This window comes from Salarias fasciatus, assembly GCF_902148845.1.
Source record: "Salarias fasciatus chromosome 7 unlocalized genomic scaffold, fSalaFa1.1 super_scaffold_4, whole genome shotgun sequence".
Classification (NCBI taxonomy): domain Eukaryota; kingdom Metazoa; phylum Chordata; class Actinopteri; order Blenniiformes; family Blenniidae; genus Salarias; species Salarias fasciatus.
In genome coordinates, this window is record NW_021941229.1 from 25,649,671 (window position 1) to 25,793,849 (window position 144,179).

The following is a 144,179-nucleotide window of genomic DNA, read 5'->3' on the forward strand; positions in this document are numbered from 1 at the left end:
CAGAGGTCATGACCTCAGGTGAGGGTGGGAATGAAGACTGACCTGGAGAGGGCAGACCACCTTCTTCTGGTCTAGGACCGTGGCCTCACATTTGGAGGTGCTGATCCTCATCCCCATCACTTCACACTTTTTGCTGCAAGCTGCCCCAGTGCATGATGGTCCGGGTTCCATGGAGCCAACAGGACGACATCATCTGCACAAAGCAGAGGTGAAATCCTGTGGTTCCCGAAGCGAACCCCGACCTCACATACCTCATAATAGTAATACTGATCTTCTCAGATTACATCCACCTTCTCTTTCCATGAGCATGTTCTGTTTGTTTTTTTGGCCACAGGTCAGTTTCTGTCTTTGATTACTAATTAAAGTCACTCAATTCAAAGATTGTTGTGCAAAAAAAACCAAAACAAAAACCAACCCTTATGTGTTCCTCTTGATAGGTTTTTGTGAAGGGGCATAGTAAAGCCTCACAATTTAATAGGTTATTTACATAGATTAGACTGTTAGAATAGTAGCTTCTTCGGTTTTGATTTATTTTCATGTTTTTCTAGATCGTAAAGCAAGTGAGGAAGGAAGAAAAACTTCAATAAACTTGAGGAAACTCTCATTCAACCTGCACTACCACGTCTTACCTCCGGGGGCAGTGTTGGACAGACTAATTTAAATTTAGAATATCCTGGGTAAAATAAAAAGGCAGATGAGACTGACGGCATGTCATGAGTGGAGATTTCCAGTTTTAGCACTGAAATTGTAGATAAACCAGAACACACACACGATCGAGAAAACCGGTCCAGTAATCATAAAAACAGCGACGTGAGGAAGACTTCAGTCCAGAAGTGATTGGTTTTCTCTGCTGTAAATTGCGGCGGTTACTGTTTGGACCGGTACAGGAGCAGGAGCAGCTCCTCGCCGCCCTGCTGCTGCTGCCGAGGCCAGAAAACGGGCTAAACGGCCGGGTGATTTCTGCAGAGTGCAGCCATTTAAAAGTCATCGACTGCAAATGAAAAAGTCCATTCGGTTCAATGTGGAGGATTTTATTTGTCTGTGAGGAGCACCGGTATTGAGGGATGAAAAGCTTATTGGCCGAATCAACTCGGCACTGAATCTTTAAAGCGAGGCCTTCAGGGATCCAGACGTCTCTGCGCTCACGCCTTCGGTGCTGTTCCTCCTCCCGACAGTGTTTTCACTGTAATCACTGCTGCGAGCTTCACAGGACGTTTCCAGGAAGCTTCACCTTTACCGGCCAGGCGACAGTCGAGGCAGAGAAAGTCAGTGACGGCAGAGCAGAGCGAGAGGAGGGAGAGCTTATTCATCTGGCTGATCCAAAAATAAAGAGAATCCAAGCAAATATAGTTCATTATAATGAGGAGCAGCCATAAATGATTCATAATAACAGAACATTTGGTACACCGACTTCTCAGCATCCTCAGGAAAGTGTGGCTATATTAATAATCTTTTGTTCCCCAGCCTCAAAGAGAACCACCTGTGATCTGAGAGAACAGAGAGACCCCGAAACACAGTGAGCGAGAGAGAGAGAGAGAGAGAGTAAACAAAGCTGGAAACATCAGCCGAACCACAATGACGGGACTGTAAACAGGACAGGCTGCGGCGATGCGCTGTGAATCTAACGCTGGGGAACAGTTCGCTCTGGGACTGGTGCAGCCATTCGGTTCAGTTCTATTCTGTTCTATTCTATTCCATGAAATCATGTGACATGAACCACACAGGGTCAAAACAGTATTTTTCTCTCAGTGCTTTCCTTTACCTACTTTTTTTGCATTTAAATTGAACATAATGACATGTATTTCTTTATTTTTCTAATCATAGTTAATTTAAAGAATTGCTATTATGCATTTATTCCCATTTTACCGCTGTGGTCTGAAACTATTTCTCATTATAATTAATTAATTAGTTAATTGTTTTATTGTTGATTTATTTGTTTCAACTTCAACAAAAATCACTCAGGTTGTCAGATGAGGAGGATTATGCATATTTAATGTTTTTTGCTCGGTCTGTTGTTCCATTAACTCAAACCAAAGGCAGTTTATAAAGTGTGTCCTGTGGGGGGCGCCAGAGAGCTGTTCATTTGAACACCACCGTTCAAATGAAAGCCAAAAACCTTAATTACATTTTCTGCATTCTGTTTTCAAATCGTTGTCGTGTGCATGCAGAACTTTTCTGAAAGAGAAACGCAGAATCGATGCGTTTTCATCTGAAGCGTCACGTAAACACAGTCGAAGTGGAAAACGGTTTGGAACCAGAACTTATTAAAAATTCAATAAAGAGCCGTTTAAATGATCAAACACTCGTGTGATTTACAATTTACCAGTTTAGCAGTCCAGATATTTATGCAGTCTAAGCTGACATTTTCAATAATATCACTTAATCTGAAAATCTTGAAGCAGCGGTCTGCTAAATGTTATATTTCCTGGAAATCTGCTAGTAGTTTAAACAAAGTCAACTCCACACTGTAGTTTGATTCATAGACAGTCTGCTCCCTCCTTTACTGGAAAGTAACACTTTCCCCTAACCCCCCCTCCAGTAGAAATTCTCTGTATTAAACCTCTCAGACGAGGGGTTTGAGCCCCAGAGGCGGCGTGCTGGAGGGGCTGCAGTGGAAGTTTTGGGTGTCAAACAGCTGCTGGAAGCAGCGTTGATGAGATCGGTGAGAGTGAAGAGAGCGAGGCGGCAGACCGGAAAATTAAAACAATGAGCCGAAAGACAGAAAACGGCTCGGCGGAGCTGCAGGAGCTGCAGGAGCTGCAGAGGTGGTTCAGGATTCTGACAATGGAAGCACCCCTTCAGACACTCATCCACACATTTTACCATCTTTTTACTACAGATACTATTTATGAGACGGTAGAATTAATTTCCTTAATAAGCAGCTACAATATTGTGATTCTTTTTAGTGTTTTGAGTTTTTTTCGCCTCATATTGACAACAGTATGTCTGATTATTACCAATCTGCAATATAATAAAACCCGACTAGTTCTCTGAAAATTAAATAAAACCCAGGAGGAGTGTGTAGAACAAGACGACAGTTAATTTATCCCACATATTTAACAATTATTTAATGTAACATTTCATATTTCAACATGTACTGTTCTCTGTAGTGTTTGAGGTTTGCTGACAAAAACAAACAGCAGCTCCCTCTAGTGGCCAGACAGGGCAGCTACAGCCATTTTCACTGTTTCCTGCTGTTTCCATGTGAACGCAAAACTTTCCTGAAGTAAAAAACTCCAAAGCGATGCATTTTTCTCTTTTCACAATTAGTCAAAGGAATGCATCTACCAGATTGTGCAAATTATCAGACTTTATCTGTTGAAGTTTGGTTAAATAGAAAAGACATAAATAATTCTGCGGTGAGACTTGTTTCTGTTTTCATTAGAACTGGAGCGGAGCAGTGTAAACAGGAGCAGGTTGTTAACCTGCAGACACCTCTCTTATGAAACCAGCCAGGCTCAGTCAGTCATCCTGACCTCTATTCTGCCACATCCTCTGTTGTGAGAACACACACTTACATTATGTAACCGGTGCATCACACACTGACACCATGCAGTGATGGAGGGTGTGTGTGTATGTGTGTGTGTGTGTGTGTGTGTGTGTGGGGGGGGGGACGCATTATATAAAAATAATCCACTTTAATAGACACATAAAGTGAGAGCGATGAAGCAGGGACTCCCGCCTCTTCCACGCCAGTGTGGTGATTCCAGATTTACTTCCCAGGATTGTAATCCCTCTCTGGGGTCACGTGAGCGCAAACTTGGCCAAATACAGAGAGAAAAAAAAGAAAAGAAAAGCGAGTTACGCTTCCGACCGCCATTACATTACAATGAGAGAGAGAGAGAGAGAGAGAGAGCGAGAGAGACCTGCAGCAGCAGCGTGATGCACACAACGCGCTCCGACGGATCAGAAACAATGAGGGGAAGAAGCAGGAGCCGCCGCTGAGGAAGCCGTGCGCCGTCCGCGTGCACCGTGCGGGAGGATTCCGTTCTCTCTCTTTAAATGCGAAGGTGGTTTAATAAGAAGGAGCCAGAAATCCTGCAGCAGTGTCAGCCTTTCCCTCCTCCTCCTGTCACCGCGCAGCTCCAGACAAGGACGGCCAGCAGGGTCTCCAACATCCAGCGTGTGTGTGCGTGCGCGCGCGTGTGTGTGTGTGTTCTGTCAGCCTGCTGCGGTTTGAGGGAGGACGTTTCGTAATGCTCTCTAAAACTGAGAGGAAGGAAGGCTGTTTTCTCACCGTCTGCAGCCTGCTCGCCGTTTTCCTGCCGGCGGAGGCGCAGCAGCGGCAGCAGCAGCAGCGGCTCGGCTGACAGCTCTTTCCTCTTCATTCAGGCTCTGGACGGCTGCACTTCTCTGTATTTTACCAGCGTTATCATTATTTTTTTGAATCCACCCTCTGACAGAGGAGCGCCTGAGACGGAACCAACCTTCTCCTCCTGCTTTTTGTTTTTAACGCGATCCAGTTTGAATTGAGGAGCAACAGAGGGATTAAACATTCCTGCTGCCAGCAGCACACACTGCGTGTGTGTGTGTGTGTGTGTGTGTGTGTGTGTGTGTAAGAGAGAGAGACACACACTGGGCTCACATTGTGAGAGAGGAACGGTTGTGGCAAGAAAGACGGCTATAAATAGCGCATGCAATTCTCGAAAACTATCACAAGTGGTGCATCAGCTCGTGGAAGCAGGACGGAACCAGCAGCGGCTCTGCCCTCCGCTCCAGCCCCGGCTCGTCCCCACAAGTTCGGACTCGGTGTCTGGCGGCTGTTGTGATTATTATTTTTTTTTTTTTTTTGTCTTCTGGAGGGGAGAAGAAGAAGGGAAAAAGTGGGGGAAACACACGAAAAGCTCCGGATGCGTGATGGATTACGAGGAAACTCCGCGCGCGGTGGATCGACATGGATCCGTGCGTGCCGCTCCTGGCTGTTGACACGGATCACATTTGGGATCGCCTGACCTGGATTGTAACGATGTTGTGATCTCTCTCTCTTTCTCTCTCTCTGTGTCTCTCTGTCTCTCTCTCTCTCTCTCGCGCGCGCACACGCTCGGATTTAACGACGTATCTGCCGCTCGGAGCTTTTTATGGATGCGTCCCGCACTTCTCTCTGAAAACGCCCATTTTCTCAGCCGACCATCCCGACTCGATTCCCCCGACCCCCGCTGCTTGTTTTGGGCAGAACCCGAACCGATCGGCCACCCTCCTCCTCCTCTTCCTCCTCCTCTTCCTCCTCCTCCTCCTCCTCCTCCCTGCTCGGTGTTTGGTACCGATGTAGGATTTCGACATGCCCCGCGCTGACGACCCCAAAGGCGGACGAGTATGACTGCGACGGCGAACTGGGTGGCGAACGGGGCCAGCCTGGAGGACTGCCACTCCAACATCTTCTCTCTGGTACAGTATCGATCCGTCCCGCCCCTCTCTGCTGTGATCGACGAGTCGTAAAGACCGCGGGAGGCGCGCGTAAACGCCCCCCCCCCCCCTCCACCTCCCCCCCCTCCCCTCCACCGATGTGGTCATTAAAGCCAGTCATTAGTGGTGCGGGAATAAACGCCACCGAGCCCGTTACAATAAGACATCTCAGTCCGGTGGAAGCTTGAATCAACAAAGAGGAAGCTTTTCCGCTCAGGTTTCAGTCCAAAACAAACCCCAGCCGCTTTGAAATAAGAATAATGTAAAAACAGAACAAAAACGCACCCTTCACGAGTAATACAGCCAATTATTTTGGGATGTATCGGCAGTCCTGGCTCGGATTTAGCAAATAAACAATACCCCAACACTCATTTTTTCCACGGCGTCTCCGGCCAACATCCTCTTCCCCTTTAAATAGTCATTTCTCTGGAAATCTTACAGGAACTCTGTTGCATTGCCAAGCAACTAAGTTGGAGAGAAGGCTGCTGCCGCCTCTGTCACACATTTCCTCAGAATGAGGAGGATTTTCAGACTTTCTCTGATGTGTGTGTGTTTTTCTTCATAAAGAGGAAGCGTGTCTCACCGGAGAGTTCACACCGACCCAGCGTTTCTTCTCCTCTCAGGAGGAAATTAGAATCAAAACTGAAATTGTGTCAAAAGGAAAAGTAGAGATTTGTTTTCCCGATAGCGGCTTGCAGTCCATCGAGCACAGCGGAAGCCGCACTTTCACCCCGGCTCGATCGGAGCGAGACGCTGGTCTTCCAGCAGTCGGAGGCGGCGGCGTGTTTTCACAGAGCCGCCGCGTCGCCGTCTTACTACGGCTGGCAGCCAAGTGGAAAGGCATGCGGCGGCATGGGGGTCCTGAGGGCTTTTCAGGTGATCCGACCTGCAGCCAAACACACACTCACACACACACACACACACACACTCACTCACACACACAGAGCAGTGGATCCCGGCCGTCTGCAGCTCATAGACAGCAGCAGTAACACTTTGTCGCTTTAAATAGTTCCTGGAATTTAAAAATAAACCTTTCTTGGTTCTTTATTCCGAAATATCTCGGTGTTGGTTGCAGAGGTGGAAGGAGTACTGAAACTCTGAACTCAAGTCGTGTCCCTGATGGCTGAGGAGGATTTGATAGTGTAACTGTGTTGATTATCAACATTTAAATGACATTTCTTATGGAGACTGTGAAGCAGACAGAGATTAACGAATAGCAAACTGCTTGTTGCTGAGCTGACTGTCCCAGACGGAAGGGTTTTATTAATCATTCCGACTGTTGGCCGCTCTCAGGGGACTCTCAGAGGAACCAGATTGTATTTAACTATATGTGAAACGACAAAGGCCTCATGTGAGGACTGAAAGTGAAATTCTGAAGCGCCCTAGTAAACACTGGTTCTGCACATGCTCAGTGTCAGAACAGTGTTTTCCTCCAGAGGGTCAGGACTCCTGGTCCTGGTCCTGGTCCTGGTCCTGGTCATGGTCCAGATTCTCCTGGTCCTGGTCCTGGTCCAGATTCTCCTGGACTTGGTAGTTTTACAGTTGACAGTCACGCAACGATCCAACTTTATGGAATCTCCGTGTTCTCACATCGTTAATGTTTAGAGTGTATCGTTCTCTGCAGCCTGTGTGTGTGTGTGCGAGTGTGAGCGTGTGCGTGTGTGTGTGTGTGTGTGTGTGTGTGTGTGTGTGGTTTCATTATCCAGTCCAATCCACTTAATTTTTAAGCACATTTAAACAACAAAATTGTCTCCAAAGTGCAACAGCAAACATTCCTGTATAAAAATAAGCAATAATTAAAAATGATGCTTTTAATAAAACAATAAAATCAAACAGATAAACCTGATAAGATAAATAAGACTTAATTTAACATATCGAATAAATAGAAGACACAGACTCAACCATGAATGCTGTACGGATGTGGAGGAGGGGGGGCGCCAACAGGGAAGCCCCGCCCCCCTGAACTTTTCTGAAACCAAAATGCTGAAATGACTCGTTTTGACCTGAAAAGCTCGTGGTGTGACTTTGGCCTCGGTGCTCTCTGGGGGGGGGGGGGGTGGGCAGCCTCAGGGAGAACATGCAGGCTCCACACCGACAGGCCCGTGAAGGTGAGGGACCAACCGGCCGCCGACGGATGCTCTCCTCCCGCTGCCGGGTTCGAACCGGACGCTCGCCCCGGACGCTCGCCGCAGCCGGTGGAGGGAGGGAATCGAACTCTCGGAAGTTGAAGACGTCCGATACGGAAACGCTGTCGCACATATTTCAGCGTCGGCGCTCAGAAATAGTAAGAAAACATCTGAAGACGCTGCTCTGAATCCACATGTCAAGAACTCACATCGCCGGGATCGAACAGCACTTTTTAAATGTTTAAATCAAAAGCCTTAAATTAAATTTAATTAAATTTTATTATTATTATTATTATTGTTATTATTACTATTATTATTATTATTATTATTACTATTATTTTATTATTATTATTATTATTATTATTATTATTATTGTTATTGTTATTTATGGGAAGAGATGGAACTGAAAAATACTGACGTTACTTCTGTATTTTCAGCTCTTCATTTTCAAATTAAACTTCTTTTTACTCCTGAGGGACGAACAGTAACTGACTGTAAGACTCAAACTCTGAGACTGATTCACTTTAACTACAAATATCTTTTCTGAACAAAAGTCTAATAAATTCACTTAAGTTTAAAAATCTAATTTCACATAAAATAAACTGTGAATTTAAATCTCGTTTCTAACCTCAGACCGTTTAAATGGACATTAAAACCTTTAATTTGGCCGTTAAGTTTATTCTTTAAATAAAGAAAATTTATTTCTACATTTATTGACCTTGTTTTGAATTTAACAGCTTCCCCAATAAATTGTACATTTACTACAACATCATCAGCGTAAAGGGAGACATTCCTTACTGCAGCAGAGCCTGTCGGTGTGAAGGAGCTTGTTTATGTTGTTCAGGAGTGTTTTTCTGTCGCAGCCCCACCTGGAGGCCAGGCTGTCACACTGCAGCGGTTCTACGAGAACAGGATCGTTTTGAACATTCATGAAGTGAAAATGCTAAAAATGATGGCGGCTGGTGGCGTAAGCAGGGCCTCGGCTCGAGGCATATCTTTTCTGTGGAGGGTGGAACGGTGGTGAAGTGGTTAATGCCCTCTTCTCAGCTTTAAATGATAAGTTTTAACCTTAAGCCTTCAAAGTGAACATATTAAAATCACACATTGGAATGTATAGATAAGCAATCACAGATTGTATGAATAGGAAAATCACATGATGAAATATGAATTCCATACTAGCAACTCAATGTTACATGTTGGTGTAGTGGTTTGCACTGCCGCTTCAGAGAAGGAGCATCTGTTTGATTTTGTTGCAAACTTTTTTTTATGTCTAGTTCACGGAAATACTGAATCCTTACAAATAACCCGGGCCTCATGGAGGTGCAGTGGCTAGCAGGCTTGCCTCACAGCGAGAAAGTCCTGGGTTTGATTCCGGGTTCGGGGGACATGTGGGACGTCTCTGGGTTTTGCTCTTCCTACGGTGAAAAGCCATGAGTTTGAGATGGACTGTGTGACGGTCTGTCTTTCTGTCCGTCCTGTGACGGACAGTCTTCCTGTCTGTCCTGTGACTGAATGCGTGACGTCCGTCCCTCTGTCCCGACGGACTGCTGACCCGCCTTCACCTGCCGTCAGCTGGGATCTGACGGCAGAATACTGATCAACAGTGCAGCTGCTGCTCTGAAGATCTGATCAGTTCATGAAAGAAAAGAAATAAAATGATGGCAGTAACAGTGTTTATTAGCAGCAGCTCAGACCTCACCGTGGTAAAGGGTTTGGTGTGTTTACTGGATTTCTGTGGGTCGTATCGGACTTGGCGGCGTCTGAACGCCTGGTGGCTGACTGGCTTTAGCCCTGACAGCCTGTTAAACAGCGATCCGGCGTGCGCTCACCCCGTCCCCCACGCCGTTAGAGACACCTGCAGCAATAAAGGAGGAATAAAAAGGACCTTAGGAAGTAAGTGCCCGTACCGCGGGGCTTCACGGGGCCACGGCGGATCACTGTCAAGAGCTCGGCGAGGCCGGCGTCGCATCCTGGAGCTCGCCGCCGCAATCACACAGCCCACAAAACAGCTGTCCTGTGTGCCGGTGGTCATCCGTCTGTGACAAAAAGCAAACGAGAGGAGAGCGAGGTGGGAAGGGTGGAGGACGAGAGGAGGAACAGAGGAATGTTTTCAGCTGAAGGAGTGAGCAGAGAGAGGGAGAGAGAGAGAGAGAGAGAGAGAGAGAGAGAGAGGGTGAAGGACTGCAGCAGAGTCTGTTTTCATTTTAGGAAAGTATTATGACTGATGTGCATTTCCTGACTGCTGGCCTCAGCCTGTTTGAGAGAGAAGCCGAGTGAGAGCAGCGGAGCAGGGGAGAAAATTAAAGGAGGACGTAATGAGAGAGAAAACAGTCGTCCTTCTGTGGACTGACCATGTTCTTATAAGACCGAGTCCCAGAAAGAATATGAAATGAAGTAGAAAACCGTTCAGTGCGTGTTTGTTTGTGTGTTCGCTGCGAAGCGAGGAGCTGATCGAATCATTAACCAATCAAATGAGGACATCTGTGGAGAGTGAAAAAGTTCCTTGCTTTCTTCGTATCCCTGTTTCCAGGAATGAGATCACAATAGGCCTGTTTTATTTAAGATCACAAGTGAGCCGTTGTTTTTCACTGAACCCACAAACCGTGCTGGTTAGAAGCTGTTCTACTGATACTCAGAGCAGTTTGGAGGCTTCTGGTGTCACAAAACGGCCAAAAATGATTTTCCTGGAGGAATTATGGTCAGTTCTTTTTACTGGTTCTGGGTTTTTTTTAGCGCTGGGGCAGGTTTTGACCCATGAGTTGGTGAAATTTCTTCCAAGAGAGGAAAATGTGGCGGATTTGGTCGATTCATGACTATAAATATCAGTTAACAAATGACAGACTGTCACATAGATAAGAGCTGATTTGAGTGTGGTTACAGGGTGTTTTTTAATTCAGAACTGGTTTATTCTGAATGAAGTAATTCAGTATTATATTCTTGAGCTTGGTGTTTACCTGGGAAGAATGAAGGATTAACTCCTCTATGACGCCGGGGTGTGTGAAGGCTTCTGATTGGACGGGGCGGCCGTGACGTACTGACGTCTCCCGGAAGTAAACAGCGTTTGTCTCGTCTTTCTTTCTCGATTAACTTTGACGCTGCAGCTTTGAAAATGTCCGCGTTGTCAAGCGCCCGTCGGTCCGCTCGTTTCATTATAGGTATTTCTTCTAAAACTGCCGTTAAATAAATCGTCTCTATACGAAACGCGGACCGCGGGCCGCCATCTTGGAATATTGCGTCATCACGACAGAGCATGCGCAGAACGACCAGAATTAAGTCGCCTAATTAGCATATAATTCTGCTTCCAAAGGAGAATAAGCCCCTAGGTGTATTCAGATTTAAACTTAATTCTGAATAAAGTTTTCAGGCGCTTACATGGTCATTTTAGAGTGAAATTAGGCTTTATTCAGATTTATAGAGAAATTAAAAGTCCCGTGAAAACACACAGAATGGGGGTAGAGGACTCCTGGCTGGTAGCAGTGCTTTGTGATTATTTAAGGCAACTTTACAGAATTTACCTCAGTGCTGCTGCGATAGGCGCTGTGGGGAACTGCGGCCACCAGCCAAGGCGGCACGGGAGATTTTTTTTTTTTTTTTTTTTTTGACTCACGAGAAACCCTGCCTGCAGTGTTTTAGTCGGTGTCCACGGCGGCCATGTTCTTCCTGTTCCAGAGCTGTCGGCAACGCGCATACAGCGTCAATTTACGTCACATCCCCACGATTGCGCGGGAAATTCGAACCCCGAACAGCAACAAATTCTGTGGCACACAGCCTGTATAAGGCAGCAGACAAACACACGGATTGGCCTGTTATTTTAGGTGTTTAATGCTTCACGGCCCATTAGCATTGAATAAACTGGAAATGCATGTGTAGTTTTTCACAAATCTTGCCTTAAGTCCCTTTAAATTTTTAGGAACACGGCACGACACGAATAATTCCATTGATCTCTGAAAACGCCAAACTGCTGTCGTTCTGTCCAGTCCTCCAAACCACGGCCAAGCGAACCTCACCCCGAGTCCAGGGGACTGTTCGATCCTTCACAGGCTCTTTTCTTAGATATCAGTGGTCTGGAGTCGGCCGGTCGGTGCAGCGTATTGCGCTCTGTGAATGTATTGATTCGATCCTCGACCAGCTGGTCGTTCTGAAGCTGTTGATACGTGCAGATTTGTTGCAGTCCACGTCGTCTCTCAGAGCGTTTTGGGGAGACGCTTCCCCACACTGTCAGTCCCACAGCTTTGATGATCATTTAAAGCAGATTCGAACCCGATAAAGTAATGTGCTCCGAAATGTCTTCAAGCTAAACAGGATCAAATGCAGGCAAAATAAAGTCAATTCGACTTTCTGTTTTTATGACACCTGCTGCTATAAACCGTTGCTGTAAAAGTCCCAACTTAGCCCTCCAGTCGTGAGAATCATGTTTCTGCAACAAGACAAAAACAATGAGAGTTGCTCATTCCTGATATAGCAGATCAATTATTGAGATAATAATAATGTAATATTTATTCAGGAGGTTTTCTGAAAGTAAGGATGTGTTTGTGCATTGGGAGGATCGTAAACCAGACAAACTCCGAACACACACACCGCATGGCTGATGGAACGTATGGAAGCTCATGCTCCATCCTGCAGGACTCAGGCTTGTGTAAACACCGGCAGAATGCAGAGGCCTTAATTAAAGGACGTCTGCCGTCCCTCCGCCGCGGCGTTGGAGTGCCACGCCGGTAATTAAGTGTCCTCAAGTAGAGGTCTAATGCGATCAAGTAAGAGGTGCTCATTAGCCGAACGGTTCCCCGCCAGATCCGGCATGTATAATGATGATGCTACAGTCTGGGGTGGAAATGAGGCGATGAACCTGAGGGAGCGGCGTGATTTACGGCAGGTGAGCGGCCGCGGCGTGTACGATGAGGCAGGTAATCAGGTTCGGGGCCTTCCTAATACACACTGTTTGCATTTCCCGCTTATTAATGGAGGTGGGGGCGATTCGGGGGGCGCTTCAGGACGAGGCCGTCGGTTGGGTCGTGTGTGGGTTGCTGGGAGTCACTCTAAACGTGACCCTCTCAGTACCGACGCCGTGCCGCAGTGCAGGAAGCGAACCGCCGCCTCACTCTGGCTCTTATAAATATGTTTACAGAGTCCGTCCACCATTAAAAAAAACAGTCTTAAATGAGATAAAGGTGGATTGAAGAACCGTCCCACCGAGTCCGCCAGTAAAACATCGTGAATGTTTTCGGTTTGGATCAAACCAGACAGGTTCCAGCTTTAGAAGATACCAACCGACGTTCATCAGGATGTTTTAAAAACTTCACGCGTCAGGTTTATCAGTTCACCAATTCAGCAAATCATCAACCCGAAGCGAACAGACGACATTTTACATTTATTTTAGGAGGCAAATTATTGAACAGGTCTTTTACTTTAATGTGTATTTATCACCTAGAAGTGCAACTTAAGAGCCCCTTTTTAGACGTTATCTGATACGCCGTAAAAATGCAAATAAATGCAGTAAGAAAGAGACGTCAGTGGAACAACACTGACTGTTTTCTCTTGTTAGCAGTGTTCAGCTCGTGGTTTGAATCAATATGTTGGTTTTTACATTTTCTGCATGAGACAGACGAAAGTGTCAGTATTCAGGATGCTGAAGTTTGACGTTGAAGCCGTTGAGGAGAGGAGGAGTGGATCTTTCCACCGCAGCGTCCCAACTCCTCTGCTCGCTCTGCATGGAGCGTCTCCATCTGGTGGCTTCTCGCCGTCCGCCCGCCGCCGCCGCCGTCCCGGATCCGGGCGGCCGGGGTGTGAAGCATGCGAGCCCCGCAGCGCCAGCTGTGAGCTATTCTTAGCGCCGGCTGCAGCTCCTGAAAGCGTGCAGCGTCCGGGAGCCGCTGCCACCGCATGTCTGCCATCGCTGGGAAGTTAGCCTGACCGCCGCGCACGTCAGTGACCTTTGACCTCTTTGCCGTGCATGTCGAGCAAACCTGGCACCTTCTAGAAATCCTCATTTGCTGTCAGTCAGATGCTTCTGAAGTGGAAGATCGTTTAATATGATCACAAAATGTGGCGTATTTGTCACGTTAAATCAGATTTTTGTGAGTAGTTACTTTAGGTTTTACACTCTGTGTGATTTTGCACATTTTTCAACATCAAAACTCACCCAGTGACCTAAAAGTTCATCTTTATCTTCAAAAAGTAAACGTCCTAAACCTGTATTCAGTCAGAAAGTGTCTTTAATGGGTTCAAGAGATTAATATTAATCACACGACTGTATTTGAAATTACACGCTGTTGTTTGAAAATTCAATATTAAAAATTTTTCCAGCATGATTAATTCTTTGTAATTTTCCCGAAGAAATGAAAGTTGGAAATAAAAGTTCCATTTATTTTAGAAAACCCATATAAAACCAGGTGTGGCAGATTTTAGGCTTTTATATCTGAATTTACCTGGAATTTTACAACGAGAGCCTTTAAATCAGGGGCGTCAAACATGAGGCTCAGTGCTGATGTTATCACAGTAACAGTAGCTGTAGCGTGTGTGTGTGTGTGTGTGTGTGTGTGTGTGTGTGTGTGTGTGTGTGTGTGTGTGTGTGTGTGTGTGTGTGTGTGTGTGTGTGTGTGTGTGTGTGTGTGTGTGTGTGTGTGTGTGTGTGTGTGTGTGTGTGTGTGTGTGTGTGTGTGAGGACGTTCCTCTTCCCCTCTCCTGCCGGATTCTCTCGTTCCGCCTTGTCTCAGGAACACAGTAATCCCTCATGCACACTGGATGCGGTCCGGCTCCGGTCCGGCTCCGGTCCGGCTCCGGAGCCGGACCGGAGCTCCGGTCTCTTTCCGCAAGGATCCTATTTTTCCGGACGCCGCAGCCCTACCGCGTCAATCCAGACATAAGCAAGGCAGGAGCTGGAAGGAAACGCGATACGTGTTCCAAAATAAGTGACTTCAAAATAAAATCTGTGTCGGGTTTTTGCCTTAATATTCTATTTTTTTATTTCTTCTGGTAGAAAACAGAACAAACAACATGATGTAGTCATTATACGCTTTAGAAGAATGAACGGTTTTGTACTTTGTCACTGCAGGAAAGTGAAATGACTCCAAAATGGCTCAAAACAGCTCTGTGACCGGAGCAGCTCTGTGTTGCCAGATTGGGCGGATTTCTGCCAAATCAAGCGTCTCCTTTGAACACGTCGGACGGGTTGATGAAATGATTATGTGTTTATGACGTGTTTTTTATCATACAAATACGGGTTTAACGTGCATTTTCAACCGAGATGGCGGTTTGGGCTGCTTTCTATTGAGTAAAACGGGCTTCATATTGTTTATGGGGGAGAGCGACAGATCTGGCAACCTTCTCCAGCGGACTGCGGAGATACCGCAGGCGGTGTGAATCACAGTGCTGCGGTGTACCGGACCGGAGACGGACCGCAGCCGGACCGCATCCAGTGAGCACCGGCCGTAAAAACCCCCGGCAGAGATTCTCCACCTGCCCGAGACGAGCTCCGGTTTCTCCCTGCGGACCGACGCCGCCTCTCTCCAGACGGTCGGCCGCTCCGCCTCCGGATTGAACCCCAACTCCGAGGCCGGTTTACCCGATTGGTGGATCGATCCCGGGAACAGAGAGGGAGCTGTGAGGTGTGTTGCTCTGTGTTCGCTCCGGACTGCAGGCACAGAGACACAGAGACGTTCTTTAAAGGGAGATACTGCTCTGCTTGTAACCGGGCAAATATTTTCTGCAAGCCAGACAGCTTTGCCAATATCATGGTTGGCTGGGATTCAATTGCAGTTAGAGCACACTTAGGTTAAAGGGTGTCTCTTGAAACAAGGAGGGGGGGGGGGGGGTAGAGAGAGAAAAAATTAACGCTGTCCGCCGCGCCGCTGCAAGTCCTAATTATCACGTGTCCATTGAGAGGTTCTCTGCGTCCAGCACAGGAAAACCCCGGCGGGGTGAAGGCGGGCGGAGCGGCGCTGCAGCTCGGGGCTCCCGGTGAGTTCCGGAGCCCTGACTGGCTGCCGCTCCCGCCTCACGAGCAAACACGAGGCTGCAGGCAGCAGCCGGGTGAGCCGCAGGTCCAGACCTGCTCAGGTGTGACCAGAGGAGGCGAGACGAGAGGAAACCTCTGCTCGGGTTCGCTCACGCCACTGAGACACAGACGAGCCTGAAGGAGCATTTCTGACTGGGTTTTTCTTTCTTTCTTTTTTTTTTTTTTACCTGCCTCTACATTTAAAACACCTTCCTCAACCAAACTGTAAAGTTTGTAACTTTTACAGGAAGATAAACTGAAGTAGACACAAACCAGAATTTAATTTAAAGTCTTTATTTCAGCTCATTTTCATTATAACTCCTTACAACCTGTATTTCAGTTAAAAAAACATAAAAAAAAAAGATTCCTGTTAAGCACAACTTTGAAGAATAAATCTGTTGACTACAAAAAATACACATAATTCATTTAAATTGTGTGATCTTAGCTGTTACTTATGTTATTAAAAGTATAAAGACAGATGGATAATCAACAAATACATTCATTAGATAGATATAAATTGGTAGATATACAATCCTTAGATTAATATAAAATCAATAGATATAAAATAAATGAGCTGTGGATTAGATGTGCTGTAAATTAAACTTAAATTTGAGTAAAAGTAAATACTTGCTGAAGTTATAGTTACATCATTGTGAGTATTTATAATTTCTTACTTGCTCCTCCGATCACCAGAGAGCAGTTACAATTTACCGTATAACAGCTAAAGTTAGATTACTCAGATAATATTCCGTTTTAAGTGAAAGGCTGTCGGTGAAATCCAATAATTCCTGACATCAGGATCAATGAAATATATATTTTTGCACACGATATAATGTGATTATTTGATTGCATTAACAAAGTGATATGATAATGTTAATGTATGATTCATTCATTCATTCATTTTCTGAACTGCTGATCCTGTTAAAGGCTGCTGGATGCTGGAACCAACAGCTGCAGGTTTAAAGTTCGGATATTAACTGAAATTGTATGAATGATCCAGTGATTCATCATTTTAAAGGTAGAAAATAGATTAGATGGTTATAAATTCTCCTTACACTTGAGCAAAGTTTCATACTTGAAAACAAAACTGCTGAAGTAACCAAAACCGCTGACCGGGCTGATCAGCACTTCTCGTCAGTGACCCTCATTACTGAAGGAGTGCGAGTCGGAGGCCGATTTTACTGAAGAGGAAGTCTGGCTTCCTTTTTCAAAAGGTTGTCGTACCTGTTAAACTTATGGCTCTTGAGTATTTTATGACCGTAATCAGTCTTAATTACAAGAACGTTACATTCTGTTCTTAAAATGTGTTCCTCAATAGACTCAACGCCACTTTTAATTCTCTTACTCTCCTTCCAGATTCTGCCTTGAGTGTAAATTATTATCATATTATCCGGAAATATCTCGGCGGGAGTCCAACGCCATGCGAGTGCCCAGTTATATAGATGCACAAATTCTCTAAACTACCTATTTAACATCATGGAATACTTAGGAATACAAGAAATATATTGATCTGATATATATGTATATCTGTATATATATATATATATATATATATATATATATATATATATATATATATATATATATATATATATATATATATACATGCTGGGAAAAAAACATACGATCGCTCTCCCACTCTGATACATTACCAAGTCTGGCTTCTTTGTACAACTGCAGAAAAAATACCAACAAATACTCTAAAACACACAAGAACATATGCATCCACTTGCCTTAGCAGCTTTTTTCTGGTGTGTATGTGTGTGTGTGTGTGTGTGTGTGTTTTTTGTTTATCTGGCGCATAATGAAACAGGGAAAAGTCCTGCTGACTTCTGCAGGGCTGTCATTTTATCTGAAATAGCCTCCCTGTGGAAAAGGAGAAAAAAAAATCAATGCAGGAAATTACAAGCCAAATGAGATATTTTTCATACTGCTTATGCTCCATTTGCCCAATTTCAAGAACAATCACACTCGTAACTACTTGTAGCTGTTTCTCAAGCCTCCACGCGGTGCTAATTGCACAATTACCGCTCTGAATAATTCTTTAATACAATTTAAATCAATTTTACTACAGTAATCCTGTTCGGCTACAATCATCCGTCAGATCTGAGCTCGTGGAATCCAGCTGGGGTCACGCGGCGGTGCAGTGGCGTGACGATGTGTTCGGGGGTCTTTGTGTGTGTGTCGTTAGCATGTTCTCCCTGTGTGTGCATGTGGTGAAAACGAGTGTTTGTTTCTTGGTTCCAGCTCCATATTTACACAAAGCTTTGAAGTGAAAACGGTAAACCTTCATTGCCTTTCTCGCTGTTTGTTTGGATGGAAATGACATTGCGAGTGTCTGACTGCGGCTGTTTGTGAGAAGCACTTTCATGGTGCAGTGCTTCAGGAGCCGTTTCCATCTCCGTGTACACACACACACACACACACACACACACACACACAATGCAGGGAAAGCCACACGTACGCAATACAGTCACAATCAGGAGTTTTTCTGCACGTGCATGAGTAGATTGAGGACGAACGCAGCGGAGGATTGCATCATGTTCTTAAATCAAGTGTTCATTTGCTCATATTTACCACAACGTCATCGGCATCAGCTGAGACTTCCCTCTTACATACATCAGACGCTGAGTTCGACTCTGCATGACGGTGACTCATTTAATTCAAACAATCGCTTCTGCAATAAGGTGCACGAATTGACGTTTATTTTTGCACTGTGAGATCGTGATCGGTATTCTTGTTTCACAGCTAGAAAGCTGATGGTTCAGCTTCAAGCTTGACGGCCTATTTGAGCGTAGTTTACAGGTTATTTCTGTACTTGTCTGGAGTATTTTTTTTCATTTGTATTTCATTTTTTTTCCCATGATCTAAGACATTTGAGGCTAAACCTCGGCTTTCCAGCGAGTGTGTGTCTGTCTCACCGTCTCTGTTATTTGACGGACTGTTGACCCGTCCCGGGTGAAACCTGCCTTTCACTCAGTGAGCTGGGATCAGTTTTCAGCGCTCTGCAGCTCGACGGTGGATAAAATAGTATCCAAGATGGATGAAATCCAGCTGGAAAATGCACATTGGTGTCGTGGTGGAATCTCCACAGATTGATCTCTTGATCTGAGGGTCTTTTTCGTGTCACGTCCACACGTGCAGCCTGGGTTGTGAGGCTCTGTTTACCCGGCAGTGAACTCCTGAAAACGACGTTGTTGTTGTGTTTCGTGAGGACGACGTCGTTTCCATGATGATCGTTGTGACGTCGTCCTGTAAACAAGCGGCCAAACCGAGATGAAAGTCCGCTGTTTTCACACTGGAGCGTCCAGATTGCCTGGCTGACCCTCGGGTCCGCCGCCTCTTCCCAGCGTCAGCCGGGACCCGCTTCGCCCTCGCCGACCTCAGGTTGGACGGGCGAGCGCAGGAGATGGATGGATGGCTGGAATCCGGCTGCTCGGTGAGCTAATGGAGGCTCCGGAGAGGAGACAGCACTCCGGGACACTCAGTACGGTCTCTGTGATTTTTGGAGTACAGTAAGAAACCACAGAAACGCACCAAATGTTATATTTTCACCGTAACCCTGGAGACGGAAATCTCAAAACTCCAATACCTTGCTGAATTCCGACAGATGTTGTACGTTGCCTAGCAACAGTTTTCACTTCTCTGTATCTTCTCTTCTCCTTCTTTGCGATTCCGAGCCCCCCCCTCCCCCTCCTCTCTTTGTCCGTGTCTTTCGCTCATCCCTCCCTCCCCACGCTGTGTCACAGTTAATTAAGTTACACTGGAGACTCCAGTAAAGCAGGGACTGGTTTATTTATTTGCCTGTTAATAATTTAGACCGCCGCTTTGGCCCGTCCCTTCACGCCGTGCGAGGCGGCTCTGTGTTGTTGCGGACGGCGGACGGCGCCGTCTCTCTCGCCGCCCCGCCGCTTGTCCCCGGTTCCTCGGGCGAGAAGTCCGGCGGAGGCCTGACGGAGGCTTTTCGGCGGCGTGATTGGCAGGTCTATCCGTCACTCAGCCCTGGGGATCCGGGCGGCTCTAATTAGGTCGCTTGGCTTGCTCGCCTCCCAGGGCTGGATGCTGCTGCGCCACACAGATCAAATGACTGTCCCCTTGTTTAGCGGGGACTTGTAAAGGTGGCGGCAGAAGGCAGAGGAGCGGCGTCTGTTTGGTGTCTGCGGCCCCAGAGGCCTCCTTCCTACACCTGTTTGCCGCCTTTGTGTCACTCCTGCTCCCTCGCAAGTGCGCTAATGTGCATCGCTCTTCATTTGTGTTGTGAAATGCCAGAGGGGAGTACGACTCCTTGTGGGTTAATTTGATTTCGGCGGGTTAATTGATGGAGGGGGAGTCGTTGCCTGTTCTGATTCCTGCCAGCGGCTCGTCTAACCGGCGCACACTGCTCGCTGCTTAACGCCGCCTTTGTTCGTGTTTGTGCGCCACTCACGAGTTTTCTCATCGCTGCGTTCAAGAAAAATTGTGTCGTTAAAGATTTCAGTCTCTTGTTGTGTGTGTGCGTGTGTGTGTGTGTGTGTAGGGATTGCTCTGTGGTTACTGTGGAAACAGTTATGGTCGTTTTGAACTGCAGAAAACCGTCATTGAACAAGTAATGAAGTGTCTCTTTCCTTAATTCAATCACATCTTCACAAACGGTTGCTAATCGGCGTGTTTAACATGCTTTACATCTTCTGTTGAGGTTACTGCCCCTCTGAACAAACACTGCTGTGAGTTACAGTGAATTATACAGTTGGCTTTTGTCGTAACAGCTGTCCTCGTTTTCCTGTGCTAGCTGTGAGCATTAGCGTAGTATTGCAATGAAATTATGATTTGGGTTCAATACATCAATTAGCATTTGTTGTTCTGCTGTCCAAACAGCAGCGTTCTCTCTCCTGAATCTAATGTGTACCGGTTATAACTGCCCCCCCCCCCCCCCCCCCACAACATTTCTGTTAGCATAAATGTAGAGGTGTCCCCAACTAAGAATTTACATAGTCGAATCTGATTCGTCCGATCCTGCTGATCGTCGACTGATAGTCGAATCTATCATCTTTTTTTTTTTGTTTGTTTTAGAATCATTTGAATATAGGCTACAGCAGAATGTTGCAGTAAAACAGCGCAGGCAGGTAAAACAACACTTATTTTTTTCCTACACACTGAAACACAAACTGGAACAAAGTGTCGGTAACTTTAAACATCAAACAAATGAAGTATAGTTCAAATGACCAGAACCAAACCCACTTCTAACAAACGGGCTAAAGCATGTTATTTATTTATATCTATAATCTCTGCAGATTAGCTCAATTTTTTTTTGGCTAAACAATTTCTCACATTATCTGCTCAAATTAAATGAAATAGGCTTAATTGTGCTGTGTCGGTCCGTTTCGCAGTACAACAACCATGCAAAAAAAAACAAACAAACAAAACAAACTAAATTAAACAGAATAAGCCTTTTAGATACATTAAAAAATAATATAATAACCTAAAATATTACAATTAAACGAAATAAAAGCCAGCATTATACTTGAGAAGTGAGTGACAGAAACATCTTTTATTCACCCAATTATCTGGCTACTGACCCGTTTAAGGTGGAAAGCCATGTTCGTTGTTGTGGTGCGATAAGAATAGAGCTGCTGACAAAACTTGCATTTGACTTTTAAAGTCAATTCTATTTAAAGCAACACCAAGGAACTTTCAGTTTTCGTTGATTTTGGCGGCGCCAGTGGACAAAGCGGTAGTGTTTTGCCTGACCGAATACTACAGTTCCCATGAGGCCTAGCGCGTGGCGTCGTAAATTGCTGCTCCCGGTGGCGTGCTGTCGGACTGAACTCGCCTTCATTTGTTTCCAGTGGCTGTGTGACGGACGGATAGCGACGAGGTCATGAATCTAAATGAATCTAACGGTGGCTAAACAATGTTATATCGTGATGTGACGCATGCCGTAAAGCAGTCCGCACATTTGGAGTTTTTTAGTGTGCAGGGTTCCTACCACCCTCCTCACAGCTGCTCAGTCCAAGTGAAGCAATACTGACGCCCTCAGGCCGTGACAGAGGGTCATTCAACTAGCTGTAAGTCGAAGTATCATCACAAAAGATATTAAAATGTTTTATTAAGGTTGAAAAGTTCCTTAGTGTAGGTTTAAAATCAGTCATTCAGCACCCCCATACAGCTGGAATGAAGACACTCCTACATAAATGTCTCTCTGTTAGCAGAATTAGCATTAGCATGTTTTTATCTGTACTGCTCCTTGTGACAGCTGTTAGCACAAGTTGAAACTGTTGGTTTAGCCTCGTTTGCACCATTGTCTCATTAACTGACTCTGTCCTCCTGCAAGTATCGTGAAAGTCATCAACCTGTCAGTGAACCGAGTAGCTTTAGCGTTAGCAATAGCATTTGTGTTTTGTGTGCCGTTACACTAAAGTCCTGTTTAACTGAGGAGGAGTGTCTCATTAGTCCTGAAGTAACTGAATCCTCCTGTTAGCGTCCCGCAGATTGTCAAAACCTTCCTGCTTCCAGCTCTGAGGCGTCTGTTAGCTTTAGCATTAGCCAGAACCTTTGATTTAACTACTTTGTGACTGAATCTTCATTAGCATTAATCCTGAACTGATTCCCTCAAATCAATCAGCATTTAACCTGTTTTCATCTGTACTCACTGAGCCGACTGCCAGCTTTAAGGTTGTTGAAACGTTTAGCTGAACGTTACTATCACACTAAACTCCAGTTTACTGTGTCTTAGGTGCCTCATTAATCCTGATGGGTTTATTGCTGTTTTCAGTGATTATCTCAGCTGGTTTGTTGCTGCTTCTTGATTCGTCACGGTTGGGTCTCATACAGAGTTTTTTGTATCACTTCTCAAAGTTTAAAATCACAGACTTTATTAGTGAATGATCATCCAACAGACCAAACTTACCCAGAGTGCACTGCTGTTTGGCCTCCAGCTCCCTTCATCTGAATCTGATGAGTGGATCATTCATCCGACTGGCCCCACGCACTGCTGACAGCTCAGCTCATGTGAAACACTGCAGTAACTCAGCTTTGGACTAATTTACCGTAACTTGCACAACACTGCATGAATACGAGGAGTCAGCAACAAGTCACACATGTTTGGCTGCGTCGCGCTGAACAGTAAATTCAGGGCCCAAAGCCCCCCCACTGGCCCCCGAAGCTCTGGACAAAGCTGCTCTGGAACAATACTAAACTTACTGTTTCGTAAAATCTCACTTATTGGGAAAGTTTAGCCGCAGATCTGCAAATAAACGAAGGGATTTCTCTGATTGCTGGGATAAAGGAATGAATAATAAAATAATAAATTATGGCGCGTCAAGAGTAAATGCATTATTTTTACATGTGTGGTTCAGAAAAGTTGAAACAAAAATCAAATAAAAGAGTTAATTTCCTCATCTTCTTCTCAAATCTACATGCAACACCTTTCACTTTTAAAGTATCTCCTGAAAAAAACGTGTCAAGAACAACTGAAATCAGACAACTGCAAACACACAACGTGAAGTGTTCGAGGTCAGACGCAACATGTTTAAATAAAATGATGCTTGATTCACCGACAAGCAGACGTTTGTCTGAAATAATGAAGCGGGCTCCGGCCTCTGACATCCAATCAAACACAGACGGATAAAGACAACAGATCTCATTAAAAGACTCGCGGCGTCACGAGGGATCCGGACGCTTCCCCCGGTATTGGCAGCTTGTCAGGCGGCTGAGCTGATCTGACGTTGACGAGGGCGATACGCCACGCCGGCTGGGTGAGCGCGCCGCTCGAGCCAGAGGAAAGAGTGAAGCCGCTGATTCAAGCCGTCTCTCGTCGCCTAAAGTGGCTGCTTTGTCGGAGCATCAGAAAGCGAGGCGCTTACGCTGCCGCCAGATTCCTGAAGAAGAGCGAGAGGGAGCGTTTTCATGTTCCCGTCACGAGAGCCGCAGCAGCTAAACGGCCGAGGTGATGTACGAACAAGCCGACGACGCCGAATGAGTCAGCTGATGATTTATAGAAGTGGTTTGATGCAGGATCCTGCTCATGTTACCGACAACAAACAGTTCTCAGTTAACTTACAAGTAAAATAATTGAAAAATAGGATTTACTGTTGGCAGACTGGAGTGGTGTTTCCCCTCTTTGAAAAGGAGGCTGGTGGAGCTCCAGGGGGTCAGACTCCTCAGCCTCCCTGGGAAAGTCTATTCCAGGGTTCTGGAGAGGAGGATCCGACCGATAGTCTCACCTCGGATCCAGGAGGAACAATGCGGCTTTCGTCCTGGTCGTGGAACACTGGACCAGCTCTAGACCCTCCATAGGGTGCTTGAGGGCTCATGGGAGTTCCGTCGTGGTGTCTTGTGGGGGACCATCGGGAATACGGAGTCCGGGGCCCCTTGTTCAGGGCCGTCCGGTCTCTGTAGGACCGGAGCAGGAGTCTGGTCCGCATTGCCGGCAGTAAGGAACTGGACATGTTCCCGGTGCATGTTGGACTCCGGCAGGGCTGAACTTTGTCACCGGTTCTGTTCATAATCTTCATGAGCAGAATTTCTCGGTGCAGCCGGGGGCCGGAGGGGGTCCGGTTCGGGTCGTTGTATCGGTCCGTCGTGGTGAAGAAGGTCTTTCATTTCCTAATCGATCCCAGTTCCATGTTGCGTTTTCTCTCTGTGTCTGGAAACCAGTGAAAAAAGAGTGAGTCAGTGTGTTTTTCTGTGTGAAACACAAACACACATTTGGCTGCGTGTCGGGAAGTTCAAGAGCTCCGCTCATGAAGTTTTAGGAGAGGAGTAAAATGTTTTCGGCCTGCAAGTCGATTCCTGAGAAACGCCCATTGAGCGTGTTTTCCTCCGGCTTCCCCTTCGTCCGTCGCTGAGCTTTAAAATAAAAGGCGTTTTGCCGTCCGTGAGTTCAGTGGCGAGACAGAAACGGGGGGGGGGGGGGGGGGGGGGGGGGGGGGGGTCGTCTCCTCTGCCGTGGTCTCACAGCTCGGTTGTGTTTGAGCTGAACGCTCGGCAGATTAAACGTCCGTATTTCCCTCTGATTGCGAGCACATGCCTGCTGCACGGAGCTCGACCCCGGTCGCCATACGGAGCCTGGCTGAGCTCATCTCGTTTTCAGGAAGTGCCTTTTTAACTCTGCTCGTTAAAGCTTCGATTCACTCTTTGAAAGCAGTGTTGAAGCACAAAAGCACCTAAAACAATGAGGAGTTAGAGCCTCGGCAGGCGGACGGAGGGGTTTCTGTGCTTTCTGCTAAAGATGGGCGCTTTAACGGAACGTATTAATGTTAACATCCAGCCTGTTGTCTTTTTTTAAAGTTTACCTTGACAGAACATAAAGAGAGGAATGAAAATAAGCCAGAAGGTGAGGGGGAGTGTTTTCAGTGGGCGGCGGGAGATGAGAGGGAGACTGAAGGCGAGAGGGATAATGGAGGTGAGAGTCAGGTCAGAGCTCCGGTCCGACTCGGCCACTGAAGGAGAAGCTCCTGGTGTTTTTTTTTTGTTTTGTTTTGTTTTTGCACTCAATCAGACGGTGAAGCTCCAGAGCAAGAGGCTGGGAGCAGCGCAGCTTCTTATTGACAGTGAAACAAAAGCGACCGTGCCTTTTCACCCGATTTAAAAGAGTCCGCCGGAACCAGCTTCCAGTCGCTGTTTAGCGTCCGGCGGTTCAGGAGGAGGAGTTTGGATGCATGCGCTCCTCTTCGCTGTGTTTACACGACAACATGGCGGAAACGGCCTCAGTTTGGACTCTTTGCTGAGTGGAAATATGAGATCAACGACTGTAAATCAGGCCCAGATTACACAATCAGCATTCAGAATCCAAATGCTGCGAGGCAACAATACTCTTTCTCGCTTTCACTTCCCGAAAACAAGCTGCTTAAACCACCAAAGGAAGAACGGATTGATCCATTATCAGATCAAAGCCCACCTGTCTGCCGAACTCTCTTAAAGACCGGCGGTGATTGAATTACGGCTCAGACGTTGTTTTCATCGCTCTGACATGATTTCAGTCCCAGCAGCGGTTCTGTCGGCGAGGCTTCTGCAGGATTGTTTGTGTTGTTCTTCACATGCCTGACAGGTTTCCTCTCTTCACCAGCTGTAATTTATTCAGACAAAACAGCCGAATCGACCCGTTTGTTAGCGTCGATATTACAGACTTCAGACAGAGGAGGCGAAGCGTTCTGAGAAATCATAATCAGGAGGCATCAAAGAGTCGGTGTGAGTGTGTCTTTATGAGGAAACACACACACACGGTTAGGAAAACTGGACATTGGCTGGAAAATGTGTCTTGGTGTTGCACATCATCGCAGCTGCAGCACGCTGTGTGTGTGCGTGTTTGTGGATGTGCCCGCGAGCATGCATCTGCAGCGCCGCTCCTCCTCCTCCTCCTCCTCCTCCTCCTCCTCTTCCTCCTCCTCCTCCTCCTCAGCTCATCCGGGCCGAGCGCCGGGCGAGCGGAGCTCTTCCCCACGTGGCCCTCAGACTCGCAGCACCTGTGTTTGTTCAGCCTCCGGCCGCTTATTTCAGCAGAAAATAACAAACCAGCGGGGAATTTACACCACTCCTGCACGGGAGTCCCTCCTGAAGACGGCTTTTGTTTGTTGACTGTTTGATAATCTTTGCCGAGGAGGCGGTGTTTACACTTGAAGGCGCCTCACCTGCTTAATGGGGAAGTTTTCCTGCAAGACATTTGATTACTGAAGGTTTATGGATTCCAGATTTACTCGCCGTGGGCGTCCGCTGAGATATTTGGGAATTTCAACCCTCGAGTGCCGTCTCAGGATATTTTCAGACTATTCCCACTCATATTTATATCTTTATATGCCTTCGTTTGGAGAAAAATCAGCTGTAAAATCACAGACATGTCTATGGGAGTAGAGCAGGTGGTACAGCTACTTTATTCCTTGAATTTCTTTTACTGTATTTTGTGTTTTAGCTGATTTTTTGAGTTTTCTTTGTGTATCGATTAACAATTATTCTCTTATATATAAACCTGGTCCAGCATCTGCCTCAAAAAAAGGACGGGAATGGAGAATCCGTGGCTGCTCTGAATCTGTTTCTCTATCAGCTTTATCTGATCAAATCACACAGGAATCAAATTATTCTAAAAATAACTGCATTCTTAGCTAGTGTTTGAACCGAGAAGTCAGGTAGTGCTGAAATAATGTGCATTTCTCAAACCATAATTTGAAAAGAAAGATAAACTGAGTTGAACTGTGCTAAAATGCAAACTGCCTTAGCTTAGCATTTCATTCACTGTACGCTCATCTTTATTAACAAACGGTTAAAATTGAGTTTTTCAGTGTGTTTCTCACATTGAGAGGCGAGCGTTGAGCGATCCATTCACAGAAGAGCGTTCTGCGTGAATCCAGAACGTTTGCGGACGTTCTGCCCGGGCGGCGGCGGCGGCGGCGGCGGCGGGCAGCTGCGCCACACGGCGGAGCGACTCTTGACACTGACAGGGAGTGACGAGGCAGCGCGAGCAGATGTCTTCCTTTCTGCTTTGGGACAAACAGCATCCTTGACCTTGTCATGGCTAATTTTAGGGCTCGGCTTATCGCCGCGCCAATGTTTGTATCTCCCATTACACACACTGTCATTACAGGAGGGACACGCTTGTAATTACGGCTGCATCATTCTGCACAGCGAGATGTTGCTGAGTGTCGTCTTTACCTCGGCGAGCGCTTCCTATATGAGGAAGAAAAAAGAAAAAGAACAACCAAAGCTTTGACTCGGCATTGCTGTAGCTCTCTGCAGTCATATCTTCAAAAGGGATTGAAAACTGACCAAAATCACACATATTTCTCGTTCGAGGTATAAATATCTCTCTAAATGTGCTTCAGGATCAGCTGAACATTGTTAATTATTACCGTCCTACAACACAGTGAACCTGATTTACACATTAGTCTGGCTTTTAGCTGATTAATGCAGTTAACTCAGTCTGATCGTGGTGAGAGGCATTTCCTCAGCTGGCCCGCCATGGCTTTTATTCCCGGACTTTATTTGAAGAGATTTGTTTTGTTGTACGGTTTCAGAGGTCTGGTTATATACTTTATATACTTTGCCTGTTCCTCTTCTTTCCTCCACACTTTATCCCACTTTGCGATGGTTTGTCTCTCATATTATGTTATACTGGAAATGCATTCCTAAATGTTTGATTGGACAAAAAAAAGCACAAAACCCATGAACTGCATCAAAGTGAAAGTGCTTTTAGATTAAATGTATGCTCATGAAAAAAAGCCAGTGCCACTTGCAGTTCAGAGCTGATGTTCAAATCATTTTTTTTCTCAAATGAAAGATAAAAGCATCAATATCAAAGGGAATCGGAGACTGTTTACTGCATTCTTTATGCTTTTGGGATAATTACTTTTAAAATAAACTATTTCTATAAATAGCACAAGTTTTCTTGACTCTTAGTTTTGGAAGAAAACATTTTCCCTTCAAGTGAAGCCTCAGTTTATTTAACTTTATTTAATTCATTATGAAAATAAAATAGTTCAGTTCATCAATACAGAAGAGTTTCTGTTTTCATGAATGAAAGGGAGCAGAGAGAAGACTAGTCGTATCTGCTCTGACTGTTTATCTCATGTTATCATATTTTTAACATTGGAAGCACACAGCAAACAAGCAAACAAAAAAGAAAATAAACCAGTACATTTATTAAAGAGCAAACAGTCTTGACCTGGAGTTTAAGGGACTTTGGTTTGAATCCTGAGTGTAGTAGGGACGTGGATTCACTAAAAAACCTGCAGAGGTCGACCCCTGTAAAGAGGAAAAGAAAAGAGAAGAAGCAGCTGTACAGACCATTATCATCGGCGTAGAAAAACCCGAAAGACTGCTCTTCATTTTACAGTAATCTCCGTTTCCTTGCATGAGGAAAGGTTGGGACGGCTGGATTTGGACTCACACCAGGTACTTTTCCACACAGGAGCATCCTCTGTCCCCCCTCTCCCCTCCCCACGGCCATCATAGCTCCTCAGGCCTCCTTTCCTCCTGCACTCGAACGCACCGCGGGCTTTAATTGCCTTTGAGCGGCTCTTTTTCTTACCTGTCCCCCGGTTACAGCGGGTCACTGTCTCCCTCCTCGCTCGCCCGCCCGCCCGCTCGCTCGCTCTCTTGTGTTGGTCTTGGATGGCGTGGCGCCTGGACCGGCGTGCCAAACATGATCCTCACAGCTGGGCGAGCACGGCGGGGGAGGGGGTGGGGGGCAGCGCCGAGAGGCTTCCCCGCCGCCTGCCAAATCTCTGTCCTGTTCAACAATGCCTCCGTGCGCTCCGACCGTTCATGCAGAAACACGAGCACACAAACACACAGTTCCCCAGTCACACATGAGCAGGGCCTTGCCTCAGATCGGCGGCTTCGCCGCTCTCCGGTTCTCCTCACGGCATGTGAGCGGCAGCCATGACAGCTAGCTAACTAGCATTAGTCTGGGACCCGCGCAGCCGGGGGGAGTTTGGAAAAACATGCAGAATCTGTGGAAGTTTTTTCGTCGATTGAAACCCGATGAATGATTGAGGAGCTGGAGAAGCTCTGATCGCTTCAGTAGTACAACAGGGGTCAGTCTCTGCTGGAAACCCCGCCTTGCTTGTTGTGCGATGGTTTTTGCTGTCGACCCCGGCCGTACCTCCTCTCTGGACCTCGGGTCTCTCGGTGTTCGGGCCTCATGTCGCCGTCCTCCACGCTTCCGGCTCGTCTCCCCGCTGTAGTCACACATCCTTTCCTGCACGGCGGCGGCGGCGAGCAGGAGCTATCGCTATCAAACGAAGTTACAACAAGACGACCGGGAGACGTTAAATGAACTTAAACATTGACACGGGGATCTGGGCCGCGTAAACAGGAAGCAGAGCGGCGTCGGTGCTCCTATTGATCGAATCAGCATCGACTGATGGGCTCCTTCACGTGAAACATTATATCGCTGCGCAGCGTAAAAATTGACTTCACACCACAATCACATCAAACACGGGCTGCTGGTTTTTACTGTGGATGTTAATCCACTCTGGATACAGAATATACACGAACGGGACAAAACCATCTCAATATTTATCAACAATTATATATATATATATATATATATATATATATATATATATATATATATATATATATCAGTTTTAATGGAATAGTTTTAAATCTGTTTTCTTATTTTTAATAGTTGTGTTTGTCAACATGTTCAATTATACCAACAATAAAATGTAGAATGTAATAAATATTTTTTTTTCTTAATGTCAATTTACACATGACCTGTTATATTGTTATTGTTATTGTTGTTGTTATTATTTGTTGTAGTGGTAATAGTTTCATACTTATATCATAATTCAACAAAACTATTAATTATGACATAATAATAATAATAATAATAATAATAATAATAATAATAATAATAATAATAATAATAATAATGTATCAATTATTTTCTGTTATGGAATATTTTATTTTTTTGAATGATTTATATGAATCAATAACATAAAACAATGATTAGAAAAAAATGTAAATAATTGTTTTTTAAGTTCTTTTTTCTTCAGTTAGTCAGACTAAGATTTTGTTTTCTATGTTCTACAGAACGCCACAAATTGTTAAAATCACCAACTTTTTTTCCGCTATTTCAGTTTTAATAGAGTCACAGTTTAAAGTTGCAATAATGATGAAAAATCCATCAGTTTATGCATAAAAGACTATTTACAGTAAAGTAACAACAATCTAAAGGATAGAAATTAAATTTAGAAAGTGTGTTTTTGCTCAAAATTTACTTAAAAATTGTAGAAACCAATAAACAGTTAAAAGAACTTCGTGTTGAATCAGATTCTGATCCACAGTCCTGGACCTGGTTCCTGTTTTAACGCCTCCTCCTCCTCCTCTCTTGCAGGCGGAGCTGACGGGGATCAAGTGGCGCTGCTACAGCTTCCGCAGCGGCGGGGAGTACGGGCCGCTGATCTCGGCGCCGGCGCAGGACGACCCGGTGCTGCGCAGCTTCATGCGCTGCGTTCAGGCCAACCTGCTCTGCGTGTGGCGCCGCAAGGTCAAGCCCGACGCCAAGGAGCTGTGGATCTTCTGGTGGGGCGAGCAGCCCAACCTGGCCGACGTCATCCACCACGAGCTGGAAGGTGAGCGTCCGGCGAGGGCGGAGGACGCCGCTCCTCCACGCCGCCGTGCCCGTACAGCTTTACGGCTGGTTTTTATGACGTTGCGCTGGATTCTGCAGTCTGGGGGATTATGGGGCGGAACGCCGCCGCCTCGTGGTTTTACACCTGCTGTGCGTTACGAGCGGATCCTTGCTGGATGGGTAAATCCTGCGGTTGCAGAGCGGCGTGAAGGCAGTGGGCGGAGCTTCCCAGAGGATTTCCCAGACCTGAAGCTGTGAGGCAGGTGCATTTGTGGGATGAGCAGCAGAGTGGAAGTGAACGGTGTACCATTGATTAACCGCTGACTGAAACTCTCGCTTCCCTTCATTTGAAGCTCCAGCCGACCTTCATGGCTCCACAGTCTGGGTTCCAGCTGATTGTTACTTTGACTGAGACGCTGTTTTCCGGTCAGCACGGGCGAAGCGGCGCTCCAGATCTGCTAATAGAGGCGGAATTAGAGTGTTTTTAAAAAGAAAAACACTGGATGGTCTGCATGAAGCTCTTACAGCACAAAATCCAGCCTATCGGCCCTTTTAGCAATGTTTAACTCAATATTAGGTATAAAATAAGTTTCTAGAGAAACATAGTAGCTTCATAATCCTCTGAAATTGTGACATCAGGCTTCAAACAAAGCAACTTAACACTCCTCGGACCAAAAATGGCGCCTGTCACGTCGTCGTCGTAACTCCCTCCCTACACGGCTCGGTCAGGTGTGCCAGTGACCTGAAGCGTCGGAGTGTTTCTGTTTCGAGCCGCATAGACTGAGTCCTCGGAGCGGCTGTTGAATCACAGCAGAAACGTGCAAACTGGCGACCGGGAAGGCCGCATTGATCCCTCCGGCGAGCGCAGGCTTTATTTTTGTATATGAAGCTCGTATCTGAAATGTGTTTGCTGTGCAGCTCCGGTGTTTATGAGCTGCTTCAGGACTCTCACACTGATGAACACACACACACACTGCAGGAGTGCATTCTTCTGGCCAGTATTTACTCTGTGTGTGTGTGTGTTAGTGTGTGTGAGTGTGTGTGTGTTTGGGAAAATTACAGCGAGATATCTCACTTGAGAGAGTGCTACTGTCAGCACTATTGTCCCTATTTATAGCAACATTTGCATTATCTGGCTGCGCACGTGTGTAGAAGTCTCACGTATCGACCCAGCCTCGGGAAGACGGCGAGCGGGCGAGCGAGGAAGCAGGAGAGAGAGAGAGAGCGAGAGAGAGAGAGAGAGAGGGATTATACCAGGTTTGGTTCGGCACAGCCGCTGTCCGGGTGGAGTGGCCGAAGCAGCAGTGAGGACTCCAGTCCTCAGTGGTCATAAAGTTTTGGCTGATCCTCAGTCATGTCGTCTGACCGACCTTTTCTCGTGTTTCCTCACTGAACGTGATGACCACCTCCTGCGTCCTGCAGCCTGAACGTCGGTTGTGATGAAATAAAAAGACGACTCGTCGGCTCCCGGGTTTCTCTCTCTTGTGTTCTCAGAGTTTCTAATTTTTGCCTTTTAGGCTTGAAACTCATCATTAGTTTCGTAATCGAGCGATCTACTGCTGATGGTCGGGATCGATCAGCTGCTCATCGGCTCCATGAAGCTCCGGGAGGCGCCTGGTTCCTCAGGGACCTCGGGTGGATTTGCAGATATTCGGCCGTGTTCGGTGTTTTTCTGGACGGTTTGTGGCTCGTCCTTTCCCCTCGCGGCTCTGCGGCTCACGTCTCGTCCTGATTCATGTTGCGGGGCTTTGTTCTCCTGCGTTCTGCTGTCTTTCCTCCTCCTCGATCTCTCGCTTTGATCGCTGCGTCTCGTTTGAGGCGAACTCTGGAAGAGCAGATGAACGAGTCGGTTCCTGAAGGCGGAGTCACTTCACCACAGAGCACCGCCCACTTCTGAACCTCCGGCCAATCAGACGAGAGCTGCTGGAGTTCACTCTTTACACATTAAACTGCTTTTTATACTTAAATTAACTGAATCTAAGGCTCCAATTAAGATTCATTTTCTGTGTCTTTATAACTTAATAACTTAGAATATGTTTCCTCATGAACCGATTGAAACAAATCTCACATAAAAGAAGCTCTGAATAAAGTCTCTTTGATGAACAGTCTAATTCTGACTGAAATATTTGCAGATAGTTTTGCTCTTGACTGTTATTTTCTCATCATTTTTATTCTTTTAGTTTCCATTATTGCTGGAGATCTGAGGAGGTGGTCAAATCCTTCCTCCCCCGACTTTAAAATCACAAAACCAAAAACAGATTAATGGAGTCACTTTCTGTTTCTGTTGTTGTACATCGTTGAGTAAACCTTTATTACCAAGATCAGTCCTTCAGTTCCAAGTTTTCTACCGAGTAGACGTCCATTTTTATTAAAGTTTATCAGGATGACCTGATAGATGTTAGGATGGAGGTGGGAGCTAAACACAGACATGCAGACTCGGGGAGAAAATGCAAACTCCTCTCAGTAAAGCCTGGAATCAAACCGGGAGTGAGATGTTCCTGCTGTGAGGCAGCAGTGCGCTCCACTGTCTGACACACACACACACACACACACACACACACACACACACACACACACACACACACACACACACACACACACACACGCACCCTGCATACCATTATGCTGATAAGACGTCTTCACTCGTCCTCGCAGCCTCCCAGGTCTCACTCCTCTCTGTACGGACCTAAAAATAGCTCTCTGGTGCGAAGAGGAGTTGATAATTGTTAATTAGTGGGACTGGATTCTCTCCGCGGTGGAATCAGTTGTAACACGGCGGAGTCTCGGTGTTTTACAGAGCTTCAAAACGCCGCACACCTGAATCAGCGCTCGCCGTGGGGACGAGCGGCGTGCGGCAGTCTTCATTTCCTCCTTCAGCCTGTTCTCCGGTTGACCCTGCTGCTGTTGCATCAATTCTGCAATCTACAATTTCTACAGTTTCCTTCAGCAGACGCTTTTGTCCAAAGCGACGCACAACACAAGCAAGAATACAGACATAAGACAGAAACCATTAGTAAATGCTTCAATTGCTTCAAGTACGATTGGTCGAGGGAGCTGCCATCAAGTTGCAGAAGAGGAGCCACTACCCCCCCTTTTTTGTGTCAACTTAGTCAGTGCTACATTAGTGCTGGTTTTAGACCACCTGACCTATTCTTCTCCAAACATGGGGTCAGATTAAGTCCTGAGGTGTTCTCTGAACAATTTGAGTGGACCTGCAGGGAGACCCGCCAGAAGAGAGTTGCAGTAGTCAATGCGTGACACCACCAGAGCCTGAACCAGAAGCTGGGGGGCCTGTTGGGTCAGGGAGGGTCTGATCTTCCTGATGTTGTAGAGGGAATAACGACAAGACTGAGAAACTGAGGCCACGTGACCCTCAAAGGTCAGCAGGTCATCAATCATGACACCCAGGTTTCTGGTTTAGTTTGTGGGCACAAGTAGGCTGGAGTGAAGCTGGACTCTGATCTGAGGACAGATGGACAAGGTGGACAGACCATGAGTTCAGTCTTAGACAGATTTAGCTGAAGGTGGCGTTCCTTCATCCAGGTGGAGATATCAGCCAGACCTGCTGATATCCGAGCTGAGACTGTGGTGTCGTCAGGTGGAAAAGAGAGGAAGAGCTGAGTGTCGTCAGCATACAGTGGTAGGAGAAGCCATGGGAGCGAATCACTGCACCAAGTGAGGTGGTGTACAGAGAGAAGAGCAAGGGGCCAAGCACCGACCCCTGAGGGACCCCTGTTGATAGGCCATGTGACCTTGACACCTCTCCTCACCATGACACTCTGAAGGATCTGCCTGTGAGGTGGACCTGGACCACAACAGGACAGAACCTGAGAGGCCGAGGTCAGAGAGTGAGGAGAGGAGGATTTGATGGTTCAGCAGACAAGTCCAGCAGCAGGAGGACCGAGGACCGACCAGCAGCAGAGACTCTGTGACTGACAGGAGAGCAGTCTCGGTGGAGGGGTCGCATCTGAAGCCTGACTGAAAAGGGTCCAGCAGGTTGTTGTTCCGCAGGTTTTCAGAGACTTGGTTAAATACTGAGCCTCCAGTATTTTCGACAGGAATGGTATTGAGTGAATTCAGTCTTTCATGCATTGAGTGAATATCGGTTCAGTGATAAGAAAAGTGGTCTCTATGTGTAGATATTTTAAGATATCTATGATTTTGCTTATTTTCATGCTGCTCGGACGAATTCATGTGATTTTGGAATAATGAGATTTGCTCATTAATCTGATGAGAAGAATTAGACGCAGTAGAAACGCATAATTCAATTCAAAGTTCTTCAGTTGTGTTTGGTTAATTTTGGTCTCCTGACCGACAGTCAGTCTGTTTTTAACACACTGCGGTCGCCTCGTTCATCAGCGACGGCTGAAAAGGCATTGCTTTTGTAGTTCAGTGTCGGAAAGGTTTTGGCTTTAACACGTGTGGAAAACGATGTCCGTTTCCATGGAAACAACAGAAACACTGAGTGGCTGTAGTTAGCATGCCAGGCTATTGTTTGCTACTGCTGTGAACATTCCAGGTTGTTTTCTAATTGTAATGTTTGGACTTTGTTCCCTTGAGCAAGGCATTGAACCCTAGGTTGCTGCCGATGGTGCGCCCTGCACGGCAGCTGTCGCCCTCGGTGTGTGTGAGGTTCTATCAGATGAACAGACTGAAGACGCTCCGGCGCTCCAGGGAGAGTCCGGGGATTACCGCCGTCCGGTCGGCCTGGTGTCCGTTGGACTTTCACGCCAGTTAGTCGGCGTTTCCCTTTGAGGAGCGACGGACCGCTGCATGTTCCCCGCGCTGTGCGTTTTGTTCGCCGTTCATCTCGCCGTCCAGCAGTTGCTGAGACTATAAATCTCAGACGTCAGAGTGGAGTTCAGGGATCCTCGGAGGATCACGATGTTCCCCTCTTAACTCTCACGTTTCTGGTTTTCTCTCAGTGATACGTTACGGCTGAAGGCAGGAGTTCGGTCTGACACATGTCTTTTTATGTTAATACACTTACGGTTCTTCATTACGCTTTAAATAAATACTTTATTAGAGATTGAATCTCATGATTTCTTTTCAAAGTCAAAATGAATGAAGAATGAATTACTATAATTCGATTTAATTCCTCCCACATGAGGGGATTCCGTATCACAGCAGAAGAATTTTCAAGAAAAACTATTGAGAGAATCAGCAGGAACAATCACAGTTTGATCTGACGGACACCTTGAAACCCTGAAGTAAGATCCTCGTTCAGCGCTGTCGCTCCGTCTCCTCGTCCAGCAGAACAGAAGATACAGTAAATATGGTTTGTATTTGGCGTCCAGGGTGAAGTCAGGGGATTACCGCCGCCGCCGCCGCCGTGGGAGGGAGGGCGGCCGTCTCCCTGTCACTTCAATATACTGAGATCAACGGACAGTTTTCTGCTTCGCCGTGTCAAATTACAGGAAACGCTCATTCATTCATTCATCTCTTGTTTTTGTTGTTTCCTGAAGGTTTTGGCAGAACTGAATAAGAGCGGCGTCCCGTCTCGAACACGCCGGATCTAAACGGGTTCTGAGCGGCGCCGGAGACAGTCCTCCATTCAGTCGTGATTTATCCACATTAGGACGGAACAGCTCCAGCTGTCGCCTCGCGCTGCCGCGATTGACGCGTTTTAAACGAGCCGGTCGGTCGGACGGAGCTGCCGACGTTCACGAGACGCCGCCGCTGAACTTCTCTCCACACAGCAGAGCTGAAAAGACCGACGGCTCAGCTTTACCAGCGTACGCCGCTTCGTGAGGAACAACCGCCGCTAAGGTGGCCAGAGACGGTTAGCTGGACGAGACGTGAGAGGGAACGTCCAAAAACTCCGGAGGAAGTGACCTCTGAGTCTTATAAAACAGTTAGAAACAAATTAAATCAAAGATAAAATGGCCAAGCACAGCGGTAATGGCTAAAGTTACACATGAAAGTAATCTAGTTTCAAAATAAATAATTATTTTACAAAAATACCAAGTACTGAAAGTATCTCAGATACACTGTGAAATAAAGGAAAAAAGTGTACAAATAAATTATGCTTGAAAACTTTTTAGAAAAATTTTAATAAAAAAGCACAATCCATTGAAAGCCTTTAAAGAAGTATATTCTTAAGTTTTCTTACTGAACTCTGCTCAAAATTCAGGAGTAGAAATATAAATACTCATAGTCTAAAGGTTGTACATTAGGAAAACTGTTCCTTATTTTATTTTCAAGCATTTTCTGTCAGATTTATTCTCTTAAAATCACAATTTCCCATCTTTCTAACTGATTTAATAGTTTAATACTTGCATGTATTTTTTGAAATACTTTATTATTTGCGTGGCAAATGTGACTTGACTGTCGATTTCTGGGACTTGATTGGAGAATAATGCATTTAGAAAAAAAAAACAAAAAAACAAGCATTTGGAATAGATTTGAAAATCTGAATATTTACATTTCTTTGATCAAAACACATTGATTGTGATGAATTTAGTGGAAGACGTGAAGAAGCGAGCGGCTGCGACCCCGCGGCCGATGGAGGGTTAATCAGGCTCAATCAGCCGCTCCGTCGGTGCTCCTTCAGATTAAAAGCATCAGATACTCTTCTCGTATTTGGCCGGCAAACACAGCGCTGTTTGCTCAGTTCCTCAGAAGAGGAAGATAAGCCTTCCTCCCACTCCTATTTGCTCTTGCTCGGCCGCCGCCGGCCAATACTACAAGCTCATTCTGTCATGGAGGCAAACACACCTCCTGCTCTGCCTCCACACACACACACACACACACACACACACACACACACACTTTTTTTGTTCTAGAAATTTAAAAATTTCTGGGTTTTTAAGGCATTCTATAATTTTCCCCCTCATTTTTTGTGTTTTCAGTTTCACTTGTACTTTTTTATGAATCCCTTTGGAACCAAGAGTGACAATGCTTTTGTAAAAGTACTGAAATGTTTATTTTCGTTTCATATTGTGAAGGCTTCATGGAGCCGCTACAGAGAGACTGGAGGGCCACATGTGGCCCCAGAGCCGCAGGTTGAACACCCCTGGTCTGGAGGGTGGAGGAGTCAGGCCTTTGCTTCAATGACGAGCAGGAAAGCGCGGCGTTGAACCGGCGGTTCTGACGATCAGCTGGGCCGTGGTGTGTGTGTGTGTGTGTGTGTGGTATGAAAGCGCCGTGTGGGCTCCCAAACAGGAAGAGTGTGTTGAATGGGCTGAGTCATCGGCGCGCCGCCTGCTCGGCCTCGGAGAAAGTGACATGTTTTGGAGATGCAGTCATAACTGTGAGCGGCCGCACATATGGGGGCCGTCGTTTATGGGCTCGTGCGTGTGCACGTGCGCGGGCGACGGCGGTGGATGGTGTCGTCGAGTCTCCAGCATGGAGGAGGGGGAAGTTCTGTGCAGAACCGTCACATCTGCCCTCATGAACGCGCGGCGATATTCGAACTCATCACGATGATCAAAACGCAGTCCGGTCATAAAATGTGGGATTTCTGCAGACAGATGCATGAATGTCAGCAAAAAGACTGAACTCTGAACGAATGAGTTTATTTTGCATCAAATTGGAAAGAAAAAAAAAAACCCCGTGACACACAGGAAGAACATGTAAACTCTTCAAAGGTCTCCAACAGTGGAATCGAACTGTGGATTTATGGCTGTGAGGCAGGAGTGCGACCCACTACCTCATCCTGTGGCTCTCTGACCGACTGAACGTTGTCAAACGTCTTCATCTGAATCAACACGTCGCCACAGGTCAGCGGTTCAAACTCGGTCCGTCGAAAGTTCGTTTTCTTAATTGCGATTAATTGAATTTTGGATTACATTTTTAAAATTCAGTTGTTTGCATTTCAAGACTACAGTGTGAAATATTTGGAGAGGGTCTTTAATGAGACTCAAGTAAATAGAATGACCTTTTGGGATTTCCTTTCACAATAAAGCGCCATGTAGACCAACTCAATACAGTGTCTGCATCAAATACAGTTTTCTATTTGACAATTCCCAAATCATTTTTCCTAATCTTTTGACAGGCCTACTTTATTTAATTGTGATTGATGTGATTAACTGTGACAGCATGGGTGGATAGTTTGGACTCATTTATCTCATACTTGGTTTTTTTTTCTTTTTTTGAAGAAAATTAGAATTAAAAGAATGAAAACTCCTGCATCTACCTGACCGGAGCTGTTTTATTGCCGTTTTCTCTGAAAGCTCTCGAGCGAGCCCCTCAGGAAGCCTGGATTCAACTCTGAAATCCACCCGTGTGACGTGAGGAAAAGGCAAATCGACCGTCTGAGTCTGAATAGGATGAGAATCTGCAGAGCGCCGTCAGTGTGGCGAGGCCTGGGTTTGAGCGAACGTGTGGCGGAGCGCGGCCTCTGGTCGTATCGACGCGTCGCAGCGTCCGCCGGCTGGACGGACCGAAACTCAAACGGCGTTGCGCTCCGGCTCTGATCTCTCTGACCTCCCGAACAGCACCGGCTGTCTTCATGTGAAGACATCAATACTGCGATTATGCGTCTGGATAAAGACAGGTCTCAGCTCAAAACCTTGTTTCTCAGTCATAGAAATTAGCTTTTCAGGCCGAACGATTCATCAAACTAAATCAAATATCTCCACGGGGCTCTATTTCCTTGAGTGATTTATCGATTTTTCTTCGCATATTAGCTTAATTTCAGGCTGTCATTGTTAATAACAGCTTTCATTCGGCGACAGCTTACTTTATAACAGCAAACCGATTGGTTCACGTTGACGTCAATCTGTGTGCAGGTGAAACAGTCTGAAAGACTCATTAGGACTGTGTTTGTACTCAAGATGCAAGTGAACCAGATCATAACATTGTAAGTATGGTTTCCCAGAACGACAAGAAATAGACTGATGGAGCTGAATAAACAACTCAGTATGGAGAGAAACAAAATAATGACTACTGTGTGTTTTAGATGGTGCAGGCGGGGAGCAGTTTGGGGAAATTAACTCTATAGTATGCACTCTTTTGATGTTTGATGCAAAAATAATCTTCTATTTTTGATACAACTGAATTTATTCAGATTTTTTTGGGGGGGAAACAATTTCTTGCTCACAACATTTCAGCAATCTGTAGACGGAGACTTTCTCTCTATAGAAAATGTTTCAACATAACGGCTCACAGAATTACTGGGCTACAGACAAAACACCCAACCAACCAAACAACCAACCAACCAACCAGCTACATAGTCAACCAGCCACCTAACCAACCAACCAACCAACCAACCAACCAACCAACCAACCAACCAGCCAACCAACCAACCAACCAACCAACCGATCAAACACTACCCAGTCAACAAACCAATCAACCAACCAACAAACCAGGCAATCAATTAGCCAGTCAACCAGCCACCTAACCAACCAACCAACCAAACAACAGACCAGCAGACCAACCAACCAACCAACCAACCGATCAAACACTAGGCCAGTCAACAAAACAATCAACCAACCAACAGAGCAACAGACCAACCCACCGACCAACCAACCAACAAACATGTTGACCAGCCAACAGAGCAACCAACCAAGATATTGACCAACCGACAGATCAAGCAACCAACCATCCACCTCGTCAACCAACCACCTAACCAACCGACCAGCCAGCCACCAAGTCAACCAGCCACTCAAGCAACCAACCAACCAACCAAACAAACAACTGACCAACCAACCAGCAGAGCAACCCATCACCTAACCAATCAACAGAGCAACCAACCAACCAGCCACCTAGTCAACCAATCAACCAACAGAGCTACCAGCCACCTAGTCAACCAGCCACCTAACCGACTAACCAACTAACTAGCCAACAGAGCAACCAACCAACCGGCCACCTTGTCAACCACCCACCTAACCAACCAACTAATCAATATATTGACCAGTTGACTGACCAACCAACCAACCATCAGACCAACCAGCCATTGAAGTACAGTCCGAGTGTCCTGCAGTCCTACACAAATCATCAGTCTTTTGTCTCCATCTCGATCTCGGTAATGTTTCCATTGTTATTTTTTCAGAAACTTTGGGATTCCTCAGGGTTCCATGTGAGGCCTCTTGACGTCAGGATGATCATGTTTTCTGGAGTAGACATCAGCTTTTTATTATATCTTCAGTTGTTTGACTCAAATACTCAGAAGCAGCCTCCACACCGACGTATCACACCGTAACAGCACCGCAGTAAACCCTCAGATCTGTACACCACAAAACAATACTGCTGGTATATCATTACACCATCACATCACAGCGCTTCGCCTGATGGTGGAGACCATCAACACGACCTTTTCGGCGCTCGCAGTCGGTGTGTCGACCTGCCCGTTCTGGCCCTGCGGTCAGACTCGTCCTGGGTGTCCCTAAATTTATGGCTTCGGCCACATTTTCTGACTGGAAAAACAAAACTCATATTTTCAGGTTGCGACCCAGACACCTTCCTCTGTGTTCCGCCGCAATAGCTAATTATTTATCCCTTTCCCTGCAGTGGCCTTGCAGTCTCCTCTCCTCCTGTGGTGGAGTGACTTTCCCACCTGAGCCGGATGAGGATGAGTCATTAGCTCCTACAACCGAGTCGCACGTCTGTCCATAGCGAGGAGGAGACGGATAGCCTCCTGATCACTGATTATTTTTAGTTCACATAGTGCAGATCGGTGCTTTTCTGTCATTGACATCAAGCTGGCGGCTGTGCCGTGCAGCCGCAGATCGCCTGGCGTGAAAACGTCGGCTCCATCGCCAAAGTGGAGACGTCAGTTTCCTCTGTCGGGATGCGAGATGCGTTGAGTTAACCGGGGGAGACGGATTGATCACGGGAGAGGGGCGTGGGCTCAGCCTCATCCGGTTTGAGTTTCCGCCGCAGAACACGAAGAGCCGATGACTTTGATAACGCCATGGGCGGCGCTCCGGCGTGCCACCGGCACAGCGTGTGGTCAAGGTGAATGCAGGGGCGGGGGGGAGGGGTGGAGGTGGAGGTGGAGCGCCGAGCAGGTGCGAGCCCGTTAATCTATTCTGTAGGATCCGGATAATTTCAGGCGAAGTCGCTGAAATATTTATCATCCCCCGTTCGATCCTTTAAAGAGGCTTCTATCCAGCGTCCTTAATGGCTCCTGCTGGGATTTCACACTCAGAAGGTCCGTATGTTTGTCACATTTCCGCCTCCTTCCCTGCTTCTTTCCTGAAACTGTCGTACGGCTGAGAGGAATGCAAAGTGGGGGGAAATCCGGCAGAAGAAGACTGTGACTGGAATCAATCCTAGCTGGGGGTGAATGTTGTTCCACAGAACAGAGTCTTAACCGCACTGTCTCAAGGAAATTATGTGCATATTTAATCCCAGAAATGATCATGAAGTCTGCAGCCTCCAGAGCGCCGGGCTGCCAGGCGGCGGCGGGATGATCATACGCCGTATATCCAGCGTATGGCGTTATTTTTGACAAACAAATCAATCACTTCCTAATCATTCTTCCGTGTGATGTCTCTTCTAAATGTCCTCCTGCGGATCGCCGCCGATTACGGCCGGTTACCGCCGGTTACCGCCGCCATCAGCGCTGCGACACAGATCTGTGACCAACAAGTGGATTAGAGCAGCAACGCTGAATAATCACAGATAATGGAATTAACACGGGGCGGCACGCCGCTGCAGTGGTGAAGCCTCACGGCAAGAATGACCCCGGTTCGAGTCCGGGTGTCGACACGTCCTTCCAGGGTTTTCTTCAGGGCTTCTCCACTGCTGGAGCGTCAGACCAGGGCCGTCCAGCTCACTTCACTGCAGCCCCGTTTCATCTGGACGGCTGAAGCAGAGCCAGAGGACCTCTGACTCTGAAGGCTTTCCTTGTCGTAGCACATGTTGAGTGAGTTTGCGTGATGAAAAAAAAAAGTCGACGTTTTCACAAAACCAAACATTAATATGAAAAATGAGCACCGCCTCAGCATGAAGCCAGCTTTATTGAAACCTTCTGTTGCAGAAAACGGTCAAACCTGTAAAAAAAATCGTTGAATTCTTCATGTTTTACCAAACGTCCCCTGACAGCATGGCGTTAAAGCTAATGCTAGTTAGCTAGCTTTCATGGCAGCGTCACTGACGTCTGTCTGTCCTCCATCGTTCATGTTTACAGAGTGAAAACCTGCCTGGCTTTCCTTGTGTCTTCCATTGAGATGTGAACGGGCGTCGCTTTTTAAACGCTGGCACGTGAAACGGCGCGGAGTGTTCTCGTGTGGAGTGAGCGCGTTCAGATGAATCCAAGTCTGCGGTGAAGCAGCTTCCTCCGTGCTGGTCTGCGATCAGACTGGAGCCGGACTGGACCGACCGACCGCCGGGTTCTGGGTTTGACCAAGGTGAGAGCAGGAAACGGGAGCCAGGTCCGCTCAGGCTGCAGCTGGGCGCCGTGCCCTTCACGGCCCGGCCGGCGGCCATGTTTGGTGTCGCCGGAGGCGCTTCGCCGCAGGTTGTGTGTGTGGCTGTGGCCATTCCTTCACTGTGTCCGTCATTGGGTTGGTGTGTGTGTGTGTGTGTGTGTGGGCTGGCAGAGGTCGCAAGGTAATTGTCCTGTGAAAAAATGTCTGCCAAATGTGTGTGTGTGTGTGTGTGTGTGTGTGTGTGTGTGTGTGTGTGTGTGTGTGTGTGTGTGTGTGTGTGTGTGTGTGTGTGTGTGTGTGTGTGTGTGTGTGTGTGGCGGCGGCACGCAGGAGGAAGGGCTAACCTCTGCCTCCATCTGTCCACGTCTGGCTGTGAACTCCTAATCCGGCCCGCGGAGACGAGCCGTCCTCGCCGCTCGCCACCTGCTCCAGGAAGCGGGTCAGATCCGGGTTGCGGCCGCTCTGGATCCACTGGCAGACGTAAAGAACCGGCTCCGCTCTGCCGGCGCCGTACGCAACGCTCTGCTTTGTTTCCTGGCGGCTCCGCGTTTGCATTTCACACACGGAGCGGCTCGGAGTTATTTGAGGGCGCTCTCCACGGCGAGAAGCAGCAGAATGAGAAAACACCAGGAGCATCTCAAGTGCTGCCCGATTCCTCCCGACTCCTCGCGCTCCTGCAGATTCAGAGCAGACGGACCTTGACAGTCAGATCTGCATCGGTCAAAACGAGCAAGTTTTTTTTTAATTCCGCTGCATTAAAACAAAGAAAAATGAACTTCAGAGAGGATGAAGTCATTCAGCACCTGTTGGAGGAGCAGATCAGGACACGGCAGGTTTTTACACACTTAGATTCTCCTCAGTTGAACCTCAAAGTGTACAGGATTGAGGAAATATGCTGACGTTTTATTAAAAAATGCTCAAAACAACAATTTGAGGCTCTGCAGGGAGAAGAAGCTCAATTCACGCGTCAGTTTTTGCAGTTCATCACTGAACACAGTATCAATACTGAGCTACCAACTCATCATGTTCGGTCTTATTCAAGCCGTCCATGTGCTTCTGCTGTGGTTCACATGTGCCACTTAAAAATAACTCGGTTATGAAAGACACATGGCAAGACAAGAGCCTCCACTCAAAAAGATGTGCAGGGTGCATTTCAGTCAAAACATCATTGCATTTTCATCTCAGAAAAGTTTTGCGCCTGTTTACACAGAATTTCCAGAATTTGTAATGAAAGCGGAGAACAACACGTTATAAACATGAAGCAGCACTAGAAGCAGCGATTCAGAAAAGCTGAGCGTCGCAGCATTTTCAAAAAGTTCCACTTTGGGAAATACTTTCAAAAAGCTGTGATTTCATGAACTCCGGACCCTGTTGTCGTGTAAACAGAGCAGCGAAACACAACAAAGGTTCTGTCTTTTCTCTTGAAAATGTTATTTTAAATGGTTTAACAGCTAAAAGGGGTAAAAAAGTGTCTAAATTTAAACAACTAAAATCGTTAAACTTATTAAGAATATTGAAAACTGGTTAAAACAACTGAAATCTCTGTATGACTGAAATGAGTGAAACAGCTTAACATTTTAAAATATCTCCAACAATCAAAATGATCATTTTTGTAATTGTAGCATCACGTCAGATGAAATTTAAGCGCTTCTGAATAGAAATGTCGTTTGCTGGGATGTTCTCTGCTCTTTGTGCTTTCTTTAAACATCCTTTTCATGGAGCGCTGCGTCTGCGGCGTCTCCGCACGCAACGCCACGAAAAAGCCGGAGAACCGTCCCGATCCTGTGCAAACACGCAGCGGCAGATCCTTCCAGGATGCTCCGTCAAAGCAAACAGGCGAGGAGTGCAAAGCTGGAGGAGTCGGCGCTCCGCACGCCGTCTAAAGGTCACGACTTCCACTCAGGAGTCGGCCAACGGCAGCCGGACGAAAGCTGTTAAAGATTCACAAGACAAAAGGGGAGCGCGGGTCAAGTAAGGTGAAATGGAGCCGGCCTGAAGTGGATAAAAGCGAGTTAATCAAAGAGTGTGTTTATTTTTAACGGGTTGACTTCAGGTGTTGGAAATGAGGCAACGCGAGGCTGCAGCGCCGCCACCAGTTACTGATTACTCTCATGAAACTCATGAGTTTCCTCCTCCACTCCTCAGTGGTTCTTGATGCCTGTGAAAGCTGTCTGTTAGCTTCAGCGTCTCTCTGTTAGCTTTAGCGTTAGCCTGCTGGATCGCTGAGAAGTGCACCCAGTTGAAAATATTAACTTTGACTCAAACTGACCAAAATAATATGTTTCCAAGAGCACGTTTCGTGAGGCCTGCTTCAAAATAAAGGAAAAGAGGCGGAATTTTTAAAGAAATATTAGCATATTTAATGATTGTCGTGATTTGAATGATCGTCATGTTTTCATTGAGCGAGCGTTTCCTGCTTCGGCTCATCTTTTGGCCAGAGAAGTTCAGGGTTTTGGTACGAGTCTCTACTGTAATGCTGGAACGGTTGTAGTGAGCATGCCAGGCCACTGGGTGGCGCCGTGTTTAAGTATCGTCTTGTAGAGAACAGAGCTCCGTCTGTCCCACGTATGCAGATGAAGACGTGGTGAACAGAGCGTTTCGCTGCTCTTCTCCAGAGAAAACCCGTTTAAAGCGTTGCGCTACACGTTTAGCGCTGCGTCCCTCACAGCGCCGCGTTCCGAAAACATCACAGTCCGGAAGCCGTAAAGAACAGAGTTTAGAGACTCCGTCACGTAAACAAACAGCTGGAGTTCTGTCTGCTTCTTTAAATCCCCGTACAGACGGACTCATTTCAGCAACGTTATTTACATTAACTCAGCAACAAAAGCTAATTTCTATTAGCATTGATGTGTTTGAGAGTAAATGGAGATATGAGCGTCGTCGGTGTTTTTCATGGGACTGCGGCGTCACTTTGATGGTCATTTATCACTCCTGAACCTATTGGGTTTAGCTTGTCGCAGCCGTGCGCTGTAGCGAGACGACGACGGTGTGATTCCTAACGCTGTTAGAACCACGTCAGTCGTCTGCAAACCTCTCACACTGAACAACTCACGACCAGAGACCCGAGTTTACTGAAGCTGAAGTTAAAGTCTTGGTCGCTGAAGCCTGTGGAGTCGACAAACTACAAACAGCTGCAGCGGCTATCGGATCGGCTTTGGCCCACGGGCCTTATGTTTGACACCGTTCAGTGTGTGTGTGTGTGTGCGTATCAACAAGTTTCCCTTGGCGTGGGTCCCCGCCCGTCCTCCTGCTCCTCCTTGTCTTTTCTTACTTTGTTGTGCTTTATTTTGCGTCTCCCTCCTCCTCCCTTGTTTTTCTTCTTCTTCTTCTTCTTCTTCTTTTTTTTCTCGGTGGGTTTGGTCTCTGATGTTCGGGTGGCGAATGTCTGCAAGCGCGCTCGGTTCCTTGGCAGATAAAAGGTGTGGGTGTGCGGCTGCCAATCAGGGCCGCCGCCTCCCTTTCTTCCTCCGGGGTTCGTCTTCCGAACGGAATAATCAGCCTCCGGGATGTTTGGGAAGTGGGTCGCCGGCTGGCACTCGTGTCAACGGGGGACGACCCGGCCGGGGTCGCGGGGACCCCGCTTCGTCTCCGGAGGGACGAGGGGACGAGGGGACGTCCAGCGGACTCTGTGTTTCCCCCCGTCTGGCTTCGGCCGGCGAAAAAGTGAGTCACATGTGGAAAGAAGCCGTTCCAAAAAATAAAAGCAGGAGGAGGAGGAGGAGGGAGGGACGAGGCAAAGATACATGTAGGGAGGGAGGGTGTGTGTGTGTGTGTGTGTGTGTGTGTGTGTGTGTGTGTGTGTGTGTGTGTGTGTGTGTGTGAGAGACGGGAATTCATGCTTCAAAAAGAAGAAAAGAAGTGGTTTGTTTGGAGCGAGCGGAGAACATCTGCGATTCCTCTTCAGGCTCTCCGTCAGCAGTCGGCGTCGGGCTGGTGTTCTGAACGTCTCCTTTCTCTTTCTCCGTTCGTTTTCAAATCAGCTGCAATCCCGCAGAAAATAAAGACATGAAATAAACGTAAAAACATGATAAAGGCGGCCGCTTCACACCTCCGTTCACGTCTTTCTGCCAGAGAGCGCCGTGTTCCCGCGCTCAGGACGGAAGAATCCAGGGAAAGAAAGAGGGAAAAAAGAGGCTTTTTATGAGGTTGAAACTTTATCCTCTGACTTTTACACGACAGACGGGGGCCGAAACGCCCGGAGAGAGGAGGGGAAACCAGGACTGTGGAAAAGAGAGGGAGAAAAATGGCCTCAGTCGTGTTTACTTGTCTGTAAATTTGTGGGGAAGAACGAAGACGCTCTGATTCCCCTCCTCCTCGCCGTCCTCTCCCCGCCCCTTATGGGCTGTGAGGGCGTGGCCCGTGACCTCCTGACCCCCGTGTGTGTGTGTGTGTGTGTGTGTGTGTCAGAGAGAGAGAGAGAGAGAGAGAGAGAGTGATGGGATGTGAGGGGTGAAGTTTCCCAGCTGCACGGAGGAGCGGAGAGGGTGGGAGTGTTCGCTTCTCCTCCGCGAGCTTTCAGTGCAGAGAGAAAAGCCACAAACCGAAAGAAAGAGAGCATTGTGTGTGTGTGTGTGTGTGTGTGTGTGTGTGTGTGTGTGTGTGTGTGTGTGTGTGTGTGTGGGAGGAGGGAGGTCATGGCGGGTTTAAGGGGGAATCAGTGTAAATGTTGGAGGGTAAGAGTGTGAATCGGAGGTGAAGGCTGGGGCAGAGCGAGGAGGAGGTAACTCCTCGATTTAACATCCAGTAACGTCCACAGTGTCCTGTTTTACTCTTTACAAGAGATGCTTTAACTCCAGAGGGTTAAAACTCTGCTTTAAACACTTTTATGTCCCACTTACGTGGAATAAAATCTGCTGAACAGCATCAAATCACACACAATCGGTCAGTTTTAGCAGAAAAAAAGCAATATTTCATGACTGAAATATGACTTTTATTACAAGTATTGGTCCATATTTTTTTTCCAAATAGTTTTATGTGCAAACTGTTGGAAAATTTTAACCACAAATTTTTTAAAATAATGTTAAAACAACTTAATGTGGAGCTTATGTAGAAAAAAAACTGTTCAGAAGCAACAAACTGAAAAAACCCATATAATATCTAAACATTATATCTGCTACAGTCCTCAACTTTAATGCTTTTTTCAAAATTCTTATCACTTTGAAGCTTTTTTAGGGGTCATATTGTCATAATGGTCAAACAGGTTTAATTTTTTTTTTTTTTTTTGGATTTTTAAAAAGAAAAAAAAAGATTTTACACTCAAAAGTGGAAATATAATAGGGCTAAACGATCCTTATGTGTCATTTATATGTAATAAAATCTGCATTAAAGCACCTAAATGACCAAATTCACTCTTACTTTATCATTTCTAACAACTTTATAATGTTTTATCTGCAAATACAGAATAATTTGGGGGATATTCTCTCATTCTGAGCATTAAGAGAAGATTCTCTTTTTTTTTGAGTCGCTGTCCGTTCAAGTTTCAATAAAAACATAAATTAAATGGAAAGACGCCACGAGTGGAGTTTAACACTTCGATGTGACGAACGAACTCATGATTGATCAGTCTTAGCTTAAAGAAAAAAAAAACAGTTCTACCTTTAAAATAAACTGAAATATAACTCAGTAGATGTTTTGGCCCAATTTCAAATGATAGATTTTAACTCCAGAGAGTAAAAATAGTGTAATAAACACCTTAATGTGCCTCTTATATAAAAGTATGACGCTGAAAGTCCATAAACTGACGCCTGTTTTACCACTTCCAGTAGAAAAACACCTCGGTCGTAGCTCTTAACGTTTTATAAGCAGGAAAAGGACTTTAAATATGAGTTGCATCACTCAGACGCACATTAAAGCGTTTTCGATCTGAAGGCTGCAGTTCGCTGATCTGAATGGGAGAAGCGTCCAGGTTACCCAAGACGGCGGCTTGTTTACCGGGAAAGTTCAACCCCAGAGTGTCAAAATAGTGTCATAAACACTCCTGTGCCACTTGTAAATGTCAGAGATGACGTGAAAAGAACTGAAGAAAAGAGCCAAAAACATTCTTCATTGATTCTGAAGATGAGCCTGAGACTCTTAATGCGACTCAGGCCGTAACATTTATCACAGTCTGCTTTAATCACTGCGCTTCTTGCAGGTATAATAGTTTTTCTGTGGTTACAGTATGAAGGAAGCAGCCGGCGGCGGCCTTAATGTGGCGTCCAGGTTTGAGCAGAAATCCCCCGAAACGCAGCGGCGGCGGCGGTTTGGGTGTTTTCTCACCGGCGGTTCAGCCGTTTGGCTCAAAGGCAGCTGAGCGGAGAAGCAGCGTTTTTATGATTAAACCGGAGGAGGAGGAGGAAGAAGAAGAACTGGAGGAGAGCCGTTGAACTTTAACAGCCTTTTTATGTGGTGATTTGGAAGCACGGTAAACAGAGCGCGGCGCTGTCCTGAGGCTCCGCCCCCGACGGCGGCACGCCTCCGTGGAACACCTCCGCTCTTCTTATTTCGTTATTCAGCCGACGATCCGCCCATTAGAGGAGCTCCGCGGAAACAGCTGGGCGGATGCCAGATGTTGTCCTCGCAGGGGCTGACTCATGCTTTTATTTTGAAAGCGACAGCCTCCGGTCAGCGGATGTGATCTATCGACGGCGCTTTTGATTTTCATGGGTTTTGTTGTGAGTCTAGAGTTCAACGTGTTTCCGTCAGCAACAAGCGACGCTTCACTTCCCACGGTGACAGTTTTGAAAAGCTGCGTCTCCGTGGAAACGGGGCAAAGCGCTGCCGGTTCTGCTGCTGCTGGTGTTAAATGTTTTTCCGTCTTCTGAGGTAAAGCTGTGCTTTATTTTAGGTTACATGCAGAGAATCGACTGATCCTCTTAAAAATTAAAATAAACAAAATACAAGAGCGGAGCGGCGCGTTTCTGTGAGTTTAAGAATAGCAGTGCGCTTCCTTCCAGATCTCCGGGTCTGGTTGGATTCGGCTTCGGGGCAGACGCTGGTTTTATCTGCTGCAGACGTCGTCAGGAACCCTCCCTGTGTTCGTATCGTGAATTAAAGGATTAAAGGAGATGAATGCGTCGCCGTCCTTTGATATCCGCCGTTTTCGAGGCCTCTCCGCCGCGTCGGGCGACAAATTGATTCCCTCCCTCTGCGTTTCCATCGCAGGCATCAGAAACGCTGATTTTCCTGAAGTGAGCAGAGAATCGACGGATCCACAAGCAGGCCTCCTGCGGCGGTTTGTTAAAGCAATCAGCAAACATGAAGGCCGCAGTTTGTTTCTTCGCGCGTCGACTCGTCACGTCTGGAAAACGATCCTGAGCCCCGGCGGCGCTGCAGAGGAGGGCGGAGCTCCACCAACGTCCACAGGAGGCTGCTGCTTTTGCTGCTTTTTTTGTGACTTTTCGTCAAATCAAGTTGTTCTGGAGCCGCAAAGCACATCCAGCCTTTCAAAAGAGGCGAACGCAGCTCAGGAAGTGTCTGATATACTTTTACAGCTGTATCCCATGAAGCATTCATGAAGTTTAAATTGAGAACAGTGAAGATTTTATTACACTTAACCTATTTTTGTACCTGATTTTAACAGTTTCGCTCCTCTTTTCAAGCTTTTTTGTTGACATGTTTGGAATTTTAGCTTTTTTTTAGCCATATTGCCTCTTTTAAGCTGTTACACATGCTTTTTACCAACCAAATTAAATTTTCTTATCTTAGAAATTATTGACATTTCAGGTTTTTTAAGCTGCTCTAAAAAATTTTTTTCCCCATTTCTTGTGGTTTTAGCTAGTTTTCCCAATTCTACTTGTACCTTTTTTTTGGAATCAAGAACCAAGAGTGACTGATCATGTAATCATTTAGAAATAATTGAAATGTTTATCCATGTTTCATGCTGTGAAGGATCTCATCTGGAGTCTCCAGGAGGATCAGTAGAGACACGCTGAGACTGATCGGCTGGTTTTGGCTCTCTGATACCTGATCTGGTTCAGGACGTCCCAGGAAAATGTGTCCTGGTGCTGAAAGTGCTGCTTCAGGGACGGGTGGAGACGGGAGGAGAGTCCAGGGCTGGGAGTGGACTGCTGCTCGTCTGGCCGGAGAGCGAGGGAGAGAGAGAGAGAGAGAGGATCCATCCCAGCTCGTCCTCCAGCAGGAAAGCTTTCCTGTCAGTCTCTCCTCCACCCCCCCTCCACCCCCCCTCCAGTGGCAGTTAGAAGCCCTGTGGAGTCCCTGCTAAGCCCCTCAATAGCTGCCCTGCCTCCTGCCTGCAGGCTCTTTCACTTCTAATGAGCTGCTCAAGTGTCTGTGGCAGAACACGAGGGTCGACACACACAGACGGCCGGTCCCGCCTCCCACCGCTACCGCCGCCGCCCGGGCCGATGCTGCAGCGATCGGGCTAATGCTGCACCAGCTTTAGCATCTGGCAGAAAGTAGTGGGTTCACTTCCCCATCTCCTCCCTGTCCAAGAGTCCAAGTGCCCTTGAGCAAGACACTGAACCCCAAACTGCTCCCATTGACATTGTGAAGTTAGGAGTTAAGAGAAGCATATAATCAGCTGGGATTGGCTCCTCCTCCTACACAGAGAGAACATGCAAACTCAATACAGAAACCCCAAGGCCAGAATCGAACCGGGGATCTTCTGTTCGTGAGGCCGGAGTGGTGAACAGTGCGCCACCCTGTGGCCCCGGGTATCGGAGTTTAAGGTTATGAGGTTTAACAACGAGCTACTGAAAAGGAAACTTTTTGAAAACGGCCTCAGAAGGTGGAACTTTTGTAAAACATTCTTCTTAATTTTCATGTGAACGAAGAAGAAAAACGTAACTTTCTGAAAACGCTCCTGCTCCGTCTGATACCACAACAATGGTGAGTTTTCTGTGGAAATGTTGTGTTCGGCACTCCTGACCTCTGTTAAAGGACATCTATAAATTAGACCAACACATACCATGTGTGACCACTAGGTGTCACTGTGGGACGACGGAAAGCTGCTACCAACAACAAGAAAGCTGTATTATTAATGTATCTGACCGCGTGTTCAAGTCCGATATGATGAAGAAGAAGCTACACAGCAGATTTAAACTAAGAAATGTTGGAGAAGAAAATCCCAAAACTTACCAAACCACGATTATTAAGACGTTTACAAACTGAGAATCGAACCGTGTGTACCCTCCCTGTGAGGCGTCATAGCGAACCACTTGCCAGTTGCTCGTCCTTGACCGTACGTTCCGTCTTTGACTCACTCGCTGTAAGGAGCCGCCCCTTCACTCCAGCTGAATCTCACTCATGGTATCAAGGCTGGAGGTGACTCCAGGAGGCGCCGCTGTGCACAAACCAGAGCCGTTGTGGCTCCGCCCTCCACTTCACCAGCGCTTCCTGTGGAATAAGTCAGCCGCCTCGGGCTCGTCTTCCTGTCTGCCGCTCGCCGTACGTTCGTCCCTGACGCCGAGGGCAGCTTGTGTTTCTCAGCAGCCGCTGAAGAAACAAAGCGAGACGACCTTCCTGTAAAGACGAGTGTCGAACACGAGTGGAGAGGCGGAGCCGCCGCTCAGTGGCAAGACGGGCTGGAGGAGGTTTACCAAGGGAGGAGGTCACTCCATGACCCAGAGGAGGGGAGACGAGAGGCGGGGGGGTTCTTTAGGGACAGGTGAAAGTTTAGGGTTTGATTCTTCTGTGTTTTGAGCGTCTGTTGTCCCAGAGTGTCACACTCTTCTCTCCAGTTGTAGTGTTTTAAAAAATAAGAGCGTACAGCTTCTGAAATTAACACGCTTAAGGCCTCCGCGCTGCGCTACATGCTACATGCTACATGCTAAAGATTTTTTATTTATTTAGTTTTTTGAACACAAACATTTAGCCATAGTACCAGACTATAAGCTAAAGATATAAACTCAATAAACAAAGAACAACAAAACAACAACAACATTAAGAGAATCAAAATTACTTTGTCTTTTTTCCATGTTAAAAACAAATGGAGTGGGAGGAAGTCGAAACCTGCTAGTTAGCAGTTTTACTGCTCACACACCAGCGATGCTGCATGCTGAACATGATTAAACTCTGCCTGACAGACTCGATACCGGCCATGGCGGTCCCTCGGTCTGCAGTACACACAGCAGTGTGTAGTCACTACACACTGCTGTGTGTGTCCTGCAGACTGTGGACCGGTTGGAGGTGTGTGTACCGTCGACAGTTTGTGTGGAGGTGGTTTCACAGCAACACAAAGCCTTCGCACATCGTTTGCACCTGGAGTATAAATTAGACTTTATGGCCTTTAATGAGCTTCCATATCGGTGTTCAGCTACTGGTACTTGTACTTGTACTTGTACTCGTCCATTAATAAAGTGGTATCGGTGTATTCCTCAGTGAAAGTCGAGGCTTTAGTAAAAGGTAGGGTTTTTAAGGCATCTTAGACCTTTTAGGTTGGTGGATTTTGAACAAGCTGGTGTTAAACCGGCTGGATTTCATGTAAAACATCATAAATTCTATTTCAGTGTTCTTTTCATAAGAGTAAAGATATTTGCTTCTCAAAGGGAAACGTTGAAACCTGGCGCCCAACCATTACTGCTGGAGGTTAGAATCAATCAGGGAGGCCTTTAAAGAATGGAAGGAGGAGAAAGTGAAGATATTGGAGTTAAAGTATCGACCGAGCCTCTGTGAAAACAGAGAAATGTAACTTTTCTGAAAAGACTGCACATATAAGCTCCACGGCCGTGTTAAATAGATCCTCTAATCTCTAATAATTACTCTAATAAAAGTAACAAAATCACAGCCACATTTAGTTCGGACAACGCTGTAACTTCCACACAGCATTAATTGTAAAACGGTTAAAATTGCGTTTTGGTTTTGCGGCTTTCTGCCGCGTGGCGAGTTTCTGTCCCACACAGACCGCCGCACAGCGGAGTGTAAATACAGTCGCCATCGACACATTCGGCTCCGAACGACGCAACAAATGGTCTCTACGACTTCCTGTTTATATCCTGCAGGTTGACAAAAACATATAAAAAAAAAACATGTTTTCTAACAGAGTCTGGCATCTAATCGCCGTCGCTGACTGAAGGTTTAATATTCAGAGGAAAACGCCTGATAAGCCTGTGACAGCAGATCGATCAATAAATGCTGAATGGGACCTGATGATATCAGGGTAAACATCACAGCTGCTGTAAACTGCAGGTGAAGAACCTGAAAAGGCTTCAGTCGGCGCCGCAGCGCAAATAATCCCGACTTTAGAGCGAATGAGCTCCTTCTGCTCTGATCAGTAGTAATTTAATCCTGCCGGACTGAGAAACGGCGCCTTTCAATTCACCGTTAATTCAACTTTTTTAACTTTTAATCCTGCGCTGAAATCAGAGGAGCTGATTGCGATGAGGCGGCTCCGCCGAGACGGAGTGTGTTTTCATGACAATGTGTGTAAAACGGCTCCGACGTCGCGGCCCGGCCTTTTATTTATCCTCCCAGTGGCTTATGGGAAAACACTTGGCACTTAGCACTTAGCATCCATCCATCCGCAGCGTCCCAGACATCAAAAGATTATGTTTGTGTGTGTGTGGGTGTGGGTGTGGGTGTGGGTGTGAGTGTGAGAGTGTGTGTGGTGAGTTGAATGAACTAAGTGACTGTCAAATTACATAAGTGTGTGTGGGATAATTCTGCTGCTTCTTCTCTGCACAGTTGGCTTCTGTTTTTGGTGAGAAGCCAATTAACACACACACACACACACACACACACACACACACACACACACACACACACACACACTTTTTAAAAATGTCCTTACCTTATCTCTCTCTACATTCCTTCCACGTTTGTGTTCTGTTGTTTTTGTTTCTCCTTTAATTCACTGTCACCAAACTGCTTCACAGGGGTGTCAAACATGAGGCCCGTGGCCCAAAACCGGCCTGCCAGGGGATCCAATCCAGCTACAAAGCAGACTGTAAAATATGTCAAAGAAAACTTTTATTTTACAAAGAAATAACTAAAAGCAGACACAACACTGAGACTCGAGCTATCATGCTGTTAGGGGGAGTTTTTAAAAACTCCCATAATGCAACAGCGAGAGTACAGATTTTTTGCACATTTCACTGTATTTTGCATCAGAAGGTGTCGTTAAAATTGCCTTTATGTTGAGGTCGTCTCTCGTATTTAGCTAAGTGAAAATCATTTATCCTCTGCACCTCGACAAAGAAAGATTTTAAACCTTAAATTTGTTTATTTTGTTTGTTGTTTATTTATTTAGTTTTGTGAGTTTAGTGAGCCTCGTCAGTGGACGAGTCCAGTTTTAGTCTGAGAGGACGAAAGACGTCGCTGAGACGCTGAACAACAGGGGACAACGGGGCTGGAAGCTACTTAGAAACTAGTTTAATGTTGGAAAAACCTGCAGAAATTCTGCATTTTTCAGAAATGCATCTTTGGTTTTTAGTCATAACTGTTGGCCACTTAAAGGTTTGATTTCTGGTAGCACTTTATAATCATTTTATTCTGATTAACTTCGTTTATTCGAAGCACAAAAATACATGAAAAATGTCGAGGAAGGATTAAATAGTTTTCATTTTCATTTTTTAACACACACATGTGTAAAAAAATTTTAAAAACAAGGGGGTCTGAGGGAGAATCTGAGTTTTTCCAGTCTGGTGGACAGTAACAGCTCTTTCACCCATCTGCCACTGTTTTAGTTTTTTTTTTTTTTTTTTTTTTTCCAGTTAAAAATGTAAAAACTGCACAGAATATGAACTTTTCCACCATCTGCTTTCACACAGTTACACAAAAACTTCAGTTAAATCAGCAAAGAAACTAGAAAATGAATGTTCATGGCTGGATTTTCATCAGAAATAAAGATTAGAATAACAATAAGTGGATTTTTTTCAGTGAAGTTGATCTTATTCATGATATATTTTCCTCTCAGGTTTGACTGCTGTGTTTATATACAGGCAGATGTTGGCGCTCCGTCCATCCGTTCTCTCTGGGTTTGATGCGTTTTGTCTGGTCTGTCGGGTCGATCTCTTCTCTGCTCTGAATTCACAGACTTGATCTGGTTCTGTTCTCCGTGTTGATATTAGAGCGGGAGTTCGATCTCCTGCGATCACCCCACTGACTCCACGTTATTACAGTAAATATCCTGTGAATTATAAATGACTGTGTCAACACGCTCCTGCTAATGACGCCGCCGCCGCCGAGTCAGACGCCGCCGCCGAAGCGGCGCTCCGGATCGGCCGGACTGACTGTCGAGGTGATGAATAAATCAAGCAGCTCATGTGTCGTTTCTGTTCAACGAATCAAAAATAAATGGGGGAAAAAAAGAAAAACTGCTGCGGATTGTAGAACTACCCAGAAGTCACCAGTAGCTGCTCCTCGCCGCTCCTCGCCGGCAGCGGCGCTGCAGGATGAGTGTTTTCTCGCCAGGCCTTCGCTGGCAGCAGTGAGAGTCTCCATTAGAGGAATCATTTAAAAAGTGATCAGTGTCATCAGTTACGAGGGAAAACTCAACACTTCTCCAGTTTCTGGAATTTACTGTTGATATTGTCGATGCGAAGAGTTGAAGGTGTGAAAGGTCACCGTGTTTGAGCCCAGGGGTCAATCTAAGGCTCAACCGTAGCTTAAAGACGTCAAGAACAAAAGAACAGACATAACATCACAGAACACAACATTCTGAACGTGATGCTTTAATTGAAGTTTCACGTTTAGACAGTAGTGTTTTGAAAATGACGTCTGTTTACATGGAAACGGTAGAAACTGTGAAACGATGCAGTTAGCATGCCGGGCCACTAGTTGGGGCTGTTGGCTGTTGTTATTGTGAAACCGCACACATGTTTCAGAGAACAACGCACTCTGAACACTAACAGTGGCGGAACAGGGACGCTCTTATGGACGGACTGAACGTTTTCCACAAGTTTCGCTGTTTGTAACCACAGTTTTACGTTTTCACCAGGAAACGTTCTCGTGTAAACCCGGCCTGGATCCGCACCGCCGGAGAGTTTCGCAGTTTGTCTGCACTTTCATGTCTTCAGCAAACATCTGCATGTTATCCTTTCTTCTTTCCCCAACTTTGTTTTAACAAAGTTCCCGCTGGAGCTTCGCTCAGATTCGCCTTGTTCTGAGTCGGGCGCTCCGACAGCCGGCGGGGGGAAGCAGTGTGAGGGACCGCTGAGCGCCACGGCCGCCGCGTCGACACGGCCCGGGCCGCCGCAACCCGACTCCGCCGGTGCGAGGGAGTGAGCGGGGCGACTGACGCCGGGTCGCTTCCCTCCTGACTCACCCCCACAGCTATGCAGGCAGCGCCGGCTCAGTCACCTAATTGATTCCAGATTCCCCCTTCATCCCTCCACTCCTCCTCCTCCTCCTCCTCCTCCTCCTCCTCCTCCTCCTGGCCGTCACCGCTGCCCGTCCGCCCTCCGTCGCTCTGGGTCTCAGCGCCCGCCTGCCGCCATGCCGGTTGTGTAATTCTTCATTTTCAAGGCTGAAACAGAAGGAACCGGAACACTTTGTGCCCGAAGTTTAGAGGTTGTAAACATTTATATTGTGTTAAAAGAAAGAAAAAAAACAAGAAATGAAAAGCTGACAGCGTTTCCCGTTTACTGTGCCGTGAATCCGGCTTCGCCGCTGACACCTTTAGAGCCCGTCTGCCGGGGGAATTTGTGGCGAAGAGTCCGGTGGACGTGAGCAGAAGCAGCAGCCAGATAGAGAAAGCTCCACCGTGAGCTCGGCTGTCAGGGAACCAACACTGTGACTCTAACGCCGTGACCTTTGACCCCCCTGGGCGCAGGGTCAGTGTGAACACGGTCAACTGGCATCAGGACCTGATTTTAAATTGTAACGTGCTGTAGAAGAGGCCCCGCCCCCTTTGCTTTTTGCTTCCTGTGTTGTTTCCAGTCCAGCCATAAGCCTCTAGAAAGTCGCTCCTTTACATCCTGACCCGAAGCAAAACTTCCTTCAGCGGGAAATGTGGCTTTCTGCCAGGCGTTCTTCTTCCTTTTCTATACATGGATCCACTTTAGACGGGTTTTTTCTCTGGTGTTTTGTGTTTGGAGCCGAGCTGCGTCGCGTCGTGTCAACCGCCGCCGCAAAGACGGCGAACGGCTGTAGGTTATGTCGCGTGAGCTGTTCACACCCACGAGTCCGTGTCTTCATTAAGAATGGGCTGCACAGCGGTGCAGTGGTTAGCACTGTCTCCTCACGGACAGACGACCCACAGTTTGAGCCCACGCCTCTTTTCTGATATGTCAAGATTCTTTTTTGAAGCCTTGAAAATTCAGGATCAAAAAAAAAAAAAAAAAAATCGGGGTACTTTTTCCTCGACTGATCATTATGACTTTGAGCAAATGAAGATCACATCAGGAGTTCCTCAAGGTTCCGTCCTGGAGCCACTTCTTTTGAACATCTACATGCTTCTCCGTGACTCAGATTATAGAATATCGCCTACATTGCTTATTATTTTTATGCTGATGAGCCACTGCTTTATCTGACCCTGTCGCTGCATGACAGCAGATCCTGAATTTCTCTAGTTTCTTGCTCAAATCTGAGTGGATGAATCAAGGATTTTTTCTCCAAACCAGACTCAGATGCTTGACTCCGGCTCTAAATTCACTTCTGAGGTTATGTTTTGCCAGCTTGTTGGGGGTCAGTACTTTCATATCTGCAGTTCGTGTCTCCAGTCGTGTGGAGAACTTGTTCCGTTCTGGTGTTTTGGATCCGTCTCAGTCAGAGACATTGTGGATGTGTGTATTCATGCCGCTGACACTGTGAGGTATAGTTGTGCGTCGTCAGCGTAGAAATGATGAATACTGTCATTTCAATGGTTAAATCTTTAATTCTGAACTCATATCAGCCTGTTGCTTCCTGAGAAACAGCCACATTCTGGGGTTTTCTCTCCAGGCACCACTGAAAACCTGCTTCATGCTTTCATTCTCAGCAGGTTGGGTTATTGTGGTTCCTGAAACGGGTCCAGATGAAACCACGTCTGAAAGTATCAGAGTTAAAATCCTCCCTCTGGTCCGCAAAGCATGAACTGACCTCAGACCAGAATAGATGTCCGATTCCAGACATCTGACCCGTCGAGTGTTCTTGGACTAGTTTACTGCGCAGAACCAGAACCAGAACCAGAACCAGAACCAGAAGCAAACAAGATGAAGTTTTAAAGCTTAGCTTTTGAAGCCGTCATTCCTTCCTTTAATGCCTTTCTGAAGCACTTTGAGTTGCTTCCTTTGCCTTTGTTCATTTGTCCAGGATGTACCGTGAATTGTCCCTGAATCGACTTGGATTGGATCCAGAACCCGGTTTTTGCTTGAATGAACTCGTGTTTGAGCTGCATGAATGGATCATCGACGCGCCAATTGAATGAAAAGGAATTTAAAAAAAAGTCTGTGGTTAAACGTGAGCTCCCCTGTCAAACATGGAGGAACTACTGTGTCAGTGTTCACATCAATAAAAGAACCGGAGCGTTTTTAGCTTTAGAGGCAGTCGTTTTGTTGGAGGACGTGTTTAAACCTCTCCCAGCACCTCGGGCGGCTCGTAAATCACCTCGCCGCTCCGCCAGCCCGCGCCGTAAAAAGATAGCGAGCGCTTTATGTGACGGAGACGCCTTTACAGCCGAGCGCCGCAGAACTCGCGGTTTACACGACGCACCTGGACGAGGAGGCCGTCTGCGATCAGACTCAACAAACCCGGACCGAGCCGCTCCAGACGCCTCTTTCTGGTGTTTCCACAACATTTCCTAAACGCCGTCGTCGGTGCGCTTCCAGCTGTTGGTTGTTGAAATGTAAGCTGACATTTAACACCTCAGCGGTCCAGATCTCTCACCGCTGTTTGTAGTGAATGATGAGGAGACGGAGTGTGTTGGTTTAGTGATTCCTCTCTGGGCTGGATCGTCCCTGGTCGGCGCCGGCGGAGGCTCCTCGGCTCAGCTCGGCGTGAACGGATCCCAGAAATCATCTCAGTGCATTAATCTCTAAAATTACATGATGATTGCTGATTATTCAAAATCTCCAAAGTCTCCTGGATGTAGTAATCTCCAGTCATTAGCGTCAGGTAGCATTTTATTTTGCACTTTTTCATTGTTTTTCTTGTTGCTTTTGTATATTGAGGTGTATTTCTGTTGCAATATGATTTTTCAAACAATAATTCACATGCGGAGTAATTTTTAATATGGAGGAATATGTTGAATTTAAAGATATGAATAATTAGAACATCTTTATAGATCTTCAGTATTTTTCTATAAGTTCACTTTATTGTTGCTCCTCTGCACCAGCAGGTTTGTCATTATTCCCACATGTAACCTCAGTGAAGCGCAGAACGAGACTTGCGTGATGTTTTTTAAGGATACTTCTCTGTGCTTTTCATTAAAAACACTCTCAAAATTAAAGAAATAAAACAAAGCAGTTGAAAGAGTCTTCTTTTGAGCGGCAGGCTGAAGGGTTAATGTAATTAGGATTGAGCTGAAAAGCTTCCTGACGGCACTGAAAAGGCAGATCTTGAAGAGAACAGTGTCGCCAAGGACTCCTGTCCAACGCTCTGAGTGCAGCGTCTGGAGGAAGAGGAGGAAATAACAGACCGTCGCTCACCTCCACTCAGTAATCTGAACATTTCAGAGATGTTTGTGCAAATCTGCATCTTTTTGATAGAATTTATCGCCCCGACGGGACACTTTTACTGTAACAGATGAATCATCCTGAAGCTCAATCAGCCTGATCAGTATTATTTCTGTGGCCGAGATTATGGGAAAGTCTTCATCGGATCAGAGTCAAGAGTTTAACTTTATCCTGAGGATTCGGCTCAGTGAGCATCGGAGCGCCTGCAGGTTCTGCCGACGTCCGGCTGATCGTCACAACCACAGACCTGCATCCTTTGTAATCTGTGATGAAGAAAGTGGATGAAAACATCCACTTCGGAGACGAGGCGTTATCGTTTCCTTCCCTCCGTCCCTCCATCCCTCCATCCCTCCGTCCCTCCATCCCTCCTTCCCTCTCGCCGCTCCTTCTCTTTCATTCTCTCCCCATCTGTGCAGCCTTGTAATCTTTCCCTCTCCCTTATTAATAAAAGCACATAAAGCACACTGAGCTGTGTTGCCATGCACACACTAGCAGTTTGTGATCCTGCACACACACACACACACACACACACACACACACACACACACACACACACACACACACTCTCGCAGCAAACAAGAGACCAGCCTCTGCTCAGACGTGTGGCAGGGCAGCTAATTAGTAAAGTGGCAGAGGGGTTTGTGTGAATTTGCACACACACGCTCACACACACACACACACACACACACACACACACACACAGGAGTGAGAGCTGCAGAGACGCCACCGGACACCGACACTGCTGGTGCTATTGATCCAAAACAAATGAACAAATAAGAGAAGGAGAGGAGGAAGGAAGTGTGTGGGGAGGGGGGGGGGGGGGGGGGGGGGGGGGGGGGGGGGGGGTCTCCATGCAGGGGGGGGGGGGTCTCCATGCAGAGGGGGGTGGTCTTCATGTGTGAGACAGACTGTTGTCACAGCTCAGCTCCTGCCCCCGTCCCCCTGATCAGCTGACCGCTGCCTCTGGTGGTCAGGCTGGCAGGAAAGCAGGAGGAGAGGTGGAGGTTGGAGCTGCAGCGGCGACCCAGTTCCATCACTGCATGTTTGTGTTTGTGGCCGTTCAGAGCGCCGCGGCGGCGGCGGCGGCGGCGGGGTTGGAGGGAGGTTATATGGATGTGTGTGTGGACGTTACCCCGCTGTACACACCAGCACTGACGCCACACTCCGGTGTGTGAGCCGCTCCGGGAGAGGAACCGAACACCGACACATGTTTTCAGCCAACGCTGCCGCTCGGAGGAGATTTATCGATCTGCAGTGGTAATCAGCAGCTTTTTAGCTAATTGGTTGAATTTGTGTGTGATTTGAAGCTTCCAGCCTCTGTTTGCAGTGTGCTGGGGATGGCTGGGGGGGGAATACCCCCCCCTCTGCTCTACACCTCCATTCTGAGGCCTGTTTATACCAGAACCATCGACTGCAAGCTGCGTCTCCAGCTCACTTTTACAAAAGTTTCACATTCAGAGTCCTGGATATTCACACCTAACGAAGCCCCAGAGAGGCAAAAAAAAAAAAAAAAAAAAGCGTTAATTAATTAATTAATTCATTCATTCATTCATTCATTCATTCATTCAGTCAGTCAGTCAGTCATTCACACTGGATCCAGTCCCGGCTACTTGTGGCCGAGGACAGGGTCCCCCCTGGACCGCTCATCAGTCCATCACGGGACACATGTTGGATTTTCATCACGACCAGCTGCCCGGTGACGTGAAGACCGAGAGCGGCGCTTTTCAAAAACAGGTTGTGTTTTCAAACTCGCGCTCTCAGCGTCACTTCCAACTGAAGTATTCTGCTGATGAGGCAAACGAAACAAGAGAAAAAACATCCGTCCGTCCATCCATTCATCCATCTGTCTAACCATTCATCTGTTCATCAATCCATCCTTCAGTCCATCTTTAACCGTCCATCCATCATCCATCCATCCATCCATCCATCCATCCATGAGAAAAGAGAACATATCATCTCAGCACACCAAGGCCCTGAGCCCTGGATTCAAACCTGGGACCAGTTAAACCACTGCACAGCACCACTGATACAGTACTTCTGTTGGATCCAGGATCAGGATTAGGATCCCCCCTCCCCCCCGTTGACTGTCGACACACAGAAACATGAGGAAATCAAATTTGTAGATACTTGAAAAGAAGTAATTTTCCTGGTAGTAATAGTGAAACAATCAAAGTAATTATTTGGCAGAGATGAAGTGATGAATGAACAATCGGCCCACAGACACCAGACTAAAGCCGTGGAAATGTCTTTTCCATTCACCGGCTCTTTAACTCTCAATCATCTTTTTTTTTTTTCTGCTGTTTCATTTTTGGATCTTCCACCTTTAATTTACCACATAAAAGTCTTGAAATTGATCGCTTGTAGAGATATGTTGCAGCTTAATTAGCCCCATAATACCATCAGTGTAGGTTTGGAGAAAGAGCGTATCTTTCCTCTGGTAAATATGTAAAAATAAAAATCAGTGATTAACTGAGTATATAATTGTCGGATTAATCCGTGATGAAAACAATCTTCAGCTGCGTCCTTAGAAAACAAATTTATTTCCTCTCAGTCGTCTTGTCTTCCTCTGCAGTTGAGCACACCTTCTGAGTGTGAGGGTAAAAACCTCTCTGCGCTTAAAATAGCCTTAAAAACAGACTATTTATCAGTGAAATACAGAGAAATGCATGAGGCTTGGGTTTAATCTAATTGGTCCGGAGGTTGATTGCATCCAGTCCCTTGAAGACGGCTCCTGCGTGCTGCGGCCCCCCGTGACGGATGACGGATGGCGAGGCTGTAAAGCCGCCCGCTGCACTTAGCCGTGCATTTAGAGTCGGGCGAGCAGCGCTGCTCCCCGGGGCCGTCCTCTGATTAACAGGCAGTAAAAACTCCAAACATGATGCTTACTGGCCGGCTGCTGCTGAAATGACAGCTTGATGGCGTTTCCTTCCAGCGCGCGTCCTTTTTGGAGAATCGGGGCTTTAATGTATCGGATGATTGTTTTATTTCACTTCCCCTCCCGTGTGTTTATGAGAGTGTGGGGCGCCCGGCCGGCCTTGTTTTCCTGCGGCAGTGATTTGTCACACCTTGTGTTGATGTGGTGCAGTGAGCTGGCTCTGTGACAGCGGCACTGTAAACACCGGCGTCTTAACGCGGATGGCGTGTTTTCAGGAACATAAACATGTGCGGCCGCCGCTGCCGGGATTTGTCGAACACGTCGCGCTTTGGTTTCAGGAGCCGCGACTCAGATGTGGGAACGAGGCGAAGGTTGGGGTTGGATGGACCTGTTAATGTGTCTCTGCGTCCCGGGGATCGACTCAGCCCTTTGGTACAAGCATCGCCCTGCTGATGAATTATTTGTATGATAGACCCCCCCCCCCCCCCCCATCCCTCCTCCTGCCTAATTATTTCAATCATGGGGGTTTGGGGGAAAAACCCTCCCTCTGGTCTCAGAATGCTCCTGCTTAATGTTTCTATCCTGCGATATGGGTGGGATTAGCTTTTCTTCTGGCCTACATGCCCCCCCCCCCCCCCCCCCCCCCCGGGGCAGGATGGATGGACCACTGAACTATTTGCAACACCGGGCTGCAAAACAGGAACAGGCTCTCTGTGGTCTGCATATCCCAAAAGTTGCATTTCCCTCTGTTTCCATGGAGACAGAGCACTTTCAAAAAGTTCCTCCCCGGGAGCAGTTTCTGAAAAGTTGCGTTTTCAGAGGCTCCGAGCTCCGATGTGGCACCAACAGACTCACTACAGAGACACCACAGAAGTTTTCCGTTGTGGTGTGAACGGCGCCACGGACCGTCCCTATGGGCTCTTCTTTTAAAATAAGAGCGACGGAGTTTAGAAACTTCTCCTCCTCTGTCTGCACGGCGCCGTTAAATTTACATAAACATTCTCTCTGTTTCGCTTTTTTTCACTGAAACGCCGCCTGCCTTCACTCTGGCAGTGGGCGACGTGGTTTTTGGAGTAACAGGGTCAGGAGCGCTGGGTGGAGGAGAGTGGAGGAAAAGTTTGGTGGTGGTGGTCGGGGGGGGGGGGATATTAACAGCAAGGAGAGAGAGAGAAAGAGAGCGAGAGAGAGAGAGAGAGAGACAGCCAGAGCTAATGAGCTGGGTTCTCCTGGAGATTTGGCATTCTGCTCATGGTGCTCGCTCCGTCTCTCCGCCGTGGAGGAGCTGGCTGCAGCGAGCTTCCTGTCTGAGCCCCGAAGCAGGAGTAAATGAGGAGGGGGGGGGGGGGGTAGGAGAACAGAGGAAGGAGGGGAAGGGAGGGGTGAGGGGCGGGAGGGACCAGTGTTGAAATTGAATGCCAGGGCGCCATGTTCTCACCGCCAGCGTTTCCATGGTTACCGGGTAATTCTGGCGAGTAAGGAAATTTCATTCACTCCGGTATGAAGAAGAAGAAGAAGAAGAAGAGGAAGAAACAGGAGGGAAATATCAACAAAGAAACAGAGGAGGAGGAGAAAGGAGTACAAAACCAGGAGGGGAAAAAAAGACAAAATCAGGCAGAAGCTAAAAAAAAAATAAAGAGAGGAAAGAAGAAACCTGTGCTGGGGTTTCTGCCACCCATCCCCCAGGCGGTCTGCCTCTGCCTCTCATTCCTCCTTTCTTGTGTATTTCTGTGATGCTTGGTTTGTTTGCCGCCACCCTATAAGCAAACACAACACCCACAATCCTCCACTCCTCCCTGCAGCCCTGCAGGTATATGGCAAAGAACAAAGAGAAACACTGTTAACTGGCCGCTCTGCCTGTCTCTCCGTGTGTGTGTGTGTGTGTGTGTGTGTGTGTGTGTCTGTTTTTGGGAGGGAGGCATTGGGGGTTGCTGCCAGGGTAGGTTGTGGAGGGAGGGAGGGAGGGAGGGAGGGGGGGAGGGGGGAGGAAGGAGGGAGAGGAAGAAATGAAGAGGCAGCAGAATCCGTTTGACATCCGGCGGCTCGACTCGCTAAATTTCACCGAGCCGAGGTTTCAGAGGACGGAGGCGCCGTGGAGATCAGCCTCTGCATGAATGATTAAAACAAAGAAATCAACCTCAACACGCCAGCGTGTGTGTGTGTGTGTGTGTGTGTGTGTGTGTGTGTGTGTGTGTGTGTGTGTGTGTGTGTGCGTGTGTGTGTGTGTGTATGTATATGTGTGCGTTCTCGTATTTCTATCCTTGTTGGGGCCAAATGTCCCCACAAGGATAGCAAAACATGGAACAACGTGCCTTGTGGGGACCTTTTTCCGGTCCTAAGTAGGAGAAACAGTGTTTTCTTGACCATGTTGTTGTTACTGAAAAAAGTAAAAGTGCAAAAACATTTCTTTAGGGTTAGGCTTTGTTGTGGTGTGGGTTAGGGTTAGGGTAAGGGTCAGGGTTAGGGGCTAGACATGAATGGGAGTCAATGGACGGTCCCCACAAGGATAGAAATACAAGACTGAGCGTGTGTGTGTGTGTGTGTGTGTGAGCGTGAGCGTGTGTGTGTGTGTGTGTGTGAGCGTGTGTGTGTGTGTGTGTGTGTGTGTGTGTGTGTGTGTGTGTGTGTGTGTGTGTGTGTGTGTGTGTGTGTGTGTGTGTGTGTGTGTGTGTGTGCAGGCACACTCAACTCTCAGGCTAACAGGAGTTGACAAGTGCATGGGGTTTGACTGGACTGTCTCTGCAGCCAATGTGACAGCTGTACAGTCCACACACACACACACACACACACACACACACACGTGTCATTTTACCATCATTACTCATGACTGATGCACTGTTTACACATTTCGACTGAAAGTGCATCTTTTTAGCGTTTTTCGTTTCAGAAAAGTTCTGCGTTTCCACGGGAACAGCAGACAGGATGTAGTTTTCACGTGGGGCCACTAGAGGGAGCTGTTTGTAGGCATTAACAGCGGTGAGTTCGTGAACGCTCACATGGACCGACGATCGAGCTGGATGCACGGCCGTCGAGGTGCGCGTGAGCAGTCGCAGCGTTCCGCCATTAATACAGAGACGGAGTCCGAGCGTTTCCCCGTTTCCATGGAGACGGAGTCGCGGCATTTTCAAAAAGTAGCATTTTCTCCCGTTTCCATGGAGACTGAGTCACAGCGTTTTCGAGAAGTTATGTTTTCAGTGGCTCTGAGCACCGTTGCCATGTAAACAGACACTGCAAATGTAAACGAAAGTTTTCTGTTTTCACCAAAAATGTGTGTTCAGTGACTCGTAGTCTACAAGTTGTGCTGCTGCAGCCCACTCAGTGATATTTGGATTAAAATGAGCGCAAACACAAAGTTTGATAACTTTGATCACGGTAATGAGTCTAACAGTGAATCTGCAGGCCAGGGGCCACTTTTACTTTACGTCGACAGCGACAAACTCGTTCCAGCTCCAGAGACACATTCAGCCCAGTTTCATCTCCAGTGGGCCGGACTGATGAAAGAAGAACAGTTTTTTTATTTAAATCAAAGCTGAAAGTAAAGAAAACTACTGGAATCTCAGACGATCATGTCAGAATGTTGTTCTCCTCTTTCAGTGGCGGAGGAGGGCTTCTGGGAGTGCGGCCTGTCCTACGAGTGCCGGACCCTCCTGTTCAAGGCCATACACAACCTGCTGGAAAGGTAACACACACACACACACACACACACACACACACACACACACACACACACACACACGGAGCTGAAGTCGGGACAGAAAACGTATGAAAAGTGATGAAACATTTTATTACTGATTACAAAACAACCTTCTGATGGACGAACGCTTTAAATTCCAGCCTGAGTTTTTCTCATAAATCCAGCGCATTTCTGTTTCAAGAGTTTCCACTTCCAGTTTCATGAGTTTGTTCTTTTATTCTTTAGTGAAATTTCACCACAGTCAAACTAGAGAACAGCTGACGACGAAGGCGCGATGGAAAATTTCCACTTTGTATTCATTGGAAATCGAGAAATTTGGGATAAATATCAGAATCTGTATTTTTTTTTTAATGAGGAATGCACAACTAGTTTTTTCATTCATTAATTTTTTTTTTTCGTTTATCCATTCGTTCCTATCTTCCCTTATTTATTTATTTATTTATTTGTTCATTTATTGAAATCATTTGATTAATTTTAGATGCTTTCTAATATATATTATTGAACATTGGTTTCTTTTCAGTCTCTTAAAATTATTTGATTCATTCTGGCATTAATGCGTACATTTATCTATTTTTTATTCATTCATTTATTTTTATTGGTAATTTATTACCTTAATCTTTCATTCATCCATTGTTTGATTTATTTACCTTCCACCATGCATCCATTGATTGATTGATTAATTTGATGAGTCATTTCTCCATTCATTGGTTCAATATTGATTCACTCATTGATTTTTTTTTCTTTGGTTCATGTATCCATTAGTTTAATGATTAGTTTAGATTTGTTTTGATAATTGATAATTCATTCATTCATTATTGATTTGATGCCAGATGAAATTACTGATGTATTTATGCAGAGAAGCAGATCTTGAAATGTTGACGCTGTCACTGATGCATCGATCACCGATACCACACATATGTGAAGGGAACCTTTTTCCTTTCAGATTATAGCTGATTAAAGGAGAAAGCAAACTGTTCTTTCTTCTTCTGTATCTCAGCTCCAGACTTGGCTGATTTCAGTTTGACAATCTCTTTATATTGATATCAGTAACATGCACAGTCAAACACAGCAGTATTGCTAAACTTATGGGAAAAAAAGGAGCATTTTTTTCTTACATTTTTCTGTCAGATCCGGTCATTAAAGGGTTAATCTGCTTAATATTTAAATGATCAAAATACCCATAACTGTATTTTTCCTCCAGTCCCTTAAATTGCACCTCTAATTAAGATTTTTTCCCCTCTCTCTCCCTCTTAAATGACTTTAAAGTCACCGTGATGGACAGCCTTGGGTTTCTTTCATAAGCTGCACCTTAATGAAATTATAATCTGAGCGCTGAATCACTTGCTCAAGTACCCAAAGCTCTCCTTTCTGAGTCGGAGCCATCTGTTAAATGAAGCAGCACATATTTGCTCTCTATTAAGTTAAGCATCAGTGATCATCATAGGGGGCAGGCTGAATTAACCTTCCTATTACCTTGAAGCCGACGCCTTTTATGGCGTCCCGTTTCAACAGGAGAGGGATCACTTCCACGTCTCTCCCTCACATCCAGCCGATTGAACCGACCCCTGTCGCCTGCCGTTAACGCTGTTTCATCTGCTGTTATTTTTGTTTAAAAGATACAGAAATACTCTTATTTTTAATCCCCGTCTCTCGTGGATCGTTTAAAACCAAATATTGGTGTTTGCACTCCTTCAGGCAGGTCGTGGTCAGGATGTTAATTACTTCGATTTTTTTTTTTTTCCACAATAAAAGCATCAGTGGGAAGGGGCTCGGCTTCTGGTGGAAATCAGCTAATCAGACAGCGCTGATGTTTTGTTGAGTTAAGAGAGCGAGACATCTGCCTGGGATTTATGGGATTCAGATTTATAGCTCGGCGCAGCAAGCTTTCACATGGATGGATTGGACTTGATGGTTATTTATTAGCGGTTATAAATTATCGTCATAACGTCCGACGGCGCGGAGGTTTGCTCACGAGGACGAGCGGCCGCCGCGTGGAGCTCTGCAGCACAAAAAACAAAACGAAGTCGTAAAAACTCGAGCTCTGCAGTAAAAAGGCACAATGTACCGTATTTTCTACAGTACACGTCACTACTTTTTTCCGTAGTAGATTCACAGGGACATCCATGCATCTGCCAGCGTGTCAGGAGTTGTGTGTTGAAGCGTTTTCAGTGGTTCCCAGCATCGCTGTCGTGGAAAAAGACATGCGGAACTCGACAAAAGATTTCCGTTTTCACTTGAGAGCGTTGTGCGAACCGGGCCTTAAAGCAAGCTACATAAATGGTCAGCAAGCTCGCTAGCTTTCAGTCACGTTTGTCAGAAGGAGGCTACCTAGTGGTTTGAAAGCACGGACAGATAGATAAAGGCAGAAAATATAAGATATTTTAGGGCGCGCCGGATGATAATGTAACATCCAGCGGTCCAGCTGAAAGGAAGACGAGTTGGATGTCATATCACTGCACAAAATGATGGTCAAGAAAGTAAAACAGCCCAGTTTCCAGCGCTTTTTTCTTAATTTTTGTCTAAAAAGAAAAAAAAAATATTACCAGGGAAGGTTTGCACAAGAAAATAAAGTATCTTTTAGAAAATAAAGTCCTATGAAGCTATTTCAGCTCATTTTGAGCTGTACTTACCAGTTACAAGGTCTGACAACTTTTCGATGGAAATTCCTGAATAAGAATAAGATTTTTTTGTAATTTTAAGAATGAGACTACTGAAACAACTTCTTAGTTTAAGAAATGTACAATGACAAGTTTTCATCACTGTCTCACCCCCACGCTGGTGCTTCACACGACAAGCTCTCCTGCATGAACAAAAACTGCAAGACTCAAAGCACATGAATGAAAGAGTTTTCAGTTGAGGCCATCCTCCTCAAACAGATGAACACCTTTAGCATTTCACTATTTATCTCCACTATGATTGCCAGGAGCAACAGCAAACTTTGTTAGTTCTTACTAAAAAAGTTATAATTTTATTTTAAAAACTGCAGCAAATCTGTCCGAAAAAATAATCTCATGGCAAACTCCATCCATTTAAAGCAGGGGAATTTTATAATATGCCAGGAGCTCAAATGTTGTCTAATCACATCCTCAGGTAGTATTCCATTGCTTCATGTCATATCTTAATGTATAAAACTAATTAGACCCTCCAGAAAAACGTGATCATGCGATCGCATGAATTCACGCATAAATCACCCTTTTGCCGCTGATTATGCGGGGGGCACATATTTTCCAAGAGGGCGCATAATTCCTGCAATAATCTCACATTTACCACGAAAAAAATAGAGAAATGGTCTTGCTTGAAGTGCTGTGACGTTCAATGAACGAGTCGTTTGTTTGAATGCGTTCTTTTAAGTGAATGACGAGAGCCGTTCACAGCTGTCTGAGAGCCGCTACTTTGTGCAAACTGTCCACGCTTCCTTCACGTGTCTCCCGAGTGTCTCCTGAGTCCAGCTGTCACCGCTGCCTCCATGTGAACGGCCGAGTTTCCGTTTTCCGCAGCTCGCTCCAGTCACCTGAACGCAGCAGCTAACTAGTGGAGAAGTGTCCAGAAACTGGAGAGGAGCCGGTGTTATGGAAGAACTGGTTTCCCTATTAACTGGCAACTGGGATTCTTTCACGTCCCTTGTTGCTGATAGATGTTAAAAACCAGACAAAAAGCCGTTCAGACCTTTAATGAGTGATTTCAACATCCGCTGCTACTAGCAGCAGCAGCAGGAAGCGCTAAAGGAAGTCAGTCACCAGTTAGCAAGGAAACCAGTTCGTTTGAAACACTGTATTGACCGCTTTATCACAGGTTTTAGCAAGTGCACACACACAATTGCTAAGACCTGTGATAAAGTCTGTGTGTGTGTGTGTGTGTGTGTGTGTGTGTGTGTGTGTGTGTGTGTGTGTGTGTGTGTGTGTGTGTGTGTATGTTCCATTGGTGAGTAACAATTTAAGGTAAATAACGAGATATGTGTATATATATATATACACACACGTATATAAATGAATGTGATGGAGTGGTGTGTATGTATATTTGTGTGTGTGTGTGCGTGTGAGAGAGAGAGAAAGAGAGAGAGAGAGTGGGTTACCTACATATATAAAATCTTTTCATATATTTCACAACTATTAGCATACTTAACAACTGTCCGCATTTTTACCGCATAAAATGGCATAAAACCCCGCATATTCATTTGCATAATCAAGCATTTAAGCTCGCATAATCTGGGTTTTAAGTACACATAATCAAGAATTTTTGCTGGCGTATTTCTGGAGGGTCTGACTAATCTAACAAGTTTGAATATTGGCTCACTGAATGTATGTGAACTGAGTGTAATGCCCCGCCCAGCCAGAGGGGGCGCGTCCACTCTCTGAGTCTTGTTAGTGCTGCTTGCTGCTCATCAGGTTGAAAACCCGCGTCCCTCAAGTTCCGCATTTCCACGTAGGAAAAACATGACTTAAATGTCCAAATCCATAATTAATGTCTCATAGCAGTCACTGATGAGTTGTTTCTTCATATTGGAAGTTGATTTTGAGAGTAAAAGTAGACGTGAGGAGGCGCATCTTTCTTGCTGGTCACTTATCGTGAGCTCAGTTAAGTTATGCTATGTTGCTAATAGGCTAGCGCCATATTCGCTGGTCAAATTTAGCTCACCGCTCCGCTCGATGTCTTGCTGATGTACTTGCTTTAAAATCAATCGGGATTGCGCCACTGGTGTCGAACACTGCTGTTATGCACACTCTGTAGCTGGAAATAGTAAATATATGTTCTGAAAAGTTCGCTAATTGCGCTAGCTGCTTAGCTAGCGACGGAGCTAGCCGCTATGCTAACGGTGACGCTAGCTGCTAGCAGCTCTGTTCAGACCTACTATCTGCTGTTTAATGTGGGAGCTAAAGCTACAGTTGTTCTTAGCTGTGCAGCTAAACAGTCCCGTTATGACAGTGACATGCAGCTGTATAGATTTATCAGCCCATTTCTGATTAAACTAAATTGTTAGAGTATTTACTTACTGTAATATCAATGCAATGTAAGTTATTTGATCTTAGGTGGATAAACTAAATATTTTCAATGACTTGTGACATAGTTTATCTGATAAATAATTGTATAAATGGATTAAAAACATGCACATCTTAAAATAAATAAGTTACCTGATGTTATTTGAAAGGTATCACTTGTGTTTACATTTTGATTGTTTGGAATTGCACACAGGATTTCTTGGTGAATGATTTTAGTGCACTGTTTTGATGTATCCAGACCTTTACTGTGGCGCACATCAATTCACATGGATTGGAGGATTTTATAATCCGAATATTTGGTTAAACGTGAAAATCTTTGAATGCTGAATTTAAGTAATGAGAGTTGATGGTGAACAGAAAGAAAAGATTGTAATGAATGCTTTCTGCACTATATGTGTAGATTGAGGAAGTATAATGAATCGGACAGGACTCAGACTGGGTCTCTAATCCATTCACGAGATTTCTACAGCGAAGGACACTGAAATGTGTTTTATTTAACTTGGGTTATTTTATTTTGGGGTATTTTGAAAGAGCTCTCTTCTATGTTGTACTTTATCTTTATTTTGGAACACCTGTGTTATTGCCATACTGTTGTTGAGGCGTTGGATGGTCACTGTTCAACTTCACGCCTGCTGTGTCCGCTGAAGTCCAGTGTCTCCTCCCTCAGCCGAGGTGAACGATAGCGTCCAAGTACATTCCATTTCAGTTTGGTACTGCAATAGTGTTTCTACAGTAGAAAAAATAATCCCCATCAGTGTAATCCTGTAAAGTCTTTCGAGAAGTGGCCTCCTTTAAAGGTGCAGTATGTAAGAAATTTACTATGATTGGAAACATTCCCTTTAAACGCTCTGTCGGATGCATGGTCACTTCCTGTGTCGCACGCATGCCCCATCTGGGTGACATGCCCGAACTATTAAACTCACTTAAAGTATCCCAAACTGGCAACCTGCGCAACGCTCTCCGAGGTGGGGGGAAGTAGGTTATGTGACGTAATATTACTCATTGTAAATGGGATCAATACTGCTTCTAATAGGCTGATCATCTATTGGACAGTAAAGGCCGGGTCCAGTGTTATTGGTGTTTCTCCAGAGTTTCTAGAACAGTGCAGCTGCCTTTGGATGGTGCAGCTCGGTCCTGGACGCTTTGTGTGACTTGAGCCCCGCTGAAAGAAGAAGATCCTGTGAAATCTGTTCGTAAGACTTTGACCGGGTCAGAAGAGCCAGAGCTCCGAGAGCAGCAGACCTGGGACAGACGAATGAAAACACTCCACTGGACTTGAGAGAGAGAGAGAGAGAGAGAGAGATGCTTGCTATCACTCATCCATCAATTCTTCACTGGGTTATTTTCTTTCTTTCACTTGTTTGTTCAGTTTTTCACTCCTTCCTTCCACAAAGTGGAACAGTTGGTCAAATTTCTCTTGAAACGAAGCAGAAAATCTCAGATTTGTTAGTCATAGTTTCAGTTTTGCTCATTAGTCTTCCTCTGAAATGTTTTCTCTTTTTTTTTTTTATTCTTGTGTATTTAAATCCTTCTTTGCCTGCTGTTGCTCTTCTCTTCCCGCTGCAGATGTCTGATGGATAAGGGCTTCGTGAGGATCGGGAAATGGTTCTTCAAGCCACACGGACTGGAAGGGAAGTCCCTGGGAAACAGGTGAGCGTGGTCAGAAGTTAAAAAGCAGAGCAGTAAAAGGTGGCGAGAGCTTCCCTCCTCAGTGAGGAGCTGGACGGCTGTTGGTGGATTTGTGTGTGTTTGACTGTTGTCAACAGTTGAACGGTTGTGGAGACCAGAGTGTCGTATTCTGAAGGCTGGTTAGCCGTCGGGGTTGATACAGTTTCCTCTTTTCCTCCACTGGGTGGCAGTAGTGAGTCATGCCCCCTGAAGCATCAGCAGCTGGTTCGTTAAATGTTGAATTATTGCTCTGACTTTTTGCGGGGCGTTGGACTCACCGCACCGTCTTGCGGTAAAAGATCGTTTTATAAGACTGGCGGGGCTGTGGCTAGCTGGCTAGCTTAACTTTGGAAGTTGTATTTGGGTGAAAATGCCTTTGATTGTTGGGTTAAAGCTGATTTCTGCTCTTTATTAGGTAACAGTATGCATGATCTCACCTGGGCTGAATGATTCAGTACCGCAGGGCATCGGCGGGGCAGTGTTGACATGGGAGGAATGTCTACTTCTTAATCTTAATGTGAATATTCATCTTGAACTCAGGACCTTCTTGTAATCACTACACCAGCATGCAGCACTATAATCTAAGGAAAGTGTGTGTGTGTGTGTGTGTGTGTGTGTGTGTGTGTGTGTGTGTGTGTGTGTGTGTGTGTGTGTGTGTGTGTGCGTGTGTGTGTGCGGTTGAACTTGCTGCTTCAGCACGCACGCCGTCCCTTCACCGTCGCGGACGCCACATTCCTCACGTGTCCAACATAGCGGAGCTCGACATGCTCGGCATTTCAGTGTGCGGCTCTGAGGAAACCACTTAACCGTCGACTGGCTCGTTTTACGAATGTGTTTAACATCACGACAGATGCAGAGAAGTCCAACAAGCTTCTGCTTATTTATATTTGCTCCACCGCTGGTCTGTTTCTGCCTCGTCACCCGTTTGTGGTGCAGGTTAGGAGACGCACAGGAAGCCGAAAGTTGCTGACGCGTGCAATCAGTTGGAAGTCCCTCTTTTAGGTGTGTGTGTGTGTGTGTGTGTGTGTGTGTGGGTGGGTGTGTGTGTTCGGTGTGAGGAAGTCTTGCGGTGGTGACTTCCTCTTACTCTCAGAACACTAACAGTAAAACATAAACCAGAATGAAACACGAAACGCTGGGTTGCAGCAGAAAATAAGACGTTCCCATCATTAGGAAGAGATCACCGAACTCTTGGACTACAGTGCAGGTGATGTGAAAAAATGGCATTGTTGTCGTAAAAACACAGAATGAGGAAGGATCCCTGAGCAGAAGGGAGCGGGTCCGCTCGGCAGACTCCTGCAGAGGGTTGTGGGTAAAATAATGAGCCAAGAAGCTGCGTTCTCACCTCGTTTTGACTCCACACCTCAGACCCCTCCTGCCGTTTGTTTACTTCAGATTGAATTTCTCAACTTTTGCTAAGAAGACAATCAGTTGTAATTTAAATGTCGACAGCACCTTATTTACTACACCTGTGCCATGGAGTCCAGTTTTGATGAGATGATTCCTGTATTTTCCTCCATGTGAGTGACCCTGTTTGACGCTGGAAAGCCAGCTCCGGCCTGTTTTCAAGTGGAAAAAAAAAAACTTTTGTGGCATTTTGGAGGTTCGTTTACACGACCGCGGCGCTCGAAGCCGATGGATTACACACTCGTTCGTTAGTCACTCGTTTACACATGATATGAAGGTAAAGAACGAGTTGTGAAAAACTGAGTGTGAATTCACCAGGATTCATATCAACACACAGTATGTTGGGTGAATGCACTGTGGTGTGTGTGTGTGTGTGTGTGTGTGTGTGTGTGTGTGTGTGTGTGTGTGTGTGTGTGTGTGTGTGTGTGTGTGTGTGTGTGATGCATCATGTAAGTCCTCTTCCTTTCAGCTGCTCTGTTTGAGTGTGTTGTCAGCTGGTACGCCCCCTGCTGAGACAACCCCGACTCGCTCTTTCTGTGAATTATTGAACATCCTGAAAGAGAAGACAGAAGGGGGGGGGGTGGGGGGTGGGGGGTGGGGGGGGGGTTTCCTGAACGCTCACGCACAAACACATTTCAGCCCCGTATAGACGTCTGTACATTCTGTGCTTCTGCGTGTGTCAGATTGTGTGAGAGAAACACACACGTATGTGTGAGAGAAACACACACACGTATGTGTGTGTGTGTGTGTGTGTGTGTGTGTGTGTGTGTGTGTGTGTGTGTGTGTGTGTGTGTGTGTGTGTGTGTGTGTGTGCAGACAGTGTGGGTCTTAAGAAAATCCTGCGGCTCCCGGCCGTGAGGGAGCGTTGCTCAGTAAGGCATTCAGTGACCTCCTGCCTCAGCTACAGCAGCCTCCTTTGTCTCTCCTCCACTTCCACGCCGTGCCCTTCATCCCCAACAGGGGGCGCCTCGCTGCTAATATGTGTGGCGGCGCTCCAGCGCCGGTGCCAACTCCTGGCGCCTTGGCACCGCTGTCTTTGTCAGGCTTATCTGGTGTTTATCTCCTATGTGTCCCTGGGGCACCGTGGGGATTGGTACATCCAGGAGAAGATTCCTAACCCCCCCCTCCTCCCCCCCTCCACCACACTCTCCTCTTCCTCCTCTCTTCTCTTCCTCCTCTCAGCCCAGCACTCCTGCCTCTCTTTGTGTCTGAATGAGAGGGAAGCTCTCTGGGTTGGTAACGCATTGCATCAGACGCTGAAGGGGAGCGTGCCAGAGAGTAGCAGGGATGCAGAGAGAGTGAGAGAGCATGAGAGGGAGAGCAGGGTGGAGGCTCAGAGTGTGTGTGTGTGTGTGTGTGGGGCAGAGTGGCCAGGATCAAAGGAGGTGGGGGGTCGTAAATTAATCATCACTATAGACGGCTGAATGGATGTATTAAGAGTCTGTCGCTCTCATTAGCTCCGTCAGCTCCCTGCATGCCAGATACAATACACACACACACACACACACACACACACACACACACGCACACATATGTTTGTTACTATAGGTGCCTTCATTCCGCTAATGGATATACACTCATGCATAAATAACGCAGGCTTGGGTTTTGAAGTGTTAGAGAGCTGTCTCCTCACACAGAAGCATGTTTCTAAATCTCAGAAATCCTCACCTGACCTCCCAGCGAAGCCTCTCTCTCTTTTCTTTTCTTTTTTTTTTTAATACACTACGAGTCGCCTGCTCTCCTCTCCACCGCGCTCTTCTCCACAGGGACACATGACATTGAGACATTAGCCATCTCCTAGGCAACAGACGTTTGGTGTTAGGCCACATCACAAGGTCACAGGATCTCCAGAAATAAAGAGGAAAACACTCCCTCTCTGCTCACCTCCGCCGCCGTGTCCTCCACGGCTTAACGTCGCCTCGCCAGCGAGATTCACCGGCGTCAAGACGGTCACGCTTATTTTTATTTGTTTGCTCAATTCAGGTGTCGTGATGAATGGTGGGGGAAATCCGAGCAGAATGGAGTATGAAATAGCTGAAACTCGCTCAAAAGCGTCAGGCAGGAAACAGGAAAAACAACGGGAATATTGAGCAAGTGGGGAGAAAAGAAGAATTACCAACTGACCTAATTTTGCTCATATTGGTTGTTTCTTTCCCCTCGTGCATTGGAGGCTTTCAAACAGTCCCAGTTGCAGCGAGCGAGACAAAGAAAGTCACACACACATTTTTTTTAAATCTCCATTAGTGCTGTGTGCAAAACAAGTTAATGTGCAACTGTGGTAGTATTGAAACGATGGAATTTCCGAACTTTGAGGCTTACAGAAACACACCGAATAGCAAATCCGATTCTAACTGTATTATTTAAGAGTCAAAAACAAGCAGAAAATTATGAATTTTCTAGAATTTGTCAGAGCTGACAAGCTAGCCGAGACCTTTTTGTCTTGTAATGCTAATTTTCACGACAAGATGGTGCGACTCTAAGAACCAGATGTTGTCGAAGCACTTTTTCATCTTTCAGATTGAAGTGGAAATGCTTCGTGTGAAAGTAAATGTACGGATTCGAGCTCTTAATTTCTAAAAATGTACTGAAATGCAAACGTTAAACTGTACTTTTTGATAGATCCTTGCTTCTTAAAGGTACGTTAAACCCTTGAACGCGTGTTCACCTGAAGGCGTTATACGTTTGTCAGTGTTGATTCGGCAGCGGTGGAAGAGATCACGCGTTTCATTCGAGGTACAACGGTTTCAAATAGTTGTTTCCACCCACCGTTTCCATGGAGATGGCATCACCAAAAGTTGCGTGCGTTTTCGGGGTGTAAGATCAAAGAAGGGCCACCTTCAGGGTGAAGCTGACTTCTCGGCGGCTCCCAGAGGTGAGTGACGGGAAAAACGCTCCCCGGAGTGTCCAACGGTGAAACACACTCCTGAGGACTGACGGCCTGACAGGGCGGACTGGCAGTTTGTGGTCGGATGAAAGGCGGAGTGCCGGGTCGATGGAGGATAATGACCGGCTTGTAAATAACTCCCAGAGACGTGTGTATTACGGAAATAGTAACGGTGAAAAGTTCACTTTGGCTGTCAGTGAGGGTTTTCTGTATTCTGGCTTCAGTAAAAATACTTTTGATGACACTGTATTCAGATGAAGGTTTATAACAGACGGGCCAAACTGTGCATTTATGAGAATGTTTGACTATTATAGTCACTTCTTTATTGAAGAAAAGTAATTGTATGTTACTCACTCTAATCAGAATATGCGTATTTGATATTTTTGCCTTGAGAAACGGCTGAGCGATGCAGTGGGTTCCACTGATCCCGCCTTCAGATGTGCTTAATATCTGCACATCCATCTTTTATGCCACTTTATCCAACTTCAGGTCACGGAGGCTGTAGAGAAATCCCAGCTGACTGCCGGCGAGCGCAGGATACACCCTCCACAGGCCGAACACACGCTCACATTCGAGCCCCCGGGCCATTTAGAGTCGCCCATCAGCCTTCAGACTGCCACAGCAGAAAGTCCTGCACGCACGGCGGCGGCACGCCAAGGCTTCCAAACACTGACGTGAACCGCAGTTCCACGTCTGATCGGCGTCCTCTCTGTGTGCCGTTCGCGTGTTCTGTGGAGTGTAGCACCGACAGCGCTGGATTCGTCCTAATCGTCTGCAGTTAAGTGTCGACTCGAAGCACGCTGTTTTTCACCGAAGAGATAAAAGTCCAACCGTCGCGGTGCTAAATCCACATTACTGTGGTATTTACATTTCCCTCCTCTGATAACAGCGCGTCCCCAGAGAGAGGAAAACCAAGAGCGTGTGATACACTATCCTCCAGATATCTAATATTACCAGGTGAGAGAGTATCGGAGATAGAGCGGGAGGAAAAAACACGCCGATCAATAAAGAGGACGGCGATACATCACAGCACCAGATCCTTTCCCTCCTCTGCTTTTTTTTTTTCTAATTAGGAGCACAGATATGAAGCAGAAAGCCCGTGGTAGCTGCACTGATGTTGTTACTGAGGTTAGCACCCTGGACTTTCCCGCTTGGCAGCGTTTGTGAGGATCGTCTGCTGACGAGTCGCCGCAGACACGCGCCACTTCTTTTCCGTCCTGTAATAAATCAATTGCAGTTGGCTTTTTTTTTCTTCTTCTTTCACTAGACCTCATATATAGGGCAGGAGTTTACACTGCCTGTGTCCTTGAGCACGGCACTTTTTCGTCTTGAATTCTCACACACACACACACACACACACTTGGAGCAGTGTTTGAACGCAGACATTGTGATAGCAGCTCTGGCTGGAGCCACCCACCGAGGGCCGCTGAATAATACATCAGACTGACTGCATCCCACTTACACTGCTCTGAACGGAGCCGTTTGCCAGGGTGAAAGTATCCGGTTACAAATACTCACCTTGATGTAATTAAGTTGTATGTTAGAGGTTTTTTTTGGGGGGGGGGGGTTTCCATGTACTGAGGTGGACTCTCCAAGATGTTTTCAACTTTACTACTCATAAAATCAAATGTTTATGTTGAGTACTCAAACAATTTGAGTGAATAATGAAGCAGTTTGGGTCTGATTGACTGAAACGTTGTGCTGAATTTGTTAGAAGCTGTATAGTCTCTGTGTTAATTTACTTAAATGTACTGTGTGGCGATTAGACAGAGACCAGAGCAAAAAAAAAGAAGAAAGATGGAAGTCAGGAGATGATTGATATTTTATCATTAAATCAACAAATAAAACTTGTGGAGGGCCAGATGAGGAAATGTCTTTCACCACGATAAGATTAATACTAAATACCGAACCGACTTCCACAATTCACACTTCCAGATGCAGTAATTCACATTATATATTGATCTACTCACATAAACTCGTCTTGAACTCGCAGGTATTTTATGTGATCTGGGAAACACACCTGATACTGCTCCTGATAAATGTGCTTAATTGTGTGTTTTTATATGCATTTGTTACACAACGTCCTCAGTGTGTCCCATTAGTGGAGCTTCCACACGTGTGCAAAATTTTATATATATATATATATATATATATATATATATATATATATATATATATATATATATATATATATATATATACATACACATTATATATACTCACAAACGTTCAGTGGCTCAGGTTCGTAGATAAATCTAATATCTTCCTCGTTTTTGTTGCAGGATTTTTCAGTCATTTGCAGACAGCGTGTTTTTCTTTTAGCAGATGTATTTCTAAAACTTAATGGCTAGAATTTCTCATCATAGTCTTTTTTCGTGGCAGTTGTTCCTCATGTTTTTGCTTTGGAGCGACGCAAACCGCACTTCACAAAGCCAACAGACCCCGTTCCTGATCTCTGGTTACGGTTTTTGTTGGCGTGCAAGAAAAGAGTTTTGTCAGCGAAGTAACCCAACCATACCGGCTTTCCACCTCCGCCGTTCTCCGCGTGTGTGTCATTAACAAGCGGCGGCATTCACACACTCACCTGCGTAGAGCCTGAGTGTGTGAAGCGCGCGTGGCGTCCTGGTGGCGTTTCTTTGTTTGGAATGAATTCAACAGTTCGCCAATTGTTCCAGAGCTGCGGTGGAGGGACGTGTATGCACGCCGCTTACAAGAGCTTACAGGAGTGTAAACATCCTGTACGCTGGCGCACACACACAAACACACACACACACCAGTCGTGTGTTGTGTGAAGACGTTACTGTGTTGGAGATGGGAGGGAGATAGCTGGTAATTGTGACGGCAGACAGAGCGTTTAAAGATGCAGATTAAGTAGATTAATCCCTCAGATTTGAGAGAATCTTAAGAAAATGCTCTCATGCCTGCTTAGAGTGCCGCACTGTAGTTAATATCTGAACACTCTTATCTCAGTAATGGGCTTTGGATGCCATTAGGAGTGGAAATAGACACTTTTTTTTGATGTCTGGCGCATGTTTTATTGTTATTATTAACCATCCGCTGCCTCCCGCCTCTGATCTCGTCGCACTTCATCTCGTCTCTCAGTGGGCCGACGACAGAGATAACTGTTGTCATTTCGTGTGTGTGTGTGTGTGTGTGTGTGTGTGTGAGAGTGCACACACAGATGCGCGCGTGTCAGGTCCGTGATGCATGTCGGACATTAACCAGCCCCCCCCCCCCCCCCCTGCTAGCTGGCTGCTGGCGGGCCGAGGAGACACATGTTGTCACACGGACCCAACGCCGTTCCTCTCGCCTGTTTTGGGGCAAGCACGCATGCACGGCGCGCGCACGTTTCCAAACACACGCGCCGTGCACGCAGTGAAAGAGCGCGCACACTTTGCGCTCGCGGCGCGTTAATTCGCAGACAGTCCGTGTGTTGCTTCGCCTCCGCATCACCTGATTGATTCCTCCATAACATCATGCTCAGTAGCCGCCCATTAAAACTCTGATCTCATCGATATGTGTGCAGCAATTGCAGTGCGTGGCTCTGAATTATTCACTCCCTCCTCTTTTCTCTCACTCCCCCCCTTTTTTTTTTTCCTCCTCCCGTGTCTTTCTTTCCCTTCCCCTGTCTCCCTAATAACCTCTCTATCCATCTCTCCTCCCTTTTTGTCTCTTTCCCGCTCGTGCTTGTCCTCATGTCCTTAATTTACTGTGTCTCCATCGTCTCCTCCTGCCGCTGTCTTTCCTTTCTTCCCTCCCTCCCCTTCACCTCCTCTCCTCTCTCTCTCTCTCTCTCTTTCCCTCTCTCTCTCTCCTGTACTGTCAGCCCTTAGGCATGTCTCAGCCATCACTCCTCTTCATTTATTAATACCTGTACTCATACAGCTCTGCACACACACACACACACACAGCTGCCTCACATCTCTGTCCGACATTCTCTCACACACACACACACGCACACACACACACACGCATGCCTGCCGATTGCACAAATGCCCCAGAGGATGCACGAGAGCCCAGTGTGTCCACACACTCACACCCGCTTACTGTGCAGGAAAATGCCCTTTGTGAAAGGACAGGGAGCATCAATCTCCCCGCTGCGTCAGCCGCTCTCTGATGCTCCCTCTTCTCTTCCTTTCCTCGCGCTCCCGCCTTTCCCCGACTTACATTTAATTGCACTTTATTGCACTTCCGTTATTATTGCGCGTTAGTTAATGATTTGACTGATTGCCTTGTTAAAGCTCGGCGATTAGAATTGTTTGCTCAGGTGAGCAAAATATTAAATGACTCGACATTTCTTTTAATATCCGTGAGCTCTTTTTGGCTTCACCTGATCCATAACACCAGTGTTCTTTTCTGTTTAATCTTTCAGAAGCGGATTTCTAGGTTTACCTACACTTTTAATTGTGCGGCTTGCCTTTGGTTTTCCACTTTTTTTTTTACATTTTATAATGTTCAAATAGCATCAAATATGTTTGCACTGATTTGTAAACTCTTCAACAACTCCCTACTCCTGAAATGTGGCAGTTGTCAAGCAAATCATTGGCTGCTTAATCAAATAGAGATGGATCTCTACTTCTACTTAATGGTTAAAGCAATTTCACAAAACTCCTCAAATAAATCTATTTAAAATTTCAAAGCAAAGCTTCCTCCTCTGTCACTGATGAAAGTCTAAATTTTGGTTGAATTTCACATTTCTTCAGAGTTATTACTTGACTATTTTACATAATTAGGACACAGTCCGGCTTTTTTTTTTTTTGCACATTATGCATTAATCTTCAGTCACAGTCCACACCCCGACTTCCAGTGCACAATCATTTATACTGCAGAATGAATCACTTCTGGCCCTTATTTCTGTTGAATCTCATTCCGAGACGAGAGAGAAGCTGAAACGGAGGCGATGATTCCCAGCAGTGACTGTTTGCGAGAGGCCTTCAGGGACTCGTGTTTTTTCGAGTGTGCATCAATCCCAACCAGAGCTCGCTCATTCCACATGAATATGCCTCATGAAAGCAGAACTGTCGACACAAATGCGAGTTTGATTCTAAAGAGAGAGACTCTAAGAACGGGGCTCGTGGCTTTGATTGGCGCAGCCCGGTCAGCGCCGTCTTATCTGTGATGCAATCAGCTTAATGAAACATTAGTTAAATAATGCACGCCAAGCAGACGCTCATAGAGTGTGACTGGCGGTTCGTTTTGCTTGTTTGTGCATATATAATATGGCAGCTATCTGGACGGCTCCTCCTGACTTGCAGCTGTTGTGCCGAGCGTCTCCGTGCGGCTATATATAGCTCTTCATATGGTGAAATGATGCACTGAGGACGAGGTTGGAGGGCAGTGACATTGAAAGCATTTTGACTCATGTGTTACAGAGATGTGAGTTGCAGGGATGATGGACTAGTGTGTGTGTGTGTGTGTGTGTGTGTGTGTGTGTGTGTGTGTGTGTGTGTGTGTGTGTGTGTGTGTGTGTGTGTGTGTGTGTGTGTGTGTTTGTGCACATGCATGCACTGTGAGCTGGGCTCTCCCTCCTGTTATTGTGCAGACCTGTGTTCAAACCACCTGCTGTTATGAGGGAATGTTTTCTTTTTTCTTTTTTCTTTTTTCTGGAGGAGCATCAGGAATGTTTATGAAGCAGAAGAAAAAAAAAGCCAGTCACTGGGCTTCTCTCTCCACCCGGGTGCGTTCAGCGCCATCTGGAGGCGAGGCGGCGGGTCTCTCCTGCCGGCTGCCTCCAGCCGCTGTTCAGTTCTGCCCATGAGTGACTGTGGAACTGGCCGTTTTATTGAATTTGATGATCCATTACAGCTCAAATGGAGGTCCGGCTCCCTCAGGGCAAAGGAGATATTGCATAGGCAGCGGGGTAATCACAAGGAGATTACAGTATCTGCTGACTTTATTGTCAGTCTGATATATATAAACCAAGGTAGTGAGGAGGTTTATAGATTAAAAATATACATCAGTGGAGCTGTCGGGGTTCTTAATGATGTCCAGCCCGCCCACCGCTGTATAGATCGCAATAAGGTCCCAACAATTACTCCTCCGTGATTAAAAAAACAGGAAAAAAGAAGCGGTGCATGATGAACTATGGCCGGGCCGTGTAATAAAGAGAGCGCCGCATATGTAAACATGCAGTCATCACAATCAATCACACGCAAATGAGGATTTATTCCTGCAATAAGAAGCATATGTGGAAACTGATGAAGATGATCAATGAAGGCGGAGCTGAGCCAGACTCTAACAAAGACGCGTTTTGTTCCCTAAATGGCTGTTTGGGGAGAAGACGGCGTCGTCTGTCTCCCGACAGCCTGAAGGACAGGTGTATTCATTGTCTGCAGTTGTTTTTCAGGCGTTGATGTGATCTCACATTACACACAATTAAATGCAACTTTCATATAATTTAGATTTACATTTCCATAAGCTGGTAAAATTGAAAGAGATGAAAGTGAGGCGAGCTTGACGCGTCGGCCTGCTGTGCTCCGCCCCCAGCGAACACCTGTCCTGCTCCTTCTCCTTCTTCCTCCACGGCGAGAGCAACGTGTGCACCAGCGTGGAGATCGCCCAGCACCAGCCCGCCTACCACATCACGGAGAACCACATCCGCCTGGCGCAGACCTGCGTCGCGCCCGTGCAAGGTGACGCCCCACACACACACACACACACACACACACACACACACACACACACACACACACATCCTCTGGCGATTGAACAATTAAACACGAATGTGTTGCAAAAGGACATTTCTGCACTTCAGACCCAGTAGAAAGCAGTGGAACTGTGTGTGAAATTGTTCAAAATCGATAGTCTTTAATTCCTGTTTAAAATGAAAAGAATGTCTCCAAAAACTCTAAAGATCCAATCTACTGTGACGATGTCCAGGAACTGTTTTTATTAAGAAAGATGCTTCGATCAGGAGCTCCAACGACAGATAGAAGAGGCTTTTCTAATGGGAAAGTGCAACGTTTCACTGCAGAAATACCACCAGAAAAACTTAATGTTTGAATGGCAGTTTAGAAAAATCTCAGTAGAAACGTGTCCCATTTGAAACAGGAAGTTTTTAGTATTTAATACGAGAGAGAGAAGAAAGATGCTGAGTGCCATTCAGGCCGCTCAGCAGGCTAAACCTACAGCAGCTCCTCGAGAAAATGGTCCTGAAGCAGCTCTGATGAATAGAAAGGTTTAAAAGAAGTTTCAGCCTCCTGAACTGAAACTGTGGGGTTTTAAAAACCCTTAAAAAAGAAAAATAAATCTTCAAGTAGCCTCATTTACAGTCGAAGTTTGCACGTTTTCCCTCTAACGGTGAGTCGAGATGTGATCATGATCATTAGAAAAGGAAGTAGAAACGTAGTTTTCTTGTTTTACTGTGATTTAATGTGATTGTGACACATGGTGACGTCAGCAGAAGTTCTGAAGCTGTTTGCTTGTTTTCTTTTTTCCATATGAGATATTGAGCCTTTTGTTTCTCTGTTAAAAGAACAGAAACAGTTTCCCAATGAAACTTCTAATATCAGCGAATCTCCACTGTACGGATATAAAAGAAAGCCTTGAAATATTCCAATCTGTGTAATAATGATATAATACCTGGAATTTGAGTTAAATTATGCAGATGTTTTTGGTTTCATTTCAAAATTTATGATTCTCATTTTCATTTTTTAAAGACGGTTTCCTAATAAAGGTTGACTGAATTCTAATTACATGTGCATCCTATTAATAAAAGTAGTTTAATTCATGAAACTGTGAAGAAAAAGTGTCTTAAACTGATCTATTGTGTCAATTTTATGAAGATAGACAAAACTAGAAGAATCTTCTGAAGTCCTGAGGGTGTTTTTAGAATAGAATAATGGCACTGAATGGAGGGTTTGTGCTTCTTTTGCCAGTTTTTGTCGTCTTGGATGTAGTTTGAGTGGTTTGCTGTTGCTCCCTGTGCCCGTGCAGTGGTGCTGTGTCCGTACGGCCTGAGCGGGACGCTCACCGGCCAGGCCTTCAAGATGAGCGACCCGGCCGCACGCAAGCTGATGGAGGAGTGGAGCTACTTCTACCCCATGGTGCTCCGGCAGGACCAGGGCGAGCGGGAGGCGGCGGGCCCGGCGTCCGACCGCAGCGGCCACGTGGCCGTGGAGGTCGTCGTAGGTACGGTGGCACCGGCGAGGGAGCGTGCATGTTCTCCCTGTGCATGGATTTCCTTCTTCTGTACGGAAACGGGTAACTGTGAAACACCAGAGGCGTCGGTCCGGCCCATCAAGCCACCAAACTGATTGTGTCGCACTTTAAGAAATCATTGATTCATTGAACACATTTCTTAAGAGTAGCAGAGACGATGCAGATCTCAGTGATGCTGCCATGAGAGCGAGCTAACTAGCGTTAGCCTCAACGCCATGCTGTCAGGGAGTCTGATGTGTGTAAACTGTTGTCCTGTTGTCCACCAAAAACCAGACAACCGGTTCAAGAAGTTGATCGATTGTAAAGTCTGATAAGTCTTCAAAAAAAAACACAGTAAAATAGGAGAAGACTGGAAGGCAGAGGCTGAGAGAGTAGGGCAGACGAAACGGGATGATGGGGAAGTGGAGGTAAAGACCCCGGGGAGTTTCTCCAACGGCTCCGTCTAATCAGTCCGATCCCACTGCGCTGCTTTGACCTGATTACAGTTTCATTTGAGCAGCAGCGGCGTTCAGCGAGGGAAGCCTGAGAGGGTGCTGGGGGGGGAGCGAGGGGGTGAAGCCAGGTTTGATTTGAGCAGTGAGTGAGAAGGTGTGTGATTACATCAATAAATAATAGTGCTTCACTATAAACCCGCTGTTTGGGGCCGTTTGCGCGACAGATCTGGGACGCGGCGCCGCCTGTAGCTCAGCTGGTCCAGCAGGTTGTTTTCCAGCCGCAGGGCCGGCGGTTCGACGCCCACTCTGCTGAGGCGTCCGGAATGCTGGACTTTCTCTACGGTTTTCCTGGTTTTTCTCCCGAGTCCTCCGGTTTCGTAGCAGTGAATCCTCTCCGTCTGTCTCCCCAGGTGGGGTGAGGATGACCTACCCAGCTGCCTTCGTGCTGATCGCCCAGGGGGACCTGCCGGCGGAGCAGCCTCCACCTGTTCCTGCAGCTCAGGGCCTCAACAAAGAGCTGAACCACTGCAGCGTGCCGCTGACGCCCCCGACTTCTCCAGAACAGCCCTGCTCGGGTAACAGCAGCACACACACACACACACACACACCCCTTCCTGTAGGACCACATGGACGTCGGTCTGACAGTCACTGAACATTTTGTCCTGAAAGTCGAGGCTTTAGCAGCAGGAGTGTGAAATTTTAATCGAGGGTTTAAAGGACGAGTCGTGTTCACCTGAACAAAATCTGTGTGTAGGGCAGGGGTGTCAAACATGAGGCCTGTGGGCGAAAACCAGCCCGCAAGAGGCTCCAGTCTGGCCCAATAAATCACCAAGCAAATTGTGAAAATGTCAAAGAAAACATTGTTATTACAAATTCCTGAAGAATAGCAGAGACAACACAACTCTGAGACACGAGTGGAGATATTGGACATGCTGCTATGAAAGCGAGCTAATTAGCTTTAGCCTCAAAGCTGTGCTCTCAGGAGGAGTTGGTAAGAATATGCACAGTGCACCAGCTCGTAAAACTTGCTTTATGTGGAGAATGTAGTCGTTTAAGTCGTGATTTTTCATCGCGTGACAGCAAAGAAAAATGTTAGTTTAATGGTTCTTATGACACTATTTTCCATTGTGGGTCGCTAAAGGTGAAATTTTGAACTAAAATGTTTACAATCAGCTGGAAGTGGTGTCACTTCCATGATGGTGCACTTGTATAAATGTGTGGAGTGATTGAACACTGAACACAGAAAGGTCGAGTGGGATGTCTTGGTGGAGGAAGTCAAGCATATTGATCAGATGCAGGAAAAGCCATGTGATGACGGAGGCGGTCCATCATAAAGCCTACATTTCAGGTTCAGCAGAGAAAGTATCGGAGAGTAAAGTGAGCGGACTAAACCATCAACGCCAACCTCGGTTTGGGAATCGACTCACTCTATAGACTCAGTGGGGTGACGCTCTGCTGCCTCCGTGTTTCCAGCGGACAGCGGCTTCGTGACGTCGGTCTCCAGTGTCAACACTCTGGACAGCACCATGGGGATCGCCAGCATCAGCCCAAAGCATTGTGGGAAGACGCTGACGTGCCAGGTGGTGCACCAGGCCTGGAGGGAGTGCCACCTCAGCCAGCCGCAGCACGCGTGAGTTGACGTTTCTTCTGTTTTCATCCCCGCGCCGCGTCGGCGCCGGTCCCACCGCGGGTGTGTTGGTTCCCCGCAGACCGACGCCGCCGGCCGACGCCACGCCGAGGAAGGAAGCGCCAAACGGAGCGACCACGTGGGACTTCAACGATCTGGGAGCCAGAGCCCCCTGCAGCTGCTCCAGGTACGGCAGAGCGCCGTGTGGCGGTGGAGGCTGAGGGAACAGGAGGAGGGAGGCACACAGTCCCACCCAGACCAGGAAATAAACCAGCAGACAGATGATGAGGACGTAGAGGAAATCCCCTGATGTTCACCTTTTACTTTCCTCAAATAAACCCTCGGTTAAACTGCGAGTCGACGGTCTGGAGGTGCGGCTCTCGGGTCTGAATCGGTTCTGCTTTGCTCCACCGGTGCAGTGATGGCAAGAAGCAAACCGCAGGTCACTGAAGCACCGTCGTTACACCTGCTCTTTAAACAGACGTGTGATCCACAGCTGAACTGAATCCAGGGACTTTTTCTGGCTATGTGGTTAAAAAGTGACAGATACTTGGATTTGTTTCTCAGAAAAGAACTTTATTACTCTCATTTTAAGACTTCTTCTCGGAGTCCCTGAAAATGTTTTCAAATCCAAATAAATCCAGGTGGTTTGGACGGAATCAGAAATAATTGTTTCTCTTTGTTTCAGGTTGAAGCAGCAGAAGGTGAACCTGTCTGCCGCGTCCACTGCCAACCCCCCCTCCGGGGCCAACCCGTCCCAGTCCTCCGGCACGTCCTCGTTCCCCCCGTCCGCCCCCAAACACAAGACCAGCGAGAAAACCGACAAAGACAAGCAGTCCAAGAGGCCGGCGGCCGTCCCCTTCCACCACCGCCTGTCCGTCACGCAGGAGGCCTCGCTGGAGCAGGACCCCCCGGGGGGGCCCCAGCTGGGGGGCCTGGTGGCCCTGGAGCCCCCCATCGAGCCCCTGGCCCCCATGCAGACCTGCAAGTACTCCAAGCCCCCCTCCAACGGCAGGAAGGGCCCCGAGTCGCTGCTCCACTCGCCCGTGTCGCCGCTCCCGCCCACCCTCAGCCCGCACCCCCGCGTCCAGGACCCCGAGGCTCCGGACGGACCCGTGGACGTCCCCGTCTGCCCGGAGGGGGCGTCGGGCCTGGGCGCCATCGCCAGCGAAACGGCGGCGTACGCCGCCCTGCTGAGGCAGCGGGAGAGCGGGGCGGGCTGGTGGAGAGGCTTCAGGACTCCCAGGACCGACAAGAGTGACTTCAGGCCGCCTGAGCTGCCGTCCGACAAACTGGAGGAGGTCAAGACGGAGACCGCCGCCGAGGGAGCGCCGCTGAAGAGGTATTGAGGGAGGGGCACGTAGTAACAGCGTTTCTGGAAGGGAGGGGCAGTGAGCTGAGCGGCAAACAGCACCGGGGAGCAAATTCTGTCAGAGTGGATGGTGGGAGAAGGCCGCAGTCTCACTGGGGTAATCCATAAAACGTAAAGAACACAGGGTTCAGTGCAGTCGTTGGTAGTTTTATCACTGCAGACATTTGACTTATTTCGAGGGGAGTTCTGGACAAAAAGGAGGGAAGACGGCCATGAAAAGACACTCGTTTAAAGAACAAGACATGCTACAACCAAGGGTTCGATTCAGTCACTTGAACTGCTGTCATGTAAATATGGTCTTTGACCAAAATCCTCTGTCTTACTCGTGTTTAAGGCTAAATGATGTTCGAGTTTAGAGTTAATTACTCGCTGTTTTCCAGTCCTGTCTGCCGGTGAAGTCTGTTTAATCACAGCGCAGCGGCTCTACAGATATGAGAGATAGAACCCTTCTGCGCCGCTCAGGGTCAACGTGTCCGTCTTTGTGCGTTTGCGTCGCGACAGGTTGTACACTCAGACTCACACGAGGTTCAAGCTGTCCGAGGAGAAGGTGAGAGACCACGTCCACACGCTGGGCCTGTTCCAGCCGCCCGGCGTGGGGCCGCTGCGCGACGGCGGCGACGACCCCTACGACTTCAAGGAGGGAGACATCGAGTACACCTTCGCCTCCTCCAAGAGGTTAAAGGGTCAGGGACGAGAACCCAGCAAGAAGGCAAAGGTCAGAGGAGAAGACACCGAACACAAACCTGTTCCAGGGGGGTTTATTCCAGCTTCATCCGACTAACGAGTTACAGATTCTATTTCATTCTTTTCTATTGAGGAAAACTATAGAATATTAGAGATAGATATCGTAAGTTAAACAGTTTTATGTCTGTTTTCTGTGACCTCTCTGGGTAGGAAGAACGAATCAGGACCTCCTGTAAATAGATTCAATCAGAGAGAATCTCCACAGTTTGTTTCTGCTTCCCCCAAGTGGTTAAAAAAGAAAGTAGGCTTCTGCATTTACTGTTGTAAGGTTTTCAGAAATGTTTTCTTAAAATCCACGATGAAGCACAGAGCCCCGACACCTTTGAGACATTTGTTTGGCAAGAGCGTCTTGTAGCGTGAAATTGTGATTCATTGGGGGTTTTGTTGGTCAGATCCTCTCCTTTCTTAAAAAGTCTCTAATATTTGGAGCATTTATTCTGGCACGAAACGCAACCTGTGACTCACTCTGCTTCCGACTCGAGCCAGTCGGCATTGAATCCTCTCCAGAACTGCCTGAACCAAAGCGAATCCTCTCTCGTTTTCCTGTGGTCCACCCACCAGGGAGAAGAAATCACCAGCAACGGCGCGCTGCCCGATGGGAAGGACGCCATGTCCATCTTTAACTCGGCCCCTAAGTCAGGTGAGAACCCGAGCTGCCACCGTCGGAGGCGCCTGGCTAGCGTAGCTTCGTTGACGCCGTGTGGTTTTTGCTTCAGACGAGTCGGTCCAGGAAGACGCCGCCGCCAAAGCCAATCCCTCGCTGACCAGAGAGAAAGACCTGGTGGTCAACATCTCCGATCTGGACAACATATTCGATGAAGACGAGGAGGAGTTGGGGGTGAGGCGTCCTGATCAGTGGAACCTCCACCCTGACAGAGCGGAGGAGGTTTTAATAAACGGATCGTTTTTTTGCAGACTGTTTACCCGAACCAGCATTCCACTAAAGCCCCAGTGTCGACAGAAGAGCGTCCTGCGGGGAAGGAAGGGCGCGTCGCAGTGCCGTACCCATCCAGTGAGCGACCGAGCCGCTCTTCTTCTAGTCGTCATTTACTTGAGTTCCATTAAACACCTGTAAACACTCTGCTGCTGCTGCTGCTGCTGCTCCTCCTCCCCCTCCTCCTCCCCCTCCTCCTCCTCCACCTCCTCTCCTCCTCCTCCTCCTCCTCCTCCTCCTCCTCCTCCTCCTCCCCTCCTCCCCCTCCTCCTCTTCTTCCTCCTCCACCCCGCCTCCCTTCAGCAGTAGCAGATCTCCAGCGGATGTTTCCCACCCCGCCCTCGCTCGAGCAGCACCCGGCCTTCTCCCCCATCATGACGTACCGCGACACGCCGAGCCAGGAGCCGCCGGCGCCCGGCGGAGCCGCCGACCACCTGCCGGCGTTCGCCTCCACCCAGCTGACCGAGTACAGGATGGAGATGGAGGAGGGCGTGGCCAGTCCCAGGCAGGACGACGTCAAGGTGAGGGTCTGGGTGCTCAGAGTCTCTGGAAGTGCCTCTGAAGGTGAAACTTTTTGGAAAACTCTGATTTCGTCTCTGTGGAAATGTGAAAACACAACTTTTTGAAAATGGCCAGAAAGCCCAGGAGTGTTGGAGGCAGAAAGGCGGATACTGTGCACCACAGTTGCAGTAACTCGTTCCTCTGTGTTCTGGGGGTTCGTTTACATGAGGACAAGACTTTTGTGAAACGTGCACCACGGACATTCTAAATAGTCGACACTGAAATTGAATTTTATGAAACAGAATTTGATGTAAAATGTGTGATTAATCGCAATGATGTCACAAAAATGATTCAGTTAACACCTGTAATGACATCATACGTTGAGACCAAACGGCAGAAATACGATCATCAAAATGGGAAAATTAAGGAAATATTAGGAAAAACATCAAAATGAAGAAATGGGCTCCATATAAAACATGCAGCATGATCGAACACTGAGAGAGAAGTGGTATTATTTGAAATAAGACAAAGCATGAATACATTAACATCATCTGCATATGTGCTTTTATTTGTAGTCAGTCACATCATTACGGTGAAACAGCAGTGAAGACAAAGAGGATAGAGATAAATAACAAACAAAACCTGCGCTCCAGCAGATAAACTACCGTCAATCAACTGAATGGATTTTTATCATCCAACCAGAGCAATGAAGTACTTTACTGTAAAGAATGAAGGAATGTAACGACACATTTCTGAGTAATGTCGATGAAAATCAAACCGGCTGGTACCAGCACAGACTCCAGGATATTCAACTTTATTCAACTCGTTCAACTCGCACCGGAGCACCAAGTGAGAAAATGTCACCGGAGCTCCGGAGAGGGACGAGCGGAGCTCATTAATTACTTGAGTAAATTACTCCGATCCACTTAAAATTCTGGCATTTAGGGAAAGTCAATACAAGGACTCGCTGGCTGAGTGGCAGCTGGTCCAGCTCCCACATCAGGCTGGAATTGTTTCTCTAATACCTGTAGCTCGCTAATTAGCTCTCGGCGTTGTGAGTCAGACATCTGTACCCGCTGCAGGCTGTCAAACGGAGACGCTAATTGTATTAAAATGCGCCGATCGGCTATTAGGGGCATCTGCTTGCTAACGCAGACGTGATCCGCTGAACAGCTCGGCGATTGAAGCGCGCAGACCGGCGTGAATGTGGTTGGCGTCATGCTAGCAGGGTGCCCGGCTGGTTTCGGTCCAGCCACGTCTGGCTGCGAAGGTTCGGCTTCTTGATTTCAGCCCAGATGTCCAGATGTGTCTCTGTGTCTCTGTCCTCTGTCCAGCCTCAGGTGGGCTCCTCCATGTTCGCCCCGCTGTCCTGCCTCCCCAGCCAGACGCTGCCTCCGCTCAAGGTTCCCGATCAGTGTTTCTACCGCCCGTCCTGGGCCCTGCTGCCCAAAATGGAGCACTTTCCCGCAGTCATGCATCCTCAGAGCGCTGCTTTCAGCAAGGACGGATACACGTGAGTGTTGAGCTGCGAGACGCCGGTGACTGAGGGGTCGGATTCAGAAAGTCTGATCATGCTGCTGCTGTCACGCTTTTGACAGCAGGCTTCATTAGAAATGGCTTCATGGCGAGATTGTAGTAGAGATTATAAATATAGACATTTTTATTATCACATATTCTCTGTGCCACAACAAAGAAAAACCTTCAATATTAAGTCGTGAGTTTATTTTGGGACTGCTTCACTGATCTGAGGAATCTGAAAAATAATGTGGTTTCATGAGGGGAAAAATCGGAGCGAGAAATTTCGGTGTTTATTGAATCTTATCATAAACTCCTCAGATCGAAATGCGTTTGTTTGATAATGTGCTCCTAATTATGTGTTAACTTATAAAACATTTAGGAACTAAATGGGTCGGAATAGGTGGAAAACTGACCTTCGTCCTCAACTTTTGGAAATTTTTGTGAAATCCAGAAACTTCTTTTCCACAATGAAGGTCACAAAATGTATTAACTTCTCAGTGCGTCTGATCGCTTCATGAAACCTTCAGTTTGGTGTCATCACAGAAGTTCAGAGTGGAAATATGGTTTGCATGTGGTGACAGTGTCTTCTCTCTTCTCATAAGCTGAGAACTTTTGGGAAAAGAAAAGAAAAGTTCACAGAACATGGGCGCTATAGCAAAGTCTGGTCCAGATTTCTACTTGAATGAAATCATTAAATAAATCATTCATTATTTCCTTCATGGTGATTCCTCTGACTCTTTCCACCGTCTCTCTGACTGCGTTTTCCAGGAATGTCCCCAGCGTCAACGCCCTCCTGGACCAGGACTACGGCCAGCTGAGCGCCGCCTCGGCCTCGCTCGGCGCCGCCGTCGGCATCCTCCCGTCCCCCGCCACCCCGCGCTTCTCCGTGCCCACGCCCCGGACGCCGCGCACGCCCCGGGGCCCGAGCGCCGCCGGCTCGGGCCAGGGCTCGGTGAAGCAGGACGGCACGGAGCTGAGCTCGCCGGCGTCCACGCCGTCCACCGGCCTGCCCCTCAGCTCGGTGGAGCCGCTGGCGCGGCCGCTCGCCGGCCCCTCGCTGCCCGAGGCCCACAGCCTCTACACCGTCCTCCTGCTGTCCGACTCCGTCCTCAGCGTCTTCAAGGACCGCAACTTCGACAGCTGCTGCATCTGCGCCTGCAACTTGAACGTGAAGGGCGCGGACGTGGGCGTCTACATCCCGGACTCCACCCGCGAGGACCAGTACCGCTGCATGTGCGGCTTCAGCGCCATCGTCAACCGGCGGCTGGCCCACGGCACGGGCCTCTTCCTGGAGGACGAGCTGGACATCTACGGCCGCGCGTCGGAGGCGGGCCGGGCGGCCGAGCGGCGCCTGGCGCTGTGCCGGCGCGAAGCGTCCCCCGCCTCGCCCTCCGTCATGGCGCTCCTCCAGGAGCAGTGCTCGCAGCCCATCTCCTCGCTGGCCTCGCTCCGGCCGCCGCCCCTCGGCGGCTCCTCGCACGGCCGCAAGGCGGCGCTGCTGCAGAGCTGGATGTCGGAGAAGCAGTGGGCGGACGGCAGCGACGCCTGCGTGGAGTGCTACAACGCCCTGGAGCAGGGCCTGCAGTACGTGGACAACCCCAGCGGGGGCAGGGTGGACGCCGCCGTCGTCAGGAGCACCGCCCTCCACTCCTGGCCGCACACTAACGGTACCCGTCTGGCGCCGCTCGCCTCAGTATGGCGTCTGAGGCGCGTTTCATGTCACTGACCTGGTTTTGTCTCTTCGTGTTTCCTCCTCCGTCGGTGAAATCCTCCACAGTGGTGGACATGAGCCTGCTGTCGTCGCAGGACACGGTCCGCATGCTGCTGTCTCTGCAGCCCTTCCTGCAGGACGCCATCCAGAAGAAGAGGACCGGCCGGACCTGGGAGAACATCCAGCACGTCCAGGGTCCGCTCACCTGGCAGCAGTTCCACAAGATGGCGGGACGCGGCTCCTACGGTGAGACTGACGGTCGTCTCCCGGGAGCCGAGTGAAGACAAACGAGCCCCTCCCGACCGCTAACCCCCCCGACACCCGCTAATCTGTCAGGTTCTGAGGAGTCGCCGGAGCCGCTGCCGATCCCCACGGTGCTGCTGGGATACGACCGGGAGCGGGACTTCCTGGCCCTGTCCCCGCTGGCGCTGCCGTTCTGGGAGAAGCTGCTGCTGGAGCCGTACGGCGGCCAGCGGGACGTGGCCTACGTGGTGCTGTGTCCCGACAGCCCGGCGCTGCTGGCCGCCGCCCGGGCCTTCTTCCAGGAGCTGGGCGCCGTGTACGAGGTGAGGAGCGCCGCCGCGGCGTCCTCCGGGTGCGGCGCCGGGCCTCTAACGGGACTCTGTGTTTGAAGACGTGCCGCCTGGGGAAGCACCGCCCCCTGGCCAGGGTGTCCCGGGACGGCCTGGTGCCGGTGGGGGAGGCCGCGGAGGCGGAGACGGCGGAGGAGGCGGAGGCGGAGCCGTGGCTGAGCGGACCCTGGGCCGGACAGCAGCAGGCGGACAACCTGGGCAGGCTGAAGCTCTACGCCCACGCCTGCCGGCAGCAGCTCGGTGAGGCTCCCCGCCGGCGGCCGCGTCGGCCGGAGCGCCAGGAAATTCACCGCCGTGGTTCTGCTTCTGTCTCCAGGTCCGCAGCTCTCCGCGCTGCCGCTGGACGCCAGCCTGCTGGCGCCGCCCAAAGCGCCGCCGCCGCCCGCCACCGGCTCCTCCTCAGCGCCGCCCGCCTCCTCCGGACAGCCGCAGGCCTGGACCGCCGACGGGGAGCAGGCGGCGGGGCCCGGCGCCGCCGCCCCGACCGGCGCCGCCGCCCCGGGCCAGACGGCGGAGGCGACTCAGGGGGCAGCCGGAGACGCCAAGGGAGCGACGAGCTCCACGCCGCCGGCCGCGACACCGGCAGAACACCCTGACGGGTAAGACCGGGGTGCTGTGGGGCGGGGGGGGGGGGGGGGGGGGGGGGGGGGGTCGGTCTAGTCCAGTACTTAAAGGCCTCCGTCACCACGACGGGTTTCTGTCATTTGGAAAAAAAATGAGACGGGAAAACAGAAAAAAACGTGTGTTTGTCCAAACTGAATTAATTATTTCAGTTATTATTATTATTATTTGTTAATACAGTGCAGCAACAAACATATAAGAGCATGTTTACAGCAGCAGTTCTCAAACTGCGGTCCCCGGACCCCCAGCCGTACCCCAAACATGCGCGCAGCAATGCACCAATGAACCAAACCAGCTCCTCTGATTGGTTCATGTCGGGTTAATCTGCTGCATCACTGACTCACTGAGCTGTTGGTGTTCGTTCACGTTCAGTAGGTTTCTAAGACTGATCAATACAAGAATTCACTTGGAATTTTCTTTAAATGCTTCATACCAACAATGCAGGTTCTGGTATCAGTGTTTTCCTGTTGCAGAAGACATTGTACCGTTAAAGGTCATCAGAATGTAGAAGTTGTTTTCCTCAGGAGCGTCGGTGGAGAAACAGCTGGTTTTACACTTCACTGCCTGATTTAACCCTCACTAGACAAATGTAACCATGAATTATAAAATAGTAACTTCACTATCTTCAGTTGGCAGTATATTAAATCTGAACAGCAGACACAAAAACACATTAAATATACAATAAAAACACAAACAATCGAAACAGATATTAACTTTAGGCGCAAGTTACTCATTTCTGACAACAAGAGGATCCGTCAAAAACTTTTTCATCATTTAAAAATCCATCAGAATGCAGGAAATTACATCTAATTTACAAAATGTCTCAGAGGAGGACCTGCGAACCCCCCAGCTGTGGGAAGCAGAGTCTTTTACCTGCTTTCATTGGATTTCAGAGCTGAAGCTGTTAACTGAACGTGCAGCAGCCTGAATATGTGTGCGATCGTGGCCCAGTTTGTAAAAACGAAGGTTGCTTAGTAGCTTTCCACGGCTCGCTCCTGCTCCTCTGCAGCTCCGCCGAACACTCCCGGATCGGCATCCCCACCGGGGCCGACAGCGTGGACGGCCACGCCAACCCGCCGGCCGTCGTCGTCTACATGGTGGACGCCTTCCTGAGCCTGAGCGGCGGCGGCGAGGAGGAGGAGGCGGACGAGGCGGAGGCGGGCAGCGTCTGGCTGCTGGGCCTCCTCCGCTGCTTCGCCGAGATGCTGCAGACGCTGCCGGAGGCGCTGCGGCCGGCGCTGGTGCTGCAGGTGGTGCCCTGCGAGTTCCTGCTGCAGCCGCCCGGCGGCGAGCGCCACCTGTACCTGCAGCACCTGCGCTCGCTGGCCTTCTCCTGCTACTCGCAGAGCCGGCGGCTGCTGCCGCAGCAGACGCACATCAAGTCCCTGACCGGCTTCGGCCCGGTGTCCACCGTCAGCTCCGCCCTGCGCAGCCCGGAGGTGAGCGAGGAAACCCCCTCCGGGATCGTCCACGTTTTTATTAACTGAAGATCGATTCACACATGTGAGATTCCTCTTGTTCGATTCCCCCGCAGCAGCCCGGCCCGGTGCAGCTGTACTCGCCGCCCTTCATCCTGGGCCCCACGCGGCCCAAGCAGCCCGAGCCGGGGGAGGTGTGGGCCGAGCCGCCCCCCAGGTACAACGTGCTCTACGTGGGCTACTGCCTCTCCCACGACCAGCGCTGGATCCTGGTGTCCTGCACCGACCAGCAGGGGGAGCTGCTGGAGACCTGCGTCATCAACGTGGACGTTCCCAACAGGTGAGCCGTCCTTCATTAATCAGTGTTGATATCCTGTATGGATCCCGCGTCCAGGGAGCTGCACATACTCGCTTTGTTTTAGTCATTTCTGGTAGTAATTGTTTGGTTTTGGTTAAAGAAAAATACTCTGCAAAGAAAGAGTTAAAAGTTTAGATTTAGAAGTTGTCACGGCCCGGTCTTACCCCATGTGGTCGGGACCTCGTGACCAAAAGAGCCGTTTTGATGATTTTACACCAAAATACAATTTATCTGCACAAAGCGAGTTAATTATCTGTAGTGAAGAAAAAAACATCAGAAGAAAGTTGCTATACTCACAGAAAATAAGGTTACATTCATGAAGGTAATATTTCGACATACTTTATCACATCTTTGGGTTCTGTAGCTATTTTTAAAGATTGTTCCTCTTTTTTATTTGAGTCATTGAGTGTTTTAGCTGTTCTAGCTTTTTATAGCGGCTCTGTTTCCTCACTGTTTCTGTAGTTTTAGCTCTTAAAGTTTTTGTTTTTCCCCTTTTCCTCTTAATTTTTTTTTACCTTTTCATTTTTTCCCTTTCTTTCCTTTTCTCTTGTTCCTTTTTCCCATTTTCTATTTTTAATTTTTTCCTTGTTTTTTTTCTTTTCCCCTTTTTTTCTCTCCTCTTTTTTTTTTGCTGAAAAGAAAACCGTAACAAGCACATTTGTTATTTTAACTTTTTTCAAACTAGTTTTAGTCATTTTAATTTTTTTTTATAGCTGTTGAAAATCAATGTGGTATCAAAAAAAAAAAAATCCTGAAACAAGCTATTGATATTGTGCAGCGGAGGAAACGGGGTTCCTTCGTCCACTCTGGGTTTAATCCTGGGTTTAATGTTCCAGAGCGCGGCGCCCCGGCGTCTCGGCTCGGAAGATGGGCCTGCAGAAGCTGTGGGAGTGGTGCGTGGGCCTCATCCAGCGGACCTCGCTGCCCTGGAGGATGGTGATTGGCCGGTTGGGCCGGCTGGGTCACGGGGAGCTGAAAGGTCGGAGACGCTTCTCTGGAATCGGTTCCTGGGTTTTCGGCTCCTCGTCACGCTTCTTCTTCTCCTCTGCCGTGGTTTGTCTCCGCCCCTCCAGACTGGAGCTCCCTGCTGGGCGAGCACTCGCTCCACTCCGTCGGCCGCCAGCTGAGGGAGGCCTGCCGGCTGTGCGGCATCTCGGCCGCCGACTCTCCCAGCATCCTCAGCGCCTGCCTGGTGGCCATGGAGCCGCAGGGCTCCTTCGTGGTCATGCCCGGTAACGCCGCTCGGCCGAGCGTCCGCCGGATCCGCGCCGCCGCCGCGCCGTTCTGCTCTGAACTGTGCGTTTCCCCCGCAGACGCGGTGACCATGGGCTCGGTGTTCGGCCGCAGCACCGCCCTCAACCTGCAGACGTCGCAGCTCAACACGCCTCAGGACGCCTCCTGCACCCACATCCTGGTCTTCCCCACGTCCGCCACCACCCAGCTGGCGCCCAGCTCCTACCCCACCGAGGACAACAACGGTAGGAGCGGCGGCCGCTTCGTTCCAACAGAGGAGATGCCGCTTTGTGCCAACAGGTGGCGCCTCAGTGCCAAAACGCCCTGCATGCAGGAGCGAAGCTTTTCTCTGATGTGAGACTTTAAAGCAGAAAACTCTGGTTCAAATTTCTCTTCTAAAAGAACAAAAACTTCTTTTCCTGTTCCTCTCAGAGTAGGATTTACATATTATCCAGAATAATTCATGACTTATACACTAAATTTCTTATTTCATTCTTCAGGAAATGATCCAAATGTGCAGTTTGCAGAACTACCAGCAAATGATTCATAAAGTTAAAATATAGTTTTTAAACAATCTTCCCTTTTCCACAAGATTCAAACGTTTAAGAAATACGACACAAATTCAATTATTACTTTTTTTTGTTATTTTCACATTTTGTTCCATAGTTGAGCTTCTCTAACAAATGCATCTTTCAGTCAGTTATTTAGAAATTGTCCACTTGGCAGTGGTTACAACTTTCTCTTGGAATAAATCTTGTCTTTATTTTGCTGATTTAAAACAATTTGAGATTTAAAAAGTAATAATAAATCAAAAACTAACTGAAGCTGTGAAGATTTGTTGGAGCTCCATCGTCTTCTGCTGATTCATGTTTGACTGTTTCCATTGATCTTCAGCTTTTCTGCTAATTTAAACACAGCAAATCATGTAGAACAAGGATCTTTATTTACATCATAAAACGAAGGGGATGAAGTACTTTCTAATTAATACGCACAGAATGTTAAAAAACATTGTACAACTAGAGAACAGATCAAACAGAACAGAAAGTGCCTCAACTTCTCCCGTTTTCTTACATGAGGTCGTGACCTGAGAGAGAAATGACCAGGAGTGGAGAGAAGAGGCAAAGCGGCAGCAGCAGACTGACCTCTGACCTCTGACCTCTGACCCCTGTCTGTCCTCAGACGACATGTTCGACCTGCCCTTCCCCGACGAGCTGGAGAACGACATCGGCCACGACATGATGCTGATCACAGGGAACCTGCACCCCTCCCCCACCTCCTCCCCCGTGCCGTCGCCCGGCTCGCCGTCCGGGATGGGGATGGGCTCGCACTTCCAGCACGCCCGGGTGAGTCAGGGAGCAAGCCCCGCCCACCGAACCCCGCAAGGTGAAAGGTCACCGGTCGTCAGGTGGATCTCAGAGCGTTAAGAACTCAGTGAGAAGTCCGTTTTTCTGGGAACTTTTACCGTTTCCACAGCGTTTCAAGTGACAACACTTCGTTTCTGGGTGTGTGTGTGTGTGTGTGTGTGTGTGTGTGTGTGTGTGTGTGTGTGTGTGTGTGTGTGTGTGTGTGTGTGTGTGTGTGTGTGTGTGTGTGTGTGTGTGTGTGTGTGTGTGTGTGTGTGTGTGTGTGTTCCATGACAGGAACAACCAGCAGCAACATGAAAAATATGGGCATGATTTTCATGATTTCTCACAAAAACTCATAGAAATGAGGCGTTTTCAGTTTTCACTGGAAGCGTTGTCATGTCAACCATTCCCTCCTTCGCCATCTGGTCGTCTGGAGCGAAACATCCCGATAGTCACGTTCCGTACAGAGAACAGCGTGTTCCTCAGGAAGTCATTTGATTCTCGTTTGATTTTCATTGAAGCTCATTCAGTCAGCCAGAGACGCTCTGTGGACACATTCAACTCACCGTGCTGGTTGTAGGGAATTGGACTGTCCCGTGAGAACAGTAAAGGGCCTAATACAGAACCCTGTGGAACACCTAACAGTCACATCTGACTTAAGCAACACGGTCTGTTTTTCTGAGCACATTAATATGATTTTGAAAACATTTTACTGCAAAAAATGATGAAAACTACTGCTGATGATGAGCTGAAATAAGAGCTGGAAGCGTTCCTTTAGCTTTACGTGCTGCAGATTATCGTTACAACGAAAACAATAAGACCTGTAATCATAATCATCTCAGTCACATGGGGCTGGTCGTCCTTCTCGGGCCCGGTGTCGACGTCTGCCTCCCGCGGCCCTGCAGTCACGTCTGGAACATTCTCCGGGCCTCGGCGAGGTTTTTACGACGAGGGCATCCGAGTCCAGGCTGCGGCGCATGCCCCTTCAGGTTCAGCCTCCGCCGACACCCGGGAAGCCGAGCCAAGGATAATAAGACGCCCAGGAATTTGTCTGCGAGGCACATGAAGGCAGCAGATGCGTTGACAAGCGCCGCCGCCGGAGCACATTTCATGCCGCCTATACCGTCCCGACGCCGCGTGGGAACAGCCGGGGCGGAGTGTAGCTGTTCAGCAGGAAGTTAATTTGTGGTAACGCCATGTGGCGCGTACATCAGTTCCATATTGGCCTGCAGGGAAAACTGCAAACACATGTGCTGCTCTTTCACAAAAGAAGAGGAGGAGGAGGAGGGGTGAAAAAGAACAAACAAGAAAACAAAAAATACAAAAACTGCTTTTGATGAGTTAATTGGTGAGTGAATAGCTTTTGTTTCCAGGTTGCCGGGTTTGATGTGTGTGAGTGTGTGTGATGCTCCAGCAGCAGAGCTGAGCTGACGGAGCGAGAGAAAAATGACTGACTCGCCCGAACCCCTGAGCGCCGAGCAGCGGGTTGGCCGGGATCCGGGTGAGCGGGTGGTAACCTCTGTGTCGCTGCAGGGCCAGGGCGAGCGCCTGCTGTCCCGGGACAACCCCCCCGAGGAGCTGAAGCAGCAGCCGTTGGCTCTGGGCTACTACGTCTCCACCGCCCGGGCCGCCGGCCTGCCGCACTGGTTCTGGGCCTCCTGTCCGCAGGCCGAGGGCCAGTGCCCGCTCTTCCTCAAGGTACGCGGAGCCCCGCCCACCCGGGTTTCTGCCGGTTGGAGAAGTGACGATTTGAAACGGGCCGACGGTCACGGTTTGCCTCTCTCTCTTCCCATCAGGCCTCGCTCCACCACCACATCTCCATCGCTCAGTCAGAGGAGACGGCGTCGGACAAGACCAAGAGGACCCCCCACCCCCTGGACTCCAAGACCACCTCCGACGTGCTCAGGTGACTTCAGGCAGGAGGGCCGGGTTCTACGGGGCCAGAAACAGGAAATAATGATAAACTTTAGCATACGTGATGAAACCAAACAATGATAGAACATGACAGCCTCCATATGAGGCCAGTTTTAACTTCTAGAACTTCTTTAACTGTGAAAGAAGTGGGAAAAAAACTCTTCTCCTCTAGCTGTTGCATTATGGGAGTTTTTACAAACTCACGTTGACTTCATGGCCTTGATGCTAATGCTGGTTAGCTAGCTAGCTTTCATGGCAGCATCACCGATGTCTCAGCTGGGCTCTCTCGGTTGTTTTTTGTCCAAAACGCTAAAGAAATACAGGAAAAATCTGTTTTCTCTTAGATGTTAAACGGGCCAGATTGGAGCCTCTTGCGGCCCAGTTTTGGCCCACAGGCCTTATGTTTAGTCTTAAGAGTCTGTATGGTAGAAACTGTAAATTCCTGAGTGAACATTTTTAACTATATTAGTAATTTTAACCTTTCTTAACCATATTTATCCATTTTTCCGGGTTTATTATTTTTTTGAGCTGTTTTATCTTTACTTTTGTTTGTTTCTTTAGTCCTGCTGTTCTCTAGCCAGAGTAGTTTTAGATCCCTGCTGTGGATAACAGTGGAACTGAGTCGAGCTCCGCCTCCCTCCAGGTTCGTGCTGGAGCAGTACAACGCCCTCTCCTGGCTGACCTGCACTCCGGCCACCCAGGACCGCCAGTCCTGCCTGCCGGTCCACCTGGCCGTCCTGACCCAGATGTACAACGCCATCCTGACCATGCTCTAGCCCCGCCCCCACCAGGAGAGGACTGAGGCTCCCCTCGTTTCGTGCCTACGCCTTCCCCCCGCCACCAGAGGGCGGCAGAGCGCCTCTGGACGTGGATGGAGGAGCGTCTCTCCTGGAATGTAGTGAACCGAGGTCCGGTCCGGGTCCCGGGTGCAGGCTGGACCTCTGGACCAGGATCTGGATGGAGGCGGTGTTTCCCCTCCCCCTCCGTCCGGCAGCACCAGCAGAGCAGCGCCGCCCGTCCAGGAAGTCTCCACCGGGTCTTTTTTGTACAGAACTGCACTGTGGAGCTTCAGCAGTCGCTTCCGGTTCCCTTTGTGAAACGGCACTTTCTGTTTTTTCTTCTCCCCTCAGTGGGGCTGTTTATATTGTCAGACATACATTTACAGAGAATGGAAGCTTATTTTTAATATTTAAAGCAGAAAAGGCCTTTTTACCCGTCCGGCTGACCTGCCGGGACCCGAAATGAGAAAATTTGTCCTTTTAAATGCAATTGTAAAGATGCCATATTTATACAAATTATATCATGTCATAGAATTTGATATATAGATATATCTATATATATACATATATATATATGAATATAAATAAATGTATATACATAAATATATATTACCTCTTCCAAGCAGGCACTTAATGATGTGGACTCAGTATATCAAAGAAGATGCATTGTAGTTTCTTTTTTTTTTATTATTATTTTCTACAGATACTGAACATTTTACTGTTTTATTTAATTAAATTAAATTGATGCAGGAGATACAGTATGCTGTATATTTATAAAGTGTTCCTATTCTGCTCAAAAAGGAGAAAAAACAAAGACTTGAAATACGCAATAAACGATCATTGCATTGCCGGTGAAGGAGTATTGGAAGCGTGTGATTGGCCCTCCTAAATGATGTCAAACGCCTCGCATGTTTGTATATATATATACGCTTTTCAGCCGTGGTTCATTGGCGTTTTCTTAAAGCTGTACATTTCACGCTGATTGGTTTACTTTCCACTCATTCATATCAAAAATCGCTGTTTTTTTGTTTCTCTTTGAGCTCTTTTGATATACAGCAGAAGTCGTGTAATTCCAGCCCAGAGTACGAATCCACAGATGTACAGACGAGGGCGAGACTTTCTTACATCTGTCATCACTTTAATATCCGGCGGATCCGCTGCCGAGAGGCAGCTCTGCTACTTTTACACTCTTTTCTAGTAAATTATTAAAACTCTTGAAAATCAGGTTTGATTCCGTGTCTCTGCTTTCCTGTTTCATCCTGATGTGAAGAAGAATTCCAGAGAACAGCTGATTTAGTGCTACTAAGTAATATAATGAAAACAACAGGTGTATTTTCCTCGGTGTCGCACAGTTACTGCAAATCACGCAAGAACAAGACAAGAAATGATAACTGAAAAACTGGCCCGCAACTCAAGTGCCCAAAAAGGAAGTGGCCCGACGCCAGATCTAACTGGTGACCCCTGGGCTGTAGCAACACTGTTAAATAGTGAAAATATATATATATATAAAAAAATTAACTCAATTTCCACTTAAAAAAGCGGTAAGGAAATTTACTATTGAAAAGAACATTTTGTCTTTTAATTATGACTTTAACAAAGTATCAAGGCTACGGTAATGCCATTTATGAGAGAACATTGAAACATTTCTTTTTCTCGATTTAGACTTCAGAGAAGTAGTAAAGCCAGGTTTACACTTGCAGGATTCTGTGGCCATGCGCATTGCCACCAATCGAGTCGCAAACGGTCGCAAACCACTCGTAAAGTGGCGTGAAGTGTGCGTGAACTGCGTGCCATGAAATGTTCAAAATTTTGGTCACGACAAAATATCTCGAACGGGCCATGAGCTATGTGCCAACTGTCCGTGAACGCCTCGTGAACGCGTCGGGACGATGCGGGAGGATGCTGCCAGTCGTGGCCGCCGGCGAGTACCCGGAGAAGGGCCCCATGCGGGGGATTTTCGACTCCCTGTCGTTGCGGCATCAAGTGTAGCGCCTTTAATTTGTCATTGAAATTGACTGAAGTCAGCCGTCCGTCGGGCCCCCCTTCGGCTCGGGGCCCTCGGCAGCGCCTGTTCTGCTGCTCTTCAACACAGAGCAGCTGCAGGTTCAGGATCTTCTCTTCTCCGCAGTGACGGCGTCTCTGGCATTCAGCATGTTGTCTGTTCCACAGCAAATCCAAAAATGACACGCAACGACGTCGTGCCAACTCGGGAAGCTCGTAAACTATGAGCAAACTGCGTGGATGCGTCGTGCCAGTTTGCGACACTGACGGGCGTATTCGTGAACTGTGTTCCAACTGGTCGTGAACAGTGCGGGAGCCTGCCGGTTACTCCAGATTGGCACGCCTTGCCACGACAACATCATGGCAAAAAGTCATGCAAGTGTAAACCTAGCTTAAGGCTATCGTATGACCACTTTTTAGTGAAAAAATCAAAAAGATTTTTTTTCTCAATTTCGACTTTAAAAAAGTGGTAAGACTAGACGAGATCAGACATTCTATGAGTTAAAACTTAGAGGACCCAGATCAGATTTGAACTGGTGACTTCTTGTGTCAGAGGCCTCTTCTTAAACAACTGAGCCATATTCAGAACTTGGTTGAAGCAGCAAAACCTTTTTAGGATGAAACCTTGTTGAAAATCGTCAAGTGGAGGAGAAACACTTCTGTCAATTTGCACTTCAAAAAAGTGGAAAGGCTATAATATGACCGTCTATTGGTGAAAATTGAAAAAAAAATGTTTATTTTCTCATTTTCGACTTTCAAAAGGTGGTAAGGCTATAGTCAGACCTTCTGACAGTGAAAGTGAGAAGACTAGGATGAGATTTGAACTGGTGACTTCTTGTATCAGAGACCCCTTCTTAAATAACTGAGCCATATTCAGAACCTGGTTGACCTGGCAAAACCTTTTGGACTTCAAAAAAGTCTGTCTATTAGTGAAAATCGCAAAAAAAAAACAAAAAAAGTTTTTTTCTCAATTTTGACTTCCAAAAAGTGATAAGGCCATTTTTTAGTGAAAAAAAAAACGGAAAAAAAATTCTCAATTTCTACTTACAAAAAGTGGTAAGGCTATCGTTAGACCATTTTTTAGTGAAAATTGAAGAAAAAAAATTATCTCAATTTCCACGTCAAAAATATGGTCTCCATTTCAATTCAATTCAATTTTATTATTGAAAATTGAAAAAAAATTCTATCAATTTCGACTTTGAAAAGTGGTAATGCTATAGTAACACCATTTTTTTGCATTAAAAAAAAATCCTTCTCAATTTCCATTTACAAACTTTTTACTGAAATTTAACAAAAAAGAAAAATTCTCAATTTCCACATGAAAAAAAAAAGGTTAGGCTATAGTAGGACCATTTATTATTAAAAATTGAAAAAAAAAAGTCTCAATTTTGACTTCAAAAACGTGTTAAGGCTATAGTAAGAACATTTTAGCAAAAGAAAACAAAAAAATCACTCAAATTCCACTTCAAAAAAGTGGTAACGCTATAGCGAGACCATTTATTACTGAAAATTAAAAAAAAACAAAAAACTTCTAAATTGCGACTTTAGAAAAGTGGTAAGGCTATAGTAAGACCATTTATTAGGAGTGTAACGGTATTTGTATTCGTCACGGTCGGTACACACAATCACTCGACGAATACACGAGTGAGTTAAAAAAAAAAAAAAAAAAAACGAGTCCTGATTCCAACCTTAGGTGGCGGTACCGAGCCTAAAAGCTGCCGGCGACCACCATTACCACAGAAGAAGAAGAAGAACAAGCAGGTCCAAACATGAACAAACGAAGAAGAAAGTCCAACCGGGATGAGAGCTGCAGCGTTGGAGCTGGAAGACCCGCCAGTCTGGTGTGAATCTGTCGCCTGGGAAAGATGTTCTGGTACGTTTGTGAGCTTTTGTTACTTTTTCCCCGCTGTACCGAAAAACCTACCGAACCGTGACCCTGACACCGAGGTACGTACCGTACCGTGGCTTTTGTGCACCGTTACACTCCTACCGCTTATTACTGAAAATTGAAAAAAAAAAAAATTCTCAGTTTCGACTTTGAAAAAGTGGTCAGACTATGGGCGAATCCCAATTCTCTGCTTAATCCTCAATCTTACTCCTCATTCCTCAAAATGCGCGCTCCCGTGAAGTTAAGTGTTGTCCCATTCCTAAACAAGTTGAGGAAAGGAGCGAGACTAAGGGGCGTTATCTCCCTTAATTTTGAGATTCTACCAGACCTACCTTGGAGGTAAGGATAACCCAGAATGCTTGTTAAATAGTTCGTTTTGCTGTTATTTTATTAATAAAAAATTTTGTATTTTACTTTGGGAGTAATTGTATTAAGTTTCTATCACAGATAATATTTACAGAGGCTGTTAGAAAGAAATCAAGAAAATTCATGCATTTATGCAATTCAATGCATTTATTAACAAGGTCACACAGCAAAATGTTAAACATTTCTAATGCAGGGCGCATTACTTACAGTTATAAAGGGCGTTGTTATTGATCATTGACCAAAATTAGTACTGCTGCTCTTCCACTTCCGGGTTTCCGCTAGACCTTTTCAGTCCGGTCGCCAGGACAACTGAGAGGAAAAAAAAAACAGCGCACCACGCGTGTGCGCGCTCTCTCTCCTTCGGACGGTCCAAAGAAGCGTCGTGCTAGCCGCTAGTGGCACCCTTCCGACGGTCCAAAGCCCCCCCCCCGCGCCGCCCCAGCCGCCGCCGCGCTCCCCCCTGGCCAAACTTTTTTCGGCTTTCTTCTATCCTCTTGCGCAGTGCTGCCCCCTGTGGTCCAAGGACGTAACTGTCTTTAAGGGTTGTCCCATTTCCAAGTGACATTACATTCTTTAACACTTGTTTTTAGGAGGCACTTAATTTGAGATTGAGGATCAAGGTTGAGGAGTGAGGATTAAGCAGAGAATTGGGATTGGGCCTATATATAGTAAGTAAGTCCATTTATTAGAGAAAAAAACAGACAAAAAAAAATTATTTCTCAATTTCGACTTCAAAACAGTGCCACGATATCCATGAGTGACAACGGCCCCTGCTGCAGTGCAAGTGAGTTTCAGATCACTGCAAAGAGTCACACTGCAGCCCGAGTCACTCTCAAAGCAACGGCTTCGCTGAGGAAAACAGAACATACTGATGCACAATGCTGCTAGCACAATGCTGATGGTCACTGCGTTTGATTTTTGGAAAACAGACACACACCTGAAGTCCCAAACCCAGCTTCTAATGAGCGCAGGTGGCGCTCCAGCATCCTCCCTGCTGGAGCAACACCAGAGTCGATCCTGCAGTGAGACGAACAAACGGAACCTGTGAATGAAGGACGCGACGCGGGATTCGCCCACGCGTCTCACCGTCCAACTTCCAGATGAGACGTTTTCCCGCCGCAGCGAGCGTAATCTGCATTTTATTTTGAAAAGTCCAGGTGTAATTTCAAACGCTTTCCAGTCACACTTGCTTTGCTGACGTGCTAACGGCTGATGGTATTACCTCCGCTGCTGCAATGCTGCGTTCAGGACCGGCATGGAAAATTGCCCACTCTCCCTCACAGTCACAAGGATGCGTTCAGGTACCGAAACATTGATTTTACGTGATTTTAAAGGTGCTGTAGGCAGGATTTTGCTAGTCAGTGCTAATTTTTCTGTGTTTTCTTTGGATTAAATGTCAGAGTATCCATTGATAATCCTTTAGGAGTGTAGCATAATTGCTCTACCACGAGGGCGCAGCGTTTCCATCGGTCTCTGTTGTGAGCTGAAAAGGAATCTTGACAGCTCCAGGTATCTTTGACCAATCAGAAGAGCCCCTGAGGCTCTAACCGTGATTGGTCGAGGGGCGTTCGTCGCACGTTCTTGTGGGAGGGGCTTAACTTGCGTAAGGGCATGATGTCAGAGAAAACAGGACAGGATTGGCTGTGCTGGGTTTCAAACTGCCATCTTAGATGGGTCAAATAGCCATCTTGCTTAGGTAACCCTAAGCAAGATGGCGGAGATGCAGAATCCTGCATCATGTTCTCGGCAGTACCGACAGAATTCAGCCGGTACCTATAAAAGTACTGAATTCGGGAGCGTCCCTGCTCGCCGGAGACTCTCCGTGGTCTTCACTCACTGAGCGTCTCTCAGTGTTTGTTGCGCCGTGACGTCCGGGACGCAGATTAGCTTAAAATGAAGGTCAAGTGGAGGAAAGTCAATTGCCTGTTGTGGCGTGAGTTTGGTGTGTGTGTGTGTGTGTGTGTGTGTGTGTGTGTGTGTGTGGTGGGGAGGTTTGTTCGCTTTTGCTTCCATACATGTGAAAAATAGTAAACACATTAGTCAAACAGACGACGAGGACTTAAATAGTCTGATTATGCGTGGAGAGCGGCGGCGGGCGGCGTCCTTTAGAGCAGCGCTAAGAGCCGGGCTGAAAGGCGGGCCGCCGCCGCCGTCCGCCATCAGGGTCACATGAAGTCACTGAGTGGAAAAACGGCGAGCTGAAAAGGGGCCATAGTGGACGGGAAAGGCCGGGCGGCTCGAGGACGCCGTGAATGAGCGGCGGCGAGGAGCCGCGGAGTAAAAGCCACTGGAGAGTCACTTGTGGCGGCGCGGCCGTCTAATGGCCGCCACAACCGCAGGAAGTGGACGCTTAATTGACTGCGATGTGTTTTCCACAGATGGCCTATTAGGCCATGGCCATTCACCTGTTATCTGCTCGCCAAGTGCCTCTTTTTTTTTTCCCAGCAGCCAAATGGCCTGCAGGCTGGACAAAGGCGGCCGCGGCCGCTCGGACGGCATTAGAGGAAACACAATTACAAGTCAATTACGCCGCTCCGCCGGCAGCGGCCCGCGCCACACGGCAAGGTTAATAATAAAAAAACCTCAAACCACAGAAAACCTAAAAACTCCGAGGGAAAAAGGCTGAAAACCGTATATTTTTAATAAAGACCGACGTGTTGTTAAATGGTTTTATATTTAGACGCAGGATGAAGGCAGATGGACTAAAATATCACGGATTCTTTACTATAAGATGACGATAAATTTTACGGCTCGTCTCTGTGGATTTTGCTGTTCATAAAGACATATTTTATCATGAAAAAATAGAAATAAAACTGTCCGACTCAGTGTCCCAGGAGACGTCTGAGCTTCATTTCGGACGTTTACTTATTTATTGTAAAATTTCATCCCTCCTCCAAAAAAAAAAAAAAGAAAAAGAAGAAAGAATGGAGGCCAGAGACGGGACCGTGTCCCACCCAGCAAATCTGACAAGGAATATATAAATGACATTAAACATTACACTGTGTCTGACCTCCGACATGCCAGCCGGGTCAAAGAGGGTTCAGGCTGTGGGCGGTACAGGGTACAGGGTACAGGTCAGGGTCAGGGTACAGGTGAAAAGCAGCAGTGTGAGAGCGGTCGCCATGACGACTGACACCATCTCTGAAGACCCAGTCAGTTTTCTGGGTAAAACCCGAGAAGTGGATAAAAGGTATCCTCGTAAACCAGCCCCGCCCACTCCTCGTCAGACTCCATTTCCTTCAGGATGATTATTTCATGAGAAAGCGCCAAGAAAACAGACAGTATACTGTATATGTAAAGCCTCACAAAGTTGAATCCAACAGAAGAAAGTCACACAAAACTGTAAAGCTCTGACTGATCAGAACAGGTTTCAATATCCAATTAAACGCCAACGTCTTCAAGTAGAAAGCTTCTGTCCAGGTTTGGTCCCCTCACCCCACAGCAGGACGGGTTTGGAATCGCTGCCGTGTGAACGAGAAGCTTTTCTGAAAGGAAACTCAGATGATTCATCCTGACTGCAGCAAACTCAGCTTGAAACCCTCATTTCTTTATCAGGTACTCAACCAGACATGGCTGGATTTTTGTGGCCCGTTCGTCTCGGGGTCTGGAGAGAATCCCAGCTGCTGTGGGGGATCGGCAACACAGGGAGAACATGCAAACTCCTCACAGAAAGGCCCCAAGCGGGTATTTGAACCCAGGACCTTCTAGCTGTGAGGCAACAGCACTAAACACTGCGCCATGTGCAGAGCTTTATTTTGGAGGCGTTCCTGTCTCAGTGAATGTGGAGCAGAGCCACTGCTGTGAAATCATCATTTATTTACAGCGTCTAAACTTCCCCGCAATCCTCCGAACCCTGCAGTCCCTCCAGACCCTCCAACTCCAACTCAAAGACCACAGCGGGCTGAATTCATGCCTGAAATTATGACCATGGAGTACGTTTTAAAATCAAGTGCCTCCTAGTGGCCATGTCAGTAATGTTTTTATTTCTTAGCAGAGCGAGTTGCTTTTAACATTTGGACACAAATCTGTTTCTCTGCATTGAAGGACTTCAGTTTGATTTTCAAAGCATCAAAAAACATTTGATATACGAAAAAAAACTGCAGATCAGATCAATGAACCGAGTGGAAACTTTGAAGATAAAGAGTGTATTTGTCTCTAGAGAAGCTTTGTGTAAATAATAGAGATTTCTCCATTCTGCAGTTTTTATTGTGGCTCATGGTTTGATCTGTTCACATGGCCACTGGGAGGCTGGCTTACTCAGTGCTCCGGGGGGGTCGGGGGTCCCGTCCCGGTGCGTTGAGCCGACCAGGTGAACCAGGTTTTTCCCGTGCTGGCGGTCTTGTGCCAGCTGCTCTGCATCCTCCGTGTTGTTGGAGGTCGCCCGCAACGACGTCGAGCCATCGGGTCCGGGGTTTCCCTCGAGGTCGTCTCCAGCCTGAAGGCCTCTGGGTTCAACTGGAGAACGTCTCGTGTCGGATGTTCTGGGGCAGACGGAGGAAATGGCCCAGCCAGCGGGTGCAGCGTTGTGCGACCCAGGAAGATGCTCGGGGCTGGCCTGTGCGGCTCTAAACTCTTCACTGGAAACTCGCTGGGGCCTCCTGATGTTCTCCATGGTTCTCAGAGCCCTGCTATCGAAGCCATCGATTCCACAGTGTCGTTCAGGGGCCACGTTTCTGAGCCATAAAGCAGGATGGAGAGTACGGCTAATTTGTAAATCCGGAGCTTCGTCGTGCGTGAGATGGTCTGGTGCCGCCAGAGTGGTTTCCAGACAGACTACAGAGCAGATGCTGCCAGGGCTCGTCTGTGGTCAAGCTCTGGTTTTAGGTCCCCGGTCCACTAGGAGGCGCTTGATGTTAAAACATACTCCATGGTCAAAATTTGAGGAATGAATTAACGACCACCGTGGTTGTTTTCTAGGGAAAGACAGTCTCCTCCAAACCCTCCAGACCCTCTGAACCCTCTGAACCCTCCAGACCCTCTAGACCCTCTGAACCCTCCGAACCCTCCAGACCCTCTAGACCCTCTGAACTAGGGCATTAACAGAAACGTCGACGTAAATTTGGAGTCGACAAGTCGTAGGTTATTCTGTCTCTCCCTCCCCGACGATGGAGAATCCCCTGCAGTGTGGCCCGCAACCACTACGAGTCTCCACATCTGGCCAAACTGGCTGCTTGGCTGTTCCAGCTCGCCTCCCCCCCCAGTGAAACGCTGTTCTCTCTGGCGGGGAACACCATCACCCGACAGCGTGCAGCGCATGTGGATGTGCTCATCTTTCTCCGTGAAAAGATGGAGCACAAGCCCAAGAATGTGAGGGAGGATGACCCAGAGTAGGATTATTAAACTGACTGTGATCTAAGAATATTACAGAAATAAGGATTTCTTTTTTTTTTACCTTTAATCTTTAGAGGCTGATGAGTTCTATTTTTTTTTTTTTTTTTAATCGCAAGCTCAAGTTGGTTTCTGAGTGGTGCCTGTTCACAGTTCTGAAGTTTTTAATTTCCATTTATTTCACGTTGAAAACTGTTGTCTAAGAAATGTTCTGTGACCCACGCGAGCAAGACCAGTACTGGATTATAAACTGGATTATAATTTCGACAGCATTGGGTTTTGATTATTTTGTTATTTCATTAATACAATTAAGACATTCTCTTTTTTCCCCAAACATGATGCGGACATGCATGTTGGCGTCTCGGCTGCCGCTGCCTGAAGCTTTTTGCACTTTATGCTCTGCAGTTAAATTTGAAAGAAAACTCGGGCTGTTAGCCTTTGTGTTCGGGTTGAAATGTACGTATGTGTGTGTGTGTGTGTGTGTGAGAATGTGTGTGTTGCTCCCTCCTGTCAATGTGACGACGGCATCACGACTTGTCGACTCCACTGACGGATAAGTCGACCTGAAAAAAACTGAAGTCGTTAATGCCCTGCTCTGAACCCCCCAGACCCTCTGAACCCTCCAGACCCTCTGAGCCCTCCAGACCCTCTGAACCCTCTAGACCCTCCAGACCCCCCCACCCCCCCCGCCACGCCCCACCCCGCCCCGCCCTGCCCCGCCCCTTCCCGCCACTCCTGCTGGAAAACATCTGACTCTCTCTGCCAGTGTTTCTCCGCCTTTTCTTTTTGGTCCATTTGCATACAGAGTTTGTGTGGAGAGCAGGCGAGGGAGGCCCTCCTTTAAATAAAGGGGGGGTTTGTAACTGCGCTTCCTGTAAATCTCTGGTTTTACATCCTTCAAGCCAAAAGAGAACGAACCACTTAACACTTCAGCCAATGTAAACAGAGGAAGATAAAAGCTGTGTGGACTTCAAAGCCGTCCCTGTGGAGCTCCGCTCTGCTGCTCACATCAAACCCGCCAGACACAAAACAATCCCTCGTTTCTGCGGGGTATAAAACTTTGAAGGACATTAATCGTGTTGACGGCTGCAGTGGGAAGGCTGGGCGGGGAATCGGACGCCGGCAGCAGGGGGAGGAGCCGAAATCAGGATTTCAGCCGAAACATTGAGATGTTTTTCACATGACCGCAGCGTCAATGAGGCGGAAACGCTGGCCTGAGATCAGCGGCGCAGCGGCGCAAACAGAGCCAGGACGAAGCACGTCGAACAGGCGCATTGTTCGATTCTGTCAGAGATCAGTTTTCGGCGTGTGGGAGGATGAGCTGCCGCCACCGGCAGACGTCACGCCGGGAACCTCCGGAGTGTTCACGGTACAGCAGGGTCGACATTTCATTCATTCATGTCTGCGGTTCGGTGATGGAAATCTGTTAGTACTGATAAGGAGTGTTCGGATCCACGGACAAACCGTTGAGCAAAACTCAAGTTTCAAAAATGTGTGTTCAAGTAGAATATCGATGAAGCTTTCCAGCTGTGAAAAAGCTTCCCTCTGACCTCTGACCCCCACAGCCGACCTGCTGACGCTATCTGGTGACCCGCTTGTGTTCATTTTTAAAAAAAAAAAAATCAAAATGGACTTTTATTGCAAAAACAGCTTGAATCACACCAAAAGTTGATTTCAGTTGAGCATAAAACCTGCGATGAAACTTTGATGATCAAGTTTCCAGATAAAACATCTTGAAATGAGCGTTTCAAAGGGACGACACTGAAAGAAGCTTTCTACACCGATTCAAACATTCAAACCGTCAGCGGAGGCAGCTCTGTCCATCCACCGTCTGACCCAGGGACACTTCTGCGCATGGACGGGGGAGATAGAGAATCGAACCATCAACCTCTTGATTGTAAGACGACTGCGCCGCCAACCGAGCCACAGCCGCTTCAAGAAGAAAGAAAAACCTTTCTGGTTAAAACTGATACAAGAGCTTCGTCAGCTGGACGGTCCAACTGACGAAGACACACATTTGTCCCGAGAAGTTCGACAGAGACGAGTGTTGCTGGCGAGCCGGCCGCTCGACTGCGAGCTCCGAACACGTCATCTGTCGTCGCGTCTCGGCCACATGGCAGCGGCTCGTTATCGCCACATGTCTGTCGAAGAAAACAAGTATTGATGAATTCAAAAAAAAGCAAAGGAAAACAGAGCGAGAACCGAAGATCCGGACTGTTCTTCAAAGCGACGAGCCGTCAGACTCTCAGCCTGTCGTCGCCTGTCCAGCTCATCCCTCCGTCGTTTCACTAACCATCCGGCCCGACTGCGGCGGGCGGCCGGGCGTGTTTGAAGTGGCGGCGGGCCGGACGCCTGTGTGTGAATCTCAGCGCCGTTCACACGGGTAATTACACACTCCGCCCGCGTCGCCCGGCAACCGCCCTGTTCTCTGGAGCAACGGCGCATTGTTCTACAACAGAACCATTACCGGAGCCAGACGCCGCGGCGTGCGGCTCGCTCGGCGGCGTAATGACACCGGGGGGGTCAAGAGTTCAAACATTCCAGCTTACAAAGCTTCTCTTCACCTGAAGGTGAAATATCACCTTCTGAACTGCAGCGGCATTAAAAACAAAACAAAACAAAACAAAAAAAACACTTCCTTCTTGAATTTTGACCTCGAGCCTCATCTGCTCCTCTGAACGGTCCTGCAGTGCCTCCTCTGCCCACAAGGGGGAGTCGTTCGTCCAGAGATGGAGGTTTGAGTCCAGGTTCTGCTCTGTTCACAGATAAAAATCCCACAGAAGCATCCTGCTCTTCCTCTTTACTGCAGAATACTGGGAATGTTCACATTCCTGAGACGAAAGCAAGAATAAAATCTGATTAAAAGACAAGAAGAAAAAAGTGTTTTCAAGTCAAATGGATCCAGATGCTTGAAAGGTTTCTCTGATGTAGGCCAGCCTGACAACTCCTGCTTCCTCCCAGTTTCCCTGTTAGATTTAATGTGCTATAATCTTTTATTAAAGCAGCATATTTCTTCCTGGAGTTGTGGTCGTTGTGATGTGTGGAAAAGTTGGGTGGAATTGAAAAGATTGACGATTTCTGTGAAACTTCCGCTTCATCCGGGAAGCGTTTCCTACTTTCAGTGAGCTTAATATCGTTAAATAAACAAGTTAAACAGTAAAACTGAAGGAAACGCTCTCAAACAGACACATTTATTGTGAATTATTAAAAGAGAGTTCAGTATGGAAACACTGTCCTCTATAACAGCAGCAGTGTCCAGAAAGGGTCCCTTATTATCTGAACTTCTCCCAAAGCTGTGTGATTTCAGGCTTTGCTGCAGAACTGGAACTTCCCCCATGTTTCATTTGAGGGTTAAAGACATTTCAGACGTTTGGAGAAGACCAGACTAAATAAAAGCCTTCCATCTCTCTGAGGGTTTATTAAAGAAAACTGCTCTCAGTGTTAATATCTGCGGCGATTCCATCTCCGAGCTCTGCTAATCAAAAGCAGCCGGAGGAAGATGTTTGCTCCCCTCTCTTGATCTTTGTCTCACAAACAGCAGAGAGGGATAAAGTCAAGCGCCAAATAAATAAAAAGGTCTTGCCGGAGGCACTTGGCTCTGCGGTCTGGTGGAAATGGTGTCTTCGCCGGGCTCGGCCACTCGAGCCACGCTGGAGAAGCTTCTCCAAATCAAAGCCTGGGCTCGGCGGTCATTAGAGGCCGCAGTGAGGAACACACAATAATGATCCATTAGCCGGGCCTCGCCGTGCATACGCTCAGCATCGGCCTCTTATGGGAAGATAAATCAGCTCACTGGCATGAGTGAAAGCGAGAATGTAAGCACAGCCCCCCCCCCTCACCCTCTCACCCCCGGCTTCTTCTCTCTGGCTTCCTATTGTTATTCATGTGAAGGATTCACAATTACATGAGAATCAACACAAGTGCGGCGGGGAAATGTGATGAAACGCTGCCAGAGCGGCCCGGATGATCACAGCAGCTGACAGAGGTTCCCTGCTCCCCCCCCCACCGTGAGGCCTGGACCCCCCCACTACCATCACAATAACAATGACAGCACTCATCTGGCTGAAACAAAGGCTCATTGGCTGCGTCCAGCGCTGCTCTGCGTCCTCCTCTGCTTCTCCACGTCCAACCCGGCGAGGAGGAGCCCGAGGCGGACCGGGACGCTCACTCTGTCCTGGTCCGTGAACACACACACACACACACACACACACTCACACACACCTCGGCGTGTGGAGGGAAAGTTGTGTTTCTCCGGCCTCTAACTCCTCTCATCCGTCTCTGTTTCTCTGCAGCAGATGTTTCCTGGAGTCAGCAGGCCTCCTGACGGAGGAGGAGGAGGTGGAGGTGAAGAAGCCTCCCCTGCACGCTGCTGTCCACACCCCCCCCCCCCACCCCCCACCCCGGGGACCCGGTCCCAAACCCGTCCTCCTCCATGCTCCTGCCTCTACAGGCCAGGTAGGTATGACCGGTGTTCCAGCAGATCCTCTCCGGCTCGGGTTGATCCCTGAACCTGGATCATTGGATCACTGGATCACGACAGGAAGGACGAATAATCAGGTCGCTTTCCCTCCGTTAGACCAAACACACCATGAGAAGAACAAAACACTGCTTTAGACGTAGAAAATACTAAATTTGATTTCACTAATAGGAGTGAATTTTGTGGAAAAGGCAAATAAATAAATAAATAAATAAATAATGAAAATATAAGGAAAACGTTTCCATTCAGATAAATAATTATACATTTGAATAATAATATAATAACAAAAGATCAAAAACTAAGCAAATAAAAATAAAGAAAGCTGAATTCCTAAATAGGTAGAAACATTCCCACATGAAGCAAATTATTTCTAATTTTACCATAATAAATATATTTAACACAGGTTTTAAATAAAAAAAAAAATTCGAAGTTACAGAAATTAGGACGGATATTTAAACACTTTTAAATTCAAAATTGTGTCAGGCTATTAAGCACTATATATGTATGTATATATATATATATATATATATATATATATATATATATATATATATATAATTATTTTAAATCATTAATCATAATCAATCGTTTTATCATCATCTAAAAATCATTTAAACATTTCAAAATGCAGAAACCGTGTTGGATATTGATAAAAAAAATCACACAGACCTGTGTAGGAAATTAATTTTTCAAAAACATGTTTTCAGGATTTTTCTTGCTGTCAAAGTCGCCAAACCGAAAAAAAAATAAATAAATAAAAAGCATCACCGGGACTGAGGCGCTAATTCGAAGCGACATGTTTCCAAACTGCCGCAGGAGCGACCTGCGATCACTTTCAGGGAAAAAAGGGACAGAAGAAGAAAAACAAGCGTCTCCTTAAAGCCTCCCAGGTCGGATTATTTCCTCCTCTTGCCGCAAATGGCTGGGAGAAAATTGCGGGGGTCATTAGGCTGAAGGGGGAGAAAAAAGAAAGAGAGAAAGAAAAGAAGGAGCAGCGGACGGAGAAGTGTCGCCGTTTCCTTTCTGGCTTTCTTTGAACCATCAGAGCGGATGTTATTCTGTTATTCCATCAATTTTACTGATCGACCCAATTGGGCCATTAGAGTCTCCCAGAGCTTTTCACTCATGGCATCAAAGTGAAGTTTTCACAAAAAATAAAGACACGCAAATAATAATAATAATAATAATAAAAAAATGCAACCAGACTTTAAAAAAATCGCTTCTTTTTTAGGCTTTTTTTCCTTATTTGAAACAAATCAAAAAATATCGTTTATATCAAGAGGAATTGGATGGATTTGGGAGTTACCTATGGGCTGTGAGTGGAAGGGAAATGACCCAAAGAAACACAAAACACACACACACACACTCACGCACACACGGCGGGTTTATCATAAATCACAGTTTAGAGACCCGCATTGAAAAAGACCCGCATCAGTGGAAACATCTTCTTTACCACTGCATGGCGCTAGGGACCCGCTGGACCCGGGACAGATGGCACAGCCTGGCAGGACGCTGTGGACGCGACCACAACTGAAATCATTATTACAGTAATAATAATCAAAATACTTTTTTAAAAAAATATACATACAATATGCACACTATTTTAAACTGCTAAACTGTCCTTCTAATACTAATATTAAGATAAACATGCACGTCGGGCTCAGTTTTGACCTTGATTGAGTCCAAATCGGGTTAGAATCCCGGCTGGAGCGGGACGCACGCCCGTGCGTAAAAACCGTGCGTAAAGTACGCAGTGTGGCCATCCCGTAAAAAAAAAACAAACATTACTATCAGACAGAGTTAATGTGCCCTTTAAAGGCTTGATCAGCTGCGCATTATTATACGTCTCGTGCAACTCTTTTTCCAAAAATCGACCGCGTACATTTGCAAGTTAAAGCGACGCAAATATGACTGGACCTTAAAATCCACGCGAGATTTACTGTAATCTCCAAAAGGGCCTGGCTTTACATGCAGCAGCAGATCACTGCGTTGTTGGGTTGGCTTCTTTAGTTTAGTTTTTTTTTTTTTTTTTAAGTGTTGGAATGTATTTTTTTTAAATGTGCGTAAAGGTCTGCTGGTTCAGTTCAGAAATCTTACTCCATCCGACTCGGGCCTGCTGCTCCACGGGGACGCACACTGCGCGCTGGCAGCCTGTACCTGCTGCTGCATGGCCGTTCCAGCGCGCGCGCACACACACTCCCTGCTGCTGCACACCGCACCGCGCACCGTCCACGTCCCGCACGGCGCAAGTTTCCGTCTCTCAACTGCAAAGAAAACCGGCGTCTTTACAGAAGCCTGAAAACACACACACACACACCCACACACACACACACACACACTCACAGCTTTTGACAGCAGAAAAGAAAAAACAATCCTCCAAAACACAAAACAAGACGAAGTGTTTTGTGTTCTCAATATTCTAGAGTTAAAATGAGTCATATTTGACCTAGAAAAAAAAATGTAATGCCATTAAATAAATTAGTCCACTTTTCAGAACTGCTCTGTTCCTCCTCAGTCAAGTTCAGATTAATTTTTGTTGAAATGTTCTTAAGTGAAACTGTAACTGTTGCTAATTGTGAAAATCAGCAGAAATGATTGCATGTAATTGCCGAGCTTGAGCCGATGAATGTGAAGAAGTCAAACTGTTTGCTTTGGAGAAGCGTGTCGTGACCTTTGGGTGGGATCGGATGCATTTCACTAAACAGATTAAAATCAGTTTTTACACGATCAAAATTAAAAATGTGCTGCAGCAGCTTACAGAGTGTAACGAAACTCTGAATGCACTCGTGTGAAAGTAGAAGACTCTTTCAGCAGACCCTCAGTGGCAGTGAAACCGTCTCTCTTCTGCAGCGAACTGATTAAATATGACACATTTCATCCAGCTCAGCACTGCGGCCCTCAGCCAGAGCCGATCCGGCCAGATAACGCCGCGGCGTGTGTTTACTCCTCTGGTAGAACGGCCTCTGATGAATGGCGGCGGACGACGCGGGATAATTCGAGGGGCTTTGCAGGTTATTTCCATCCGGCCGTCCGACTGCGATGGCGCTGAACGTGAACATTATGACTGGTGGAGCGAAGCCTCCTGTCTAAACACGCTCGTCCGGTGACGGACGGCTCGGGTCCTGAAGTGCTTCACACTGCGCTCAGGCCCCGGCTCACGTTTCAAACAGCTCCTGCAGCGGCGGCCATCTTCCTCTTATTTATCTGTCCGTGAGCTGAGAAAGTGGGAGACCAAATCCCTGCTGCAGATGGATTTGTCACCACTAAACACACACACACACACACACACACACACACACACAGCAGACGTCTCTCTATGGTCGCGGGTCTCGGGAAAACACACCCTCCACTCTAAACCAGGTTCTTCCCCTCATCCTGCAGCTGAAGCTCCTTCTGCAGGAACATTTGCTGACTGCAGCTCATCTCCATGCAGACCGACTGGAAACTGAACCCCAGAGCCAGGGCCGAGTCGATCAGAGGGGTTAAAGGTCACGTCCAGCCGGACCAGTGAAATAAAGCCACAGTGAAAAACCTTTAAATGTAAACTCTCATGTTATCTGATGAAAACGTCTGAAAACCAAACAGTTGTGGAGAAACGACTCCAAATCTCAACATGAAGGCAATTTTAAATGTCCAGAAAACCTTCCAGCTGGTGCATTATGGGTATTTCTTTTCCGTCAAACTCCTTGTGAAGCTAATGCTAATGAGCTAGCAGCATCACTGATCTCTCAGCCTGGCTCTGTGGTTTGTCCACATCGGTGCTCTAGCGGACCAGTTCTGGCCCACGGGCCTCATATTTTACACCCCAGATGTGATATAAAGTTGAACTAATTCTACATTTTTTTTTTCATAAACTAAACTGAAACATTTTTATTAATCGGATTTGGCACCTTCAGTATTTCTTCCTGAATCTTTACGTTCCTGAAATCACCCCAACACTGACGCCCTTTGACCTTTAGTTCGATTAGATCTGCCACATGCAGAACGTGTCAGTGAACATTCGCCAACATTCACACTGCAGACAGGAAGTGCCGTTTCAGGGTTTTCACTCATAAAGCTGCTTCTACATTCATCTCTCACATTAAAGGACACGTTTACACCTGAAGACAACTCCGTCAGTCCAGGAGGGACGAGAGGAACATTTAGCGAGCAAAAAGCTTTAATTTAACCTTTAACTTGGTCTCTGGGTGAATTTTTGTTCATATATATATATATATATATATATATATATATATATATATATATATATATATATATATATATATATATATTTGTAGTTGTTAAAATGACAATTTAACTATTTTGTGTTTGGTGACTTGATTTTTGTGTCTCATAGGAATTTAGATTGAGGTCCTTGTAAAACACACACACACACGTTTCAGTGTGGTTCTGTCATGAACGTGAAGTCGCTCGTCTCACTGCAGAGTGAATGAAGAGTGAATGAATGAACATGAAGCTCAGACGGTGATTAACGTCCAGGACGAATCCATCCGTCTTCCTCTCAGAGCTTCTTCTCTTATCTGACCCAAACATCTTCTGAGATCTGAACTTTATTTTCCCCGCCGTGCGCCGCCGCCGCTGGCATGACGTCTGGAGACCAGCCCCCCCCCCCAACCCCTGAGAGAACTACTTAAAAAAAGACTTCATCTTCAAACACTCAATCATCGATTATTCTTCTGTGTCGTGAGCGGCTTGGCTGAAGGCAGACTTCTGATTCCCTCCCCCCCCACCCCCCACCCCACCCCCCTCACCTGTAAGTGACACATAGCAGCTGTCAGGAGTTGCGTGCGTCGCGTCGGCTTCATTAAATACTTCGGAGGCTTCTCATCTCGCCGCCGTCTTGAACTCTGATGAAACCTTCCACTTCTTGACAACACGGCCGTGTTTTCAGAAACCCGTGAGTCTGTTACTGTTACGTAAGCAGGGGCGGGATGGCGAGCGCGGGGAGGGGGGGGGGGGGGGGGGAGGGGGGAGGGGGGGGGGGGGGCACCCGGAGGTGATGAACATGAAGGCTGCCGCTTGACGGCTCTGCTCAGCAGACTGAGATCAGCGATGTGCTTCACCTCCACCTCCACCTCCGCTGTGGATCTCTGAGAAGAACTCCGAAACAGCCGCGAGCAAACGACACCGAACAGTTTCCAGCCGATGGTCGTCGTGGAAACAAGGTGGAAACATGCAACACTTGACTCCCAGCAAGTGAAACTGAACACATGACCAGCAGTGCATGTAGCGGCCACACGGTGGCGCAGTGCTGAGCGGTTTTTCCTCACAGCAGGAAGGTCCTGGCTGCAGCCCGGGGTCTTTCTGTTTGGAGTTTGCATGTTCTCCCTGTGTGTGTGTGTGTGTGTGTGTGTGTGTGTGTGTGTGTGTGTGTGTGTGTGTGTGTGTGTGTGTGTGTGTGTGTGTGTGTGTGTGCGTGTGTGCGTGTGTGTGTGTGCGCGTGTGTGTGTGTGTGTGTGTCTGCAGTCCAAACACATGCCTGTCAGGCTGACTGATAACTCTGGACTCCCTTCAGGTGTGGATGTGAGAGAGGAGGCTGCTGGGCTTTGTGCCTTGGCCTCCGTCCAGGGTGACCCCGCCCTCGCCCACAGCAGCTGGGATCGGCTCCAGACCCCCGAGACCCTGAGAAGGACCGAGCGAGTTAGATGGATGTAACAAATAACACATGTAACAAGTAGAACGTAACATGCAACACGAGAAGCTTAACGTCTAACAAATAACATGTAGCGCCCAGCATGCGACACGTAGCACCGTTCACATAGCATGTAACACCGAACACGCAACAAGTAACAAGTAACACAGCAAGTAACGCACAGCACCCAACCACTGGCACGCAACACGTAGCCTAGCCCCGGTCACCCACATCGTGTAGCATCTCGTGTGTGACATGCTGAGTGGACTTGCTCCTCTCGGCGGCGTCACTTCAGTGAATCTGCAGCCAAACTGAAGAGGAGTCTGAAAGCCCCACTGGAGCGAGCGGGTCGACCTGCTAACCATCGGAAATCTCCCACTGCCTGCAGACCCGGGGCTAAAGCTGCGTTCCACACCGCCACATGATTTCCACGTCTTTGCGTGAAAATGTAATTGAAAACAATGTGGAACGTGAGTTCTTCCGATGATGAATTGCGACACGGACGCGTTTTCACGGCGCGTCGGGGCGTTCTCGCGTCAGCGGTGCGATTTTGCGGCCGACGCTGAAGTTGGGAAATCTGAACTTTTGACGCGTCGTGATTTTGCAGCAAACCAATCAGAGAGTGTCTCTATGGTGACGTAGGTCAGGGGGCGGGGCCGGGGAAAGCAACACTGGCGCAGCTCCTGGAGCGAACGGTGAAACTCACCAAACGCCGACCGTCTGTGGATAACATCGTGCACCGGGCACGGCGGACTGTCCGCCGACGGCGTCGTTGTCTGGCTTTATTAAGCATACACCACTCGGTCAACAGGGTTAGCCATGATGCTAAGCTAACACAGTAAAAGGCCGGCAGTCCCGCCTTCCCACCACAGACGCGTCGCGTCAAAACGAGCCACGTTGTTCAGCGTCGGACCTCAAAATTGACGAGCGTTCAACTTCTTGCTTTGTAGCGATTTTTGACGCAAAATTGCGTTCGGTGTGAACGCAGCTTAACAGCCTGCAGACGAGCTGCGTGGCTGCGTTTTCCCACGCTGATGAGGTCCCACGTTGATGACATCATCAGCGCGATGGGGTACGGCGAGGTAAACAATGCAAAGCAGTCGACGAACCTCCTCCTCCCCACGGATCCAGAGAAGCTCTCTGATCAATGCTGGGTCATCTTGATGAGGGAGCGTCCAAAAACAACTAGCGTGCTAAAGTAGCCACGCTACGTCGACGTCATCATGTAAATTACCGGGTCGACCCGGGTCTGAAGCCGATCGGAGGCGAGCCGATTAAAACCTGGGTCAGAATGCCGTTTAAACCCGTTCCCACTGCCAGGATGAGCCGGGTATTACCGGTTTTAAACGGGGTTCTGGCCGGTGGGAAAGCGGCGTATTTGACTGAACATGCCGTTGATCTTGCTTTCTGTCTGGATCGAGTGAGTCGGGTTCGTTACGAGCTGCCTCAGGGTCACGCTCAAGAACCCACAGCGGGATTTGAACCTGCAAACCAGCTCATTCCCTAAACCTCTGACAATATTTAGACCCGATGGCTCATTTAGCGCATTTCTGCCGTTCTCTTCGCCACTGGACTCGCAGACGGCCGCCGTTCTCCACTCTGACCTAAATAAAAGCCTCTTTTTGTCTGGGTGCGCCCCGACCTGCCCTCCTCCGCCATCACCGCAGATTATTCCTCCATACTGACACCACACACACCAGCTTATGGCCCATCACCGCCTCCATTAACTGCCACGAGGAGCAGATGAGTTCTTGAAAAATAAGAGGCAAATCTAAAGCGACAGCCAAATGGAAAAGCCTTGGACGCACCGAGAGGGATCACATTAGAGTGCAGGAATAAAAAGCACGCAGGTAAAATAAAAGGAATAGGACTCTTTCCCACTCTTTGGATGTTCACTTACATTATAGTTGGAGGCTTTGGTTTTCAGAATTATCCCAATCAATGTGGCCTCTCTGCTCCATCTCCAAACGGGTCTTCATTGAAAGCTACAGACAGAAACATTCACGATTCAATCAATGAAAAATGAAATGAAATAAAGATTCAAATCAGGCCAATCTGTGATGCAGCCAATATCTCCGCTCAGATTCGACCGTGTGGCAACAGGAACTCGGAGAGGGAAAAATCCAATAAGAGCGAGTGTGAATGAGAGGAAAGCTGAAGTCCCTCTGCAGGACTCAAGCAGATATCAGGAGCTGCCCTGAACAGAACACACAAACTGCCCAATCGAATTCACTCCAATGCCTTACTTATTTCAAGCACGCACATACAGTTGGAATTACATCCAAGGAAGATGCTCTATAATCTGGATGTCGGAGGAGGAAGGTGCTCTATACATTATAAAACAAAAACAAAAAAAAATCAAAAGGTTAAAATGTGTTCCCCACAAACCACATGACTGGCAGCTCTGTTGAAAACATGAGTTCCAGTTGATGAAAATTGAATAAAAGCGCTCACTGAGTTCTGAAGTTGAAAAAATTAGAAGGAATTTAAAAACGGAGTGAAAGAGTCCAGGAGCTGAAGGGTTAACGTGTTTGAGCTCTGAGGTGAGTCATGTTACCGGAAAACACTAAAAACAAGCCGGAAGCGAACCTTTCAAAATAAGAGCTCGGCATCAGTTCCAGCTCTGCTCGGGTCCAGGGAAGACATACTGTCACGTGAAAGATAAGCGAAATATTTAAAGATTTTACGCAGTCTTTAAACTTCAAAATGGGATTTCATTTCCATTTTTTCTGTGTTTATTTCCCTGTGTCTTATTGTGAAAGGGTTTTCCTGTGTGTGAGTTGCAGGTGGCCTGGCTGAGACAGGAAGTGGGTGCAGGAGCAGAGGAAGTAGCCCTGTAACTTGAATTTGTGCCTCTGAGTAAATATTAAAGTGCTGAAACAAACTGCTGGTTTCCTGTCGTTTCTCTTCAGATCGACTGTTCCGCTGGTTCCAGAACCTTCACTGAAGTTAAACATGGAGTCCCACAGGGTTCTGTCTCAGTATTGCAAGCTTTCTCTGTGTGAGTAATGGAGACATTCAAATAATTTATTGTGCTTTTTTATTCATTTCATTGTGTTTCAGGTTTATGACCTGTGGTCAGTTGGTTAGATAAACGTCTTTGAGTCGTTGAGTCTCAGACTTTACCTTCATTGAAACGTTATTTGAACTTTTCATCCCCGCCTTGCTTCTCTCTGCCCCCGAGCCTCCCTCCCACCCTGTGACTTTTTTTTATTTTCCAGTCCTTATTTTCGGTCCCAGACCCGTCTGTCTTCCTGCGGTCTTTTCTTCTTTGCTGCAGTGTGTGGAGGTAACAGAATGTCTTCTGCAGCGCTTTGTGGCTGCGTTGCTCCTTTAGGCTAATGCTAAGGGCTAATGCTAACGGCTACTGCTAACGGCTACCGGGTCCGTCGTGAAACGGGAGCGGCCATCTTCAGGTGTGTTTTTTATAACTGGAAAACCGGAGCGCCCGGAGAAAACCAGGCCCGGATGCTTCAGGTTTCTGACTCTTGGTTCCTTTCAGGAGAACCACTCTGGCTCTTCCTCATTCCCAGCCGGCGGAGAAATCCGGCAAAGCAAGATTTCTTTGGCGGCTTCGTCAGGTGGTGATGAGCAAAGCCCACGAACGTCATGTCGCATGTCTGGTTCTCCAACAGCAGGTTCTCCAGCGCGTTCTTCGGAGAAAACCAGAACTTAACAAACATCCTGTTCGCGGCTTTGCGGAGGTCCTGGAACCGTTCCTCCTGGACATCTGCGACCTTCATCCGACCCCACAGTTTCTGGAACAGTCGCTCCCTGGTAGCACAGAAACGTTCTACATCGAAACCCATCTTGGATTTTTCGAACAGTTTCAAAAGCATCTCGGTAACGAAAAGGAACGCGGGTTTTTTGTGCTGTGGATTCTCCCCGTCCTCTGCAGGCAGATGTGCTCCAGCTGCAGAACCTTCCCTCGGTTCTCCACGTCTGCGTTCCTCCATGTCGACTCTCACGGTAACAGCTCAGTTCTCTGGTCAAGTGAAGGCTGAGAGTCGTGGAGCCCTAACCCTGGATGTGTGCTCGATGATGTCATCGGCAGCAGCTCTGATGTCACTCATGTGGCTCCACCCCCTAGCAACCGTTGCTACGCAGCAGCTGCAGGAAAATCTGTTTCTTTCTAATCTTTCCTGAACGGTGACTTGTTGATATTTATTTATCAAACATGTGAACGGTGGTTTGTTTCTGTCAAACAGCACCGAGGAGGAGACTTCAACAGGAAACACATTTAATCACAAGAAGTCAGGACAAGAATGTGGAACTTTTTCCAGTTAAAAGAGGATGCTGTCAAAGTGTGTGTGTGTGTGTGTGTGTGTGTGTGTGTTTTCTTCTTTCCATATGATCATTGCTCCGCTCTGATCCAATCAGTTTGTACTGCCATCTACAGTTTCAGATCAACACTGCGCAAAATTCTGTCATGATCAAGGTCCTCAAGTCTGTCCCCCAGTCCGTCCTGCCTCTAATTAACAGCAGCACACACACTCTTCCCTCCGTTTGTGTGTGTATGTGTGTGAGACACCGAGTAACGATACCAGGACTTATTAAAGACCATAAAGCCTCATTTCGGCTCCTTGTGTGGAGGCAGCCTGCAGCTCACCACTGCTTCTGAAGTGGAGTCTTCAACCCGACATTTCAGCCATTAATCAGATCACACACTGCAATTTAGCTGATTTCTTTGAGTAACTGTTGCGTCTCTAACTTTGATGCTACACACACCTCAAACAGCCAACCGGATCAACAATTTCATTCAGGAGGAAATAGAAATCAATCTCGTGTCACATGCAATTCAACCAACAGGTTTTATCAATCACACACACACACACACACACACACACACACACACACACACACACACACACACACACACACACACACACACACACACACACATATATGTGTGTATAGGGCTGGGCAATATAGCCAAAAAATTAAATCTTGATGTTTTTTTTTGCATGAAATCCAAAAAAAGATTTTAATCAATTTTTTTTCTGTGTAAAGAAAAAACTAAACATTTTTCAAAAACAGGACTTTTTACTGAGTGCCAAAACATCAGCATTTAACTGTATAGGCAATATAGCTATTACTGAGGTAATCTTAACATGAACACTTGCATGGGCACTGCTTTGAAATAAATAAAAGGGAAACTGGAGAAAAAATAAACAATTTGTAAAAAAAAATCCCACATAGATCATTCTTTTCATGTCATTTTGTGCCTTATATCAGGCTCTTCTCTTTTAATTTTTCTGATAATTCGGCATTATGGCAAGAGATGAGGAATGAGCTGTGTTTCACCTTAAAAAGCTCCGCGGCCGCGGTCGCTTTGATGACGCTCTGCACGAGGCGGTGAGGGATTCTCGGGGCGCCGGGAGAGATCCGGCCGGGACTGGCAGGGGAGAGCGTTTAATCCCGGGAAGGACGGTGGATTCTCTGCCCCTGGCTGGCGGCAGGAAGATATTACTCTTACCATTTGTAAGAGACTGTGGACAGTAGTCTGTGCTACAGCGCCAGTCCTCCTGGTGTGGCGACTGTGTGTATTCCACGCGTCTGGTAAAAATGGCGGAGGGAAAGAAAACATTAAACTGGATGTTGAGATTTAACTTTTTTCACATCGATTGAAAAAATAAAATCGAATTAATTCGATATATCGCCCCACTCTAGTTGAAGCCTTGAAATACAAACACAATAAAGAAAAACTGAGTAATATAGACTATTTTTCAGCTGTCATTAGCCCCATGGTTCGAACCACTTGTGGGATTCAAACCTGGTTCCCAGGAGTGTGTTTTTAAGCTCCCTGGTTCTTTTGTCTCGTGTGTGAATTTCGCTGCCTGCTCTCAGTACTTTGCACGTCCACATTCAGTCCCTCCGAGCCGCTTCCTCACAAAGCAGCCAGCGTTTTTCTTCCTCTTTTTTCCCCTGTGTGTTTTCTCTCTCCTGCCCTCATCCTTTATGAAAACACACTCCGGCCCTCAGCGCCTCCATCAGCCGCCCACTGATCAAAGACACGGACAATACCACCAAATTTAGCGCACGAGCACCTGCCGCTGCCGCGCTCAGAGTGTATGCACCATGTTTGTGTTTGAGTAAGTGTATGGGGGTGTATTTGCCACTAGTTTGCCTGTTTCTGTGTGTGTGTGTGTGTGTGTGTGTGTGTGTGTGTGTGTGTGTGTGTGTTCCAGCCCATCCTGACGCACACGCTCAGTGATTGCCCGTCTGATCTAAATTGCGTCTGTTCACCCGGAGACAGGCGATCGGCATGCAGGCCCCGGCGATTGTGTCCGAGTGTTTTACTTAAAAATGTGACACGTTTCATGGCGGCGGTCGGGTGAACTTGCTCCGCGGCGCTCGTGCGATTGCCGCTGCTCATTTCTTGGGTTGCCAGGGGCAGCCGACCCAATCCAATTCATAGCTTCCCAATATTTCTTTCCCTCCAGAATGGGCATTGTGCAATCACAAAGCGCGCACGCAATTGAATGTCCTTTCTCATCATGACCACATTTACAGATGAATTGGCTGCACTCCTCATGTCCATGGGTTTTATTTGGCGGAGCCACTCCAGGGGATGGAGGCCACCTTCCGCTGTTTCACTGCGTTGCTCTTCTGCAATTTTGTCCCCGGTGAAGCTCCAAACCCCCCGAGCTCAGAGCAAGTACTGATGAGCAGACGACAGGTAGGCTCTCTGGCTGTGCAAAACACATCTGGCTAATTCATGAATGTCCTGAGTATTTTACTGTCATTTTATAAGTATTGTTTCCGTTGCCTCTGCGGTATTAAACCACGTCGGCCACTCTGGTGCCGTCACTCCAGCGTCTTGCTTTATTCCCCAAACGGTCACATGTTCCAACGGTTCCTCATGGTGGGAAAGCCAGACCTCCGACCTGGAGGCTGACCCACCACCGTCAATACCACGCCTCTGAATTACCATCACCACTACGTTCTGCGTGTTCACATGGGACTTTCAGTTTCAGAAGAATTGGATGTAATGAAACGAGCGGATCGACGGGCGCAGAACAACGCGCACATTTTCAAAGCTGCAGCGTCAAAGGTAATCGAGAAAGAAAGAGCAGAAAAAACGTTGTTTACTTCCAGGAGACGTCAGTACGTCACGGCCGCCCCAACCAATCAGAACGCTTCACACCCCCCGGCATGAGAGAGGAGTTAATCCTTCGTTTTTTTCCCATGTAAACTTTTTTTTTTAATCAGAACAAGTTGGCCGATCAGAATGTGTCAGCTGCAGGAGCGTCGCTGGAAAGTTTAAACAGTAAAGTTCAACTTAAAGAGAAAACAAAAAATAAATCAGAAACTGAATAAATACAACAGAGGAGGGAATAAAACTTTTTACAACAACAACAAAAAAAAGTTCTTTCAATGTTCTTTACAAGTTAGAACTAAGAAATCAGCCCAACACACCGTCAGGTTAGGATTTACAGACAATTTACAAATGAAGTCACTCGAGCACAGCACAAACCCAAACGTGCATGAAAAGGTTTTGTGTTTTATTTTGGTAAAATGACACAGGAAGCGGCAGATGAACTACACTTTGGGATGTATAATCGTGGACCAGTTGGACACAGGTCCACAGTCGACACTTTGGTTTCAGGAAATGTATCTCAGCCCGCGAAAGTGCTGTCGCACCAAAGGGCTCATGGGAAACGGTGCCGCTGCTAGTTTTAGTCAAAACAAACTGTCAAATATGATCTGGCTTTTAAAACGGATGATTTACTGTCACTGATGAAACTCGAGTTCATCATGGTTTATTACAGCGACTGTCCACTCTGAAACTACCAAGTCCAGGAGAATGTGGACTGGAACCAGGACCAGGAGAATGTGGACTAGGGCCAGGATCGGGACTGGGACCAGGACAATGTCGACTGGAGTCATGACACGCTGAAGGAAGTTACTGTTCATCGACTGAGCATGTGCAGAACAGCTGTTTACTCCAGCGCTGTAGCGGCGTTTCTGAAAAGTTGTGTTTTCCTCCATTTATACAGAAACAGAATTAGTGCCTAAAATTTTTTTTAAAAAAAGTTGCATTTTCCCCGTTTCCATGGAGATGAAGTCAGCAAGTTCCACACTTGAAGCTGTTTTCAAGAAGTGTTTTGGCTCTGAGCACCGCTGTCATGGAGACGGAGTCAACAACACGGGATCGGATGTGGGAAGCTGAAGCGTCACGTCGGTCCCTCCAGAGAAATCCAATCATGGCTTCAGGTTTGTAAACCTATAAATTAATAAAACTTACATTTTTACATTTCCAAACACCAAACACCTGATTACATTCATCAATAACTGATCACTTAACGTAAACCTGGAGTGTTTAAAAAGTACGAAGGAGCCACAAAGTGAGGGGAAAAAAAACGATGCTTCAAACACTCGATAACGGTTGAATAATCAAACTGAAGCTCCCTGATCGTAATCAAATGGTGACGTGCCTCAGATGGATCGTTCCTACTGTTCACCAGGTGACTCAAAACACCAGGAACTGGAACATGGAAGAAAACGGAAAAGTGTTCTGCAGGATGCATGCATGACCTCCTCCCTACCAATCAGAAGACGGCGTTCTAAAACGGAGGCATGGAGGGTGAAGAGGCAAGACCAGAGCGATGGAAAAGCAGTGATTTCAGCTGATGTTGTACTACCAAGAAACTGACGCCATTTTGAACAACTTTTTACCTAAAGACGCTCCAGAATGAAGGAAAAAGCCTTTACTTTCTTCAAAACTTTCTCATGCTCACATTGCAAAACGCGCACTGCTGTCATAACCCTGGAAAACTGTGGCTCTATTTTTTTCAAGGCTGAGCCACAGTGGCGATGCCTTAGAATTTTCTAGTACAAGAAAAAGCCGTAAAGACACGACGACACGATTCCCCATTGAGCCAATCAGATTCCAGCTAGACGCCAAAGACGTTGGCCTGACGGCTCCACAGTCTTTTACCCAGCGTTCGAAAACCTGTTTGCCATTCCGGAGTCACATCCCTCCCATTGCAACAGGTGGCCTCCCCTTACATAGCCGCAGTGCCCCCTAGTGGTCATATGAACCCATTTTCCCATATTTGGCTCCTTCACACCGGCCCTGAATTATTAATGGCGCACAACAACAATGACTAAAGGAGGAACGTAAACTGTGAAGGACTTAAACAGATGCATTTCATGAACTAAACTCTTTTGTCCTGAGCGTCTCTACTGCCCTTATTCTGCAACACACAAGACCTTGTGGGTCTGGAAAAACATCTAGAACTCTACCAAAGGGCCAGGACTCACGAGGAGCTGAAGAGTCCATTATGGTCACAGTATTTCCATCCTTCCAACTCCTCTTCTTATGATTCCGCTTCCTTTCCATACAGAAAACTGGAGACTCGTGAAGCTTGACTGGTAGCTGCTGGAAGGCTTTTGATGTGAAGTACGGTGGGGCGAGTTTCATCACAAACGCTGCATCAAGCATGTCAAGCATCACGGCTCACGTGAGCAACATTTAAACATGCTGAACAAATCCCCGTTTCCTTCAGAAATGCCAGTTTGTCTTTCTTTGTCTTGAGCTGGTTGCACTCATCCAAGGTGACAGTGACCACAACAGGTAGCCACGGTTCCTTTAACCCCTACTGCACCCTGCTGAGGTGAAGTCTGCTCCTCAGTGCTTTCAGGTGGGTTCACTGATGCCACTGTGGCGGTGACTTTATTGTCCTTCATGTTCCTTTGGTGTGATTTGTACCTTCTACTGTATATGACCCAAGAGAGGGTCAGAACGGATGCTGACATGTCGCTCCACGAACGTGACAGGATCCAGGACGTGAGCTCCTTCACTGGTCATGAGCAGCGGTCCTCCATTGCTCCCTCATTTTGAATGGCAACTTCAACATAATGGCTCTCATGTTTACAAGCATGTCCTCCATTACAATGCAGCATCCACTCAGAAATAAGAAGTACGGCTGCAGTCTTCGAACACCCTCTGATTTTATTGCTTGCCATGTCAAAGCCGTCTGAACATAAACATCAGCAACCTTGTACTGGTTTCCAAAATGTTCCAGCAGAAGGCCTTTTACAATGCAGCCCGGCTCAGGAGCCATGTGCTGGCAGCTACCAGCAGCTCCAGTGGCTGACCTCTGGTCGAATGCTCCCAGGACAAAGCAGAACACCACCGGAACGCTTACTGGGAGCGTTGGAAACACTGTGGTTTGGCTCAGTTTCACCGTGTGCACACCTCCACTGTCTGAAGTCTACAGCTGCACCTGGGAAATACACTCATTGTAAGAGATTTTTCCATTAAAGCAATGTCTTTTCATCAGGTGGCAGAAACCCCAGCAGGTTTTCATGTGTGCATTTAGCATCACCACAGACCTGAACCAGCTCTGTTGAGCATATTGTACCGGAAGTTCGTCATTATTCTCCACGGAACCTTGTACTTCATCTCTGAAACGGCTGCTGGATGAAGCTTCGCCTTCCTACCAGCTGGCAGCTGCTCACACGAGGCAGCCAGAGCTTCAGCACTCGGTTGAACCACCGGTTCTTCAGTTTATATCTCAACACCTTCAGCGCTGCGCGCGCAACAGTCAGTGGTGACGTCAGATGCGGCGCCATTGTAACCCGGAAGTAAGCCGAAATCTGTTTATATTAGTCAAAAATGTCTGTTTTTATCCGACAACCAATGCGTTGGATTTAAGGCTGTTTTAGTAGGTACGCGTGCACACGGTTTTAAATAGCCATTTAGTAAGCAGCACTACCGCTGCAGCCTACCTCCGTGAGGTGATCTGGCTCCAGTGAGGCTCCATGGAGCTCCGATCCGGCTCCTGGTCCGCACCGCTGCTCCTTCACGGCCGCAGCTGGCTGCCCGCTGGCCCGCAGAAGCAGGAACTCCCGCTTGGTCCACCTTCGGTCCAAACAGCAGCGGCAGCTTCCTCCGTTCTCCCGCGCAGCTTCCAGACACCAAGCACCAATAAAGAGACTCACTGGAGTCCTGTGAAGATCCAGCGATATAATCTCCCAAAGAGCCAAACATGTTCCAGCTGGAGGCCAAACACAGCGGCCTGGCAGCTCTGCAGCGTCCTCCCAGCGATCAAACACCTGAGTGCACTTCCGGAGTCACTTCCGGCATCACGGTGCAACAGGTGGGCTCCCCTTATATAATCTCAGCGCCCCCTAGTGGTCGAATGAACCCATTTCCTCATATTTGACTCCTACAACATATTTAATTCAGTGCCCTAATATTGAAAACCAGAAGATGTTTTCTTAATCCTGGATCATCCTCAGTTTATTTGCATTTTCTTTATTATAAGTAATAATTTTAAGTAACGTCTGAGGAGTTGTTTCGGAGTTTGGAAGATTATTTTATTGTTTAGTGTCCTTGGTGTGTCTGAGTGATAAACCGAGTCACGCGTTTGGCTTCTTTTGGGATTTTTGTGATTCGTTTTTAGTCGTTTGACAGTCGCTCCGTTGTTTTTGAAATCCTGTTAAGGTTGTTTGACTTTCTGCTCTCAGCGGCAGAATAAAAACACTTAGTCATGGTGAAGTGAACAACTGTGGTTTCCACCAAGAGAAAACAAACAGCGGCGGTTCCCGCTATTTTGTTGACCGTCGACCACGACTTCCTCGTCAGGATTAGTTTCCAGGGATTGGAAACTGAAGTCAGAAATGTTGCTTTATCGCGGAGAGGACAGTATATAATCAAAAAAATCAAGAATCGTAGAATCATGTGTTGAATAGACCACAATATCTGAAATGTAGAACATTAAACTGAAGGGAATAAACACATTTAAAGGTCTTTATGTTGAGACTGCAGTCGTTTGATGCTCCAACTTAGCAAATAAACCCATTTTAGGTTTAAGGTAATTGAAATATTTCAAGTTTTTCAACAATGATGTCAGTAAATGGACTCCACTTATAAAGCGCTTTTCCATCTGCATCAGCAGAGACCAAAGCGCTTCACACTGCATTATCACATTGACCCATTCACACACACATTCACACACCGGTGGAGGCGGCTGCCATGCAAGGCGCTCAGTCCACCCACCGGGGGCAATTCAGGGCTCAGTGTCTTGCCCAAGGACACTTCGACACGCTGACAGGGGAAGACGGGAATTGAACTAACAGCCTCCCGATTGTCAGACGACTGCGCTCCCCACTGATCCACAGCCGTCCATGTTGAGACCAGTTTGAAAAAAATGAATTAATGTCATGATACTGTATTACCAGTAGTTTTATTTTATTTACTTCAGTTTTGCTTTGTTTTGATTTAGTCTTTTTTTAACACTGGGCTTCAAGAAGACTTTCAGTAATCACAAACAATTCATATTTATAAGGGCAGCAAATAAACTGAACCAAATACTGAAAGCAATAAACTAATCAACGTTAAATGGGAAAGAAGAAGACAAGTGCACAGAATGATCACTGCAAACAATAATTAGAGAAAATGCACGAATATAAACAGCTGCATTTAGGGTGAATCCTCAGCAAACAAAACATAAAACCATCTGACTGTGGAGTCTGTCAATGAACAAAGATAGAGGAACGAATACAGAGTAAAGGCGTAAATATTCAGCAGCTTTTCTTCCGTTCTGCCACTCAGCGAAGCGCCTGGCAGGATGAAGGTGACTGCGAGTTCAAAGGGCAGAGTTCAGGAAAGACCCCGACCCCGGCCTGCGTCACACACCGCCGAGCTGTCCGCATTTACGAGGTGTAATCTTTATGTGAGCGCCAGGCAACAACAGGTTTAAGAGGGCCAGCGCGACCTTCCCGGGCCCCGCGGTGACCTGCACCCCGGCTGCTGCGCTCTCCCGGGGCCACAATTAGGGACGAGGGCCTGACTGAGTCACCCCGGCGTCACGCGTCCGCCCGGGCTCCTTCTGACCCCCCACCGCCAAACCGGCACGTCTCTCTGCTCACTCAGCAACACAGTGAACCCAACAACGCAGTGCAGAGGTGCAGGTGAGGAGCTGAGGGGGCCCGGGGCCCCGCTTAAAGAGTCCGGGGCCCCGCTTAAAGAGTCCGGGGCCCCGCTTAAAGAGTCCGGGGCCCCGATGATATTTCAATGCGACTGAGGATTTCGATTAAACTCCCACAAAGCTACAAGCCACTGAAGAATACTCTCATTAACAACCAACCAAACAACAACGATTAGCATGATAGCGTTGCTAACAGCGCTGGTATGTTGTTTTTTTTTCCAGGATCCTGATTGGCTGCATGCCCCCTATAGGTTTGGCAGCTCTGAGCCAGGTTTTTTTTTTAATATATAAAGTTATTATCCTTTTTTTTTGTAAGATAGCGGACTGTGTGTAAACGTGGCCTGGATGTGAACAGCTGCTCTCAACTCCACATCCCCCCCCCCCAGCCCCCCCTGCCCTCGTCTCCCGGGCCTGGCGAGCTGTGACAGTCGCCGCGATGCCCTGCGACGCAGTGAATCTGCAGCCGGGGCTCGCTGGGTCTGGCCACGCAGGCCTGTCACCCCCCATCAGCATCAAGCCCCAAACTACCAATTAACTCCCGAGCCCACCCCCACCTGCCCGGAGGCACCGTGACCTGCCCCCGCCCCCCCACCTCCTTCAGTGTGCTGTAACCCCCACCGCTCCGGACTCCCCTAAACATGCCCCATGACTCGGTGACATACTGATGCTCAGAGATATCCCCCCCCCGCCGCCCCCCCGTCTGTTTGTCAGACCCCTGAACTTTGCAAAAAGGATAAAGTCAATTTGTCCGCGCTGGTTTCAGGCGGAGCTCAGTGTTGCTTTAACAACTCGTCATCTGAGGGTAACGGAGGGAGACGTGCTGCTTCGCGGCCGCAGACAGGCTGCGCGGAGAAACTCGGGTCCTTGGAGAGAAATGTTAAGTCCGAATCGCTGAACCTCCTCTTTTAAAGGATATTTCATGCCGCTGTAATAATTTCTCATAGTAATTCTTTATTTTTCATGATGTATGCTCTGTGAAAGAACAAAGAAACAATAAAGTTTCATTCTAAAGGTTATAGTTGTGCTGTTTTACCAGTTTGGCCCAGATTTGCACAGTATGAGGCTCCTGAACTAAAACGTGTTTGACACCCCCAATTTAGAGCCGTCATGGAGACGGAACATTGGGTCTGTACATCAGACTGCCCCCAAAATACTGCTATGAGTTTATATTGATGAGTCAATCTACAGTATCTAATGTGATTCACAACATAGAGAAAAATGGTGTTGTTTATAATTCACGTTTTTACCAAAGAAGTGGAAAATTGGCTCAGCTTTTGGCAAGAAAGCTATGCTTGTGTTAGGAGGCATTTGCTCAGCTGGCCCCCCACGACTTCCATATGCAGAGTTTGTGAAAATATATCTTAGTAAAATGGTGCTGTTCAAGCACGGCAGCAGCTTTTCATCAGAAGTGCATGTTCCCCTGTTTCCACCGAGACTAAGTCCCGGTGTTTTCAAAAGTTCTACCTGGGGAGTCGTTTTAAAAAGTTGCATTTTCAGAAGCTCTGTTATGGTGTAAGTGTTCCCTGAAACGCCATCGGTGTTTTCTCTTCGGAGCGTTGGCGTGCAGAATCGATCCCAGCTGGACGGATGTGAAAACAGGTGAAAACCCGGAGCAGGTTAACACACTCACGCTCACTGTGGACGGTTTGAATCACCTTCACGCACAAGTTCTGGACTGTGAGAGGAAGCTGGAGCACCGCCGGAAACCAAGGCGCCAAGAAGGAAAATAGAAAACTGAATTTTAAAAAAGCTCCTTCTCCCGGACTCGAACCGGTGGACGGTGGTGAGGCTGGACTGCTCACCGCTGCAGCGTACAGATGCTTTTCTCTCTGTGATGAAGCCAAAAGCAGTCAGACGCTTCTCAACGAACTGGAAAATATCATCGAAGGGCCAAACTGCAGGAGTCACATCGAATCTGTGAAACAACGGTTCGTGTTTCCGGCGAGCTTCAGAACGACGGTTTCACGTTCCGCCAATCAGCTGGGTTTATTATTGTGAAGGCTCGACGGGCCATCCGACCCGAGCCGTTAGCGGCAGATCCGCTCGGTCCTGGAAGTCGATATTCATCCGTGAGTCTGGGCTGAAAAACGACGCCGTCAGCGTCTCACTGCTTCTCCTGCGATCGGGAAACGACCCACACCGGCTGCAGCCTCAGACGCTCCCGCTCGGCCGTCCGGCCGCCACAGTTCGGTTTGTCAAACTCAATCAAATCCTTACGCTTGTCTTTTTTTCCCAACACACTAACATTACAGACTAAACCTTCATTATTTTTTCTGATTGTTTCGCACACACTTACAGGTGCCACCATCAAGAAGTGAATATTGTGATTCCTTTAACTAGTCAGTGGTTATAATGTTGTGGCTGATCAGCTTCAACGTCACAGACCGACCCTGAACGACGGAGGCAAAATGGAACAAATCAGAAACCATAATGAAGCGCCTCACTTCTGAGTTTGTCTCCTCGCAGCCCGACCCAGACTGTGACTCAGACTCTTTTTAAACAGACGGAGGGACGTGGAAGTCGGGACGAGCTGCGTTCGGGTTTTAACGCGGCGCTCCTCAACCCGCCCAGGCTGTGGTTCTCTGCACAGATTCTGTGAAATCATCAGGCGCGACGGCTGCAGGAGAATTTCTTGACCTACAGTATCATGAGCAAACTGCTGATTCTCCGAGTCCTGCAGGGACACACACACACACACACACACACACACACACACACCCCGGTCCGTCCCTCGGGGAAGTGTTGCATTAGCGAGGACACGTCACCCGACGGAGGATGACAAACTCCCACATCCACAGTCCTGGCGGCAGCCTGACCGTCCCTCCCCGCCCTGAAAGGTCGTCCCCTCAGCGATCAGCAGCGTCTCAGCGTTCGGATGCTTTTCTCCTCGCTGCGCCGCGCCGGAAACATCCAGTCCTGCTCACACTCTGATATCAGCTCTGCAGAAATGACAGAAAGAGACGCGTAGTGCAGATCTAACATCCGACTTCAGGTGAGCCATGGCAGCTCTTACCTAAAGGATTCATTAAAATCGGCTTTATGTTGAGATTTGAGTCATTTTCCGTAGTAACTGTTGGGTTTTGTCAATATTTAGATATTTTCACTGCTTAAACTCTGCAGCACAACAAAGAAAAACTTCAAAATGTAAATTTCAAGGTCATTCTGGCTCTCTGTTACGGTCTGGTGGCATCTCCACCGTCTGCACAGGATGGATCCAGAGCGTTTCCGGACCGTTACGTTTCCTCCCGTTTACACGGCGCCATGTCGCAGCTCTTTTAAAAACTTCCACTGCAATCTCAAAGAGTGTTTTCAGTCGGTCCGAGTTCAGCGACCCTCAGAATGCAGGTCTGCTTTTTCACTTAAAAATGTCGTCGTGTACGTTCCCTCTAAAATTTCCACTCTGTAATCGTTTGGATCAACACTGGTCCCCCGTGGCCCCTCCCTCAGAGTCCTCTAAACCCGCCCCTGCTTTCTCCACGCCGTGAACTTTCGCTTCACCGTCTCCTCCTGTACTTCTGAAAATGGGCCGTCAGCTGTCCTGCAATCAGCCGGGGGGTCAGAGGTCATCTCCCTCATGCTTGTCACACTCAGCGGTGTCCGAGCCGAAGCTCTGAACCTTCAGGTTCGGGCCGAGCGAGTGAGAAAAAACAACACGGCGCGGCTAAAAAGGGAAACGGGAAGCCAGATACAATAGAGGAGACCTTTGATCCGTGATGAGGGGGAAGACTTCCCCTCTGGGTGCAAACTGCTAATGTGAAAGTGACTCTGCCCACGGCGCATTTGTTACGGCAAATAATGGGCCTAAAATTAGCAGACAATGGCAGGCAGACGGGCGACACTCGCACCCAGCCATGCGCAGGAAGGGAGCGCGAGCCGATTGTATAAAAATGAGTGATTTGTCGCGGTGGAGGCTGCGGCGGAGCGCCGGCTGGTCGGCCCGCGAGGCCAGGCCGACGCCGGAGAGAGAGGATCCGAGCCAAACACGAGCTGCTGGCCGAGTGAAGACAGAGGCGCGTGGTCGTCCGGGTCGCCGTGGAAACGGGGCAACGCAACGCAAAGGCCGCAACCGAGGGCGGCAGCCGCTCTGCACATGCTCAGACGGACAGCGAGGACAGAGTCCGGAGTCCTGGAGTCCGAGCTTTTTCTGAAAGTTCCAACTCGTGAGCCGGGGGTGTTCAACCTGCGGCTCTGGGGCCACATGTGGCTCTTTTGCCCCTCTGTCGTGGCTCCATGAAGCTTTCACAACATGAAATGTGAATGAACATTTAAGTTACTTTATTACAGTTACACACCACAGTACTATTCAAAAGAATTTGCCAATCTTGGTGCAAACAGTATAAAAAAAAAAAGATACAAGTAAAATTTTGAAAAATAGCTAAAACCATAAGATATGAGGGAAAAAAAAGGATGACAGATGGCTTAAAAACTGGGAAATGTCTAGATTTCTAAAGGAAAAAAAATTAAACATGGTTCTAAAAAAACATGAAAAGCTGATGAAAAGGAGGTAAAATGGCTAAAGCAGCTACATTTCAAAACTGTCAACAAAAAAAGGTTAAAAGGAGCAAAACTGTTGAAATCAGTAAAAAAAAGGTTAAATGTGTGAAAAGGTTCACGATTCCGAACTGTAGTTGAAACTTCATGAATATATCCTAAGATAAAGTTTTTATATGTGAATCAAAACTATATAAGAAACTCACTGAGCTGCATTCGCCTCATTTTAAAGGCTGAATGTTGCTTTATGGCTCCAGAACAACTTGACATAGTGGAAAGTCACAAAAATGGCTCTTTTGGTCCAAAAGGCTGCAGAATCCTGCTGTGAGCCGTTCTCAAAAAGTTGTGTTTGCAGTGTCTGCCACCGCTGAAAATGTCATTTGAACAGCCTTACCTGTCCCGTCTCATTTTCCTCAGTGTGTATTTTAGTTTCTCATATGAGAGAAATGTATATTTCATCCTGCTGCAGTGCCGACAGGGTCTGAGGACGTCTGAACTGAACATACTGACGAATACAGCTGACTTGACTTGAACTCGCCTGTGGCTTTTAGCACGATGATTTCTTTTGGCTGCAGGAGTCCGTGGAGGACGCACTTGTTGGGCCCTTTGTAGTCGTGAAAATAAAAGAGGGGTTCTCCGAAGGCCGAGGGGGCCGCGTCCTTCAAAGAGCGCCGCCGCCGCCGCCGAATCTGGCGAAACAGCAGAAAGTACCACAGAGTCTCAGCTCACCTCGTTCTCAGGAGGGCTCAGAGACCCGGAGGAGGTCCACACACACACACACACACACACACACACACACACACACACACACACACACACACACACACACACACACACACACACACACACACACACACACACACACACACACAGGAGCAAACAACAACAATCAAGCGGCAGCAGAGATTAGACCGTGTTGAAAGACAGACTCTGAAAGTCCTCAGGACCATGTTCCTCAAACCAAAACAGCAATTACCCAAACGGTGATGGAAAGTGGATTTGATTTGCGTAGATTTTACAAGGCCAAATGCAGAGGAGGAGGAGGGCGGAGGAGGGAGCGAGCGAGCGAGCGATCTGTTGTGCATTAGCTTCTCTTGGACGGCGGCGAGCTTTTCCCAGGCTCTGAGGGATTCCAGAGATGCTGATGAGAAACCGTGTTCGCTCGCATGTGTGCTTAGGTGTGCACATTATTTCATCGTTTACGACAACAACCTGGTGGATGTTGTTGAAAGAGAGGTCATCGTGGTGTGCGAACACGTGCGTGTCTCCCTGCTGCCGCCGCCTCGCCGCCATGTGATCCTCCTTTCAGTTTTAAGAGAGGAGCCAGCAGCGGGGATTACGAGAGCCGATCTGCAGGGAGCACTGGTTTCTGGAAACCTCTGTGTATAGAGGCGAGTAAATACACGAGCGTTTACATACACAGAGTCGAATTAGCAGCACACAGACTGTGAACACTGTTTGCTTGTAATGAAAGATGTAAACTAAACTACAGACAGAGTAAATCATTTGTGCTTGGTGGATGGTTTCTTTGTTGAAACAATGCGTCTTGGCAATAAATCTCATCCAGCTACAAAGCCTGTTTATTCCCATTCTAAACGACTTTGTTTGCGAGGAACGTGCATTTGTGGGATGACAAGTTGAGAGTCGTCAAGACCCGAGGGAAAATACTGAGAACTGCCAGAAAGGAAAGATCAGACACCGGCCAGTGCTGCGCCACATCATTACCGTGACATCGAGACGTGAAGCGCCGGAGCTGAAGTGCCGTCATGTAAACTCAATGAGCTCTGTGAGGCTCTTCGCGTCCGACAGGATTATACCTTCCAAATATACAGATAACGTGGCGTATGCGTTGGAAGAAGTACGACAGGTTTCAGTCACTCCCCCAGGAGGAAGAACCAGCGCCCTCTGCGGTGGAAACTTTCCAGGTTCTCCTGGTAACCATGAAACATCTGACCAAGAGGCGAGAGTCACGGATGAATCAGTGATTTATCAACCTCCAGCTCTTTACTGGCATCAATAAAGAAAAAAAACAAAAAACCTTTTGGTTTTTATTGAGTTTGACGTTGGATCAATGGATGGATGATGGATGGATGAACAGCTAGATGGATGGTTTGGATCAAAGGACAGATGGATGGCTTGGAACATTGGATGGATGGATGGATGATTGATGGGTTAATGGATGATGGAAGGCTGGAAAGATGGATGGATGACTGGATGGATGGAACAATAGCTTGGATCAATGGATGGATGGATGGATAATTTGGATCAAAGGATGGATGGATGGCTTTAAACAATGGATGGATGATGATGGCTTGGATGGATGGATGGATGGATGGAACGATTGCTTGGATCTGTGGATGGATGATGGATGGCTTGGATCAATGGATGGATAGATGGATGATGGATGGATGGAAGGCTGGATAGATGGATGATGGATGGGTGGATGGATGGATGTTTTGGATGGATGGGTGCATGGATGGAAGGCTGGAACTCTGGATAGATAGATGGATGGATGATTGGATGGACGGAATGATGGCTTGGATCTATGGATGCGATGGATGGACGATGGTTGGGTTGACAGATAGACATATGGCTTGGCTGGATGGATGGATGGATGGATGGATGGATGACTGGATAGATAGAGGTATAGATGACAGACGGACGGACGGACGTTTGGTCTCTCTCTGCCCCGTCCAGTCCCGGCTCGGTGGGGAAGCAGACGGCGAGACGTGGTGGAAAAGCGTGTCCCCAGCTGGTTGGGCCGATCTAATAAACATGTAAACAGCGAGCGTTCTCCACCTCATTAGGTGATTGCAGAGGCCGCTTGCTCTCCATAAATCAGGGCCCAGGTTATCAAGGCGTCTGATCTTAACTGTAGCGGGCGCCCAGCTGTCTACAGACGCACTGACTGGGAACAGCAGGCTCGGAGGAATCCAATTCCCCACCTCTCCCACCTTTCTCCTTTTGCAAATAAAACCAGGAGATATGCTCGTAAGTGCATGAATACACAAGCTAACTGGCCATCAGCCGCACGGCCTGGAACAAAGCAAGACCCTGTCTTTATTTATTTTCCATCTGCAGATGTCAGGTGAACGTTTCCTTTCTTCTTTCTTCGGTGTGTGTTTGTGTGTTTCCAGCAGAGGTGTTATTGGGGGCATTTCTCCACGTCGCCGTCATGAGAACCACAGAGCTCGCTGGACTGAAAGATGAAAAAGTTAAAAGAATGAAAAACGGCTGTGTGGGTTTGACTTTAACCACCTCTCATACCACCATAAAGGTTACTACATGCCAGGTTCAAGCGCAGTGTCACTCTCTTATTTCCTAATGTGAAACACACTCGGCGTGCTGAGCGCCTCGCCGGTGCACTAAACGCCACACGGCTACCTTTCCACCAGCCGAAGAGGCTTCAAAAAAACGGCCCCCAGGTCCAGTTTCCTCTGCACTTTTCATGTGGCGGGCTGATTACTCCCCGTCGTACACCTACGAGGTGTTAATTTAATACAGTATTGGCAACAAAGGCACCGATGATTAAATCAGGAGCCGAACGCGGCGACCCGACCGTGGTCACCAGTGAAACTGAACTAATTGGGTTTAAATTATGGATAATGGTCTGAAAATAATTCCAAGATGCTTTGCAAATTACTCACAGTTAAAAGCTGTTAAGCCTTTATTGCCGAGATGGAAAAGTGTCACATTGTGGAAGTTAAAAGGCTCAGAATGAAACGTTAAAGAGCAGAATCTGCATTAAACGAGAGGCTTTCATTCATAAAAACTGAAAGTGGAAGGACGAGAGGCGATGCCTCTTCTGGCGTTTCACCCAACAAATTCAAACGGTCACAAAACCTTTCAGC

The 144,179-nt window shown here is 47.4% G+C and overlaps 1 protein-coding gene across 3 annotated transcripts; it reads left to right on the plus strand.

Moving 5' to 3' along the window:
• The first annotated feature begins 3,934 nt into the window (after positions 1 to 3,934).
• LOC115382564 (mediator of RNA polymerase II transcription subunit 13-like) lies at positions 3,935 to 104,005 on the plus strand. Of its 3 annotated transcripts, none has more exons than XM_030084343.1 (30): positions 3,935 to 5,385; positions 30,335 to 30,572; positions 66,886 to 66,970; positions 73,549 to 73,632; positions 84,428 to 84,573; positions 85,877 to 86,071; positions 86,946 to 87,110; positions 88,009 to 88,165; positions 88,245 to 88,349; positions 88,851 to 89,504; positions 90,036 to 90,249; positions 90,840 to 90,918; positions 90,995 to 91,116; positions 91,194 to 91,290; positions 91,516 to 91,733; positions 93,048 to 93,226; positions 94,000 to 94,898; positions 95,009 to 95,188; positions 95,279 to 95,508; positions 95,577 to 95,775; positions 95,852 to 96,134; positions 97,166 to 97,595; positions 97,691 to 97,914; positions 98,769 to 98,911; positions 99,006 to 99,164; positions 99,246 to 99,410; positions 100,345 to 100,508; positions 102,045 to 102,209; positions 102,308 to 102,417; positions 103,069 to 104,005. In XM_030084343.1, exons 1-30 carry the CDS (start codon positions 5,314 to 5,316, stop codon positions 103,199 to 103,201), a joined length of 6,294 nt encoding a protein of 2,097 aa, XP_029940203.1. In that variant the 5' UTR covers positions 3,935 to 5,313; the 3' UTR covers positions 103,202 to 104,005. The 3 variants fall into 3 exon arrangements, with proteins under 3 accessions (XP_029940203.1, XP_029940205.1, XP_029940204.1); XM_030084345.1 differs by having other exon boundaries at positions 97,694 to 97,914; XM_030084344.1 differs by having other exon boundaries at positions 91,519 to 91,733.
• The last annotated feature ends 40,174 nt before the right edge of the window (positions 104,006 to 144,179 follow it).

What these genes read in the sequence shown, in the direction of transcription:
- LOC115382564 (XM_030084343.1), top strand. Translation starts at nt 5,314, where the DNA reads ATGACTGCGACGGCGAACTGGGTGGCGAACGGGGCCAGCCTGGAGGAC. An exon ending in CGCAGTGCCGTACCCATCCA is followed by an intron (nt 91,291 to 91,515) that starts GTGAGCGACCGA and finishes GCCTCCCTTCAG; the next exon opens with CAGTAGCAGATCTCCAGCGG. An exon ending in AGCTGGGCGCCGTGTACGAG is followed by an intron (nt 95,509 to 95,576) that starts GTGAGGAGCGCC and finishes CTGTGTTTGAAG; the next exon opens with ACGTGCCGCCTGGGGAAGCA.